Below are 144,179 nucleotides of genomic sequence, written 5' to 3' on the forward strand. Positions count from 1 at the left end.
TATGGTTACCAAGTGCTCAACCACTTAGAATGCTTTACATACACTTGCGAGTGTATTATTTTTATGATTATGAAATCTTGTGGTCTATTAACATATTGAAATGATTGTTATGATAAACCTATGAACTCACCAACCTTTTGGTTGACACTTTAAAGAATGTTTATTCTCAGGTACGAATTAAGTCTTCCGTTGTGCATTTGCTCAATATAAGGACATTACTTGGAGCCGATCATCGCAATGGGACCAAATGTTGATGACTTCGTCCAGGTGGATTAGGACGGGTCCTTTCAGTTGGTATCAGAGCGGTGGTCGTAGCGAACCAGGTCTTGCATTAGTGTGTCTAACTAGTAGTTGTTAGGATGCATTAATGAGTCTGGACTTCGACCGTGTCTACATGTCAAAAGTTTTGCTTATCATTTCTAGTCGGAAATCATCTGCTTATCATCCTTAGGAAATTACCTGCTTATCATTCATAAGTCTAGACACATTTTACTGCATTTACTGCATTGATAGTGTATAGACGAATTCTTATCTTAGCATATCTGTTATTGCAAACTTTGAATGATATCTTTTCAAAGATTCTCCGTAATTTACGGGATTTTGGTATTATATATACATATGTAAATTATGTATTGAAGAGTACCAAATCCAACTCCTATAATCTATTCCATACCAAAAATTCATTTTCCCCATTATACAAGATGGATTCCGCATCTAGTTCGAATTCTTCAGATTCCGACAGTTATGCCGATATGGATTTCCATTCGGGCTCCGAAAGCAGCGTCACCGGAATGGATCAACCAATTTCCCATCATCTATTCTGGATGAATTGGGGATGGGTTCATAATATACTAAATCACTGGAGACAAGAAGAAGGTGATCCATTCCATCCACCAAATTGCCCTCTTGGCGATGAACCTGAAGCACTTACCGGCGAACCTATTCGAAACACCATTTTCTCTCTCATTTCTAGAGTATCTCGTCACGATTATATACTATCCCATATTACAAATCTTGTTCATTCGCTCACTCCAACAGCCAATCATCCCGGTGTACTAGCAGAAGTTAACGAACTTCGCGCTCGCGTGACGGCTTTGGAGAATATGGTGCGAAGGTTGCAAACACCAGCAGCAGCACCAGCAGCATAATCAGCACCACCATCAATAACATCAACAATACCATCATCACCACTAACAAACAACATCCGCATCACACATCTCGACATCATAATCTGTCCCACAAACATCAACATCATACGCACCATAGATACCAAGGAGTACCAACAATAATGAACGATGAAGTATTGATCCATAACTTCATTGATATTCTGCGAAGAATATGTGGTTTCAAAAAGTTTTAGAGATTTCTTATTCTAGCTCAAACCGAAAAGCAAATGATATTAATATCATATTAACTTATTAAATTCATGATTTCATCTGAAGAAAATATATATGTATATATGTTTTCATAAAGATTGTAATTAAAAGTTCTTTTGTACAAAATATTAATGGTGAAATTTTTTTTTTAACGGGTAGGTAATACCCGAGGAATAATTAGATTTCATCTTAATAAGTTACATTGTACATTCGTCGAAGCTGATTCAACAGTCATTTACTATCCTACTTACAACCACCGATATACGTATCCGTTCACCGCAGAATAACCATTTTCATTCAATTTCATATTTGGATTTTGACTTCCCAGAATCCAACAAGTGGCATATGAAGAAAACATATGACAAAATAAAATCTGTTAGAAACAAACAAATTAACTATGAAAAATTTTGTTAAGAATCCACGCTAACTGTTCCAGCTAACTGTTCCTAGCTAACTGATTACATTTTATTTATCGCAATTTAATTATCGCACTTTTATTTATCGTCATTTAATTTCTGTAATTATTTTACGCACTTTAAATATCGGGACACGTATACAATGTTTTGACATATCATATCGACGCATCTATATATATTATTTGGAATCACCATAGACACTCTATATGCAGTAATGATCGAGTTCTCTATACAAGGTTGAGGTTGATTCTACAATAATATATATAGTTTGAGTTGTGATCGAGTCTGAGACGTATACGGGTCACGACACGTATTAATTAATTCGTATAGTATATATTAAACTATATATGAATTATTGGACTGTTACTGTGGACTATCGACTATGGACTAATGACATTGGACAATTAAAATGAATTAAAATATTGATCATAACATATGAAACTAAACATTTCTTCAAGATTGCCACTTGATTTCATCTTAAACCTCATTGTATCTCGACGATTACAATCAGCGTTCAAATCTATCATGATTCTTAAAAACACCTCAATCGAGAGGATAAACCAACCGCACTTCATCTACGGAAGAAAAGATTGATGCATATAGTTATGCACCTGAAAAACCCTCGGAAACTGAGTAAACGTTTGACACGTATCTGTTCTAGTTCCTTTGACATTGTTATTACCGAAGATCGTTTTGCAATCCCTTTCTAAAGTAGCTAATTTTGTCACAGCTCCAGCAAGTCAACTCCGACTTTTCATCCGAAACAACTTTATTATAATCGCGATATATATATGCGTACTCTTTATTGTTACTGGGGAACCTTTTATATTCCACAATATTACCATCAGCGATTAATCATTCTAAAAACACAATTCTCCTGAAACTACCTCGGTTTGATAATCGATGACCCAGATCAGTTAACTTTGAAAATGCTGACAAAGCAGCATATTGTAGATGATCTTAATGGCCAAAAGTTTGATGATAAAGAAAGGAGTGTTAGGAACGCTCGATAGAAAATTTAGTACCGAAAAGCGGATTATGCGAAACTATGAAGAAAGCTGTGGACAAATCACAAAGAATAAGTTTGTCTTCAAAGAATCCAAATGATTCTGTGCCTGCTGAAATCGTTAGCAAACATCTTATTTCTCATTCTAAACCTTCACAGACAAATCTTCTTCACCATCCATTGATATTAGAAATTCTAAGATATTCTCGTATGTTCTAATATAAATATCCTCCATAGTTTTGGCGATATTTTCACAACTATTCTTATCTGAGATCATTTATCTCTCCGTAATATCTGCAACATAAAAGAAACTATGTTAGTTTCTAAATTCTGAAACCTTCGATTTTAAAATATGAATGTTTTGAAGTAGTGTTGGGAACTGAAGCATGGATTAGTATAATATAATGACACTTGATCAACGTCATTATATTACAGTAAGTCATGATGAGTTTCTAATGAAGCATGATGATTCACAGTACCGTCATCATGTGCCATTTACACGACTCTTACATTCTATATAATCTCTAAACATATCAAGAGAATATTTTTCTGGATGACTCGGTCTTCTCCAGGGTATTCTGGTAATTTAACAAATCAAAATCGTTCTATTACCATTTTCTTCTTAGAGCATTAGCTATGTTCATTCTGAATTTCATATCTACGAATTCCGGACCATTACTCGCTTGACTCGAAGTTGGAAAGAGAAAACGAAAGCATGAAGCTCCGAAAATAATGAAGAATATAAACTCCGATAATAACCCCGAAATTACAAACCGTGTATATCGATGCAGATAGCAATATAGAGACACTGGAGAATTAGAAACACTATAAACACAAGAGTATAGTAGAAGTAAATAGATTCTTCTGGTGGTAGATGAAAAAGAAGAATGACAGATATAAAAGTTAGGAGTATATCAAGAATCAGGACTGGATGGAGCATATTGATGAATGCTTTAAAGTAAGAATCAAGGGAGAAAGAATAGAAGGTGTGAGTCGTGGAAAATAAGGAAACGAAGGGGTGAATTTATAGTGAAATATCCGATAGAGCAATCGGGAACAGATTATTGCATATAATCAAAGAAGATCCTGATTTCCTTAATCACCAAAGAACCAAATCTTATTACGTAAGATTCTCTTTAAATCCCTTAAATCCCGGAAATCAATCATAACTACGTCATCGGTTAAGACGAATATATTTTACTCATCTCACTCTTTTACGATAGTCTCATTTATATTCTTCGCATAATCGAATCGTTTTATCTACATTACTCAATGATGATAAAACTCCATTATCACCTTATATTTGTCATGAAAACCTTCTTATTGTTATCCATAACAACCTCTATCAAATTTCAGGGACGAAATTTCTTTAACGGGTAGGTACTGTAATGACCCGGAATTTTCTGACCAAATTATACTTATGAGATTAATATTTACATAAATTAAACCATACCAACATGATAAGCAATCCAAATTGTTGAGACTTGTGTTTTTGAAAAGAGTTTTACACAACGTTTGACCGTCCAATATGACCGATGATATCACGAACTATATAACATACGATAATTATATGTTTGTGTATATATATGTATTTATATATATTTAACATGATCTAAGGATGGTTTAACATCTCATTGTGTACTAATGACAATGAGTTATAAGTATATTTTGAAACTACTAACTTAAGTTTTCAAAACGATAACTATATGTAACATTCTTTGATATATATACTTATAATCTATAATGCTTATACATGTATCGTATATATAATGTATTTAATCACTTTTTAAGGAATTAAATACATAAAACAATATAAGTATATTCACAACAGATAGCTATATTTGAATTCTCGTTCCGTTTCCTCAAGATTTCTATACGTATATCTAGGGTATATGTACCCGTATCATACCCAGCTTCTATACGTATTTACTATTGGTATATACACATCAAATCAACATCCTAATCAACATTATTACTGCCCTAGATATGAGGTAACTAGGATTTGTCAAGTAGTATGAATTATTAGTAAGAAAACAAAATTAGGAATCCTTTTCTTTCTTTATAAACTAAAAACGTTTTTATAAATGAACACCATTTTTTCACTCCATTTTCTCATACCTACACCCTCATTTCTCTCTCAAAATACTCCTAACTTCATACTTGATCATCTCCAAGCATTTTCCCCATCATTTAGCTTCAATTACAAGCCTTAAACACCATAAGAAAACACTTTCAAGAACATATCAAAATAACCACCCATTTGAAGAAGTTTACTTCCAACCTTTTGATCTAACTCCACCACTCTTTGATTCCAAGATTATTTCTTATCTTTTGCAGTAACTTTTTCCAAGTAACTTGAGGTAGTAACCTTGTTCATAATCTTATTCAATTCATATTCATATAGCTATCTTATTTTGTGGTATAAAATTTTAACAACAAGAACATAGTTTGAATGATTTCAAACTTGTTCGCAAACTAAATAGATCCTTCTAACTTGACTTTTAAAACACTTCAAGACTTGTAATATATCATAATGATATGCTAACCTAACAAGATATAACTTGGTTTTACAAAGAACATCTTAAAAACTGAATCTACGTCGTCGGAGTGCAACCGGGGGCTGTTTTGGGTTGAATAATTAAAAACCATCTTGAAATTTGAATTGGAAGTTCATGTTCTGGAAAAATGATATTTCTTATGAATATGTTAACACATAAAAATTTCATGGTTTAACTCAAAGTGTAAGTATTTTTAGAAAAATGATCATTAAATGTTGTTTTTATGATGGAAAATGATCACTTTCATAAGTTTCACCAAAGTTTGACCTATAACCTATGATTTTGAATACAAACTAAGGTATTTTCAGTTCATATTCTTAAAATTTGACTCGATCCAAGGAAGTGGCAAGTTGAACCAACAAAAACGGAGTTGTAATGAAGAAACTACGACTAAAACAAGATTGGGTATCCGAAGCTAATTTAGCTACGAAAATATTTGGAGAAAAGGTAAATTAATCATATCTTTTCTAATTAATATGATATTTTATATATAATTACTTATGATTTGATTTTATATATTTCAGGACCACCCGTAAACAACACGAGAAGATTAATCATAAGACCTCATGATTGTACGCAACACGTCATTTGACAACACGGTACTTTATGTACGCAACACGTCATTTGACAACATGGTACCATGGGTCGAGATTAATTCTGATCAATATGAATACGATGGGGTCTTTATTTATTTTATTTAAGCAACTAATTGTGGACCACTAATATCGGACTGCTAACTACGGACTAAGAAAATATTAAAAGTATTAAAAGTATATATATATGTAACGATTACTTAAAAAGAAAATATGTTGATATATTATATATATGGTTAGGTTCGTGATATCTATCGGAGACCAAGTCGAATTAAATACCTTCAAGGCAAAAGTGAGTTTCATTTGCTCCCTTTTTAATTGCTTTTGCAATATATGTTTTTGGGCTGAGAATACATGCGCTGCTTTTATAAATGTTTACAAAATAGACACAAGTACTTAAAAATATATTCTACGTTGAGTTGTACCACTGGCATATTTCCCTGTAGCTTGGTAACTACTATTTACATGCGTATTGTAAACGCGAATCCTGTTGATAGATCTATCGGGCCTGACAACCCCAACCGGACTGGACGACCAGTATTCAACGGTTGCACAGTACTTCGTTTTGGTGACTACACTTGGTACAGTGTAGTGAGATTTCATAATAAAGGGAATATGCGACGTTGATTAAATGTTAAGTATGGTTACCAAGTGCTCAACCACTTAGAATGCTTTACATACACTTGCGAGTGTATTATTTTTATGATTATGAAATCTTGTGGTCTATTAACATATTGAAATGATTGTTATGATAAACCTATGAACTCACCAACCTTTTGGTTGACACTTTAAAGAATGTTTATTCTCAGGTACGAATTAAGTCTTCCGTTGTGCATTTGCTCAATATAAGGACATTACTTGGAGCCGATCATCGCAATGGGACCAAATGTTGATGACTTCGTCCAGGTGGATTAGGACGGGTCCTTTCAACATCTATCACATAATATCAAACGCGTTAAGAGATTAATATATCACATAATATTCACATGTTAAAAATATATAGTTTCCAACAAAATTTGTTAAGCAATCATTTTTCAAGTAAACACGGTCGAAGTCCAGACTCACTAATGCATCCTAACAAACTCGATAAGACACACTAATGCAAAATTCTGGTTCTCTAAGAGCAACGCTCTGATACCAACTGAAATGTCCCGTTCTTATTGATTATAAACGTTCCATATTAATTGATTTCATTGCGAGGTTTTGACCTCTATATGAGACGTTTTTCAAAGACTGCATTCATTTTTAAAACAAACCATAACCTTTATTTCATAAATAAAGGTTTAAAAAGCTTTACGTAGATTATCAAATAATGATAATCTAAAATATCCTGTTTACACACGACCATTACATAATGGTTTACAATACAAATATGTTACATCGAAATCAGTTTCTTGAATGCAGTTTTTACACAGTATCATACAAACATGGACTCCAAATCTTGTCCTTATTTTAGTATGCAACAGCGGAAGCTCTTAGTATTCACCTGAGAATAAACATGCTTTAAACGTCAACAAAAATGTTGGTGAGTTATAGGTTTAACCTATATATATCAAATCGTAACAATAGACCACAAGATTTCATATTTCAATACACATCCCATACATAGAGATAAAATAATTCATATGGTGAACACCTGGTAACCGACATTAACAAGATGCATATATAAGAATATCCCCATCATTCCGGGACACCCTTCGAATATGATATAGATTTCGAAGTACTAAAGCATCCGGTACTTTGGATGGGGTTTGTTAGGCCCAATAGATCTATCTTTAGGATTCGCGTCAATTAGGGTGTCTGTTCCCTAATTCTTAGATTACCAGACTTAATAAAAAGGGGCATATTTGATTTCGATAATTCAACCATAGAATGTAGTTTCACGTACTTGTGTCTATTTTGTAAATCATTTATAAAACCTGCATGTATTCTCATCCCAAAAATATTAGATTTTAAAAGTGGGACTATAACTCACTTTCACAGATTTTTACTTCGTCGGGAAGTAAGACTTGGCCACTGGTTGATTCACGAACCTATAACAATATATACATATATATCAAAGTATGTTCAAAATATATTTACAACACTTTTAATATATTTTGATGTTTTAAGTTTATTAAGTCAGCTGTCCTCGTTAGTAACCTACAACTAGTTGTCCACAGTTAGATGTACAGAAATAAATCGATAAATATTATCTTGAATCAATCCACGACCCAGTGTATACATATCTCAGTATTGATCACAACTCAAACTATATATATTTTGGAATCAACCTCAACCCTGTATAGCTAACTCCAACATTCATATATAGAGTGTCTATGGTTGTTCCGAAATATATATAGATGTGTCGACATGATAGGTCGAAACATTGTATACGTGTCTATGGTATCTCAAGATTACATAATATACAATACAAGTTGATTAAGTTATGGTTGGAATAGATTTGTTACCAATTTTCACGTAGCTAAAATGAGAAAAATTATCCAATCTTGTTTTACCCATAACTTCTTCATTTTAAATCCGTTTTGAGTGAATCAAATTGCTATGGTTTCATATTGAACTCTATTTTATGAATCTAAACAGAAAAAGTATAGGTTTATAGTCGGAAAAATAAGTTACAAGTCATTTTTGTAAAGGTAGTCATTTCAGTCGAAAGAACGACGTCTAGATGACCATTTTAGAAAACATACTTCCACTTTGAGTTTACCCATAATTTTTGGATATAGTTTCATGTTCATAATAAAAATCATTTTCGCAGAATAACAACTTTTAAATCAAAGTTTATCATAGTTTTTAATTAACTAACCCAAAACAGCCCGCGGTGTTACTACGACGGCGTAAATCCGGTGTTACGGTGTTTTTCGTGTTTCCAGGTTTTAAATCATTAAGTTAGCATATCATATAGATATAGAACATGTGTTTAGTTAATTTTAAAAGTCAAGTTAGAAGGATTAACTTTTGTTTGCGAACAAGTTTAGAATTAACTAAACTATGTTCTAGTGATTACGAGTTTAAACCTTCGAATAAGATAGTTTTATATATATGAATCGAATGATGTTATGAACATCATTACTACCTCAAGTTTAGTAGGTAAACCTACTGGAAGTGACAAGAAATGATCTAGCTTCAAAGGATCTTGGATGGCTTGAAAGTTCTTGAAGTAGGATCATGACACAAAAACAAGTTCAAGTAAGATTTTTACTCGAATTAAGATAGTTTATAGTTATAGAAATTGAATCAAAGTTTGAATATGAATATTACCTTGAATAAGAAAGATAACCTACTGTATATAACAAAGGTTTCTTGATCATAGATAATTACTTGGAATGGATTAGAAAGCTTGGAAGTAAATTAGTAAACTTGAAGGGATTTTTGAAGTGTTCTTGATGTGTTCTTCCTATGATGATTATAGCTTGATTCTTGAAGTGATTTTTGATGAAGATGATGATTAACTACTGGAAAAATACGTTCATAATAGTGTGTGTGTGTGTTGAGAGAGAATTAGAAAGAGAATTGGAAGTGAAATGGAGTGAATGATGAGTGGTAATTGGTGAGTGGTGAGTGGGGTTAAAAGGAGTTCTAGTTAGTTGACTAGCTCATGGTAGAAGTTAAAATTGATTAGTCATACATGACATAATCAAGAGTGAAATCCCATGCTAGTTCCTATTGGTATATACCCATAGTAAGTACGTTTTGAAGCTGTGTATAATACGGGTAAGAATACGACTAGAATTCTTGATGAAAGAAAAGAATGGGAAAGTAACTGTAACCATTTTCGTTAAGTATGAGTGTTTTGATATATGTCTTAAAGTCTTCCAAAAGTATTTTAATACATCTAAATACACTACATGTATATACATTTTAACTGAGTCGTTAAGTCATCGTTAGTCGTTACATGTAAGTGTTGTTTTGAAACCTTTAAGTTAACGATCTCAATTAATGTTGTTAACCCATTGTTTATTATATCTAATGAGATGTTAAATTATTATATTATCATGATATTATGATATATTAATATATCTTAATATGATATATATATATATACATTTAAATGTCGTTACAACGATAATCGTTACATATATGTCTCGTTTCGAAATCCTTAAGTTAGTAGTCTTGTTTATATGTATATAACTCATTTTTAATATACTTATGGAGATACTTACTTATCATAATCTCATGTTAACCATATGTATATCCATATATATATCGTCATGTCGTTTTTACAAGTTTTAACGTTCGTGAATCGCCGGTCAACTTGGGTGGTCAATTGTCTATATGAAACATATTTCAATTAATCAAGTCTTAACAAGTTTGATTGCTTAACATGTTGGAAACATTTAATCAAGTAAATATCAATCTCAATTAATATATATAAACATGGAAAAGTTCGGGTCACTACAATAATAATCATATAAACCTCGAAGTACTAAACACCACGCCCACTAGCTCTTCCGTCTAGTGAACATTCTGGGTGGGGGTGTCAAACCCGGTAGCTACCTTTAGGATTCGCGTGAATTAGGGTCATACCCGATTCTAATTCTTAGGTTACCAAGCAATAATAATCAGGGGAAATATTCACAACAATTAGTGGCAATTATAACGTCCAACTAATTCAATAATAATCCACAGAACTTCTATCTGCATAATAATTCATTCGAGGAATGGTTTGCTTGTGTCTATCTCGTCAAACATTTATAAAAGCATTTCATGTATTCGCAGTTCAAAATATATTTCAAAAGCATTTAAGAAAGCAGTTGTAAAAACAGTGCATGTATTCTCAGTCCCAAAAATGTAAAGAGTAAAAGGAAGCAAATGAAACTCACGATACGATATTTCGTAGTAAGAATATGCATACGACGACACTGAACAATGCAGGTTGGCCTCGGATTCACGAACTTATATCATTTATATATATATATTAACACATATAATTATAATCGAATAGATTCATATATTATATCTTAAATTATGTATTATATATATATATATTTAACTTGTGTATGTATTTATAATGATTAATATTTATATAGTTATGTCAATATATATATATATATATATATATATATATATATATATATATATATATATATGATTAGTGTTATATTAAAAATATCGAATTTGTTAGAAATGTTAATATGATTAATACATACTTATATGTAATATTACTATAAGTATATTTTTATATCAATAATAGTAACAAAGGTTGTATTTGATTGTAATGGTAATATTAATAATAATAATAATAATAATAATAATAATAATAATAATAATACTAATACTATTAATTATAGTATTAATAAAAAAATAATAATGTCTCTAATAATAATGATAATGATAATGATAATAATAATAATAATCCTAATATTAATAAAAATAATAATTTTACTAAAAATGTCATTCTTAATAATATTGATAATTTTAATAAAAATAATACTTTTACTAACATTTTCGTATATTTAACTTTTAGTCATTATTAATATCTTTTATTTTCATAAGCTTCTAATAATAATAATATTAGAAAAAATATTATTAATAGTAATAGTAATAGTAGTAGTAGTAGTAGTAATAATAATAATAATAATAATAATAATAATAATAATAATAATAATAATAATAATAAAGATAAGACTACCTTTAAAATAAGCTTCCTAAAAGAATCGCCACAGACCGGGCTCGAACTTGAGACCTCTCTCTCACAGAACCACTAACACCTCAAACCATCTAGGATATCCAGCTTTTCTGATTTAATCTCTAACTTAAATCTATATATAACCCGTTTTCTTTGTGTTTACCTTTTTCTTCTTCAACTTCATAAAACCCATTTAACTAGTCCCATAGTTTACGGTCCAAGAGGCATTCACCTGGCCCAATACTAAATGGAAGACTTCAACCCAATAGCAATTAAAACTCGGCCCAATACCTCACTTTTGCTAACAGCCCAACTTTCTTAAAAAAAAATATGCATAGTCGCCTAGGACGAGTTTCGAACCAGGGACATCTTGTATAACATAAATAATCCTCACCATTCAGCTGTTACTTAGTTTCTATTTTGATTTCCTAAACCAACTCCTTTATCTCTAATCTTATCATCATTATTAACTCCAATGGCTCGATGGTTGTTGGGAGAATCGACCCACATAAGAAAGTAATATGATTGCCCACAATCACGTATTTTCCTCAGAATATAATAGACAATAATACCGACACCTTTAATAAAGTTTGAGAATTTAGTAATCAAAAGGAATGGGTGGGGTATCGGTTTAACATATAAGTATTTACTAAATCATCATCTATCGTTTCATCACCAACTCCATCATCATTCATATCTCTATTTCAAAAACAGAAACAAAATTATAAAGCTAATATGGCAGCAATACAGCGACGGTGAGAAAGAAAAATAAATGTAGCGGTTGTGTTTCGAGGGTGATGTTTGGTGTTTAGGAAAAATAGAGACGATAGCAGCTCCAGTTGATGGGTCTTGTTGGGTTGAAAGTTCACGAAGGAAAAACAGAAGAAAAGAAGGAAAAAAAACATATCGAGCAGTGTATACGAGCTGAACCAGAAACAGAAATTATGATCGGTTGATTCGTTGATGGCGATATATTGGTGTTGGTTTTTGTTTAATCAGAAGAAAACGGAAGGATAACTTAGTAGTAGCATACTTGGTAGAGGAGAGAGAAAAGAGAGAGAGGGTGGTGGTGAAGGGAGGTGATGGAAGTCTCGGTGATGGAGAAGAGAAGGAATGAGGTGTAGTGACCCGAACTTTTCCATGTTTATATATATTAATTGAGATTGATGTTTACATGATTAAATGTTTCCAACATGTTAAGCAATCAAACTTGTTAAGACTTGATTAATTGAAATAGGTTTCATATAGACAATTGACCACCCAAGTTGACCGGTGATTCACGAACGTTAAAACTTGTAAAAAACTATATGATGACATATATATGGTTATATATATAGTTAACATGATATTATGATAAGTAAACATATCATTAATTATATTAACAATGAACTACATATGTAAAAACAAGACTACTAACTTAATGATTTTGAAACGAGACATATATGTAACGTTTATCGTTGTAACGACATTTAATGTATATATATCATATTAAGAGATATTTGTACATCATAATATCATGATAATATAATAATTTAAAATCTCTTTTGTTATTATAAACATTGGGTTAACAACATTTAACAAGATCGTTAACCTAAAGGTTTCAAAACAACACTTACATGTAACGACTAACGATGACTTAACGACTCAGTTAAAATGTATATACATGTAGTGTTTTAATATGTATTTATACACTTTTGAAAGACTTCAATACACTTATCAAAATACTTCTACTTAACAAAAATGCTTACAATTACATTCTCGTTCAGTTTCATCAACAATTCTACTAGTATGCACCCGTATTCGTACTCGTACAATACACAGCTTTTAGATGTATGTACTATTGGTATATACACTCCAATGATCAGCTCTTAGCAGCCCATGTGAGTCACCTAACACATGTGGGAACCATCATTTGGCAACTAGCATGAAATATCTCATAAGATTACAAAAATATGAGTAATCATTCATGACTTATTTACATGAAAACAAAATTACATATCCTTTATATCTAATCCATACACCAACGACCAAAAACACCTACAAACACTTTCATTCTTCAATTTTCTTCATCTAATTGAACTCTCTCAAGTTCTATCTTCAAGTTCTAAGTGTTCTTCATAAATTCCAAAAGTTCTAGTTTCATAAAATCAAGAATACTTTCAAGTTTGCTAGCTCACTTCCAATCTTGTAAGGTGATCATCCAACCTCAAGAAATCTTTGTTTCTTACAGTAGGTTATCATTCTAATACAAGGTAATAATCATATTCAAACTTTGGTTCAATTTCTATAACTATAACAATCTTATTTCAAGTGATGATCTTACTTGAACTTGTTTTCGTGTCATGATTTTGCTTCAAGAACTTTGAGCCATCCAAGGATCCATTGAAGCTAGATCCATTTTTCTCTTTTACAGTAGGTTCATCCAAGGAACTTAAGGTAGTAATGATGTTCATAACATCATTCGATTCATACATATAAAGCTATCTTTTTCGAAGGTTTAAACTTGTAATCACTAGAACATAGTTTAGTTAATTCTAAACTTGTTCGCAAACAAAAGTTAATCCTTCTAACTTGACTTTTAAAATCAACTAAACACATGTTCTATATCTATATGATATGCTAACTTAATGATTTAAAACCTGGAAACACGAAAAACACCGTAAAACCGGATTTACGCCGTCGTAGTAACACCGCGGGCTGTTTTGGGTTAGTTAATTAAAAACTATGATAAACTTTGATTTAAAAGTTGTTATTCTGAGAAAATGATTTTTATTATGAACATGAAACTATATCCAAAAATTATGGTTAAACTCAAAGTGGAAGTATGTTTTCTAAAATGGTCACCTAGACGTCGTTCTTTCGACTGAAATGACTACCTTTACAAAAACGACTTGTAACTTATTTTTCCGACTAGAAACCTATACTTTTTTTGTTTAGATTCATAAAATAGAGTTCAATATGAAACCATAGCAATTTGATTCACTCAAAACGGATTTAAAATGAAGAAGTTATGGGTAAAACAAGATTGGATAATTTTTCTCATTTTAGCTACGTGAAAATTGGTAACAAATCTATTCCAACCATAACTTAATCAACTTGTATTATATATTATGTAATCTTGAGATACCATAGACACGTATACAATGTTTCGACCTATCATGTCGACACATCTATATATATTTCGGAACAACCATAGACACTCTATATGTGAATGTTGGAGTTAGCTATACAGGGTTGAGGTTGATTCCAAAATATATATAGTTTGAGTTGTGATCAATACTGAGATACGTATACACTGGGTCGTGGATTGATTCAAGATAATATTTATCGATTTATTTCTGTACATCTAACTGTGGACAACTAGTTGTAGGTTACTAACGAGGACAGCTGACTTAATAAACTTAAAACATCAAAATATATTAAAAGTGTTGTAAATATATTTTGAACATACTTTGATATATATGTATATATTGTTATAGGTTCGTGAATCAACCAGTGGCCAAGTCTTACTTCCCGACGAAGTAAAAATCTGTGAAAGTGAGTTATAGTCCCACTTTTAAAATCTAATATTTTTGGGATGAGAATACATGCAGGTTTTATAAATGATTTACAAAATAGACACAAGTACGTGAAACTACATTCTATGGTTGAATTATCGAAATCGAATATGCCCCTTTTTATTAAGTCTGGTAATCTAAGAATTAGGGAACAGACACCCTAATTGACGCGAATCCTAAAGATAGATCTATTGGGCCTAACAAACCCCATCCAAAGTACCGGATGCTTTAGTACTTCGAAATTTATATCATATCCGAAGGGTGTCCCGGAATGATGGGGATATTCTTATATATGCATCTTGTTATTGTCGGTTACCAGGTGTTCACCATATGAATGATTTTTATCTCTATGTATGGGATGTGTATTGAAATATGAAATCTTGTGGTCTATTGTTACGATTTGATATATATAGGTTAAACCTATAACTCACCAACATTTTTGTTGACGTTTTAAGCATGTTTATTCTCAGGTGATTATTAAGAGCTTCCGCTGTAGCATACTTAAATAAGGACAAGATTTGGAGTCCATGCTTGTATGATATTGTGTAAAAACTACATTCAAGAAACTTATTTTGTTGTAACATATTTGTATTGTAAACCATTATGTAATGGTCGTGTGTAAACAGGATATTTTAGATTATCATTATTTGATAATCTACGTAAAGCTTTTTAAACCTTTATTGATGAAATAAAGGTTATGGTTTGTTTAAAAATGAATGCAGTCTTTGAAAAACGTCTCATATAGAGGTCAAAACCTCGCAACGAAATCAATTAATATGGAACGTTTTTAATCAATAAGAACGGGACATTTCAGTTGGTATCAGAGCGTTGGTCTTAGAGAACCAGAAAATTTGCATTAGTGTGTCTTATCGAGTTTGTTAGGATGCATTAGTGAGTCTGGACTTCGACCGTGTTTTCTTTAAAAATGATTGCTTAACATTTTTGTTGGAAACTATATATTTTTAACATATGAATATTATGTGATATATTAATCTCTTAACGTGTTTGATATTATGTGATAGATGTCTACCTCTAGAACAAGTCCCATTGACTCACCTAATAATAATGAAGAGTCAAATGTAAATTGGAATGATTTGTGGACTGATTCACAAGTTCCCGAAGAATCGGAACCGGAAGAAGAGTCGGAACCGGAAGAAGAATCGGAACCGGAAGAAGAATCGGAACCGGATGAAGAAATAGAACCGGTGGGGGAAATAATAAAACGGTTAAGTAAAAGAAAATCCTCAACCAACCGACCAAAGTTAATTATGGTCAATGGTGTTTCCGCCAAGGAAGCAAAATATTGGGAGGATTACCAATTCTCCGATGAATCGGATTCCGACGAGAATTCCGATGATGTTATAGAAATTACCCCAACTGAATTTAAAAAGGCAAAAGAAAATAATAAGGGAAAGGGCATAAAAATAGAGAAATCTAATTCCAACCCCGATGAACTTTATATGTATCGTCAACCCCCGAAGTCCTTAAGTTGTAACAATGACCCGGGAACCTCTAAACCACCAGGTTTTTCTAAACCAATGTGGACAACGACGGCTCGTATTAGGGGAACATCATATATCCCTAGAAACTTGGCAAAACGAACCAAAACCGAAGAAGAAGAAACGAGCGAGTCGGAATAAGATAGTTGTATTCGTGTGGTGTAATATATGGAATATAGTGTTCTTATGCTTTATGATATATGTAAAAATTGCTTGTATTAATAAGTATTTTTTTTATGAATCTAACTCTTGTCTATTTTACAGTTTAAAAACACAAAATGGATAGACAACCCAATATTTTAAGAGACCTACCCGGAGACATGATTGATGAAATCTTGTCTAGAATCGGCCAGAATTCTTCGGCACAACTATTTAAGGCGAGATCAGTTTGTAAGACATTCGAAGAACGTTCCAAGAATGTCTTGGTTTATAAGAGACTTTCGTTTGAAAGATGGGGGATATCACATTGGGAAACCCATAAGTTACGATGTGTTTACTTTGACGCATATATTGCGGGGAACCCAAATGCTATTTTACGCAACGGGTTAAGAAATTATTTTGACTCAATATATCCGAATATTGGACTTCGTGATTTAGAAAAAGCGGCTAACATGCAACATAAAGAAGCATGTTATGCTTACGGATTAGTAATGTTCGCTTCTCACCAAAGTGAGAACAAGAACATCGGGCTACAACTATTAAACAAAACGTTTCCACAAGTGACGGAGTCGGTAATTGGGGTAAGAAATGAGGTTTTTAGATTATTACGGGACTGTTGGACATTACGTAACCCTCGTCCCTTTGATGACGTTACAACACGCTGTCTTATCAACGGCCATAACGGTTATGTTGCACAAGACCAAGGATGGGAAGTAGTCCTAGTAAAACCAGAATGCATGACTTGTTTCTGGACGTATGAATTACGTGTCTTTATTGCCTTTGCTGAACGACTTGTGTACTAGCTAGAATTGTCTTCACAACTATCTTGTATCAAAGTTATTGTGTGCTATATTTCATGCTTTATGTAAAATAAGCGGTATTGTAAGTTTGTAAAATATTGTATAAAAGTTTGAACGCGAAATGTTATTATAATCAGTTTTTCATATAGAATTGTAGTAGTTGAATTGTATATTAGCTACTAAGTATGAACTTAACGGGTAGGTACTACCCGAATTTAAACTTATAAAACGCTAATATGAAGAAAAAGCTTTTATAAATGAGTTCATATTATGCTACGAAATACTATTAACTACTCTTAATATTCTGTATGATTAACTTGTTCCATTTAACTATTTTGAAGGAAATGGCACCGACTACTCGACAAACCGTGAATATGAATGAAGAGGAATTCCGTACTTTTCTAGCTTCAAACATAGCCGCAGTACAGGCTGCGCTACATACCAACAATAACCTTGGATCTAGCAGTACAGGAAATCGTGTAGGATGCACCTACAAAGAATTCACTGCCTGCAAACCTTTGGAATTTGATGGAACCGAAGGACCGATCGGATTGAAACGGTGGACCGAGAAGGTTGAATCGGTGTTTGCCATAAGTAAGTGTACTGAAGAGGACAAAGTGAAGTACGCTACGCATACCTTCACAGGTTCTGCGTTAACATGGTGGAATACCTATCTAGAGCAAGTGGGACAAGATGATGCGTACGCACTACCGTGGTCAGCATTCAAGCACTTGATGAACGAGAAGTACCGTCCCAGAACCGAGGTCAATAAGCTCAAGACAGAACTTAGAGGGTTACGAACCCAAGGATTTGATATTACCACGTACGAAAGACGATTCACAGAATTGTGCCTATTGTGTCCGGGAGCATTCGAAGATGAGGAAGAGAAGATCGACGCGTTTGTGAAAGGATTACCGGAAAGAATCCAAGAAGATATAAGTTCACACGAGCCCGCCTCCATACAACAGGCATGTAGAATGGCTCACAAACTAGTGAACCAGATTGAAGAAAGAATTAAAGAACAGACTGCTGAAGAGGCCAATGTGAAGCAAGTCAAAAGAAAGTGGGAGGAAAACGGTGATAAGAATCACCAATACAACAACAACAGCAATTACAACAATAATCGCAACAATTATCCCAACAATCGCAACATCAATCGCAACTACAACAAACGGCCCAACAACAACAACAACAACAACAACAGCAACTACAACAATCATCTCAACAACAATAATAACCGCAACAACAACAACAATCAGAAGCAACTATGCCAAAGGTGTGAAAAGAATCACTCGGGGTTCTGCACCAAATTTTGCAACAAGTGTAAAAGAAATGGTCATAGCGCGGCAAAGTGTGAGGTCTACGGACCAGGGGTTAATAGAACGAAAGGAACAAATGGTGTCGGAACGAGTAATGGCGGAGCAAGTAGTGTCGGAGCAAGTTATGCCAATGTAGTTTGTTATAAATGTGGAAAACCAGGCCACATTATTAGAAATTGCCCGAACCAGGAGAACACGAATGGACAAGGCCGTGGAAGAGTTTTCAATATTAATGCGGTAGAGGCACAGGAAGACCCGGAGCTTGTTACGGGTACGTTTCTTATTGACAATAAATCTGCTTACGTTTTATTTGATTCGGGTGCGGATAGAAGCTATATGAGTAGAGATTTTTGTGCTAAATTAAGTTGTCCATTGACGCCTTTGGATAGTAAATTTTTACTCGAATTAGCAAATGGTAAACTAATTTCAGCAGATAATATATGTCGGAATCGAGAAATTAAACTGGTTAGCGAAACATTTAAGATTGATTTGATACCAGTAGAGTTAGGGAGTTTTGATGTGATAATCGGTATGGACTGGTTGAAAGAAGTGAAAGCGGAGATCGTTTGTTACAAAAATGCAATTCGCATTATACGAGAAAAAGGAAAACCCTTAATGGTGTACGGAGAAAAGGGCAACACGAAGCTACATCTTATTAGTAATTTGAAGGCACAAAAACTAATAAGAAAAGGTTGCTATGCTGTTCTAGCACACGTCGAGAAAGTACAAACTGAAGAAAAGAGCATCAATGATGTTCCCATTGCAAAAGAATTTCCCGATGTATTTCCGAAAGAATTACCGGGATTACCCCCACATCGATCCGTTGAATTTCAAATAGATCTTGTACCAGGAGCTGCACCAATAGCTCGTGCTCCTTACAGACTCGCACCCAGCGAGATGAAAGAACTGCAAAGCCAATTACAAGAACTTTTAGAGCGTGGTTTCATTCGACCAAGCACATCACCGTGGGGAGCTCCTGTTTTGTTTGTCAAGAAGAAAGATGGTACATTCAGGTTGTGTATCGACTATCGAGAGTTGAACAAACTTACCATCAAGAACCGCTACCCACTACCGAGAATCGACGACTTATTTGATCAACTACAAGGCTCGTCTGTTTATTCAAAGATTGACTTACGTTCCGGGTATCATCAAATGCGGGTGAAAGAAGATGATATTCCAAAGACTGCTTTCAGAACACGTTACGGTCATTACGAGTTTATGGTCATGCCGTTTGGTTTAACTAATGCACCAGCTGTGTTCATGGACCTTATGAACCGAGTGTGTGGACCATACCTTGACAAGTTTGTCATTGTTTTCATTGATGACATACTTATTTACTCAAAGAATGACCAAGAACACGGTGAACATTTGAGAAAGGTGTTAGAAGTATTGAGGAAGGAAGAATTGTACGCTAAGTTTTCAAAGTGTGCATTTTGGTTGGAAGAAGTTCAATTCCTCGGTCACATAGTGAACAAAGAAGGTATTAAGGTGGATCCAGCAAAGATAGAAACTGTTGAAAAGTGGGAAACCCCGAAAACTCCGAAACACATACGCCAGTTTTTAGGACTAGCTGGTTACTACAGAAGGTTCATCCAAGACTTTTCCAGAATAGCAAAACCCTTGACTGCATTAACGCATAAAGGGAAGAAATTTGAATGGAATGATGAACAAGAGAAAGCGTTTCAGTTATTGAAGAAAAAGCTAACTACGGCACCTATATTGTCATTGCCTGAAGGGAATGATGATTTTGTGATTTATTGTGACGCATCAAAGCAAGGTCTCGGTTGTGTATTAATGCAACGAACGAAGGTGATTGCTTATGCGTCTAGACAATTGAAGATTCACGAACAAAATTATACGACGCATGATTTGGAATTAGGCGCGGTTGTTTTTGCATTAAAGACTTGGAGGCACTACTTATATGGGGTCAAAAGTATTATATATACCGACCACAAAAGTCTTCAACACATATTTAATCAGAAACAACTGAATATGAGGCAGCGTAGGTGGATTGAATTATTGAATGATTACGATTTTGAGATTCGTTACCACCCGGGGAAGGCAAATGTGGTAGCCGATGCCTTGAGCAGGAAGGATAGAGAACCCATTCGAGTAAAATCTATGAATATAATGATTCATAATAACATTACTACTCAAATAAAGGAAGCGCAACAAGGAGTTTTAAAAGAGGGAAATTTAAAGGATGAAATACCCAAAGGATCGGAGAAGCATCTTAATATTCGGGAAGACGGAACTCGGTATAGGGCTGAAAGGATTTGGGTACCAAAATTTGGAGATATGAGAGAAATGGTACTTAGAGAAGCTCATAAAACCAGATACTCAATACATCCTGGAACGGGGAAGATGTACAAGGATCTCAAGAAACATTTTTGGTGGCCGGGTATGAAAGCCGATGTTGCTAAATACGTAGGAGAATGTTTGACGTGTTCTAAGGTCAAAGCTGAGCATCAGAAACCATCAGGTCTACTTCAACAACCCGAAATCCCGGAATGGAAATGGGAAAACATTACCATGGATTTCATCACTAAATTGCCAAGGACTGCAAGTGGTTTTGATACTATTTGGGTAATAGTTGATCGTCTCACCAAATCAGCACACTTCCTACCAATAAGAGAAGATGACAAGATGGAGAAGTTAGCACGACTGTATTTGAAGGAAGTCGTCTCCAGACATGGAATACCAATCTCTATTATCTCTGATAGGGATGGCAGATTTATTTCAAGATTCTGGCAGACATTACAGCAAGCATTAGGAACTCGTCTAGACATGAGTACTGCCTATCATCCACAAACTGATGGGCAGAGCGAAAGGACGATACAAACGCTTGAAGACATGCTACGAGCATGTGTTATTGATTTCGGAAATAGTTGGGATCGACATCTACCGTTAGCAGAATTTTCCTACAACAACAGCTACCATTCAAGCATTGAGATGGCGCCGTTTGAAGCACTTTATGGTAGAAAGTGCAGGTCTCCGATTTGTTGGAGTGAGGTGGGGGATAGACAGATTACGGGTCCGGAGATTATACAAGAAACTACCGAGAAGATCATCCAAATTCAACAACGGTTGAAAACCGCCCAAAGTCGACAAAAGAGCTACGCTGACATTAAAAGAAAAGATATAGAATTTGAAATTGGAGAGATGGTCATGCTTAAAGTTTCACCTTGGAAAGGTGTTGTTCGATTTGGTAAACGAGGGAAATTAAATCCAAGGTATATTGGACCATTCAAGATTATTGATCGTGTCGGACCAGTAGCTTACCGACTTGAGTTACCTCAACAACTCGCGGCTGTACATAACACTTTCCACGTCTCGAATTTGAAGAAATGTTTTGCTAAAGAAGATCTCACTATTCCGTTAGATGAAATCCAAATCAACGAAAAACTCCAATTCATCGAAGAACCCGTCGAAATAATGGATCGTGAGGTTAAAAGACTTAAGCAAAACAAGATACCAATTGTTAAGGTTCGATGGAATGCTCGTAGAGGACCCGAGTTCACCTGGGAGCGTGAAGATCAGATGAAGAAGAAATACCCGCATCTATTTCCAGAAGATTCGTCAACACCTTCAACAGCTTAAAATTTCGGGACGAAATTTATTTAACGGGTAGGTACTGTAGTGACCCGAACTTTTCCATGTTTATATATATTAATTGAGATTGATGTTTACATGATTAAATGTTTCCAACATGTTAAGCAATCAAACTTGTTAAGACTTGATTAATTGAAATAGGTTTCATATAGACAATTGACCACCCAAGTTGACCGGTGATTCACGAACGTTAAAACTTGTAAAAAACTATATGATGACATATATATGGTTATATATATAGTTAACATGATATTATGATAAGTAAACATATCATTAATTATATTAACAATGAACTACATATGTAAAAACAAGACTACTAACTTAATGATTTTGAAACGAGACATATATGTAACGTTTATCGTTGTAACGACATTTAATGTATATATATCATATTAAGAGATATTTGTACATCATAATATCATGATAATATAATAATTTAAAATCTCTTTTGTTATTATAAACATTGGGTTAACAACATTTAACAAGATCGTTAACCTAAAGGTTTCAAAACAACACTTACATGTAACGACTAACGATGACTTAACGACTCAGTTAAAATGTATATACATGTAGTGTTTTAATATGTATTTATACACTTTTGAAAGACTTCAATACACTTATCAAAATACTTCTACTTAACAAAAATGCTTACAATTACATTCTCGTTCAGTTTCATCAACAATTCTACTAGTATGCACCCGTATTCGTACTCGTACAATACACAGCTTTTAGATGTATGTACTATTGGTATATACACTCCAATGATCAGCTCTTAGCAGCCCATGTGAGTCACCTAACACATGTGGGAACCATCATTTGGCAACTAGCATGAAATATCTCATAAGATTACAAAAATATGAGTAATCATTCATGACTTATTTACATGAAAACAAAATTACATATCCTTTATATCTAATCCATACACCAACGACCAAAAACACCTACAAACACTTTCATTCTTCAATTTTCTTCATCTAATTGAACTCTCTCAAGTTCTATCTTCAAGTTCTAAGTGTTCTTCATAAATTCCAAAAGTTCTAGTTTCATAAAATCAAGAATACTTTCAAGTTTGCTAGCTCACTTCCAATCTTGTAAGGTGATCATCCAACCTCAAGAAATCTTTGTTTCTTACAGTAGGTTATCATTCTAATACAAGGTAATAATCATATTCAAACTTTGGTTCAATTTCTATAACTATAACAATCTTATTTCAAGTGATGATCTTACTTGAACTTGTTTTCGTGTCATGATTTTGCTTCAAGAACTTTGAGCCATCCAAGGATCCATTGAAGCTAGATCCATTTTTCTCTTTTACAGTAGGTTCATCCAAGGAACTTAAGGTAGTAATGATGTTCATAACATCATTCGATTCATACATATAAAGCTATCTTTTTCGAAGGTTTAAACTTGTAATCACTAGAACATAGTTTAGTTAATTCTAAACTTGTTCGCAAACAAAAGTTAATCCTTCTAACTTGACTTTTAAAATCAACTAAACACATGTTCTATATCTATATGATATGCTAACTTAATGATTTAAAACCTGGAAACACGAAAAACACCGTAAAACCGGATTTACGCCGTCGTAGTAACACCGCGGGCTGTTTTGGGTTAGTTAATTAAAAACTATGATAAACTTTGATTTAAAAGTTGTTATTCTGAGAAAATGATTTTTATTATGAACATGAAACTATATCCAAAAATTATGGTTAAACTCAAAGTGGAAGTATGTTTTCTAAAATGGTCACCTAGACGTCGTTCTTTCGACTGAAATGACTACCTTTACAAAAACGACTTGTAACTTATTTTTCCGACTAGAAACCTATACTTTTTTTGTTTAGATTCATAAAATAGAGTTCAATATGAAACCATAGCAATTTGATTCACTCAAAACGGATTTAAAATGAAGAAGTTATGGGTAAAACAAGATTGGATAATTTTTCTCATTTTAGCTACGTGAAAATTGGTAACAAATCTATTCCAACCATAACTTAATCAACTTGTATTATATATTATGTAATCTTGAGATACCATAGACACGTATACAATGTTTCGACCTATCATGTCGACACATCTATATATATTTCGGAACAACCATAGACACTCTATATGTGAATGTTGGAGTTAGCTATACAGGGTTGAGGTTGATTCCAAAATATATATAGTTTGAGTTGTGATCAATACTGAGATACGTATACACTGGGTCGTGGATTGATTCAAGATAATATTTATCGATTTATTTCTGTACATCTAACTGTGGACAACTAGTTGTAGGTTACTAACGAGGACAGCTGACTTAATAAACTTAAAACATCAAAATATATTAAAAGTGTTGTAAATATATTTTGAACATACTTTGATATATATGTATATATTGTTATAGGTTCGTGAATCAACCAGTGGCCAAGTCTTACTTCCCGACGAAGTAAAAATCTGTGAAAGTGAGTTATAGTCCCACTTTTAAAATCTAATATTTTTGGGATGAGAATACATGCAGGTTTTATAAATGATTTACAAAATAGACACAAGTACGTGAAACTACATTCTATGGTTGAATTATCGAAATCGAATATGCCCCTTTTTATTAAGTCTGGTAATCTAAGAATTAGGGAACAGACACCCTAATTGACGCGAATCCTAAAGATAGATCTATTGGGCCTAACAAACCCCATCCAAAGTACCGGATGCTTTAGTACTTCGAAATTTATATCATATCCGAAGGGTGTCCCGGAATGATGGGGATATTCTTATATATGCATCTTGTTATTGTCGGTTACCAGGTGTTCACCATATGAATGATTTTTATCTCTATGTATGGGATGTGTATTGAAATATGAAATCTTGTGGTCTATTGTTACGATTTGATATATATAGGTTAAACCTATAACTCACCAACATTTTTGTTGACGTTTTAAGCATGTTTATTCTCAGGTGATTATTAAGAGCTTCCGCTGTAGCATACTTAAATAAGGACAAGATTTGGAGTCCATGCTTGTATGATATTGTGTAAAAACTACATTCAAGAAACTTATTTTGTTGTAACATATTTGTATTGTAAACCATTATGTAATGGTCGTGTGTAAACAGGATATTTTAGATTATCATTATTTGATAATCTACGTAAAGCTTTTTAAACCTTTATTGATGAAATAAAGGTTATGGTTTGTTTAAAAATGAATGCAGTCTTTGAAAAACGTCTCATATAGAGGTCAAAACCTCGCAACGAAATCAATTAATATGGAACGTTTTTAATCAATAAGAACGGGACATTTCATGAGGTGGTTCTCGGTGGAGGGTGGTGATATGGGTTGATCCTGGTTTTGTTCTTGGGCTGCAACAGAAACCAAGTGGACTGCAGTAATTTAACTCGATGGGTGTGGAGAGGTGATGTTTGGTTGTTGGGTTCAAAGAAATAGAAACGATTATCACAACATCAATAATCAAGAGTAGTAGTTTAATGGTATTTAAATTTGTTTTGCAGGTCGGCAGTAAAAATGGTTGTGATGGTTAAATGGTCGAGGTTTAAAGGTGATACTTGATGGTGGATCTCTGGGTTTGGCTGCATAGAAAATAGGAATACCGAAAACAAGATGAAGCTGTGACTGGTTACTCGGGGATGGTGATTCGGTTTAGAGAAGATACAAAGGTGGTGATCGATAACAGGAGAAGAAATAGCATAAACAAGTGACGAATTATAGTTGGTGTTATGGTGTTCGAAGTTTGATAATTGGTTTCGTTGATGGTGGTGATCATGTATTGTATTGCATGTGTATATATGATATGCTTATGATTGAGTGAAACATCAATATTAATTGATAAATTTTGTTTCATATCGTGATTGAAGTCGACAGGTATATGCTCGATTAGACAAAAACAAGAGAGAAAAATAAAAAGAATGATATAGACTTCTAACAGAATTTGGTTTGTATTGCAAATGGAATCAATGACTTTAAACAAATTGAAAAGATCAGATAGGGATATGTAACAAATTTTTGTAGTTACCTGAGTTTGATTTACATTTAATAATTATTAATAATAATAAATATATTAATATTAATAATAATACCATTAATAATAATTATAATAATAATAAATAATAATAATGATATTAATTATAAAATTGATACTAATAATAATATTATTATGGCTAATAATAATAATTTGTATTTATTTTTATGATAACTATAGAATTAATGATTTTTAATGATAACAGTAATAATAATAATAATGCTAATATTAATGGTAATACTGAAAGTAATAATAATATTATTACAACAACTATGTCTTAATTTGTAACTAAATTTAATATTTTAATATCACATATTTTTAATCATGTAATATGTAATAATTATATAATGTATATATATAATAATATATATTGAATATTTAATATAATACATTTCAATATATATATTACAATATACATATATTATAATAAATAAAAACATATATATTTATTCATAACAACTTTTATCTTATATATATATATATATATATATATATATATATATATATATATATATATATATATATATATATATATATATATATATATATATATATTTACATTTTTAACTCTGATGATTAAATGGTATTTTATTATCTCAATTTATTATATAAATTTATATTCATATATACATATACATATTTATTTACACACAATTGTTTGTGAATCATCGGTAATAGTCAAAGGTCAATTGTATACATGAATGCAGTTCAAAATTTTAAGACTCAACTTTACAGACTTTGCTTATCGTGTCGAAATCATATAAAGATTAAAGTTTAAATTTGGTCGGAAATTTCCGGGTCACTACACAAAGGTTCAAATGTAGGGGGTTTGATATCGCTCCATTTATATATACTTTATTTCACGATATGTACCTCACTTTGCTCGGTTTTTGACTATCTCGAAGCCTATTTAGTGTGTTATTGAGCTAATTGGTAAATTAAGGGCTAAAGAGTTGATTTGGTGTAAAATTGACCAAATCATGGGCAAAATTGGCTAAGAAAATGACCAGTACAGGAAACAGCTACAAAAGCGCCGCTCTTGTATAGGAGCGCCGCTCCTGAAGGCCCAAAAGCGCCGTTCCATAATGAAACAGCGCTATTATGCACGATTTGTCTCCATTTTTCTTCAGTGAGCAAAAGCGTCGTTCTAAATGTCAAAAGCGTCGCTCCTGATCAGCCAAAAACGTCACTCCTCAACAAAAGCGTCGCCCCTGTTCAGAGTCAAAAGCGGCGTTCCAAAGTCAAAAGCGCCGCTCCTCACCAAGCCAAAATCATCGCTCCTGAAGTAAAAGCGGCGCTCCTGACGCTGTTTCAGCCCAGATTTTCAGCACTATAAAAGGAACGAGATTAGGTCATTTTTCATATGCATCTTTAGGAGCAGCTGCTTAAGGTCCGAATTTCACACATTAAACCCTAATTTCATCATCCATTGGTGTTTAAGGGTGGATTCAAGGAAGCTAGCTCAAGATTCATCATTGTTTAGCTTAGATCTTCATCTTCTTTACATTTTGGGTTGTAATCTTCACTTTACTTTTCATATTTAGCATTGATTACTTGTAATAACTTGAAGATGATGATGATTTACATTTCTATGCTTATTATTAGTTTAATTTTAGCCATGATTGGCTAAATCTCTTGTGTTTGCTTATCTATGAATCTCTAATGATAGTGTTTGCCACAAATCAATTGATTATTGTTGTTTGAATGAATTACATGATCATGTGTGTGACGACCCAGAAAATTTCGACTAATTTTAATCCAAACTCTTGATACGATTTATTATTATTATTTTTTTTGACACGATAAGCAAAGTCTGTAATGTTGAGTCTCAAAATTTTTGAACTATGTTCATAATGCAGTTAACCATTGACTATGCCCGACGATTCACGAACAACTACTTGTAAAATAAATATGTATATATTTAAATAAATATTTAAGTAGTAATGGAAACATAAAATACGATGTAATGAATACTAGTATTTTATTATAAATATGCAGATATATATGTATGTGTGTGTGTGTGTGTATATATATATATATATATATATATATATATATATATATATATATATATATATATATGTGAAATTTGATACATGTAACTTGTTATATTTTATTATTACTAGTATTATTATTAGATATTATTATTATCATTATCATTAAAAATTATTATTATTATTAATATTATCATTATCATTATCATTTTCATAATAATCATTATTATTTATTATTATTAGCATTATTATTAATATATTTATTATTTATTAATATTAATTAATTATATGAAACAATGACAGATAACCAAATTGGTTTCATATAACTATCTGATTCCATTTTCTTTCTGTCTTCTTATACTACTCGTGAACCTTTGTCTACCCACTCATCACAACAAAACAACTCTCGATCTATTATTGTTTGCTGCACATTTCAATCATGCATTCAAATGAGATATAGAATATTATATATATTATTTTTATTAAACCACAATCTTTTCTTATATATAATATACATATACATACATGTAATGGAAAACAATCTTTTTTCTTGTTTCTCTGAAAACCGAAGCCTCCCATCATCACCCCAATTAATTCGTATTCTCTGCAACTTTTCAAGATCATCACCATCTTTAATCATGTGAACCACATAAACCACCATTCTTCAAAACCCATAAATCGGCAACCACCTCGCCACCACCACCACATTTTTATTTCTCGATCATCATCACAAACCCCACACATCTTTCTTATTTCTTTATGATAAGGAATCCTCTTTTCCTGTCTTTTTTTTTTTTTAACTCAACATCATTACAACCAACCATCACCAAACCTATTATATTGCTCGATTATTGCTGCTGCTATGTTTCATTTAAACTACAACAAAACCGAACCACTTTTTGTGGTGTACTGTTACTCGTTCAAACCCAACCCAAAACCACCGCTCCTTTATACTCACCAAGGTTAGTCACCATTGAAACCTTCTTAACCACCATCTAACCTACTTCTATTATCGTTACCATAACCTGCATCATTTCCTATCAATGTTTCGAATGAGTCTGTGTTATACAAAGATCAAGAACACCAAAGCATTATTTGTTGAACTTTAACTTCACTACCCAAAACCCTTCTTGTTTGTGAAGATACCAAACCCAAATAACACCTCTTGTCTTACTCTAGTTTAGGCCCAAATCATCATCAACCCAAACCCGTACCATCATCACCTTCTTGAACCACCTTCTCGCTACCGGTTTATGTTTCTGTCCTGTCCGAGAACCCCCTCCGATCACCATCACCATTACGTGCTTGATATAAACCCAATCATCACTATCACCTTCAATCACCCAAAAACCACCGACAACCACCACCTCTATCCAATACAACCATCACAAACTACTATACGGGTTATGCTACTGTTCGAACTTTGAATCCCATTTATTGATGTTGAACCGAGATCAAGAACCAAACATCTTTAACAACTTATCATCATCACTGCCTCCTAGCTTGCTATTGTTTCTACTCGTCGAACACCTCCATCAATCACTATCGAATCATTCTTGTTTTAGTTATAGCTAGATGAAGAAAACTGCAATCTTGTTCCTGTTTATTCGAATGAGCCAGAAACCACCTTGACTTCAAAACTGTGCTAGAACATCACTTTTATTCATAACATTCAGAAAGATATTCGAATCATTCAAGATTCACGACAATTTCATCATTTGGATATTGACAATGACAATCTGCATTTAAACCCTTCAAAATTCCTGAAGACACTTCAAATAATGAACCATCGGGAGGATGAACCAACTACGCGTTATCTATAAAAAGAAAGATTTAGGCAATAATCATGCACCTGGAGAACACTCGAAACCTAAGTAAAAGCTTAACATAGATTTGTGCTAGACCCTTTGACATTATTATTACCAAAAATAAATTTTTCAATCCTTTTTCAAAGTAGACAGTTTTGTCACAGCTCCAGCAAATCAACTTCAATTTTTTCATTCGAATAAGCCTTATTATAACGTCTACCCCTTCATCATCGTTACTGGGGAACCTTTTATATCCCACCACATTAGCAGTAAAACCAGCAACTTTATTGATCTTTGACTCTCCGAAAAATCATTATAGTTATCGAAACCCTATCATGTGCTCATCCGCATTTTGTAACAATAACTAGCCTTTAAGAGCCCGTGCATTGCACGGCGACTCTTAATCAAAGAAACCGTAAATGTAAAGATGTTATGGCACCAAAAAGTTAAACACAACTTATTTGTTTAAAATTGGACTACTGAAATTAGCATCTCATAATATCATCGCAATAATTTATTTTTTTGTAACCATTTTTTATACAATATCTACTTAGCTTTTCTTGTAAATTCTCAACAAAAGCTGTTATGAGTCAGCAGAACCAAAATTCAACAAACTTTACCAAAGCTGAACAGTGACTCAACCGAAACTGCCCACTTCACCACTCGAACATGAAACCAAAGACCATTAGGAATACAACCATAATTACCTTGTTTTGCTCTATCTCTATCAGGCGTTCCCCTGTAGCTCAAACAAAATTACACATGTAATATTGATGAGATAGATTGGTAGAGAAAATACAAAACTAATCATAATAAAGCATATTTGAAAAATAAAGTCATTTTCAAACATATCTAATGCCAATGAAATGAATGAGAAAAAGATCTAACCAAGAAACTAATTTTCATGGGTTGTTGAGATCATATGCAAGTATGATGTACTATCATGAAGTAAAATGAAACCTTTTACGGTTTGTCCATGACCCGTTTTCAGTAACGTACCTTTACCATTAAGTCAACAACATATAAAAGGGTATTGAACAAAGTGAGTAATGTAGGAGTTGTGACAATTTGCATTGTACCTACTGCCTTGGCAGCTACAGCTTCTTTTTTTCAGACATGTGTTAAAGTAGAATCTTTGAAGGCTTATCGACCCTAAGGGATTACGATATTCCTGTATAACATTTTGTTTCTCTTCTTCTAGCAGACTGTAGACGATAAAATGATGCTTCACAGTATAAATTTTGAATATCACTAAGTCATTAATCCTAAAAAAAACTAAAACTTACCCACTACAGAGTTAAAAAATCCACACATATCGTGTCCCCGTGATTTGTATATCCATACACTTGGTTTGACCATGTTTTTCACCTCTAGTCCACATGCTAGATAAAGTGAACATGTAACTACAATCGGCTGAAGTTCGCCCTTAAATATACATATAGTTCAAAAAGGCGATTTCATCATATCAAACCTTATAGAAAATTATACATACCGTGAAGTTTTGTGAAGTTTCTTTGACAGACATGTTCGATAGTTCGAACGTATCTTGAATTGGCTACAAAACAAAAAGCAGAAAAACAAACTTTTTTAAATCAATAAATAAAAAATTAGGGTTCATGGTTATCACAATGACTTTCAAAAGGACTTCAATTGCGGTTGTGATATGAAGACAACAACATCAATTGCAATATTATGAAAACGTCAACAACATCAATATCCATCTACTTTGATTCAAGGACAACCTTGAGGTATATTGACATTGTTGAAGATCATAGAAACAACTACAGAAAGTACAGCCGCACATTACTATAAAGTTTTTGACAGAATATGAATTAATAGCAAATTGGGCTTTAAATGCATAACTTGTTACCATACCAACACTTAATTGAGCGTGAATGTAACTCCTATTGTACATATATGAAAATATCTGCAAGAAATGACACCACTTTTTAACTATAGTTTCTGGTTAAACCCATTTGAAATAATAATAATCAAATTCATGTCATTTATAAGTAAATTCATCACAAGGTCAATTCTATTCTACTGTGGTTTATAACATTGACCAAAATTGAACTTAGATGGAACCTAATTAATACACATCCTAAACATATCTTTAAGAAAACTGAAGTTATGAAGTGAAAAATGATTTATACACAACCAACAAAAAATTAATCTCATTAATAATATAACATGTCTCGATGCATGATAATGTGGCCATCATATACTATAAAAAATCAACCATCTAAAAGTGTGAATCACAAACACTAAAGTTTCATTTGAAATTAACATATCAGTGACAAAAATTTCCTTCTAAAATGAAGCATAAAAAGCGACAAAACACGGCCAAAACAAAAAGAATATCAATTTTGACCCATAACCCATTTCTCATATTTCCTTCTTATTAGCTAAAAGAATATTATCACAAAGAGGCTGAATTTTCAAACAAAATGCTGTTTTCTTAAATTTAAAAACATTATTAACATCAATACAATTTAAAAAACACAACATTTCATCTTAATGGTAATCAATTAAGATAAAAAGTTACTGGTTATCATAGTAATATAAACAAATAGAAAAATCACTTAGCTTAAACATAAATTTTAAGGGTTAACTCAACCAAATATTTTTAAGTAAATGAATAAGGAGTTAATGAAAGCAACTTACATTTTTAAACATAATTGGATGCAGGTGTAAACTTGCAAATAAATTTGTGTAATCTTCATAAGCCTACAGTTAAAATGAAACTTGATATGATATTAGTAGTTCAAACATACAAGTAGATTTATATATTCAAACATTTAATTAAACACTTAAAGTGTAAAAAAACATAATCATATAACATGCTAATCCAGCAAGTGTTTTCTCTACATAAACCACAATCATATTAATAATTTGAATACCATTTAAAGTCAGGAATTAGAGTATGTACAAAAAACATAAAAATATAACACAAAACTAAACCACATGAAATCGTTTTCTGGTTTGAGTCTTTAAGAACTAATGAACAACTGTGTTATCAATTTAATTAACATCGAATGAAGACCATTGCGATATTTTTAATACTTGATTAGTAAATCATGAACGTACCTGACCTTGGGTGAACCCGAACATTTTTTTATTAAAACCAAGTTGAGAGCTGATCGATTAACGAATGTTGATGCGATGATATTTTGGGGCGATAACGGTTTTTTGATGAAACCCTAACAAAAATTAAACGCCTAATCGATTTTGGTTGAATTAAAATCAATATTCTTTTGCAATTCATTGTTTAGAAATCAGTATGATGAAGATGATGATGATGAATCTGACGGATGAAACCCTAATTTGATGGTTATGAGGGGTTACAATGATTACAAAATTTATACCATTATGTGCGTAAAATTGTAACGGATAAATTAGTGGTAATTGCGTGGTCGATTGCAGCAGTCTTCAGCCATCTTCTCCGGCGAAAAGGATGCGGTTTACAGATTTTAGAAGAGAGAAATGGGTGCGGTGGTGACGGTTTTAGAAGAGAGATGGTTTTTATTTGTGGGGGGTTTTTCATTTAGGCTAATAGCAATGCAACACTTATCATTTTATCATAATTTTAAAGATTAATTAACCTTTAATCTTGAGATTAACACGTGGATTAAAAGGCTGTGGGTGATTAACAGAGTGACACATTGGATGTATAAGTCACACTTTATGTGAGTTAGAGATTGCCACACCAACTACTGGGAATCATCAATCATTATTTCGAATCTCGCAGCAATTCTACATCAACAGTTATATGTATACATATAACATTTATCTCCTAAAATTATGATCTTTAATTCTGAAAAACACACAGTCTACGAATCAATACGCTGAATTTTGAAAAGCTGAATGAAGCAACAGAAACTGTAGACAACCATAACAGTCAAAAGTTTGATGATAAAGAATAGTGTGTTGGCAAAGCTCAGAAAAAGAGAAGGTTTGGAACTGGAAAACGAATTGAGTAAACCATGAAGGAGGCTGTGGATAAATCACAAAGACTAAATTTGCCTTCAAAGAATCCAAATGATTCAGTGTCTGCTGAAGTCTTTAGCGAATACCTTGCTCCTTACTCTAAACCCTTGCGGACAATATTCTTCATCATCCTCTGATCTTAGATATTCTAAGATATCATCATATCTTTCATTATAAATATCTTCGATGTTTCTGAAGATATCTTCATAACTATCATTATCCGAAATTATTTATCTCTTCGAGCTATCTGTAATACATCATAAAAGAAATTGTTTTAGTTTCTAAATTCTGAAAAATTCGAATCTAAAATATGAATGTTTTTGGAGAAGTGTGGAGAATTGAAGCATGAGTTAGTATAATATAATGACGTTTGGCCAACGTGATTATTGTGATGACCCGGAAATATCCGACCAAATTTAAACTTAATCTTCATATGATTTCGATACGATAAGCAAAGTCTGTAATGTTGAGTCTCAAAAATTTTGAAACTATGTTTATATATTCAATTGACCTTCGACTGTTCCCAACGATTCACGAACAACTATTTGTAAATAGATTCATATATATTTAAGTATGTATATATAAATGTACATTAATATTAATTGTAAATATATAAGATTAAATATTAAATTTATTTATTTGAAAACATATATTTAATGTATATAATAAAACCTGAATCTATATATATATATATATATATATATATATATATATATATATTTATATATATATAAGGTATATTAAAAATAAATATTAAATGATTGTAATACTCGTCTGATGTTCCGATTGATATTAAGCAAGTTAAATTCAAACACATGTAATTTTAAAATAAACAGTATTACGAAAATGAGTTATATAAGTTAGTGGCTTATTAAAAATATATTTAGGAGCTAAATGTTAAATTTGAACAATTTTTATATTTTACCCATAATTGGGAGGGACAATTGATGTAATTTTTATTTAACAAATTAAGGATCAAATTTTATACCATAATGACTGAAATAAATAAATATAATTAAATTTGAGATTTTTCTGATGACATTTTATCCGCCTCTAACAAACAATGGAGCACGAGATAACACCCGTATTTAAAAGGTGTCAGCATATAGTGACAATAGAGATTCACGGATTAATTTGCTTTATGTTATATTTTCAACTCACCACATGTTTAGTGATTAGTGTATTATATTATTATTATTATTATTATTATCATTAATATTAATAGTAATTACTAACATTTATATTTATATTGCATCTACACATACAAGTTATAGATATCCATCGATGATGATCTTCTTCCATTCTTAAAACAACCACAATCACAACATCTACCATCCATGCTACTGTTGCTAAACGTTTCCTTTATCAATCACCCGCCACCTTCATGAGCCTCCTTCCTCCACCATTAACACATGCAACTACTATATTTATTTTTCTGTTTATATTTTCAGTTATCAACACTCACCAACATTGTCACTAAATTACTATTTATATTTTCAGTTATCAACACTCACCAACGTTGTCACTAAATTACTACTCACGTGTTTTCCCTCTGTTAATCGCCATCCACCATACCACCATATTTACATGTATAAAGTATCTTTGAAGATCGATGATCCCTTATCGTTTGTATATTTATATTTTGGTGATGATCTTGAGTAGGTCTACGGCGAGGTAAGATACTAAGATCATAAGGTACCAGCGCTGATTATTGTCATCGAAAATTTGGAATCACATGTGTGTGTAACCAGACGAAAGATTACAAAAATTCATATTTCTTACAGTTTTGATAATTATGGCAGTTCTTTTATCACCATTTTGATCCTACTCTAAACCACCTTCAACTCCTAACTTGCTAAACTACGACTGTTATGAACCCATAACCAGCAACGTGCGTTTTTCTTTCTTTGTTGAAGTTGTTGTTCGAACAACTTCTGTAACAATAGTCGTTCCTGTTTTATGCTGTAAATTGAAGACTTTTAATGCAAAACAATTATCAATCTAACAACTACTTGTGAATTAAATAATACAAACAAGTGGATACTATTATATACTTTTGGTTGGCCAACAACCCCATTCCCCACATGATTGATTCCCCTAATTGCCGTTTCCTTTCAACAAACCAAGTAGTGGAGCAAATTAAACTAATCAAACCCTTCTTATCTTTTTTAAAATTCTCGATTTCTGTTTCATAAATATTCCTAGTTATCGAAATATTTTCACTTGCTGGGACATAAATAACTAGGTGGACTTGTGTTAAATTGGGCCGTATAAATCTTGTGTTGTTGAGCCGTAACACCACTGACTGCAACTGCAGTTCCTTTTCTTTTTCTTTACGAAATCAAGAACGAAGGGAGTGATGATGTATAACAAAAAAAATAATAATAATGATGGTGTATGTTTCTGATGATAAAAGATGATGTAGTGATACTAATGAAGTCGATAACGATTCGAATACGATGATGATCAATCACTGCTGCTACACCTTTGATTTTTCTGTTTCTTTTATTCGAAAACACCAAGCAGGAACCATAATTAAGGCTACTGTTATATTCTTCATGCTTAATATGTTACTCCTGTCGATTTATATAGAAGAAAAAGAAATTGTGGCGGCTGCAAATAAAAGATAACTTTCGTTTTTTTTTTCTTTTTGTTGTTCCAACCGACAAGGGAAACCAAGATATATTTTATATATGTCGATCAAAAGAACTGGATCATTCAATCTATTATTGATGTTGGGCCGATTACTTAGTGGGCTTGGGTAAATGTTTCCATTTCTGTTTGATATTGGACCGACTATTTAACCTACTGCTGCGTATCGTCTCCCTTTTCGATCACGAGCTTGATGATCATGGTGATATGATTATTGATAATGTTATACAGTTTTGATGATGGTGACTAGAAAAGAATAATGATAGATGATTATATATGATAAATGATTTGATGATGAGAGAAAAACTAGTATTGATATAGAGGAGGATTTGTGATGACGGGTGATGTTAGATGAGTTAATTAGATGAATAAGAATAAGTCACATCGATATATATAGGTTATATAATCTAATTCAGGAATATAAATCAGAAAAGCATAAGCAGCGTGGTGGTTTGTGGTGATACCGGGTTAGTGGGACGTCGCGGGTTCAAACCCGGACTTGGGCATTTTTTTAGGACTACTCCTTTGAGGTAGTTTACTTATTTATCATTATCATTATTATTATTACTATTATTAATATTATTATTATTATTATTATTATTATTATTATTATTATTATTATTATTATTATTATTATTATTGAAATGATTTTTATATAAAAACATTATTGTTTTTAATATTATTATTATTAATTTACATTATTATTAAAAACTATCATTATTATTATCATTACTATTTTAATTATCATTATTATTTCAATTATCATTTTTATTATTATTTTTATAACAAATAAATATTATACTTATATTACATATAAGTATATACTAAACATATTAACATTATTTTTATAAATATTACAAATAACAAATTATTGATAAAATACTAATATACATATTAAGATACCTACATGTATAAATATTAATCATTTTAAATATATACAAATTAAGTACATATAACATATAAACTAAGATATATTATATATAATTTTGTTCGATTACAAATATATGTGTTAATATACATTAATGATATAGGTTCGTGAATCCGAGGTTAACCCTACTCTTGTTAAATGACGTCATATGTATTTTTACTACAAAATACCGTATGGTGAGTTCATTTGCTCCCTTTTACTCTTTACATTTTTGGGACTGAGAATACATGCACTGTTCTTACAACTGCTTTATTAAATGCTTTTGAAATATGTTTTGAACTGCGAATACATGAAATGTTTTTATAAATGTTTAACGAGATAGACACAAGCAAAACATTCCTCGAATGAATTATTATGCAGACAGAAGTTCTGTGAATTATTATTGAATTATGTGGACATGATAATTGCCACCATTGAATTATGTGGACATGATAATTGCCACCGTTGAATTATGTGGACATGATAATTACCACCGTTGAATTATGTGGACATGATAATTGCCACCAGTTGATATGAATGTTATGTATCGAGAGAATGATTTTATACACAGGTTATGTGTATGTTATTTTTGTGCACACGATATGTGTACGGTTACTATGATTTATGTAAATGGTTTCGTACACGAGAAAGGTGTACTGTATTTAAAAGATATCGCATGTACATTACAGGTGGGTATAGGATTCGGGCCCATTTGTACCATGCAAGATTTAAATCTTGTGGTCTATCAAAATGATGAATTTTATTGTTTTATGATAAACCTATGAACTCACCAACCTTTTGGTTGACACTTTAAAGCATGTTTATTCTCAGGTATGAAAGAAATCTTCCGCTGTGCATTTGCTCATATTACATGGAGTCGTTCATGGCATATAGAGGTCAGAACCTTGCAATGGGACCAACTGTTGAAGACTTCGTCCAGATAGATTAGGACGGGTCACTACAATTATATTACAGTAAGTCATGCTAAATTTCTAATAGACGTGATGATGGTTCACAGAATCATACCCTCATCATGTGCCATGTTACATAACTCTTTCATTCTACTTAACCACTAATCATATCAAGAAAATATATTCTTGATAGTTCTATCCTCCGTGATTCTGGTAATTTAACAAGTCAAATCGTGCTATTACATTCCTTTCTGCTTAGAACATTATGATCATTCGAAACTTCGTACTTACGAATTCTGGACCATTACTTGCTTTACATAAAGTCGAGAAGAGTAAACAAAAGCATGAAGCTCCGAAATATAAGGGAAAATAGAATGAACAATAACAACACAGAAATTACAAACCGTGTATATCAATGCGTATAGCAATATAAAGACACGGGAGAATTAGGAATACTATAACCCCAAGAGCGTGGTAGAAGTGAAAATATTCTTCTAGTGGAAGATAGAAAAGAAGAATGATTGTATATATGGTCAATATAATAACAAGGATCAATACGGGATTGAGCATATTAACAGATCTGTTGAAAGTATGAATTGGGAAAGAAAATAAAGGAGGGGTGAAAATAATGGAACGGAAGAGACGAATTTATAGTAAAATATCAGGTAGAGCAATCGAGACATATGACCGCATTTAATTAAAGAGGATCCTAATTTCCTTATTCACCGAAGAACCGAATCTTATACAGATTTTGAAAGATTTCTTTAAATTCCTTGAATTCTGAAAATCTACCGCGATTACGTCAAAAGCTAAGGCGAATCTTTATTTCTTCATTTCACTCTTTTATGATAGCTTCACTCATACGCTTCGAGTAATCGAATTATTTTATCCATATTACTCAATGATGATAAAACTCTATTTATCAACTCATATTCGTCATGAAAACATTCTTATTGTTAGCCATGACGACCTCGATCAAATTTCGGGACGAAATTTCTTTAACGGGTAGGTACTGTGACGACCCGAAAATTTTTGACTAATTTTAAACCAAACTCTCGATACGATTTTTTTTTTTTTTTTTTTTTTTGACACGATAAGCAAAGTCTATAATGTTGAGTCTCAAAATTTTTGAACTGTGTTCATAAATGCAGTTAACCTTTGACTATGCCCAACGATTCACGAACAACTACTTGTAAATAAATATGTATATATTTAAATATATATTTAAGTAGTAATGGAAACATAAAATACGATGTAATGAATACTAGTATTTTATTATAAATATGCAGATATATATATATATATATATATATATATATATATATATATATATATATATATATATATATATATATATGAAATTTGATACATGTAACTTGTTATATTTTATTATTACTAGTATTATTATTAGATATTATTATTATCATTATCATTAAAAATTATTATTATTATTAATATTATCATTATCATTATCATTTTCATAATTATCATTATTATTTATTATTATTAGTATTATTATTAATACATTTATTATTTATTAATATTAATTAATTATATGAAACAATGACAGATAACCAAATTGGTTTCATATCACTATCTGATTCCATTTTCTTTCTGTCTTCCTCTACTACTCGTGAACCTTTGTCTACCCACTCATCACAACAAAACAACTCTCGATCTATTATTGTTTGCTGCACATTTCAATCATGCATTCAAATGAGATATAGAATATTATATATATTATTTTTATTAAATCACAATCTTTTCTTATATATAATATACATATACATACATGTAATGAAAAACATTCTTCTTTCTTGTTCTCTGAAAATCGAAGCCACCCATCACCACCCCAATTAATTCGTATTCTCTGCAACTTTTCAAGATCATCACCATCTTTAATCATGTGAACCACATAAACCACCATTCTTCAAAACCCATAAACCGGCAACCACCTCGCCACCACCACCACGTTTTTATTTCTCGATCATCATCACAAACCCCACACATCTTTCTCATTTCTTTATGATAAGGAATCCTCTTTTCCTGTTTTTTTTTTTTTTTTTTTTGAACTCAACATCATTACAACAAACCATCACCAAAACTATTATATTGCTCGATTATTGCTACTGCTATGTTTCGTTTAAACTACAACAAAATCGAACCACTTTTTGTGGTGTACTGCTACTCGTTCAAACCCAACCCAAAACCATCGTTCCTTCATACTCACCAAGGTTAGTCACCATTGAAACCTTCTTAACCACCATCTAACCTACTTCTATTATCGTTACCATAACCTGCATCATTTCATATCAATGTTTTGAATGAGTCTGTGTTATACAAAGATCAAGAACACCAAAGCATTATCTGTTGAACTTTAACTTCACTACCCAAAACCCTTCTTGTTTGTGAAGATACCAAACCCAAACAACACCTCTTGTCTTACTCTAGTTTCTGCCCAAATCATCATCAACCCAAACCCGTACCATCATCACCTTCTTGAACCACCTTCTCGCTACCGGTTTATGTTTCTGTCCTGTCCGAGAACCCCCTCCGATCACCATCACCATTACGTGCTTGATATAAACCCAATCATCACTATCACCTTCAATCACCCAAAAACCAACTACAACCACCACTTCTATCCAATACAACCATCACGAACTACTATACGGGTTATGCTACTGTTCGAACTTCGAATCCCATTTATTAATGTTGAACCGAGATCAAGAACCAAACATCTTTAACAACTTATCATCATCACTGCCTCCTAGCTTGCTATTGTTTCTACTCGTCGAACACCTCCATCAATCACTATCGAATCATTCTTGTTTTAGTTATTGCTAGATGAAGAAAACTGTAATCTTGTTCCTGTTTATTCAAACGAGCCAGAAACCACCATGAATACCTTAACAATCACCATAACCCTCTCCATTAAAACCATCGTCAAATAAACTCTGAGCTGTACTTCTATAGCATCTAATTGGAGATCTCGTGATAATGAAGGTGTACATAAGGTGAACTGATAGTGCGTATAACTTTTTCTTTTTGGCCGACAAACAAGAACATGGGGACCAGAACCGTTGTGATATTTGTTTTAGAAAACAGATTAAATAAAAAAAAAAGGGAAAGCAGCCGATTTATTTCATAAATTGCTTATTGGGCCACTAATCGATATTTGGGTTCTTATTTGGTATTGGACCGAGTGAGGCAACTTGGGCTGTGATGATTTTGTTTCATTGGTCCGTATAAATATTATTTGTGTTGGGCCGTATATGTGTGTTGGGTCGTGTATATGTGTTGGGCCACGATTCAATTCGATATTGGGCCAGAGATGTTGTAAGTGGGTTTTAAGAAAACAGAAAATACGTGTTGTATATAATTAAATGGTGAATGAACTCAGGAAACACGGAATGGAAGAATGGTTAGGTTTGTTGTTGGGTTAGCAGGAGGTCGCGAGTTCAAACCCGAGCTTGGGCATTTTTTTTAGGGGTACTTCTTTGAGGTAGTTATTTATTTATTATTATTATTATTATTATTTTTATTATTATTATTATTATTATTATTATTATTATTATTATTATTAATTTTTGTTATTATTGTTAAGTTAATTATTATTATTACTATCATTAATATCATTTATATTATTATTATTATTATTATTATTATTATTATTATTATTATTATTATTATTATTATTATTATTATTACTAAAAGTATCATTATTTTTAAATTTATCATTTTTATTAAAATTAGTATTATTATTGAAAATAACATTTTTATCAAAATTATCATTTTTATTATTAAAATTATCATTATTATTATTATTAGAATTATCATGATTTTTTTATCATAATTAGTATTATTTTTATCATTATTATTATTAGTATTGTTAATATATCAAATAAAGATTTTCTATATAAAATTATATTTATAACATAAAACATAACTATATTAATATTTTTGTAATAAATATTAAATATCTACTTAAAGTATATAAAAATAAATACATCTAATTAAGTTAGTAATGAAACATATAATTTATTAAAATAACAATTATATTACTAATAATATGTAAATTTGTTCGATTACAATTATATGTGTTAATATATATATATATATATATATATATATATATATATATATATATATATATATATATATATATATATATATATATATATATATATATAACTGATATAGGTTCGTGAATTCGAGGCCAACCCTGCATTGTTCAGTTCCGTCGTATGCATATTTTTACTACAAAATATCGTATCGTGAGTTTCATTTGCTCCCTTTTTAAATGCTTTTGCAATATATTTTTGGGACTGAGAATACATGCGCTGATTTTATAAATGTTTTACGAAATAGACAAAAGTAATCGAAACTACATTCTATGGTTGGATTATCGAATCGAATATGCCCCGTTTTAGTCTGGTAATCTAAGAATTAGGGAACAGACACCATAATTGACACGAATCCTAAAGATAGATCTATCGGGCCCAACAAGCCCCATCCAAAGTAACAGATGCTTTAGTACTTCGAATTTATCATGTCCGAAGGGAGTCCCGGAATGATGAGGATATTCTATATGCATCTTGTTAAGGTCGATTACCAGGTGTTCACCATATGAATGATTTTTATCTCTATGCAGTTTGCGAAATGCCTGATATGAGATGTATATTTATGAGAAATGGAAATGAAAATCTTGTGGTTTATTAAAAATTATGGAAATGAATGATTATGATAAACCTATGAACTCACCAACCTTTTGGTTGATACTTTTAAGCATGTTTATTCTTAGGTATGAAAGAAATCTTTCGCAGTGCATTTGCTCAATTTAAAGATATTACTTGGAGTCATTCATGGCATATAGAGGTCAGTGTGACAACCCGGAAATTTCCAACCAAATTTAAACTTTAATCTTTATATGTTTCCGACACGATAAGCAATATTTGTTAAGTTAAATTTCAAGAATTTTAAACTATGTTCATACATTCATTCAACCTCGACCAAGTTCCAACGATTCACGAACCATTAAACGAATATGATTATATATGTATATGTGTATATATATTATAACTTGAAACGTAAACAAAATATTAGATTAAATACTTTATATGATTGTATCTGTTTCAAAATGTTTATCAATGGAATTAGAAGATAAGATCAAATGATTGAATTATCAGATATATTGAATTATGATTACAAGTCTCTGTTGAAAGGCCCACGTTGATTTGAGAAATCTTTCCATTTTAACAATATTCGGAAAATGGTAAAGTGATTTATAAATAAGAACAAATTGTCAATCATTGAGAACTAGACAAAGGATAGTGGAAGATTGAATCTCATAAAGACTCGATTGATCTATTTAGTTTCAAACGTACAAAAATGTTTTCAGTTTAAAAAGAACTTTATTATTAAAACGTATATAACTTTTATAAATATCTAGAACCACTTTTGACAACTCATTACTTAACTAGTATGGTAAAGATAACGATATTTATATTTTATTTTATTAAATATATATAACGATTTAAATTAATATTATATATATTTATACGCGTATTATACGTACATAGTTTTATACTTTTACTATACTTAAACTTTACCTTTACTTTATTTTTACTTTACTTTAACTTTAATAATTCACTTTAATAATTCATACTTTAATAATTCACTTTAATAATTCACTTTAATAATTCACTTTAATAATTCATACTTTAATAATTCATACTTTAATAATTCACTTTAATAATTCATACTTTAATAATTCACTTTAATAATTCAAAAATCTATTATAAATAGAATTCAATACGTTTCATTATTTTATAGAAACTTGAAAATATTTTTCTCTAAACTCTCTCAATCGATTTACACATATATATTTACTCCGTATTATTTCAAGATATTATTAGTATACATAAAATAAAACGACGGAGTGCTGCCCGAGTGGTTTCGAAATTGTTTTTCGAATAGGATAGGATTAAGGAAATTATGGGTTATAGCTATGGAGGTGATTGAGTATGGTTCATGGGTATGCTCGTGAGGTCAATATAGTGTTTATCATTTTCGTTGCGTCTACGTACCTTTCCTGCAATATTGAATCTCAATATTGATACGTGAGTACTCATAATTTAACTTTTACATACTAATAGTGTATCCCTGACTAGTGCTCGAGTATTTAGGATTATGCATGCTTGTACTTTTGATATTGCCCTTAGACAGGTTAGGTTGAATCTTGAATTAGTTACACTTGCCATTGAGATAAGGTATAAGATATGCATGTCCTTGGAAAGCTAGCGAAAAATTAAGAACTTTTCCTTTAGATATCGAATGGTTTCGATGAACGGATTAAAAGTTATAATCAATTGAATTTTCGATATTTTTATTAAAAATGATTATTATTATCATCTTTTTTATCGTCGTTCTAGTTTTATCTTATTATTATGATTATTATTATCTTTATCAATAAAAGGGATTTATCATTAAAAATTGTTATTTTTTTTATTATTACTATCGTTATTATCGTTAAAGTTATAATTAGTATTATTATTATTATCCAATTATAATTATTTTTATTATTATTATTATTATTATTATTAGTAGTATTATTATTATTATCATTATTAATATATATGTCATTATTTAAAAATGGTTATCGTTATTGTTATTATTATTATTACACTATTATCATTAAGATAATTATTAGTATTATCGTTAATAATGTTATAGTAACTATCATTATTAATATTAGTGTAATTAAAACAAATATTTGTAACACCTAATTATTTTGATTACTATTATTATCATTATTATGAACACGATATAAAAGACGATTAAAAGCTATTAAATGAAACGATTAGGAAATAATGAGTAAGAGTATCATGATGAAATTAAAATATTATAAGATATTGATTTAGATAAAATTATCGTTCTTATTATTTTTATCATTACTATTATTATTAAAAGTATCGTTAGTATTAAAACTATCATTTTAACAAAAATTATCATTTTAATAGAAATGTCATTGTTACTATAAAATATCATTATTATTATTATTATTTTAAATAGAATTATTATTTTAAAGATAATATTAAAAATTATCGTAAATATTAAAGTTATCATAATTAGAATTATCGTTTTATCATAATGTCATCTTAGTAATTATAAATATTGATATTTTTATAATAATAATTATTATTACAAAATAATACAACTTTTACTTACTATCATTATAGATATTATTTTATCAAATAAATATGTGATACAAACATATTTTACTACGTGTAATAACTTACTTTAATAATACCTATCATATTATCTTTATGATATTAAATGAACCCTATAAATTTTATTACTTAATATATATAAAAGTATATTTTATTATATAAATTTAATATAAAATTTTATTTATTAATAAATAAATTATATTATTTACTCTAATAACTCTTTTAAAAATATTTAAAAATATAAAACGACGATATTTAAACTATATATTAATCATGTATAGCTTTTTGGAAATTATTTTGAGTCAAATTTACTTTTGTTGACTTTTGCATATTAGTCTCGAGCATTAGGATTGTGGTACACTATGACTTAACCTAATTTGTTAGACAAATATTGACCAACACATAAATATATATAATTAATTTAGGTTCGTGAATCCGAGGCCAACCTTGCACTTGTTCAATGACGCTATATGTATTTTTACTACGAAATACAGTATGGTGAGTTTCATTTGCCTTTTTACCCTTTATATTTTTGGGACTGAGAATACATGCGCTTTTATAAATGTTTGACGAAATAGACACAAGTAATTGAAACTACATTCTATGGTTGAATTATCGAAATCGAATATGCCCCTTTTTATTAAAGTCTGGTAATCTAAGAATTAGGGAACAGACACCCTAATTGACGCGAATCCTAAAGATAGATCTATTGGGCCTAACAAACCCCATCCAAAGTACCGGATGCTTTAGTACTTCGAAATTTATATCATGTCCGAAGGAGGATCCCAGAATGATAGGGGATATTCTTATATGTATCTAGTTAATGTCGGTTACCAGGTGTTCACCATATGAATGATTATTTTTGTCTCTATGCATGGGACGTATATTTATGAGAACTGGAAATGAAATTCTTGTGGTCTATTAAAATGATGAAAATAAATGATTATGATAAACTAATGAACTTACCAACCTTTTGGTTGACACTTTAAAGCATGTTTATTCTCAGGTGTTAAAGAAATCTTCCGCTGTGCATTTGCTCCTTTTAAAGATATTACTTGGAGTCTTTCATAGCATATTTTGAAGAACGTTGCATTCGAGTCATTGAGTTCATCAAAGATTATTATTAAATCAATTTATAGTTGGATAGTGGATATTATGAAATGGTATGCATGCCTGTCAATTTTCGATGTAAAGAAAGTTTGTCTTTTAAAAATGAATGCAATGTTTGTAAAATGTATCATATAGAGGTCAAATACCTCGCAATGTAATCAACTATTGTGAATCGTTTATAATGTATATGAACGGGTCCTTTCAGTTGGTATCAGAGCGGTGGTCTTAGCGAACCAGATCTGCATTAGTGTGTCTAACTGATAAGTCGATAGGATGCATTAGTGAGTCTGGACTTCGACCGTGTCTGCATGTCAAAAGTTTTGCTTATCATTTTGTGTCAAAAATTAACTACTTATCATCCTCAGGAAATTACTTGCTTATCATTTTTAGTCTAAGACACGTCTTGCTTCATTGATTGCATGAATAGTGTATAGACAAAAATTCATATCTTAGCATATCTGCTAAATCACATCTTATCGTATCTGTTACTTTAAACTTTGCCTGACATATCCTGCAAAGTCCTCCGTAATCTACGAAATCTTTTGATCTATATATATATATATATATATATATATATATATATATATATATATATATATATATATATATATATATATATATATATATATATATATATATATATATATATGTATATATATTCTATGTAATTAGAATACCATCCGTTAGCCAAAATCATTTGATATCGAAAAAAAAAATCCCTAATCCAATCGTACGAAATGGAATTCGTCATCAGTTCAAGTCACTCAGATTCCGAAATGGAATCCCATTCAAGCTGCGAAAGCAGTGTGACCGGAATAGATCAACCAATTAGTCATCACCTATTCTGGATGAATTGGGGATGGGTTCGTAGCCTCCTCAATCATTGGAGACAAGAAGAAGGTGATCCCTTCCATCCACCACATTGCCCTTTTGACGAAGAACCTGAAGCACTTACCGGCGAACCTGTCCGAAACACTATTTTCTCGCTCATTTCCAGAGTATCTCGTCACGATTATATATTACATCAAATTTTAGATTTTATTTATCCGCTCGTCCGAACCGACAATCACCCCGGTGTAATAGAAGAAGTCAACGAGCTTCGCGCTCGGGTAGTGGCTTTGGAGAATATGGTGCAGAGATTACAAACACCAGCAGCAGCATCAGCAGCATAACCAGTACCACCATCATCAACGCTAACAGTACCATTACCACCTCCAACCACAACCGCGTCGTAAACCTCAACTTCACAATCTGTCCCACGAGCATCAACGTCATACGCACCATAGATACCAAGGAGTACCAACAACAATAACTGATGAAGTATTAATTCATAACTTCATTGGAGAAACATTCAGCGGCGATTATGTAATCTCTAAAGTCTTAGAGATTATCTAATCTAGCCCTAACCATAAATCAGTTAAGCGAACCAAAATGATAGAAGGAAGAGTAGAAACCCTGACAAAAATGGTGTGTGATTAACAAGCTAAACTTGCTTTACCAACAGCATCAACAGTACCGTCAGCGTTACCAGCATCTTCAGTACAGTCAACATCCGAATCAATAACACAGATAACATCACAAACTCCGTCAGTTCAAGAATCACTGTGGACATCATTACGAATCAATAACGTGTATATTGTATCAACGAGTTATGAAGAATTAACTCATTTCCTCTGAAGAAATTATATGTATATTATATATATATATATATATATATATATATATATATATATATATATATATATATATATATATATATATATATATATATATATATATATATTGAAATAAATCTTTCCGTGCTAAGCTATTGTGTGTGAATTTTAACTACTCGGTTAATTCATATTACAAATATGCAATAATGTACGTCCTTCGGCCGCAACTTAACCAGCGTTAACTACAATCTCTGTCTCAATTCAACAAATTCCAATTCATAATAAATCAAGTATATATTTGATTTTACACTTTCATCATCGATGTACCCGAAACTTTTCAGATAACATCATTCGTACTTTGCGAAATTCACAAGAATTCCACGAACCGAACATCATACATCAACAAATAACGAAGTATTGATTCATAATTTCAATGTCATTAAAGAAATACAGCATAAAAGTTATGTACTTTTTAAAGCCTTTAGGGATTATTCAATTCTAGTTTCAACTGTAAATCAAATGAGTTTAATTTAACATTAACTCATTAAATCTATGTTACATCTGAAGAAAATATACATATATATATTTTCATAAAGACTGTAATAAAATTCTTTTGTACAAAATATTAATTGTGAAATTTTTTTAACGGGTAGGTAATACCCGAGAGATATATAAATTCACAATTAATATGTTACATTCTTCGAATCTGATTCAGCAAATCATCCATTATACTCCCTACTTTCACAACAATATACATTCTTTTATAGAAATCAAAACAACCATACTCATTCAAAATTTAATTACATATTCTGATTTTGAAATCTCAAAATTCAACTTGAGATATGACCAAAATCATCAATCTTAGATCCTTACATCTTTCACAAGCTATATTTTGACTTCAAAACTGTGTTAGAACATCAAATGTATGTTAACGATTACAATCTATGTTCAAACCCTTCGAAAATTTCTGAAGACACTTCGAATGATGAGCAATCGAGATGATGATCCAACCACATGTTACCCATAGTTATGTACCCGAAAAACTCTTGAAACCAAAGTAAAATTTTAAACAACGTATCCGCGTCAGATTCTTTGGCATTTATTAGCAAAAATAACTTTGCGACTCCTATTCAAAGTAGCCAGTTTTGTCACAGCTCCAGCAAGTCAACTTCGACTTTTCAGTCAGACTAACCTTATTATAACTTTGAGATATACACCATCGTTACCAGGGAACCTTTTACATTCCACCACATTATTAGCAGATGTACCAACAACTTCATTACCCTTTGACTTTAACCTCTCCAAAAAGTCATTATAATTATTCATTGAAACCCCATCATTTACTCATTCGCATCTTGTAATGAGAATTGCCATACGAATCATTGGGAATTAGCAATCAGTATTTTGAAATCTCGCAGCATGTCTACGCCAACAGTTATATGTGTATATATAACGTCTACCTTCTGGACTTAATTTGAATGTGAAGTTTCTGAAAAACACTCCGAACTACGAATTGGTTCTCTGGAAAAAAAAATGCTGATGAAGCAGCAAAAACTATAAACGACTTTAAACGGTAAAAACTGGATGATAATGATGAAGTGTGCTGGCAAAGCGCAGAAAAAGAGAAGTTTTGAAACTGAAAAACGGATTGAGCAAAGTAGGAAGGAGGCTGTGGACAAATTACAAAGACTGAACCTGACTTCAAAGGATCCAAATGATTCAGTACCTGCTGAAGTCATTAACGAATACCTTGCTCCTGACTCTAAACCCCTGCGGACAATATTCTTCATCATCCTCTGATATTAGAAATTCTAAAATATCATCATATCTTTCATTATAAATATTGTAACATCCCGCATTTTTTCGTTAAATTATTTTTTTAACGCCGTCTTTTTTTTTATTTTATTATTTAATATCCTCAGTATCTCGATTCGTATCCTCCATTAGCTACATTCTTAAAATATTTTCGTTATTGGATTATAACGTCTCCCGTACTCCCGTGTAATTCAAAATATTCGTTCGGTTAATTCCCGCACCCGACTACAAACTAGAGGGACTAGTTTTGCCAAAAAGACAAAGAGGTGACTAGCACTTTGACTAGTCAACCTCCTCCCCATCTTTCTTTTTCATTCTTTTCCAATTTTTTTTCATACTTCTCCATTTTCTCTCAATCCTTCAAAAAGGAAATCATCATCCATTTCAAATCGATCAAGCTTCAATCCAAACAAAATACATATTTGGAATCCTCTCTTCATCCTCTTCAATTTGATACCAACTTCATCTCATTTGGGTAACTTTCTAAAATCACTAATTTTATGTGTTCTTGAGATTTTTGAGTTATAAAGTTGTTAATTAGTGTCTATGGCTCATTGTGATGTCGTGTATGTAATTTGTATGCTCGATTCGTTGTTTTTGGTGTAACTAGTTCAATATGAAAATTACTTGCTAAATCCTTGATTTTGGATGATCAAATGTTGTTAGATTGTTAAAGTGCATGTTTTAAAAGTGTTACTAGTATCATTAGCTTCGTTTTGATGTATAGGTTGATTAAGGAAACTCCAAGAACATGATTAATGATTTTGTGAACTTGGATTAGGGTTTGATGAGCTTTACATGAACTTTTGATGCGTCAAATGCTATGAGATATTGTTGTTAAGTATTTTGTTGCAATGTGTGTTTGATTACCTTCAAAACGGCATAACATACATGTAAATTGGTTGCCCGAATCATAAAATGCGTTTTTGGAACTTGAACTTTGATTATGAATGTTTAATTGCGGTTTTTGGTTGTTGTAAGTGGAAGTTTGATTGATGAAATGCGTTTAGATGTTTTCCTTGTCAAAATACCTTTCCGATGGTATAAGATACATGTTCTAAGTGTTTTCGGTGCATGAGATGTGTTAAATTGTATATTGGTTCGTGACTTGGACCATTTTTCTGCAAACTGCATGTTTCCCAGGTATTGCGCGCCGCGCATATACCCGCGCGCCACGCAGAATTAGAAATCCCAGATGTTTGCCTTCGTGGTTAAGTTCTGACCAGGATTTACACTTGGGTGCGCGCCGCGCGACCCATAGCGCGCCGCGCATCTGCCCAGCTCATTTTGTCTTTGTTTTTCATGTCACAAAAATGTTTCCCGCTTTACTATAACCCCGTTTACCATGAAACTTGACTATTATGCTCGTATATGACTTCTCATCATGAGAAAATTGTCGGACACCCGACCCGACCCCGTTGACTTTGACTTTGACCAAGTTTGACTTTTAGTCAAACTTAACCAAACGATTATACAATCGTTCTAACATACTTAACTACTTGTATCGTGCATGAAACTTGACAAATTGATTCACATGCTATATTAATCGAGTCGTAACGAGCCATAGGACTAATTGAACATCTTTGACCGTTTGTGTTTACCGTTATTGATACAACCTATATGTTTAGGTCAAGACTAGCTTTGTCTTTGCACGCGTCTACTTGTTGAAGTACTTTATTAACTCTTGCACTCAAGGTGAGATCATAGTCCCACTTTCTACTCTTTTAAACTTACTTTTGGGATGAGAAAACATAAACGATTCTTTTGAACTAAGTGAACACAAGAACGGGAAAACAAACATTCTACATACGAGTTTAGAACGAAAATCCTCAATCCGATTATCATTAGTTACATCAGATGGTGTAAGCGAGAACTTATGTTATATGGCCATATGGGTTTGACAACCCTCATCTTTGACGGTTCGCTACCGTTTACGGATGAAATATATTTTCGAGAATCAGTGTTTGTTCTAGCACTATTGATGGGGTATTCAACGGACGGAATGTTAAGTTTTGATAATTGGGTGCTCGTGAATATTAACTTTTAGAATGGATTACTATTATTTCAACTTTGCAAACCTTGTGGTTCGACTTACTTTACTTTTACTCATAAACTTACTTAAACCTATGATTTCACCAACGTTTTCGTTGACAGATTTCTATGTTTTTCTCAAGTCTTACACGATATGTGAAACATGCTTCCGCTCATTATTTGATACTTGCATTGGATGTCGAGTATACATGCTTTTCATGGAGCGTCTTATGACTTTACTTTAAACCATGTCGCCTAGATTTCCTTTGTACTTATAACCTTGTAACTTAACTTTTGGTTGAACAATTCTTGTAAACTTTGGGAACAATCTTTATTTTGAAATGAAGGCGACATATTTTGGTCAAACTTTGTCTTAAAGACTTATGACCATGCAATGGGACCTACGTAGACGACGCCGTCACTTGACGATTTGTCGGGGTCGCTACAAGTGGTATCAGAGCTTTGGTTGTAGGGATTTAGAGTTCATTTGTGTCCACCCCGAGTCATAGGGTACATAGGTGAATCTAGACTACAACCGGCATATAGACTGAAGTAGGAATTATTTGACTAATTGTGCATTTATACTCGAACTCTTCTATCATATCTAACTCGTATTCGATCTTGATCTTACGTTGATAAATTTTGTTGATGCGCCACCTTGACTTTATGAAGTAATGTTAAATGCACATGAGAATCAGGGTAATATAATTTCCGGGATTATATTACGGTGATTCACATGGACGTTCCGACATTATGACATAGAGAATTTAAGGCGAGTCAAGGAAAATTTTCTCTCTATCCTTATTCCATGCCACGGTTAGTATTGTTGAAAATACTAACCAACGATATTCTTGTCTCATGAAGGAACAATGGCTCACCAAGGTCAACACAACACTCCTCTCGAAACTCTAGAACAAGCTCTTCAACGAATGATAACCACCGCCGTGGGTACGGCCGTGGCCAATCACTTTTCTAACAACAACAATCATGGGGCCGGAAATTCAATCGAAGGTTGCTCCTACAAGAACTTCATGAAGTACAATCCTCCCACTTTCGATGTAACCGGGGGACCGGTTACTCTCACCCGATGGTTTGAACAAACAGAATCCGTTTTTAGCATAAGCGGTTGTCAGGACCAAGATAAGGTCAAGTTTTCCACCCTCACTCTTACCGGTATCGCTCTCTCATGGTGGAACACGTATGTACAATCAGTGGGTATCGATGAAGCCCTTACACTCTCTTGGACCGAATTAAGAGAAAGAATGATCACCGAATACTTCCCGCGCGATGAGACTCGAAGGCTCGAGCAAGGGCTAAGGAATTTAAGAACGGTCGGGAATGACCTCGGAGCTTATAATCAACGGTTTACCGAACTAGCCTCAATGTGTCCAAATCTCATGACTCCCAAATCCCTAAGAGTCGAACTTTACATAGATGGCCTCCCTAAGAGCATTCAACACGGGGTAATGGCATCCCAACCCACTAACCTACAAGAGGCTTTAACAAAGGCCCACCGAACTTTAGAAACGGTGAATGAAATGGAAGCACTGGTACGAATGGTCGAGAACCACCCGGGTAACAACAAAAGAAAATGGGAAGCCTCGCAACCAAGCAACCACAACAATAACAACATCCCCAAGAAGCCTTTCACCCCCGGCGGCAAGAAGGGGTATGCCGGAACCCTACCTCACTGTAACAAGTGTCGCAAACATCATTTTGGTGAATGTGGCAAACCATTTTGCGTCAAGTGTCAAAGAAGTGGCCATGTGGCCCATGTCTGTAAGGGTACCGTTACCGTCGCTCGAAGGGTGCCCAACGCACACAGGACGGGTGCATGCTTTGAGTGTGGCCAACTGGGTCATTTTAGGAATGTGTGCCCAAAAAAGAAATCAACCCCAACGCACGCCATTGAACTTTCAACATCGACACCTAGGATGCCCGAGACGACGATGGACTAGTCACGGGTACGTTTCTTCACAACAAACCGTATACTTCATACTTGTTCGATTCGATTACCGCTAGACGTTTTACAACCAAGACTTTGACTTGTACTCATTACCTTCCATCTTTTCCCCTAGATACTATTTAGGCGATTTAAGCGACCAACGGAAAAATATTGTGTGCCTATAAATATTATCGGAGGATATACGTTAAGAAATTGAACTCGACACCAATAGAACTAAGGAACTCAAAACCTATTCATTAAGGAGAAATTGTTGCCCTACATTTATGTATAAATTATTGTGAACTAAGAAATTTTCGGTTGGAAACCGATACCCTCTCCCTCGCATCCATGACCTCATGATTATTTGCACGAATCTCGTATGTTCCAAATCGACCTCCGTTCCGGTTATCATCAATTGGGGGTTAAGTGAGACGATGTCTCCTAAGCCACTTTCCGAACTCGCAACGTTAGTTGTAAATCTCTCTTAGTACCGTTTGATTTATTTAGGGCTCGCCCGTATCCATAAACCTCTTGAACCGCGTATGCAAATTCATATAGACTAATCTGTTATCGTATTTATAGATGACATCTTAACTTATTCAAGTAAAGAAGGAAAACGAACAACATCACCATCTTAAGCTCGAACTTTTGAGAAAAGAGCAACTCTATACCAAAGTCTCTGAGTGAGAATTTCTGTTGAACGAAGTCCAATTTTCTAGACCATGATGTTTATGGTCAGGTCGTTACAATCAATCTCGAAATCAAGCCACATGTAATCAGGAAACTCTCCCAACTCAGACTTGTATTCGTAAAAATCTTAGATCTCACCGGTTGTTACCGAAGATTCATTTCTGACTTTTCTTGTGTTACACAACTTTAAACCTCTTTATGTCTGAGCCTTGAACGTGATTCTTCACACCAACCTTCCTAGCTAAATTCGTATAGCACTAGATGGAACTCAAACATGGAAATATTTCTACTTGAACGCCGAAAGGCATACTCTCTCGACTCAAAATCAACGTAACAAAAATTCGTTATTTTGCGCGAAGAATTCGAATACTAAATTGTGGATCCGATCAACTTTCTCGTCATCACGTACCACACTACGTACCTCTGTTATTCCACCGTTACCGTCTGATATTACTGGAACTTAAGATAACCCGCAATCCAAGGATACATCACTCTTATTTGACATAACGTCCTTGTGTTTCTGATAATCGGCCAACTACTATTCAACCCCGAACTATACAACTACGTGTACTATCTCGATTTTCTTTCAAACTTCAACTTTTGACAACTAGATGCACAATACGGCGACCTTGAGATGTAAACTCATCCTATTCTAAGACCTCATTTCACTCCTATCTTTATCGCTCGCACTTCCGTTTAAGGAAACTCCTTGTGACATTTCTCCATGGATAGAGAAACTCCTCATATTACCTTAACATTCGCCACGAGGGTGAATAGTCCTAACGAACATATTTCGAACCCTAACTGACTTGTTCAAACATATCTTAAGAGATTCTATTCCAGTACGGTGTATCTTCGTCATTTATCCTGTATCAAAATACTCGTTTCACTTCTAGTGTTACAAGAAACCTTGGGAACTCGCTTAGACACATGTACCGCGTATCTCCCACAACCGACGAACCGAGCAAACGTACGATTCAATCTTGGAAAGACATGTTACAGACTCGTATTGTCACCTTTAGTAGATCACTCTTACAACAGTAGTTACCACTCGTGTGTTCACGCGCACTTTCCGAAACCCTATATGACCGCTAATGTCATACCCCTGTTCATTTAACCAAAGCATCAACCACCGAAATCTGAACTCCATCAAGAAACAACAATTGAGATCGTTCAAGTCCGAGAAGGGCTCGAGACAACCCATTGTCGCCAAAAGAGTTATACCAAACTTAGATGAAAACCTCACAAATCCCAGTGTGTAACCACGTAATATTGAGAAACCGCACCTTGGAAAGGTGTAATCCATTTTGGGAAATCGAGAAAGGCTATAGCCGCAATATTGAACCTTTTGAAACCTTGGGGCGTATTGGAACCGCTTCCTACCGTTTAGAACTTCCGACTCAATTAAGTTTCCATTTACCTTACATTTCGTGTAACAAACATAGAAACGTGTCCTGCGGAACAGGAACGTGCAATTTCTTCTAAATGCACCAACTATTGAAGACAAACTTCTCTTCATAGGAAAACCAGTTGAAACCGGGGATCGTAAAAATCCAAATTCATGAGAACACTCAAGGACGTACCTTCACTTATTCATAGCATTGACATCTCCGGTCTCGAGTGAGAGGTATCGATTATTATTTCCAACTAAATTTCGGGACGAAATTTCTTTTTAGGTGTGGATAATGTAACATCCCGCATTTTTCCGTTAAATTATTTTTTTAACGCCGTCTTTTTTATTTTATTTTATTATTTAATATCCTCAGTATCTCGATTCGTATCCTCCATTAGCTACATTCTTAAAATATTTTCGTTATTGGATTATAACGTCTCCCGTACTCCCGTGTAATTCAAAATATTCGTTCGGTTAATTCCCGCACCCGACTACAAACTAGAGGGACTAGTTTTGCCAAAAAGACAAAGAGGTGACTAGCACTTTGACTAGTCAACCTCCTCCCCATCTTTCTTTTTCATTCTTTTCCAAATTTTTTTCATACTTCTCCATTTTCTCTCAATCCTTCAAAAAGGAAATCATCATCCATTTCAAATCGATCAAGCTTCAATCCAAACAAAATACATATTTGGAATCCTCTCTTCATCCTCTTCAATTTGATACCAACTTCATCTCATTTGGGTAACTTTCTAAAATCACTAATTTTATGTGTTCTTGAGATTTTTGAGTTATAAAGTTGTTAATTAGTGTCTATGGCTCATTGTGATGTCGTGTATGTAATTTGTATGCTCGATTCGTTGTTTTTGGTGTAACTAGTTCAATATGAAAATTACTTGCTAAATCCTTGATTTTGGATGATCAAATGTTGTTAGATTGTTAAAGTGCATGTTTTAAAAGTGTTACTAGTATCATTAGCTTCGTTTTGATGTATAGGTTGATTAAGGAAACTCCAAGAACATGATTAATGATTTTGTGAACTTGGATTAGGGTTTGATGAGCTTTACATGAACTTTTGATGCGTCAAATGCTATGAGATATTGTTGTTAAGTGTTTTGTTGCAATGTGTGTTTGATTACCTTCGAAACGGCATAACATACATGTAAATTGGTTGCCCGAATCATAAAATGCGTTTTTGGAACTTGAACTTTGATTATGAATGTTTAATTGCGGTTTTTGGTTGTTGTAAGTGGAAGTTTGATTGATGAAATGCGTTTAGATGTTTTCCTTGTCAAAATACCTTTCCGATGGTATAAGATACATGTTCTAAGTGTTTTCGGTGCATGAGATGTGTTAAATTGTATATTGGTTCGTGACTTGGACCATTTTTCTGCAAACTGCATGTTTCCCAGGTATTGCGCGCCGCGCATATACCCGCGCGCCGCGCAGAATTAGAAATCCCAGATGTTTGCCTTCGTGGTTAAGTTCTGACCAGGATTTACACTTGGGTGCGCGCCGCGCGACCCATAGCGCGCCGCGCATCTGCCCAGCTCATTTTGTCTTTGTTTTTCATGTCACAAAAATGTTTCCCGCTTTACTATAACCCCGTTTACCATGAAACTTGACTATTATGCTCGTATATGACTTCTCATCATGAGAAAATTGTCGGACACCCGACCCGACCCCGTTGACTTTGACTTTGACCAAGTTTGACTTTTAGTCAAACTTAACCAAACGATTATACAATCGTTCTAACATACTTAACTACTTGTATCGTGCATGAAACTTGACAAATTGATTCACATGCTATATTAATCGAGTCGTAACGAGCCATAGGACTAATTGAACATCTTTGACCGTTTGTGTTTACCGTTATTGATACAACCTATATGTTTAGGTCAAGACTAGCTTTGTCTTTGCACGCGTCTACTTGTTGAAGTACTTTATTAACTCTTGCACTCAAGGTGAGATCATAGTCCCACTTTCTACTCTTTTAAACTTACTTTTGGGATGAGAAAACATAAACGATTCTTTTGAACTAAGTGAACACAAGAACGGGAAAACAAACATTCTACATACGAGTTTAGAACGAAAATCCTCAATCCGATTATCATTAGTTACATCAGATGGTGTAAGCGAGAACTTATGTTATATGGCCATATGGGTTTGACAACCCTCATCTTTGACGGTTCGCTACTGTTTACGGATGAAATATATTTTCGAGAATCAGTGTTTGTTCTAGCACTATTGATGGGGTATTCAACGGACGGAATGTTAAGTTTTGATAATTGGGTGCTCGTGAATATTAACTTTTAGAATGGATTACTATTATTTCAACTTTGCAAACCTTGTGGTTCGACTTACTTTACTTTTACTCATAAACTTACTTAAACCTATGATTTCACCAACGTTTTCGTTGACAGATTTCTATGTTTTTCTCAAGTCTTACACGATATGTGAAACATGCTTCCGCTCATTATTTGATACTTGCATTGGATGTCGAGTATACATGCTTTTCATGGAGCGTCTTATGACTTTACTTTAAACCATGTCGCCTAGATTTCCTTTGTACTTATAACCTTGTAACTTAACTTTTGGTTGAACAATTCTTGTAAACTTTGGGAACAATCTTTATTTTGAAATGAAGGCGACATATTTTGGTCAAACTTTGTCTTAAAGACTTATGACCATGCAATGGGACCTACGTAGACGACGCCGTCACTTGACGATTTGTCGGGGTCGCTACAAATATCCTCCATATTTCTGAAGATATTTTCTTAATTTTTTTTATTTGAAATCATTTACCTCTTCGCGCTATCTGTATTACATCATAAAAGAAACTATTTTAGTTTCTAAATTCTGAAACATTCAAGTTTAAAATAGGAATATTTTGAAGTAGTGTTGGGAACTGAAGCATGAATTAGTATAATATAATGACACTTGATCAATGTGATTATATTACAGTAAGTCATGCTGAGTTTCTAAATGGAACGTGATGATTTACAGATCATAACATCATCATGTGCCATGTTATACGACTCTTGTATTCTATTTAACCTCTAAAATATCAAGAAAATATTTCTTGATGATTCGGCCTTTTCCAAGGTATTCTAGTAATTTGACAAGTCAAGATTGTGCCATCACAATTTCCTTCCTAGAACATTAACAATGTTCATTCCGAAATTAATATCTGTGAATTCTGGACCATTACAAGTGGTGCTTAATCGCAAGAAGAAGAAACAAAAGGACAAAACTCCGAAATAGAAATTGGGGTATAAATTGCAGCAAATAAAAGAGAGCATTAACTGTGAATGATAATGATTATAGAAGACAGAAGCAGAGACTTTGAAATATAAGGGAACATATAAAGCCCAACGACAAACCAGAAATTATAAACCATATATATCGATGCATATAGCAATATAAAGAAACGAGAGAACTAGAAACACTATAAACCCAAGAGTATAGTAGAAGTAAATAGATTCTTCCAGCGGTAGATGAAAAAGAAGAATGACCGATATGAAAGTTAGAAGTATATCGAGAATCAGAACTGGATGGAGCATATTGATGAATACTTTAAAATATGAGTTGAGGAGAAAAGAATAGAAGGTGATGAAATATGACTAGGAACTTAGAAATCAACAGATTTAACTCACACAATAGCAGAATAAGTGAATCAAACCCTCTAGTGAATAAGTTAAGTTTTTTTTTTTTTTTGATTAATTTAGTCAAACCACAACTAAATCAAGTGTGATTAGATCAACACCTAGAGCTATTATTCACCACCTGGGTAATTTGGACTGAGAGATAATCGGAAGAGCTCACTAGATCTGAGTGTGTGTAACAAATGAGAGGCTTAACCTAAAATGAAGAACATAAGACTTTATATACCCCTGCTATTGACTCACCCATACGATTCATTCATCACACGTACGAGTTGGCTTCATCAGCCGTACGGGTGATCACTCACCCGTGTCTTCTCATTTAGGTTGTAATTGTGACTTAGCTCAGCATCAACCGTACGTATGAGCCTGTCAGCCGTACTAGTGAGGCTTCACTCGTACGTCTGACTAAGTCTAACATAGTCAAACATCTAAATCTCGTTCCTGCAGTTCCTGTAACCACATACAAACACGGATAGGATAATAACGAGCAATCATGGTGTCATGTAAATTTTTGTACCTGCAATGGACATGGGTAGATATCTAGGGACTTGCATAAAATGCATCAACAGAAGGTGTGAGTTGTAAAGAAATGAAGGAGGTGAATTTATAAGAAAATCTCCGACAGAACAATTAAAATGGATGATCGCATTTAAAGCGGATCCTAATTCCCTTGATTACCGGAGAGTCAAATCTTATTAAGAAGATTTTCTTCAAATCCCTTGAAATCTGGGAATCAATCATATCTACGTCAAATGATAAGATGAATCTACACTTACTCATTTCACTCTTCTATGTTAGCTTCATTCGTACTCTTCATATAAATGGATTGTTTATCCAAATTATTCGCTGATGATAAAACTCTAATTTTCAGCCCGTATGCATCATGAAAACATACTTATTATCATTCACGACCTTTCCACTCAAATTTCGGGACGAAATTTATTTAACGGGTAGGTACTGTGACAACCCAGAAATTTCCAACCAAATTTAAACTTTAATCTTTATATGTTTCCGACACGATAAGCAATATTTGTTAAGTTAAATTTCAAGAATTTTAAACTATGTTCATACATTCATTCAACCTCGACCAAGTTCCAACGATTCACGAACCATTAAACGAATATGATTATATATGTATATGTGTATATATATTATAACTTGAAACGTAAACAAAATATTAGATTAAATACTTTATATGATTGTATCTGTTTCAAAATGTTTATCAATGGAATTAGAAGATAAGATCAAATGATTGAATTATCAGATATATTGAATTATGATTACAAGTCTCTGTTGAAAGGCCCACGTTGATTTGAGAAATCTTTCCATTTTAACAATATTCAGAAAATGGTAAAGTGATTTATAAATAAGAACAAATTGTCAATCATTGAGAACTAGACAAAGGATAGCGGAAGATTGAATCTCATAAAGACTCGATTGATCTATTTAGTTTCAAACGTACAAAAACGTTTTCAGTTTAAAAAGAACTTTATTATTAAAACGTATATAACTTTTATAAATATCTAGAACCACTTTTGACAACTCATTACTTAACTAGTATGATAAAGATAACGATATTTATATTTTATTTTATTAAATATATATAACGATTTAAATTAATATTGTATATATTTATACGCGTATTATACGTATATAGTTTTATACTTTTACTATACTTAAACTTTACCTTTACTTTATTTTTACTTTACTTTAACTTTAATAATTCACTTTAATAATTCATACTTTAATAATTCACTTTAATAATTCACTTTAATAATTCATACTTTAATAATTCACTTTAATAATTCATACTTTAATAATTCACTTTAATAATTCAAAAATCTATTATAAATAGAATTCAATACGTTTCATTATTTCATACAAACTTGAAAATATTTTTCTCTAAACTCTCTCAATCGATTTACATATATATATTTACTCCGTATTATTTCAAGATATTATTAGTATACATAAAATATTACGACGGAGTGATGTCCGAGTGGTTTCGAAATTGTTTTTCGAATAGGATAGGATTAAGGAAATTATGGGTTATAGCTATGGAGGTGATTGAGTATGGTTCATGGGTATGCTCGTGAGGTCAATATAGTGTTTATCATTTCCGTTGCGTCTACGTACCTTTCCTGCAATATTGAATCTCAATATTGATACGTGAGTACTCATAATTTAACTTTTACATACTAATAGTGTATCCCTGACTAGTGCTCGAGTATTTAGGATTATGCATGCTTGTACTTTTGATATTGCCCTTAGACAGGTTAGGTTGAATCTTGAATTACTTACACTTGCCATTGAGATAAGGTATAAGATATGCATGTCCTTGAAAAGCTAGCGAAAAATTAAGAACTTTTCCTTTAGATATCGAATGGTTTCGATGAACGGATTAAAAGTTATAATTAATTGAATTTTCGATATTTTTATTAAAAATGATTATTATTATCATCGTTTTTATCGTCGTTCTAGTTTTATCTTATTATTATGATTATTATTATCTTTATCAATAAAAGGGATTTATCATTAAAAATTGTTATTTTTTTTATTATTACTATCGTTATTATCGTTAAAGTTATAATTAGTATTATTATTATTATCCAATTATTATTATTTTTATTATTATTATTATTATTATTATTATTATTATTATTATTATTATTAGTATTATTATTATCATTATTAATATATATATCATTATTTAAAAATGGTTATCGTTATTGTTATTATTATTATTACACTATTATCATTAAGATAATTATTAGTATTATCGTTAATAATGTTATAGTAACTATCATTATTAATATTAGTGTAATTAAAACAAATATTTGTAACACCTAATTATTTTGATTACTATTATTATCATTATTATGAACACGATATAAAAGACGATTAAAAGCTATTAAACGAAACGATTAGGAAATAATAAGTAAGAGTATCATGATGAAATTAAAATATTATAAGATATTGATTTAGATAAAATTATCGTTCTTATTATTTTTAACATTACTATTATTATTAAAAGTATCGTTAGTATTAAAACTATCATTTTAACAAAAATTATCATTTTAATAGAAATGTCATTGTTACTATAAAATATCATTATTATTATTATTTTAAATAGAATTATTATTTTAAAGATAATATTAAAAATTATCGTAAATATTAAAGTTATCATAATTAGAATTATCGTTTTATCATAATGTCATCTTAGTAATTATAAATATTGATATTTTTATAATAATAATTATTATTACAAAATAATACAACTTTTACTTACTATCATTATAGATATTATTTTATCAAATAAATATGTGATACAACATATTTTACTACGTGTAATAACTTACTTTAATAATACCTATCATATTATCTTTATGATATTAAATGAACCCTATAAATTTTATTACTTAATATATATATAAGTATATTTTATTATATAAATTTAATATAAAATTTTATTTATTAATAAATAAATTATATTATTTACTCTAATAAATCTTTTAAAAATATAAAACGACGATATTTAAACTATATATTAATCATGTATAGATTTTTGGAAATTATTTTGAGTCAAATTTACTTTTGTTGACTTTTGCATATTAGTCTCGAGCATTAGGATTGTGGTACACTATGACTTAACCTAATTTGTTAGACAAATATTGACCAACACATAAATATATATAATTAATTTAGGTTCGTGAATCCGAGGCCAACCTTGCACTTGTTCAATGACGTTATATGTATTTTTACTACGAAATACAGTATGGTGAGTTTCATTTGCCTTTTTACCCTTTATATTTTTGGGACTGAGAATACATGCGCTTTTATAAATGTTTGACGAAATAGACACAAGTAATTGAAACTACATTCTATGGTTGAATTATCGAAATCGAATATGCCCCTTTTTATTAAAGTCTGGTAATCTAAGAATTAGGGAACAGACACCCTAATTGACGCGAATCCTAAAGATAGATCTATTGGGCCTAACAAACCCCATCCAAAGTACCGGATGCTTTAGTACTTCGAAATTTATATCATGTCCGAAGGAGGATCCCGGAATGATAGGGGATATTCTTATATGTATCTAGTTAATGTCGGTTACCAGGTGTTCACCATATGAATGATTATTTTTGTCTCTATGCATGGGACGTATATTTATGAGAACTGGAAATGAAATTCTTGTGGTCTATTAAAATGATGAAAATAAATGATTATGATAAACTAATGAACTCACCAACCTTTTGGTTGACACTTTAAAGCATGTTTATTCTCAGGTGTTAAAAAAATCTTCCGCTGTGCATTTGCTCATTTTAAAGATATGACTTGGAGTCTTTCATAGCATATTTCGAAGAACGTTGCATTCGAGTCATTGAGTTCATCAAAGATTATTATTAAATCAATTTATAGTTGGATAGTGGATATTATGAAATGGTATGCATGCCTGTCAATTTTCGATGTAAAGAAAGTTTGTCTTTTAAAAACGAATGCAATGTTTGTAAAATGTATCATATAGAGGTCAAATACCTCGCAATGTAATCAACTATTGTGAATCGTTTATAATGTATATGAACGGGTCCTTTCAGTCAGTACCTCGCAATGGGACCAAATGTTGGAGACTTCGTCCAGGTGGATTAGGACGGGTCTCTACAATGTGTTGCTGAGTTGGCTAAAGATCCATTACTACGAGTTTGTTTTAGGCTTCACTTTGATTACATATATTGTGTAGCTCTCGTAGTGATTTGAGAAGTGAATCAATATGTGCTTCAACACCTTAGGTGATCTAGACAACTAGTTTAGGAATTGCAAGTGATTGTGTTCTTGATCTAGGTTGGTTTTCAATTGGCCTCTAGTCAACATAGTAATGCCGATTATCTTAAGTGATTTTGATAGTTGGAGGTTTTAAGTGATTTTAACCTAAGCTCAATCTCGATGACCAAATCATGCTTAACTCGATCTTAAGATATAAAGCTTATGTGAATTTGTGGAGTATCATTTGATTTGAGGTTTAGTAGTGATGCTAAACATTTAATAGTTCAACAACTAATGAGATAGCAATATAGGCAAAACGGGGCAAACCAAGCATAGAGAGGATTAGATAACTGAACACGTCTTAGTTAATTTGTTTCAAGTCTTAATACTTCACTACTTGTTTCTTGTCACTAGTTTAATTGATAAATTTAGGTTTGTTTAATTATGCAAGTTTTAGTTGTTAGTTGATATCAATCGAAACCCCCAATCAAACAAACCCTAGGACGATTGATAGTTTCAAATATCCGACTTACACCATGTCTCTTGGGACGAACTTGATAAGAATACTTACATTAAAGTGCTACAATAATCGGGTTCTAAGTGCTCGTTAGTTGTACGTGCTTGATTGTAGTGTTTAAATCAAATATAAATTTAGAGGGTAAAAGATGTATATCGCACGAACGCATCAATCGGTATACCTTAATACGGAGTATTTGATTTTATATTTTATTTTTCGATTAAATATAAATAAATATATTTTGTACTACCTCCGTCTCATTTCAATAGTCCACAGACAAAAAACACGCAGTTTTAGGAAATCCCACTAACTTCATTTCTCCACCAATGAAATATCTTTTCTCTCCAAATCCACCAATGAAATATCATCTTTCCTTTCTATTTATGGAAGTTGACTATCAGAATGGGACAACCCAAAATGAAATACTAGCCTATTGGAATGAGACGGAGGTAGTAATAAGTACTCTAAATCAATAAATATATACTCGTTTTAAAAGGAAAAAAAGTAACGGGGGTCGCAGCGTGAAAGAAAGGAAGAATTTAGGTAAGCCGCCGTCAACATTCAGAAACCCTAATTCCAAAACCCTCTTCTCATCTCTACTATATAAATCACATCAAGTAAACCCTAATCATCAACATCAACACCAACATCAAACAAACCTCTGTCTTATTGCATCGTAAGATTATTATGTGTATTATGTATTTGATTTAATTAATTTTAAGTGAGTGATTTTAATTGGTTAAGAATCGATGATGATGAATCTAAGACTTGTTTCTCAGAGACATTCGCAGTGGTCGCCTAAGAACTTTCGCCTTCGCCAGGCTTGAGAGTTTATGCTGCTTTATCCTTCCTTGGATGTCTGAGATCACCAATTAATCACTCAGTTCTTTCTTTTTTAGTTAAATTTTTTAAATCAACGGGGTTTCAGTTCAATTTTTTGTTAATTTATTTTTTGAAAATCAAGCTCATTATTCATGTTTTATATTTTGATTTAATGTGATGATAAAAATCTACGGCTTGCTTCTTGAGACGTTTACAGCGACCTACTTAAATTTATATTAATTAATTTTGTTTTTAAAATTGATTATTATCAAAATCAAATTTTACAAAGTTAATTTGCGGGTTTATACAAAGTTTATCTGTGGGTTTTATTCTCGGTGATGATTTCAAATAGATGACGAGTCTGAGAAATCCATTCAATCAAATATGAGGACTATTCGAGGCATTTGTCTGAGAGAATTCACTCCTTACAATATTATTTTTCTAAATATATTTCACCAAATCTCTAATTATCTTTTAAGTTTTTTAATTCGAGTTTAATCTGTGTGTTAATGATCTGTATATACGGATTGTCTATTTACGTGAGAAAATAGAGACCATGTCAGATGGAATTTTCGTTTATAGATGTACGGTTTCCCGGTATTGGAAATTCATTAGCGGTTCCGGCGGTATACACTGATTGAACAATACGTGTAATCAACTATCACTGGTTCTACAATTCGCTACCCTATTGTTGGGCGAGATAAAGGTGTTTAGCGGTATCGTCGGATGCATATATTCGACCGGGGTACCGGCGGCAGGATTTTTAATTGTTGATTTTCGTGTTAGATTTGATTATCATTTTAGTAATTATAAACAAAGAGGGTAAATTAAAATTAGTACGAAAATCAAGAATCCAAAACTACTGCCTGCTGGTCCAATTTATGCATCTGGCCGTATCGCTGAACACCTTTATCCCGCCTAAAAAGTTCGGCTGTAGGGTTAGCGAATTGTGGGACCAGCGATAGTCGATTACGTGTTGTTCGATAAGTGTGAACTGCGGGAACCGTTGGATGAATTTTCAATACAGGCAGTCCGTACGTCTATAAACGAAAATCGGTCTCTGTCAGTAATTTCTCCTTGCTATTTAAGTTTGTTTCCTGTTCTTACGTCGAACAAATCATGAAGTATCAAGCAACTGATGTTTTGTTTTTAAATACTTTGTATTGTTTAGGACGTTGTAAATCAGTATCAGAATTTTACCGACTATGGAGTATTCTGCATATTTTATTTGTCCATTGCAATTACAATTACAATCTACTTCGTATTATTTTGGATATCAGTTTGGGATCATTCGGGGACAGAATTGAATAAAATAGTATTTTGTACTGACTTAAAAATATTTTTAAACCAAGTCAAATTCAACACATAAATCATACACTTAATTATATAATAAGTATATACACAAAACTGAATATATTCCTGAGTTTGGTATTATGAAAATGCATACGTACATATCTTGTAAAGCAAATAGTGACGATGTTACTGTTCTTCAAAGGCAATTATACGTGGCCTTAAAAGAATAACGTAGGTATAGTATAATATAATAGAACGTATTTTTCATGTTACGAAGTATTAGATATTTACATGTTGGAGCACTATGCTATAGGTTCTCATTTAAATTTCATAAAACGCCCACAAGATTAAACGTGTCACCAGTATTTAGAATTCTCATACAACTAGTAGCACATATTATTTCGACATAAATCTATAAGTAGTGAAAATGGTTGATACTTGGGTGTTCAGTGGTCTTCACTGACCTATCAAAAATATCTCATATTCAACTTTTTAATGAAAATAACAAAATACAAACTTGATACATAATCTATTTATTACTCCCTAAACTGGTGGATACATAAGCAACAAATATGGCCCAAAAAACTCCTACAATTTCGGTACCAGTAATAAACCTGGTAATACCGGTACCATACCGAAAGTACCGCATTTAAAAACTTTGAGTATTTAAGTACCGAAAACCGTACCGATTGTAATGGTACGGTACCGGTTCGGTACAGTACCGGTACGGTACGAATACGGTATCGGTAATTTGGGTACTAATGCTCACCCCAAGTTGCATAAACCGTCCCAACTACTACCATATCGTTATTAACCTGGTTATTTGAAGCTAGCCATGTATACAACAAGATGATCAGGTAACCGAGCTTCGAGCTTTGCGGCGATGATCATTTTTGAACAAAACAAATTATATTGATACAACATATATTTTAATGACAATAATAAAAAAAACAAAGATAGTTTAACACTTTTCTTTTTCTATCTTTAACATTTACTTAACTCAACGGCTAACATAGAATCTTTCAAAAAGTACCAGACGACTTTTAAAAAAAAAAATACTACGTAGTAAACAAAAAAGATTGTCTATAGATGAATAAAAAATTTGGTTTACAAAAAGGAAAAAAATGAGTTGAAACTTTGGGTTACACTATAATAATGGGTTGAAAACAATATGTAACTCAAAAAGTACCAAACGACTTTTAGGGAAACGGTAAACAAAAAAGATTGTTTAAGGAAGAATAATAAACTTAGTTTACACAAATGAAAAAAATGAGTTGAACGCTTGGATTACACTATAATAATGAGTTGAAACTAATATATAAGAAGTGGCTAACGTAAAAAAAAAAAAAAAAAACAAAAAAAAAAAAATCGTGAAAAGTAACCCGACGAATAGGGAAGCTCTAAATCCTTATATAGTAATAATAATAATAATGGTTTTTCGAAAGTAAAATATGCAGTATTCAATACCAATCTATGGGAGTAAACTATGTATATGAAAATGTAACCAATTTTTTAGTTTCTTGTTTCACAATTTGTTTTTTTAAGAAGCAATGAATTCTATAAAGCACTAGTAGATATCCAAACAAACAACTCAAGAAAACAAATACATAAAAAAAATCCATATCTCATAAGCAAATACGTAGTATTACGGAAATGTTATAAATGACACTTTTTTTTAAGTCTTTTTACGCATTTTGGTTTTGTTTTTCTAAGAGTTTTTCTATACATAACCCTAACTTAAGAATTAATTTGAAGCAAAATTTTATTGTACTTTTATTTTGAAGAGTTCGTAGTTAATAATTTGAAGCATAATAAATCCTTTTTTTAATCAAGGGGTGCTTGTCAACACGAGTAAACTAATCGAGTTAACAGTGATTTGTTGGATTTGTTGGCGACTTCAAGGTTTAAAATCGTCTACATCTTACTTCCCAATACTTCACTTTTGTGAAATTTGATTTTAATGTTGTAGTGGTGCTTGCTAACACGAGCATTAATACTCTGATTAATGCAATTGTTGTTTATACTACAATAATACAGTATACAATTTTGGATACTAATTATTAGAAAGTGTGGGTTCGTTTTACGCGTTCATTAAAACGACAAGTGTTAAGCACGTACACGACTTAGTTTTGGCCGACGTGGAGGACTCGGTTTGTTGTAGAAGTAAAGTTTGGGTCTCCGAAGTTTCTGACGCGTCTAATGTGAGTCGTTTTATTTTTAGCTCGTTCGATCATAATTTGTTGGTTTCTACCAATCGTTTTGTGGTTTCTAGTGGCCCATTGGTTGATGCTGGTTTTCATTGTGTTGAAGACACTTCGAAAAATAAGACACATGAGACGTTATATGATTCCCAATATGAGGACGTCCATATTGGTTTGAAGAAATCATCTTTATTTAAATTGGATGGTGCGCCCGCTGTTGATTACGAGCAAGCCGGAGATCCCACCTTCAGTCATTAAACTTGGCACTTTGGATGACGTTGTGGGTGATTCTGTTTCGATTTTTTCTTGTATCAACACGATTGAATCCCCTGGATGTGGTGAAGAGATTAATTTTAATGCTAAAAAGAAGAAAATGGGTCTAAGAGTTAATGTGGGTTCTAAACAGGTGGTTAATGAATGTGGCGATAACATAGATGACCCCATTGCCGTGTCTAAAGGTGTTTCCGTGCCAAATGATGATAACATTACATTAGCGGTTAGATTGGCCCAATTGAAGAAGGCGAAGGAGGATAAGAAAAAAGAATTGTTGGCTAAACGTAACTTAGAATCGAACGAAGAAAGCCCATTACTGATTTTAATTGGTCTTAGTGGAAGAAGTTATTGCGATTGCGAGGTCCCCTCGTGTGAAGGTTTTTGTAAATCGTGGTACGTCTTGAATAAAGACGTTTCAAGATGTTTACTTGGTGAAGCCATTCCGAGGTCAAGAAAGAAAGCGGACGAGGATTCCACTTCCGACACTTATAAGATTAAAGATCACATCAATGACTTGGATTAGGGGGCGCGATTCAAAACTTGTTTATGGGTTCTCATGATAGAAGAGACGGCGGTTCATCGGCAAATGGGATAGGAAATATGTCCGTGGAGGCTTTTGCGGCTTTTGATGACATGATGACACGTTTGGCCGGGGAGAGTGTACCGGGTGATGGATCCGCCAAAGTGTTATCTTACAAGATAGAGAATCGGTACGGGAAGAACACTTTGAAAGAGACGGTTAATGGTAAGTTACATAGGGCGGGACCTAGAGGTTGAGAACTTGTGTTTGTCTCGTGATCCTTCGTTTATTTTTTCTTTTTATTAATTTCTACTTAGATCACTTGGTTTGGCTCCTGGTACTATCATGTTGGATTGATATAGTATTGTTTAGTTTGTTTTAAGGTTTTTTCAGGTTGTTAGCGGAGACTCGTTTATAGATAGCTTTTGTCTTGAATGATTGCTTCTTGAGCGAGTTTCCGTTCCCGTGTTTCTTTTGTAATCTTTGTTGAGGGCGTTTTCCTTTAGAAAACGACTTTTAGTTTTTTCGCCCAAAAAAAATTATTAACAGTACGATGCAGTCATGCAAAAGTTGAAGGACAAAAACGTTAATCGTCATGTAATAACAAAGAAATGTAAACAAACAGCACAACACATCCTGAGAAAATTGACAAAGAAAAACAGCTACAAGTTCTGTTCCATGATCCATCACGCTTTAACACAGCAATTGAAGTAACTTAATAAGCTTCTCTTATTCTGCACCCAAATTCAAGAAAATCAACATATGAATTAATACAAGAATGATGGGAATCCAAATATATGTGTATAAGCACAGATGTATTACAATGTCAGTTTCACGAGTAACATTTATTATTCTGATTGCAAACCATTCATGAAGACAGGTAGAAGAAATAAATACTACAGGAGTGTTTGGTATTGTGTTTTAGAATAACAAGTTTGCATAAACTACTTCTCAACTGATTAACCATATATGATTATTTCGTATATAATTCAGATCCATTCTAACACTCAAAACAAATTATTCTATGACTTGAAAACGTAATAATCATATAATCAATTTAGTTCATAAGAAGTTTCTTACATTAGGGGACTCATGGTCCTGGCTGTAAGGTTGAAGCGGAACGCTTGGCTGTGCTTTATTGAGTTTGGCTTTGTTGGATGCAACAAGGTCTTCTTCATTACCAATGCTAGTTCTCGATAATTCTCTCTTGTTTTGTTTCCTCATCTCTCGGATCTTTGAGAAATCCATAGAGTAATCTGGCAATGGTCCCTTCTGGTCCCAGTCCCCAAATTGTGGCACCGATAACCACGGTGCATTTTTCTGCAGTCACACCATTCAAAATATAGAAAAATGAGAAAGATAAGTTCAAATATAAAAATTCCTAGTGATATTAAAATCTACTGACTAAACAAGTTGCTTATTTTTTTTTTAATGTCGTTTAGGAGTCATTGAAGGGGGCCGAACGCGATGTCGGAACCCACTCACCCGATCATTTTCTTGGTCGAACTATTACAGTTCTACCGCCCCTCGGGAGGAAGCCCCTAACGAAGGATTCATACAGGCATCACGTGTGGTAAAATCCTCTCGGGTAGGTTCGAACGCAAGACGTCCGCAACCTCCAAAGCCCATGGAATTGGCGGGTAACAACAAGGAAATTTTGCAGCAAGTGGGAGTCGAACCCCTGAAAGTCAGGACACCACCACTACGCCAACTCCTTGTTGTTAATTAAACAAACTAACTAAAGCAGATTGATAGTTGGACCAGGAAGGTATAGAGAAATTAGAAAGGTTCTCTTATAGTTTACTAAAGTAAAGGCGTTCTAATCTCAAAGAAATCATTAATAATGATGCCTTCACAAAATGATAATCCCTATGTATAAGAACTACACGTGTTTTATTAATCCTGGATGCGATTTTTTTGTCCACAGCTCGTGTTCTCCAAAAGAGGCTAATTCCATTTCCATTAAAATCGATCGAATAGTTGCCCATGTTTCACTGTAGCTAGTGATCATTAACTTTGTAAGGAATTGAGAAGGAAAATTTATCTGTTTTGAGTTTCTTATGTGGTCCAGTATTAATAACATGAAATTTGTTTAATGGATATAAGAGCCCATGGAATTATGAAGCCAAGTAATCAAAAACTATGGGAGCAATTAAATTTCTAGCAGCTGTAGGCATGATGCCATTTAAAAATGCTAAGCATATATATATATCAAGATATATGTATTATGTATCTATCTATCTTCTATCACCATATGATAGTATAATTAAAGTTAATCAAACATGTACAGCTGGGAAATTCAAACTTTGAAAAAGAAGCCATTAATCAAACACTAACAATAAATGTTAATTTGCATGGAAAAAGTCAAATTATAAACGCAAATCAAGCAATCATGACCACCACTAACTCCAGAAATCCCCTTTCTAAATGAGATAAATAAAATAAATAAAATAAAAAGGAAGAAGCTACAAACTGTGAACAATTCATTTATTTCGAACAAATCGCTAATAATTTAACTTCAAAATTTTAACTAGACTGTAAAAATTTCTTCCATGTATACTATTAGTGGTGGTTAACCTCAGCACGGTAAAACACAATTATGTCACCTAAATCATAACAGTTCTAATTCAAAATTCACATAAACATCAAGCAGAAACCCTAATTAACCTAACTCAATAGCATCATCCTCTCAAAAAAGTAAACTATATCATAACTAATCATCATTTTCAAAATCAAAATTACTCCAATCCGTAATCAATAAGTATAAAACAGCAGATAGACATTAAACAAATTCTGTACCTCGTCCTTAGCGTTTTCCATGCAATCGGATCTTCAATTACACTTCGATGTTCGTTTATACAGAGTTAAACTAAAATTACATATAATTAAAAACACTGAATTATGAATTATAGAGTTATAAATACAGAATTAAGAAATAAGATGTGCGTGTTTAGGTGCAAGTGTGTGAGAGAGAGTGAAGAGAAACGTACAGCGACAGGAGCACCGCAGTTGGAGAGATTTCGTGTGGTCTAGTGTGCTCCAAATTACAATCAACACGAATATATCTTCGCCATCATCTTCTTTTTGTGAATTTTATATTTAGTGATTATAAATAAATTTATATATTTATATATATTAGGTATTAGGTACTTTATTACACTCTTCAGTGAATTTACGATGTTGCCACTGAGTTAACGCGGTTAAGACACCGAGCCAATGTCACATTGGTGAATTTATATTAAAAAAGTAGGGAAGGTTGCTTTGCTACCAAAGGCAATAAAATACTTGTTTTTATTTATAGAAATATGTAAATTTCAATTAAAAATAACTATATTAGGAAATTGTATTAGACCTGTCATTTCGTACTAGTATATTTCTTTTTGAATTTATAAAAATCTTTATCTGGAAAACAAAGTATCTTCATAAACTTTTAAAGTTTGAGTTCATTTCTGTTTACTTTTTACTTAATTATCTGTTACTATACAACTCTTAATTCAATAAATAAAACTGTCACAAGGTATTTTTTCTCAATTAATTTTTTACTTAATTTGAAAAATAATTTGTTTGTGAAAGAAATAGAAGAGACCCCTTACCAAACAGAGGTATATGAAAATAACACAAAATACAAAATAAAAGTAAACAACCACTTGGTCATTAATGTCCTAATATACTCGTAATGATCTCAAGTTCAAACATCACTGCTGCTATATGAGACGACCGCTGAAAAAATTGTAAATAATTACGGAATATCCTTAATTAGACTACATATATTAGGGAAAAATGATTTTCCTCGGAGGATATCTATACGTAATTTATAATCTGTGTACTGCAATCACAAGTCATCGTATCCATCAACATTGGTCCCCTAAAATCGTCCTTGCCACTATGTTACTCTAGTGACCATCACTTTCTTGATCGGTGTAAATTCTGGCTTAGAACTACGGAAAAAAGTACAACATTATTAAGATTGTTGGTACATCTTTTTGAACACTTTGAACTTCAGCGTACTTGTATGGGTACTAACACATGTATTATCGTCATTTGTTAATAAGTTAAAATGTGCTATATATTATAATTCAGTAGGCTTATAACTACCTTTAGTGGTTTGATTCTTGATGTTATAATTCAGTAGGCTTATAACTACCTTTAGTGATTTGATTCTTGATTAAGAATACTAATAATGAAGTGTAAGAATAAAGATGATAATGGAGAGAAAGAAAGAAACACTTTGTAAGTGTGAGAAAATGGTGCAAGTTTAATGCTTGCATTCATGGCTATTTATAGCAAAAATATCACAAGTTTAGGTAATACAATAATATTACTTTTGTATATCAATAATTGACTATCCATTTATATATATATATTTATATATTATAACACTCCCCCTTGGATAGCAATTTTGTTTGTTGAAGATCAACTGTAAGTTACTGCCTCGTTAAAAACCTTGCTAAAGAAAACCCAGTGGGAAAAACTTTAGCTAAGGGAAAAAGAGTGCAGCATGGAGTTGACTCCCCCTCAAGTAGACATCGCTTCGGTTGTTACATCTTTTGAACATGTCTCATGCCAATGTTATGAACGTGTGTTCTGAAAATAGCAGTTGGAAGTGCTTTCGTGAAAAGATCAGCAGAGTTTTTGCTGGATTGAACATATCTCATTTCAATCTCGTTGTCCTTAATGAGATTTTGAGTGTATGAGAAGAATCTAGGAGGTATGTGTTTGGTTCGGTCACTTTTGATATACCCTTCTTTCATCTGTGCTATGCAAGCTGCATTATCTTCATAGATAATTGTTGGACTTTTATCGCGTTCTAGTCCACAAGAATCAGTAATGATTTGTGTCATTGATCTCAACCAAAAACATTCCCGAGTAGCTTCATGTAATGCAATCACTTCGGCATGATTTGATGATGTAGCAACAAGTGTTTGTTTTTGAGAACGCCATGATATTGCAGTACCTCCATTTAGGAATACATATCCAGTTTGAGATTTAGCTTTATGTGGATCGGATAAATAACCTGCATCAGCATAACCAACCAAATCTTGTTTTGATTCGTTAGAATAAAATAATCCTAAATCAGTAGTTCCTCGAAGGTATCGAAATATGTGTTTGATCCCATTCCAGTGTCTTTTGGTAGGAGCAGAGCTGAACCTTGCCAACAAATTAACTGCAAAAGAAATGTCAGGTCTTGTACAATTTGTAAGATACATAAGAGCTCCAATTGCACTAAGATATGGTACTTCTGGTCCAAGAATATCTTCATGATCTTCACATGGACGAAATGGATCAGTTTCAACATTGAGTGATCTAACAACCATAGGAGTACTAAATGGTTTTGCCTGGTCCATATTGAAACGTTTCAAAATCTTTTCAGTATATGTTGTTTGATGTACAAGTAAACCATTAGGCATATGCTCAATTTGTAAACCAAGGCAATACTTGGTTTTTCCGAGATCTTTCATTTCAAATTCTTTCTTTAGAAGTTGAATGGCTTCATAGATCTCTTTATTTGTACCTATGATGTTAAGATCATCAACATAAACAGCTATGATCACATATCCGGATGTTGTTTTCTTAATGAAAACACAAGGGCAAGTAAGGTTATTTGTATACCCTTTGCTTATCAAGTAATCACTTAATCGGTTATACCACATACGTCCCGATTGTTTTAACCCATATAAAGATCTTTGTAATTTAATCGAATACATTTCTTTGGGTTTTGCATTTGATGCTTCTGGTACCTTAAATCCTTCAGGTATCTTCATATATATATCACTATCAAGTGATCCATATAGGTAAGCAGTCACAACATCCATGAGATGCATTTCTAAATTTTTAGAAACTGCCAGGCTGATTAAGTACCTAAAAGTAATTGCATCCATAACAGGGGAATAAGTTTCTTCATAATCAATTTCCGGTCTTTGAGAAAAACCTTGAGCTACAAGTCTAGCTTTATACCTTGTAACTTCATTTTTCTCATTTCTTTTTCGGACAAAAATCCATCTGTATCCTACAGGTTTCACATCTTTAGGAGTGAGAATGATGGATCCGAAAACTTTTCTTTTATTGAGTGATTCTAATTCAGCTCGTATTGCTTCTTTCCATTGAGCCCAATCATGTCTATTTTGACATTCAACCATAGATGTTGGTTCTGGATCATCATCATTATTCATGATGTCATATGCAACATTAAATGAAAATTTCTCATCAAGATTTTTCATTTCATTTCGGTTCCATAATATTTTTGAATATGCATAATTGATTGCAATTTCTGTATTGACATCATCAATCTCCTCTGCAGTAGGAGTACTGATTTGTGGTTCTTCTTGAACACTTTCTTTTACTTCATTATCAGCTGATTTTCTTTTTCGAGGATTTTTATCCTTTGAACCAATTGGTCTTCCACGTTTCTGACGTGGCAAAGATTCATGAGTGACGTTATTGCCAGCTTTTGGAATTTCAATTCGAGCTGGAGTATTTACTGCTGGTATATATGATTTTGTCACCGTTTTTGTATCTGTAAATGCATCAGGCAATTGATTTGCAAGTTCTTGTATATGCATTATCTTTTGAACTTCTGTCTCGCATTCTTTTGTGCGAGGATCAAGATACTTTAATTGAGGTTCACACCATGAAACATCATTTTCTTTATTTTTCATTTCTCCCCCTAATCTAGGGAACAATGTTTCATTAAAATGACAATCAGCAAAACGTGCTGTAAAAACGTCACCTGTCATAGGTTCAATATAACTTAATATTGAAGATGTTTCATATCCAACATATATTCCCAACCTCCTTTGAGGACCCATTTTTGTACGTTGTGGTGTCGCAATTGGAACATACACTGCACAACCAAATGTTCTAAGATGGGAAATATTTGGCTCTTGACCAAAAGCAAGTTGTAGGGGGAATATTTATGACTTGCACTTGGTCTGATGCGAATCAATGCAGCAGCATGTAAAATTGCATGACCCCATATAGATACAGGGAGTTTTGTTCTCATTATCAATGGTCTAGCAATTAACTGTAAACGTTTAATCAATGACTCGGCTAAACCATTTTGTGTATGCACATGAGCAACAGAATGTTCAACAACAATTCCTATAGACATGCAATAGTCATTAAATGCTTGAGATGTAAATTCACCAGCATTATCAAGTCTCACCCTTTTAATGGTGTAATCAGGAAAATGAGCTCTCAATTTAATAATTTGGGCAAGAAATTTTGCAAATGCCACATTACGGCTTGATAACAGACAAACATGAGACCATCTGCTAGATGCGTCTATTAGAACCATGAAATATCTAAATGGTCCACATGGTGGATGAATTGGTCCACATATATCACCTTGAATTCTTTCAAGAAACATTGGTGATTCTTTCTCAACCTTAAGTGGTGAGGGTCTAGTTATCAATTTTCCAAGAGAGCAAGATGTACATGGAACCATTGTATCATGATGGATTTTTCTATCCTTTAGTGGATGTCCATGAGTACATTCAATAATCCTTTTCATCATTGTTGATCCTGGATGGCCTAATCTGTTATGCCATAAACTGAATACACCAGGATCAATATATTTTTCGTTAACTACCATATGTATTTCTGGTACATTTATATGTGTATAATGTAATCCAGAACTAAGTCTTGGCAGTTTTTCAACCACATGACTCTTGTCAGTGATACTTAAATATTTCTCATTTTTTGTTGTCACTGACTGATAATCATACCCGTTAAGGTATATGTCGGAGAAACTCAATAAATTTCTGCTTGACTTGGGAGAAAATAAGGCATCATTTATTAAAAATTTTGTACCATTTGGTAGTATGAAATTTGCCTTTCCTATCCCTTTTATCAAGTTAGCAGGTCCTGATATTGTATGTATAGTTCCTTTCGTTGGTTTTAGATCAATAAAATATTTCTCGGATTTAAGTATAGTATGTGTAGTTCCACTGTCTGCTATACAGAGATCTCCACCACTTGATTGATGTTGTATTCCAGCAAAATTCATATTGAACTTCATATATAAGAAATAAATAGTGAGTACATTAATATTACACAATATTTTACATGCAAATAGATAGTACTGAAACATTTAGCAAACATAATGACAAAGACAGACGATATTAAATCGTTTATTTTTCGAAAGACACACAACTTAAACATTCAAGAAATCTTCATATAAATCAGATGGTTTCTCAGTGACTGTTGGATCGACGTTATCCACAAAGTTTACTTCCTTTTCTTTATCTTTCAGCGAATCCTGATACATCTTAACAAGATGTTTAGATGTTCGGCAAGTATTAGCCCAGTGGCCCATTCTACCACATCTGTAGCAAGATTCTTCAGAATTTTTAGAAGAATTTTCTTCAACATCTTGTTTAGTGGGCTTGTTTTGTGGTTGATATTTATATTTTCGTGGATTATTATTTCTTTGACCACCACGGCCACGACCACGACCACGTCCTCGCCCATTACCATTACCATAAGGATGGTTTCTACCATAGTTATGGCTTTTGGCATGATGATGGTGATGGTTATTATAACCACGACCTTGCCCGCGTCCTTGTCCCTGTTTATAATTATTTGCAGTATTTGCTTCAGGGATTGCAAGTGTACCAGTAGGACGGGATTGCTGATTTTTCATTAATAGCTCATCATTTTGCTCTGCAACTAAGAGATATGAATTAAGTTCAGGATATGTTTTGAACTTTAGCATTCTCAAATTTCTTTGCACTGTGATGTTTGCAGCATTCATTGTGGAGAAAGTTTTCTCCATCATGTCCGCATCACTTATTTCATGTCCACAGAATTTAAGTTGTGAACATGTATTATACAGAGCTGAGCTATATTCATTTACTTTCTTAAAGTCTTGGAACCTTAATGTTCTCCATTGTTCCATAGCAGCTGGAAGTAAAATTTCTCTTTGATTATTGAATCTGCTTTTGAGACCTTCCCATAAAACATGGGGATCTTCTACAGTCACATAATTATTTTGTAAGCATTCATCAATATGTTGATGAATAAAGCAACATGCCGTTGCTTGTTCTTTTTCAGAACAATTGTTGTTTTCATTTATGGTTTCAAGAATGCCCATTGATTTAAGATGCATTTTTACTTTTATAACCCATGGCATGTAGTTGTTTCCAGTTGATTCTAAAGGAGTAAATTTAAGCTTTTCCAGATTCGACATTTTCTATTAAAACAAACAACATGATAAATTATAGTCACTTTATATTCATAAGTATATAAACATTAAACATAAATTTAATATAACATAAATGATAAGTAGGTGACAGTGTCGACCATATGTAAGTAATCATTAATAAATGTTATATAACATAAATATAAATATTAGTAAACATAAATGATAATTAGGCGACAGTGTCGGCCATATAAATGTTAGATAATAGAAATATAAATGTTAGTAACATAAATGATAATTAGGCGACAGTGTCGGCCATATAAATGTTAGATAATTGAAATATAAATGTTAGTAACATAAATGATAATTAGACGACAGTGTCGATCATATATTATTCAGGTGGTATAACCGACCATATATCATTTAGGTGGCAGAGCCAACCATAATTAGTATTAAGATTATCGTGCTGATAACGTGTTATAATTCAGTAGGCTTATAACTACCTTTAGTGGTTTGATTCTTGATGTTATAATTCAGTAGGCTTATAACTACCTTTAGTGATTTGATTCTTGATTAAGAATACTAATAATGAAGTGTAAGAATAAAGATGATAATGGAGAGAAAGAAAGAAACACTTTGTAAGTGTGAGAAAATGGTGCAAGTTTAATGCTTGCATTCATGGCTATTTATAGCAAAAATATCACAAGTTTAGGTAATACAATAATATTACTTTTGTGTATCAATAATTGACTATCCATTTATATATATATATTTATATATTATAACACTATACACAACACATAAAAGTATTCCAAAATATTGATTTTAACATAAGCCACAAAGCAGCACTACGAGCTTAGAGAACAATGAATTTTTGACCAAACCCTAGGGGTTAGGTAAAAAGTTAGCTAAGTAAGACTATCACAATCAAATAATGAACAAACTATATACTTTTATGACTTACGAAATGACATAATTTATTTATATATCCGGTAAATAACCAACTTTGAGATGACACGGACCAAAATATTCCCACATACATTTACAGTTACTGTCAATGTCACTAGTGGGAAAAGGTCACATTAGCAAGCAAATACTGCAAGCACATTAACCGGCCAAATCATAAAAAAATGGAACCAAAACCAACTGATGTGGCATGAAGTTATTAATGGTCTGGACCCAAACCAGAGTCCAAACCCTATACACGTTTCAATGTTTTCTGATTTGAAGTTTTCAGTTTTAAGATACGAACCAGTTCATTTCAGTTCCGTTAGCCCGAGAGACTATTTTTTACAAGCTTAAAGCTTCATGATAAAAAAGTAAATAACAAGAGACGGTCGCACAAAGTATAGGCATGTAGCCAGGTCCCAATTGATCAGCTTTGATCGCCCAGACGATCAAACTTTACACTGGGAGACCAAGTTGGTTATCGTACCAGTCCTGACTAGACCCGTTTTGAGCAGGCGGATACAAGGCAACTGTTCCATTTATTGCAGCAGATGTTTAAGTTCCAAAAATGAACCAAAATATACAGGAGATGTCATCTCAACACATCTCAAAACAGGCAATTCACAAAAAACAGCATCACATAACCAAGTTCAAGTTGTATATTCGTAACGACACCCCAAATATTACTTGAGAAAACAGGTTCACATAGTATAAAGAAGGAAAATAGAAGAGCCATAAACTGAAATATAAGAATGACCCCAAACATTATGTTTTGCTTAATTTGTCCTAATATTTTAAAAACACATCAGCATCCGTTACCACAACTAAGCTAAGGACACCACCCGAGGCATTGCACAAAGCCTAACATTCTACTTGCCCAACTCAAAGGGCGGTTTGATAGTACACTCACAAAAATGAAGCATGAGATTAGGCACTTTTAAGATTCATATCTTCTTAATAATCTGCACAACATCTTCATCTTCAAGTTCATGTTCCTGCCATTTGGAATAATTTTATAATATAAGAATTTGTAAATCATTACAAACATGTAAAATGACACATTCTTCAAAAAATTTACACACAAGCACGACTTACTTTGCCAACCCTTTGTGGCTTGTGTTTTGCACTTGAACCCCAGACCAGTGCACTGCATGAAAAATAAAATCAATGATATAACCTAAAGAAACGGATTAAATAGCAGAAGATAGCACCTATTGGGGTACTACTCCACCTGTCCCAATTAATATATAAAGAATTTGACATGACATATAATCAATGATATATAAAGAATTTGATCCTACCATTTTCATGGCGTCTCTTTTTATTTACTTAATTATTTATTTATTTTATTTTATTTTATTTTTTTGGCCGGAGGTCCTTTTGGAAGCAATCTCTCCATCCGTGGAATATAGAGAGGGATATAGAGAGGGAGGACTTTCTCTACTCTTGGAGTGTTTCACTCGGGGTCAGAAATGACCTCTTTAATCTAGGGTAGAGGAAGGATTGTCTACGTCTCACCTCCCCCATACCCCACACATGAGGGATTGGGCTCTGTTGGTGGTGGTGGTGTTGTTTTGCAATTTTTCTTGGGACAGTTTCAACTATTAACAAAACATGCAAACCAGAATTCAATCAATCGACATACGATCATTAATTTAGAATACACATTAATTTTACCTCAAATAAATATTGAATAAGATAGGGAAAAATTCTGAGCATTCTGAAAGTAAATGTATAACTAAGACTTCGTACTACTAACATGCATTAATATCTTGGATTATGAAAATTATTTCAAAATTTAAAAGCTTAAATCTCAGGACAAGTTAAGAAGAGGTCACTTACTACTTAAATTGCTTTAGCATGTCCTTGTGGATACGGAAGCAGAAATCCTCAACAGTTTTTCTTTTGGACGAAAGAATTACAGGGTCTTCATAGTCGGGATTCATCCCTTTGGGTTTTGTGTAAATGCGGGTCAAATTGAGATACTCCCATATCATCTCCAGCAGACCATCAAGGTTCCATTCCAAGTGAGCACTGTAACGATATATAGATATAGATATATTATGTAATAAAAATATCTACATATATCTACCATTAAGTAAAAACAACTACTTTTAATTTGTGTTTTGATGTGATTCACATATCATGAAATTCACAGTGTGATAACATGTATTATATATTTAAATACCTAACAGGACAGTAGTGAGGAAGCTTATCCAATATCTCCAATTCTTCGAGTGTAATCTGATCTATTTTGTTGACAACATAGATACAAGGTGTATATATCCTACTCCCTTCAATGACATCTATGAGATCATCAGCTGTCGCATCAAACCTAAGAGTGACATCAGCATTATGTATTTTATATTCGCTGCATATTGCCTTCACCGTATCAAGGTCAAGATGCGTATTAGCAACTGTTGACGTAAAATTAATCCCACCCTTCTCTTTTTTTCTGAATGTCAGATTTGGAGGCTCCTTATTTAACCTGTAATCATATGATAATCATATAAAAATGTATAACAAGCTTGATAGAGAATATGGTTATAGATGTATAATCATGTTAATATAGCACATACGTGATTTCTTAAATATTGAAGCAAGATAAATGCCAAAACATTTGTCACAAGTAGACTTTTTATCGATCTTATGAAGACATTAGGGGAGATATAATTATCCGAAGAAGACATTAGTACATTATAAACTTACCTAATGCCAAACCCTTCGAGCTCTTTTTCAATCAGACGTTTGTGGGTTATAGGCTTTATTGCATCCAACACAATCAAGATACAGTTGCATGTCCTAGCAGTACTGATAACCTAGATAGCAAGAACAATCCTTCTTAAATGAATAGACTGATAATAATGATTACAAATAGAAAATATCCGAACCCACCCTTGTGGTCCAGTGGTTCACTCCTTTGCACTTGTGCATTGAGATGAGGGTGGGGAGTTCTCAAGTTCGAGTCCCTCCCCTTAAAAATATTCGTAGGATTTATTTCCTGAAAGCCGAATTGCCCCGGGGAAGGTTTTACCGACCCGTATTCAGGACCCGCCTGCCCCTCGGGATGGTATAAGGTTCGGATCCCTGTAATGCGGTCAGGTTTCCTGCCCGAAAGCGCGTGCGTGCGTGGCAAATGAGAGTATTCGATGCCAACAACTTGCCTTTCAAAAAAAAAATATCTTAAAGATTACGGATTACCAACACTGTATGATGATAGTCCAAAACATGCAGAAAAAATATATAATCGTTCTAGCACGGCCACCAGGGTTCAAGGTTTATCATATAACAAAAATTAAAATAAAATATGTGTACAAGTGGCAAGAATTGATCATAAAGCACCATTCAAGAAAACAGATATGAGACACAATTCCACTTTAGTTAATAGATATGAGCTAGTTATGTAAAGCAATTTCATCACTAATTTCCCAAAAAGGGTGAAAGAATCTAAACATAAATTCAGCAAAAAAAATGCAATAGTGAAGAACACATATGTAAAGCTTACCTGTCTTCCTCTACCCTTTCCATCCTTAGCACCCTCAATAATACCAGGAAGATCCAACAGCTGCCAACAAAAGAGAGAAAAAAAATAAATACCTAAAACTATATAAGCCAAATGCACACCATATATATACCGGATTTAAAGATGATATGTCAATTAGGACAGTATTAGACAATGTATACTTTACAAAATCCCATTAACAAGAGCTTTCAGTATAAGACAAAGGCTAGTATAAAATACTTTATAAATACCCAAGGTCATCTAAGGTTAATGTTAGAACACATCATACCACCTTTTTGAAACAAACCAAAAATAAAGAAAAGTAAAGTAAAGGAGTAGTACCTGAATCTTAGCTCCTCGATATGTAATAACACCTGGAATGCATGTGAGAGTGGTAAACTCATATGACGCAACCTGGAAACAACATAAATTAAAAGGTCGTACGTTAAAAAATAACTAAGTTGCAAAAAATTGTTTGGGATAGCAACTTCCATTTTACTCTCAATGTAAAAGAATTTCCCTGTTCTAAGTGAAAGGCAATCATTTTACTACTATCATTGTGTCCCTGTTCAAGATTTTTGACCGTATATCCAGTTTTTAAAATTTAGCGTATACAACACACAACAATAAAGATATACTCCGTATAATAAATACAATTTACTTTGCTTTCACATAGGTGAGAAGTCAGCCAACAATAGATAAGATTATCTCGGATATTGAAGAATATTATAAAATATAAAATGGCTATAACGACACACCACACTAAACGAGATTATAGAAAAATAATATGTACCTCCGAAAAAGTGCCGGTTAACTTATTTAAAAGTGTCGATTTCCCAACAGATGGGAAACCAACAAGACCAACCCTTGCATCTCCACTTTTTGTAACATCAAAACCTTCTCCAGCACCACCACCTCCCTTTGTTGTAGGTGTGAGAAGTTCCCTTCGCAATTTCGCAAGCTTAGCCTGATTTTACAAAAAAATTTATAACTATTTTAGTTTTACTAAATTAAAACCAAATATTGTCCCAAAGCAGCCTACTTAACACAATGAACTTATATTACCTTCAGCAATCCCAAGTGATGCGCAGTTGCTTTATTCTTTTGGGTCTTTGCCATCTAAAAGGACAAAAGATAGAGAACAAATTCACATTAACAGTTTGAATATAACAAAAAACTTGCTTGAATTCATAATTGTACCATATAAATTCTAAAAAAAGCATATATAGACATTCTGCTTGCAGCCAACAGTTACATATCCGTAGCAGTTCTTTTTACATCTATAATAACTCTATAACAAGAGAACACATTCATGCTCATGAGGCATGAGAGCCTCATTTTTCACCAGTAATTATCCTTAACACCAACAGATGAATCAAATTATACCTGTTTGGTAAAGGAGCTTCATTTTCTACTAACCAATATGAATGATTACTCCAATAATCCATCAAATGTTTATTTAAATATAAACTCTTAAAAATGATCAAATTCATTTCAAGTTACAGCTGAATTCAGCTCAGGACACTGTAAAAATATACTCCATAACACTTTCTCAAATTTATAGAGATTAAGCCTTTTAGTACTTAATTACAAATTTGCGTACGTATTTTATATAATAATAAGTAACACAAAACCATCACCACAGAGAATTAATTATTTCAATTGAGCTTGCACTAGGGCAGATAACAAATTTGTGCTTAACAGCCAATTAGATCACACCGATTGACAGTTATAGAATCGATGAAACAAAAACTCGATTAGTAGAATTAGTTTTGAATTTTTCGAGGTGTAGTCATGATTCTAGGGTTCGAAAACTACTGCATATGTGGCCCATGAGGGTTACGCTTCTACGTATGTTAATAGATACAAAAAATATATATATAAGATAGATGATGATGGTACCTCATCTTCGATATCTTTGATTTTCTGCATAACGGTCGCCATGGTTAGAGCAAACAAAGTGCAGAGTAGCTGTTTTGCTTTGAAGTTGTTCTGTAATCGTACAGCTGAGCGTATATCAAAGAAGAGGGTTCTAGAGAAAAATTAGAGTCCAGGTCAGGTACCCTTAAAAACCCTATTTCTTACTCCGTAAAATTTATGTGATTAACATATGATAATACGAAATAATAACTTTGAACTATTAAATAAGTACTGTATTAACTTTAACTATTATTAACTATTAACTATTAACTATTAACTTTAACTATAGTTATAAAAATATATATACTAGTTGCAATGCCCGTGTGTTACATGAATATGTTTACGGTTTGTGTATGACACTTGAAAGTGAGATAGGTTGCTGCATGTTTTTTTAACTGATGTGATAGGGAAGGCTTTGACTGAAGTCAGTAAATTTCTTGTATGCAATTGCAACAAAAACTGTGTATTATGCATATAAAATACAAAATAAGAAATATATGAAACAAATATTTCTTTACATTAGGTGGATATAGTAATACTTGTTACACATGATTGTTGATGCAGTTTCATAGATCCATACAAAAATCATAAGAGATAAGTAACAACTTTCAGATACGCAAAAAGAACTCACTAAACTCCAACTTCGACCTATAAGGTTTTACCGGATTCGTTCACGGACCTCTACCCGGACCACTGCCCGAATGGATGTGTTCCCCGGGTACCGTCGATCGGGTTCGGGTTTTCCGCCCGAACGTTTGTGTTACGTGCAAATGATGAGGGTCGTTGAAATAAATGATCTACTGATGCCAAAAAATCGCCGTTAAAAAAAAACTCCAACTTCGACAAAAGGAGTCTTCTTTTTCTCGTCATGACTCTCACAAAAGTGAAGAAACATCGACTTCTCCTTCTGAAACTAAACAGAATGAGAATGTTGAGTGCATGAGGGAGTGTTTAAGAACGTTTATAGCTTTGATCTCCGGTCCGTTTTACCGTGAATAACCCTTATTGAGGTGATGATCTACGAAAGGGTGATCAAAGCTACGTCCACCATTGATGGCAGTTGCCGCAACAATGGCCACTAAAGGTGGTTACATAGGGTTTATGTTCATAGAACATACCTGTTACCGTAAGAATGTTTTCTGGATGCAATCGCAAGTTCCAGTAGTACAGAAAACGTTATATGTTTAATGAAGGAGGTTAGGGTCATATTTATAATAAAACCCTAACCCTAGATTGTTTCATAATTAGGTTCTAGATCCTTCCGAATAACTATAAATAACGGGTTTATAGTTGGAAAAGGATCATATTTGTGATGACCCAGAAAATTCTGGCCAAATTTAAACTGAATTTTGTATAATTAACGTTTCCAACACGATAAACAAAGTCTATGAAGTTAAATCTCAAAATTTTGAACTGTTCAATTAACCTTCGATTGTTCTCAACGAAACGCGAACAATTATATATAGATACATATACTATAACTTGAAAATATAACAAAGTGTTGAGGATATGATACTGTGCATTAAACTTATTGGTTTGATTATCTGATTGATATATTTAACTACAGAGTTAAAAGATTATGCCAAATGATTCTAGTAAAAGATATTTACTGAGTCTCTTAAGAATTATGATATTATTACGTGTCTCAGTTGAGAGGTCCACGTTGATTTGAGAAATCATTCATTTTTAACGGTATTCGGAATAAATGGTGAATTATTTGTTTAAATAACGTAATTTGGACACATACAATAATAAGGAATATTAACTGATAAGAATTAATTATATGAATAACTTGCGATACGTATTTTAAAACGTGTTTATAAATATTGAGAATAGATATTAACTTGGTTATGAAACTTTTGATAAATACTATTATATTAATAAATAACGAGACAATGATTTATAGAAGTAAATGACCAAAATACTCGAAAGTTTAAGATATACTTTGGGTGGTATAATTTAGGGATAATTTAAGGCTATATTTTGACAAAGGTACGTGTCCCAGAATGTAAATTACAAGTTTTCTCAGCGTACGAAGGGACACTCGAAAAACCGGAACCGGGACATAAGTCGCGTAACAACGTACGACTTATCGGAACAAAAATTACAAGTTAACTATGCATGTGAATTTAATATAATATATAATTAATTATATAAATTAAATATATTATATATATTATTAATAATTATGTCGACAAACAAAAATACAAAAAAATGTGAGCTGGATTTTGAGGCCATGCGATCGCATGGAAAATAGGCATAAAACCCATGCGATCGCATGGGGTCAGATTTCAGGAAAAGTTTATAAATTGAATTCGTTTTGCTTCGAGACACACACACACCAATCCATCTATCTCCCTCTGCAATATATATTTATATATTATTATTATTATTATTATTATTATTATTATTATTATTATTAATTAATTAATATTATAATTAATTTTAATACTATTAGTAGTATTATTATTAATTAATATTATACATAAAATACTACGACGAGGTCATGAGCGTGTCACTTCAAAACAAGTTTTTCGAGCGGGATAAAGCTAAGGAAACTATGGGTTATAGCTATGGAGGTTAGGGGTAATATTCGTGGGTAATATTCACAAGTCAAACCTAATGTTTATCATCTCCGTTACGTCTACGTACTTTTCTGAAATATTGAATCACAATAATAATACGTAAGCATTTATATTTTATATTTTATAAATTAATTGTGTATCCATGTCTAGTGCTCGAGTATATATATTTATACAGGCTTGTATGCTAAATTTCATCGTTAAACAGTTTATAATGAATCACGAATTAAATACATATATTATTGGTAAAAGGGTATATGATATACATGTTTTTGGAAAGCTGGCGAAAAATCAATAACTTTTCATTTAGAAATCGCGTAATTTCGATGAACGAAACAAAAGATATGGTCAACTGAATTATAATTGACGTTAATTAGAATTGCTTTTGAATCTGCAATTAATATTTAAACAACTTGTTGGTAAGATTGATAAATTGAATTTTTGAATATTACCAACCGAGTAAATAAATCCTTATATAAGGTACGTCTCGTTTTGTTGAACTATTGTCAAAATTGACCTTTCGAAACGACTTTGGATAACTTTTGTATGTCGATCTCGAGCATTAGGATTGTGATACACTATGACCATACCTAGCTTGTTAAACATTTATTGACCAACATATGTTCTCTAGGTTGAGATCTACGGTTATTTGGGTATTCCGAGTTTCGATCACATTTTGGTGAACAACTTTATGTGCTGCTAAGGTGAGTTTCATATGCTCTCTTTTTAATTGCTTTTGCAATCTATATTTTTGGGCTGAGAATACATGCACTTTATTTTAAATGCAATGGATACAAGTACATACTTAATTCTACACTGAGTTTGAACCGAAAATCCCTTAGCTTTGGTAACTAGTAACTGCCAGTTATAAGAACTGGTGGGCGCGAGTAGTTGTATATGGATCCATAGGGCTTGACATCCCCGTCTGTTCCAGGTATAGAAACCCTAGCCTGAACTATAAAACAGACGTATGCTATTTGAGTTTAGTACACGTTGGTTTGCGTGTATTGTACATGTTGGTTGCATGTATGTTAAAACATGGGTACTTATTATAGACGTTAAAGCTTAGTTTCCAGTGTGCTCAATCTTGTAGAATCTTTTGATAAACGTTTCAGGTGAAACAACTGAAATCTTGTGATCCACCTTTATATACAGATTATACGAAACATTAAAACTATGAACTCACCAACCTTTGTGTTGACACTTGTTAGCATATTTATTCTCAGGTTCCCTAGAAGTCTTCCGCTGTTTGCTTATATGTTAGACAAGCTATGTGCATGGAGTCTTACATGGCATATTTTTCAAGGAAACGTTGCATTCACCAAATCATCACCATGTATCTTATTTTAACTGCATTGTCAACAGAAGTACTGTTGTAAACTATTATTTATGGTGATTGTCTATATGTAGAAATCATCAGATATCGAAAACCTTTGATTTAAATATTCATTTATGGTGTGCCTTTTCAAAAGAATGCAATGTTTACAAAACGTATCATATAGAGGTCAAATACCTCGCAATGAAATCGATGAATGACGTGTTCGTCCATATGGATTTGGAGCGATCGTCACAGTTGGTATCAGAGTGTTGGTCCTAGTGAACCAGGTCTTGCATGAGTGTGTCTAACTGATAATTGTTAGGATACATTAGTAAGTCTGGACTTCGACTGTGTCTGCATGTCAAAAGTTTTGCTTATCATTTCTTATCGGAAATTACCTGTCTATCATCTTAAGTCTAAACGCGTCTTATTGCATTGATTGCATAGATAGTGTATAGACCAAATTTCATATCTTAGCATATCTGTTACTGTCAACTTTACCTGACAGCTTTCGAAAATTTCTCCGTAATTTGCGGGATCCCTTGTACTATATATTGGTATTCTATGTAATTAGAATATCATTCGATACCCAAAAATCATTTCATACCAAAAATCCTTTATCTAATCGTGTAAGATGAATCCCGTATCTAGTTCAAATTCCTTAAACTCCGACAGTTATTCAGATATGGATATTCACCTTAATTCCGAAGACAGTGTAACCGGAATGGATCAACCAATTAGCCATCATCTATTCTGGATGAATTGGGGATGGGTTCGTAGTCTACTTAATTATTGGAGACAAGAAGAAGGTGATCCATTCCATCCACCACATTGCCCTCTTGGCGAAGAACCTGAAGCACTTACCGGCGAACCTGTTCGTAATACCATTTTCTCTCTCATCTCCAGAATATCTCGTCATGATCATATACTCTCTCAAATTCTGGATCTTATTCATCCGCTCGTCCGAACCGCCAATGATCCCGGTGTAGTAGAAGAAGTCAACGAGCTTCGCGCTCGGGTAGTGGCTTTGGAGAATATGGTGCAAAGGTTACAAGCACCAGCAGAATCACCAGCATCAACAGTACCACCGACAACAACACCAACAGTACCATTACCACCACCAACAACATCCGCACCACAAGCCTCAACATCACAATATGTACCTTGAACATCAACGTCATACGCATCGTAGTTACCAAGAAATACCAGCAATAATAACCGATGAAGTATTAACTCATTTTCCCTGAAGAAATTTTATGTATATTTAATATATATGAAATTTGAAATCAAAATAAATCTTTTCGTACTAAGCTATTACGCGTGAATCTTAACTGGTAGGTACTACTCGGTTAGTTCATATTACTAATATGCAATGATGTACATCCTTCCTTAACAACTTAATCATTGTTAACTACAATCTCTGTTTCAACTTAATGAATTCCATTTCATAATAAACCAAGTGTATTATTCAATTACATAGTTAATTTTACATTTTCATTTCTGATGTACTCAAAACATTCCAGAAAACATCATCCGTGCCTTGTAAGGTTAAAAAAAAAATAAAAAATTCCACGAGCATCAACATCCTTCACCGAGGAATAAGAATAAATAATGAAGTATTGATTACATTAGCGAAATACTCCCAAAGATGATGTAATCTTTAATGTTTTAGAGATTAATCATTTCTAAGTCAAGCCGAAAATTAAATGAGCTTAATATGATATTAACTCATTAAATCTGTGTTACATCTGAAGAAAATATACATACATATATTTTCATAAAGACGGTAATAAAAATTCTTTTGTACAAAGTATTAATTGTGAAATCTTTAACGGGTAGGTAATACCCGGAAAATATATAAGTTCGCAATTAATATGTTACACTGTACATTCTTCAACTTTGATTCAAAAATTATTAACAATGCTCACAACGATATACAATCATTTTCATACAAATTCAATTACATATTCTGATATTGACAGATCAGAATCCAAGTCATAACTCTGAACCGGTGTCATCATTCTTAGATCTCTACATCTTTCAAAGCTATACTTTAACTTTAAATCTGTGCAAGATCCATTAGCATTGTTTTTACCGAAAATAACCTTGCAATTCCTTTTCAAAAGTATCCAGTATTATCAACCGTTCAACCAGTCAACGACGACCTTTTAGACTTGTAACTTTGGCATATACGTTTTTGTTACTGGGGAACATTTCATGTTCCACCACATTAACAGTAAATGTACCAGCAAATTCATTAATCTGTGACTTAAAGTCTCTCCGAAAAACCATTATAATTGTTCATTGAAACCCTATCATGTACTCATCCACATCTTGTAACGGTAATTGCCATACCAACTACCGGGAATTAGCAATCAGTATTTCGAATTTCGCAGCAATTCTACGCCAACAGTTATATATATACATATAATGTCTATCTCCTAGACTTATTTACTTCGAAGGTGAAGTTTCTGAAAAACACCCAAACTGCAAAACTAGTTCTCTGACTTTTGGAAAAATGCTGATGAAGCAGCAAAAACTGTAAACGACCTTAACAGTCAAAAGTTTGATGATAAAGAATAGTATGGTGGTAAAGCTGAGAAAAAGAGAAGGTTTGAAACTGAAAAATGTATTGAGCAAACCATGAAGGAGGCTGTGGACAAATCACAAGGACGAAATCTACCTTCAAAGGATCCAAATGATTCAGTGTCTGCTAAAATCGTTAGCAAACACCTTACTCCTCATTCTAAACCTTCACAGACAGATTTCCCGCATCATCCTCTGATATTAGAAATTCTAAGATATCATCGTATCTTTCATTATAAATATCCTCGATATTTCTGGAGATATCTTCATAACTATTCTTATCTGAAATCATTCATATCTTCGCGCTATCTGTATTACATCATAAAAGAAATTATTTTAGTTTCTAAATTCTGAAACCTTCGAGTTTAAAATATGAATGTTTTGAAGTAGTGTTGGGAACTGAAGCATGAATTAGTATAATATAATGACACTTGATCAACGTGATTATATTACAGTAAGTCATGCTGAGTTTCTAATGGAACGTGATAAAGGTTCACATATCACACCCTCATCATGAACCATGTTACATAACTCTTTCATTCTATATAATCTCTAAATATATCAAGAAAATATACTTCTTGATGATTCGGTCTTTTCCAGATATTCTGGTAATTTGACAAATCAAGATCGTGCCATTACAATTTATTTCTTAGAACATTAATTATGTTCATCCGAAATTGATACCTACAAATTCTGGACCATTATCCGTTTGACATAAGGTCGGGAAGAGAAATCGAAAGCATGGAGCTCTGAAATAAAAAGGAGAATATAAGCCCGATAACAACTCCGAAATTTACAAACCGTGTATATCAATGCGTATAGCAATATAAAGACACGGGAGAATGAAAAACACTATAACCCCAAGGTAATGGCAAAAGAAAGTAACTTCCTCTGGTGGTAGATGAAAAAGAAGAATGACAGATATAACAGTTATGAGTATATCAAGAATCAGAACTGGATGAAGCATTTCACAATCTTTTGGAAGTATGAAATGAGGAAGAAGATGTAGGAGTGGTGAAAATAATGAAACAGAAGAGGTCAATTTATAACAAAATAACAGATAGAGCAATCAAGACAGATGACCGCATATAATTAAAGAAGATCTTAATCTCCTTAATTCCCGAAAAATCAAATCTTATTTAGATTATGAAGACTTTCTATTCCTTAAATTCCGAAAATCAATCGTTACTACGTCAAGAGATAAGACGCATCTCTATTCTCTATTTCACTTTATTACGATAACTTCCCTCATACGCTTCAAGTAATTGGATTGTTTTATCCATATTATTCAACGGTGATAAAACTCTATTTATCGACTCATATTCGTCATAAAAACATTTTTATTGTTAGCCATGACAACCTCACTCAAATTTCGGGACGAAATTTCTTTAACGGGTAGTTACTGTGATGACCCGGAAAATTCTGGCCAAATTTAAACTTAATCTTGTATGATTAACGTTTCCGACACGATAAACAAAGTCTATGAAGTTAAATCTCAAAATTTTGAACTGTTCAATTAACCTTCGATTGTTCTCAACGAAACGCGAACAACTATATATAGATACATATACTATAACTTGAAATGTAACAAAGTGTTGAAGATATGATACTGTGCATTAAACTTATTGGTTTGATTATCTGATTGATATTTTTAACTACAGAGTTAAAAGATTATGCCAAATGATTCTAGTAAAAGATATTTACTGAGTCTCTTAAGAATTATGATATTATTACGTGTCTCTGTTGAGAGGTCCACGTTGATTTGAGAAATCATTCATTTTTAACGGTATTCGGAATAAATGGTGAATTATTTGTTTAAATAACGTAATTTGGACACATACAATAATAAGGAATATTAACTGATAAGAATTAATTATATGAATAACTTGCGATACGTATTTTAAAATGTGTTTATAAATATTGAGAATAGATATTAACTTGGTTATGAAACGTTTGATAAATACTATTATATTAATAAATAACGAGACAATGATTTATAGAAGTAAATGACCAAAATACTCGAAAGTTTAAGATATACTTTGGGTGGTATAATTTAGGGATAATTTAAGGCTATATTTTGACAAAGGTACATGTCCCAGAATGTAAATTACAAGTTTTCTCAGCGTACGAAGGGACACTCTAAAAACTGGAACCGGGACATAAGTCGCGTAACAACGTACGACTTATCGGAACAAAAATTACAAGTTAACTATGCATGTGAATTTAATATAATATATAATTAATTATATAAATTAAATATATTATATTTATTATTAATAATTATGTCGACAAACAAAAATACAAAAAAATGTGAGCTGGATTTTGGGGCCATGCGATCGCATGAAAAATAGGCATAAAACCCATGCGATCGCATGGGGTCAGATTCAGGAAAAGTTTATAAATTGAATTCGTTTTGCTTCGAGACACACACACACCAATCCATCTATCTCCCTCTGTAATATATATTTATATATTATTATTATTATTATTATTATTATTATTATTATTATTATTAATTAATTAATATTATAATTAATTTTAATACTATTAGTAGTATTATTATTAATTAATATTATACATAAAATACTACGACGAGGTCATGAGCGTGTCACTTCAAAACAAGTTTTTCGAGCGGGATAAAGCTAAGGAAACTATGAGTTATAGCTATGGAGGTTAGGGGTAATATTCGTGGGTAATATTCACAAGTCAAACCTAGTGTTTATCATCTCCGTTACGTCTACGTACTTTTCTGAAATATTGAATCACAATAATAATACGTAAGCATTTATATTTTATATTTTATAAATTAATTGTGTATCCATGTCTAGTGCTCGAGTATATATATTTATACAGGCTTGTATGCTAAATTTCGTCGTTAAACAGTTTATAATGAATCACGAATTAAATACATATATTATTGGTAAAAGGGTATATGATATACATGTTTTTGAAAAGCTGGCGAAAAATCAATAACTTTTCATTTAGAAATCGTGTAATTTCGATGAACGAAACAAAAGATATGGTCAACTGAATTATAATTGACGTTAATTGGAATTGCTTTTGAATCTGCAATTAATATTTAAACAACTTGTTGTTAAGATTGATAAATTAAATTTTTGAATATTACCAACCGAGTAAATGAATCCTTATATAAGGTACGTCTCGTTTTGTTGAACTATTGTCAAAATTGACCTTTCGAAACGACTTTGGATAACTTTTGTATGTCGATCTCGAGCATTAGGATTGTGATACACTATGACCATACCTAGCTTGTTAAACATTTATTGACCAACATATGTTCTCTAGGTTGAGATCTACGGTTATTTGGGTATTCCGAGTTTCGATCACATTTTGGTGAACAACTTTATGTGCTGCTAAGGTGAGTTTCATATGCTCCCTTTTTAATTGCTTTTGCAATCTATATTTTTGGGCTGAGAATATATGCATTTTATTTTAAATGCAATGGATACAAGTACATACTTAATTCTACACTGAGTTTGAACCGAAAATCCCTTAGCTTTGGTAACTAGTAACTGCCAGTTATAAGAACTGGTGGGCGCGAGTAGTTGTATATGGATCCATAGGGCTTGACATCCCCGTCTGTTCCAGGTATAGAAACCCTAGCCTGAACTATAAAACAGAAGTATGCTATTTGAGTTTAGTACACGTTGGTTTGCGTGTATTGTACATGTTGGTTGCATGTATGTTAAAACAGGGGTACTTATTATAGACGTTAAAGCTTAGTTTCCAGTGTGCTCAATCTTGTAGAATCTTTTGATAAACGTTTCAGGTGAAACAACTAAAATCTTGTGATCCACCTTTATATACAGATTATACGAAACATTAAAACTATGAACTCACCAACCTTTGTGTTGACACTTGTTAGCATGTTTATTCTCAGGTTCCCTAGAAGTCTTCCGCTGTTTGCTTATATGTTAGACAAGCTATGTGCATGGAGTCTTACATGACATATTTTTCAAAGAAACGTTGCATTCACCAAATCATCACCATGTATCTTATTTTGACTGCATTGTCAACGGAAGTACTGTTGTAAACTATTATTTATGGTGATTGTCTATATGTAGAAATCATCAGATGTCGAAAACCTTTGATTTAAATATTCATTTATGGTGTGCCTTTTCAAAAGAATGCAATGTTTACAAAACGTATCATATAGAGGTCAAATACCTCGCAATGAAATCGATGAATGACGTGTTCGTCCATATGAATTTGGAGCGATGATCACAATATTAATTATGGATAAGATTTAATCCGATTGCTTTCGTGTGAGCTAAGCAATACACGCGTGCGCACCTCCTAATCAGATGTTCTGACAATATTCAGGACGTGCGCGCCGCACGTGATACGCACGAGCGCCATGCGTGTAGGTACGCGTATCATTAACATACACCCAAGGACACATTTTTTCAAGGGCAGAGAGGGCCCTTAACCCTCGAAATAAAAATAAAACTTGTAGTCTTTTGAGAGTTTGAGTTATGAACATTTAGACTTTTGAATCAACTAAATCAGAGTTCCTATAAAAGATGTATGATCAAAATCGTGAAGACTCGCAAAACTTACGAGTTGACACCGTTTTGGTCCTATTTCATTCATACGAAGTAGGGTTTAGTTGATTGAAAATCTCAAGCATTCGTAACTCAAAGAGCTATAAAATTTTTATTTTATGGTTATCGACCCTCCCTTTCAGAGAAGACCTATCTTGTCTAAGATATAATCAACTTAATAAAAATTTGTATTATGCGCCAAAATTATTGTCTTTTTAATAAAACATGTTTATCAGGCTCCCTTGTAAAACTCTTCAAGCTTTGTCACTGCATACACCGTATGCGAGTACTAAGAAAATGTGAATAAACTATACGCTTACAAATTATGTAAAGAAAAGTTTAATACTCGTAATAAACTATTCGTCAAAGAGGGTACATTAATCTAATTTATGGATAAAAGGTGGTGATGCAAAACTACAGATTGGAGATGAAGTTGCAGCAAAATCTTAAACCATGGTTGATGATCACAAGGTTAAACCATGCAGATAGAATACCAAATCTCAACATTGCATGATAGGTTCAGCAAGTGGATAAAGCAAACAAGAGACCTAGAGGAATTAGCATTCATTAGACATTACACTACTAGAACTTTACATAATTTATAAGTCAAAATACATACGGCTCTAGTTTTTGAGTCGACAACAAGCGTCGATTTATTGGCGACTTGACTAACTCTTAGAGCCTAAATTAAATTTTAGGCAGGATTTAAAACCCATGGAAATTTGATTTTACCATTTTCATGGCGTCTCTATTTTATTTTATTTTTAAAAAAAAAAAATTCCTACTTATTGGCCGGAGGTGCACTCGGAAGCAATCTCTCTATCCGTCGAATAGAAAGAGGGATGACTTTCTCTACTTTTGAGAGTGTTTTCACTTTGAGTGGAGAAATGACTTGTCTTTATTCTCGGATAGGAGAAGGATTGTCTATATCTCACCTCCCCATACACCACTTATGTGTTATTGGGTTTTGTTGTTGTTGTTGTATAAGTCAAAATACAATACAAGAGCTTTTGAATCACACAAACAAAAAAACTTTTTATTTGTAGTCAATGATACATTATACATATGACACAGAACAACACAATTTTTACAAATAAATATGAATTCACCATAAATTTTTATTCTTGATGGAGATTTAGAGCATATGTATAATGTTCAATCTGCAAGGAGAACACTTCAAGGTCCTGCAAAAAAGAAGAGAGTTTTCAAATCCAGTAAGTCACCTTAAAAATTAAGATTGTCGATTTTAATGAAACATTATACGGAATATTGTGATCATTTTGTGGTTTTCATGTGGAACGTGATTCAAAAAACTAACTGCATTTGTCAGTCGTAAACAATAAGATCAATAATCCAACCTAATCTAGTGAGTGTCAACAACAATAAAAGAAGGCTTCCAGACGGACCTCAAGCCATCACGAATAAAAATAAAAAGAAAGAAAAGAAAGCAAGCAGAGGACGGTATAATGTAGTGAGTTTGTCATAAAATCGAAAACTTTAGATGTTACATGAATAATACATCAAACTATTTATCATAAAGTTGGTCAAACACTAGTATCTTAGATGTGAAACAACAAAGACAATAACAAATTCAATTCAAGACTAAACTAACTATGCTACTCATGCTGGTAAATGATTAAGTAGTCATTATAAATTGTTTGAATAGAACAGAGTTCATATGTTAATATGGTCGCATAAGGGAGCATTTTAACTTCTCTAAATACGTATTCTCAAGTATATAACATTAATATAGATAAAATCATAACATTTGAAAAGTTGATCGCTATTATGATCCGCAAACTTGTGTCACGAAGGTTCGGTTAACCTACTTTCGCCCCCATTATCATTACTTTCTATTAATGAACAACATTACAACAATTTTAACATGAATCTAATAGCGATCAACAATGACTCAAGTATACTACAACTATAATGAAAGAAAGCATACCCTGCAAACTTATTGTAAGTCACAAAGCAACAGCCATACAATGCAGAATCGACGAACCAACAGGAACCGAAAGAATAACATCAACCCACAAAATCAAACCACTTAATCCACCATCTTCATCCTTTCGAACCTCAATCTCCGCACACATAACATCCATCATTTTACCACCACCACTACCCTCCTTACATTCCCACACAACACATAACCGCCCATCCAAATCCACCATTGTTGCACCGCACAAAAACTTCGGCAACCCTTTTTCCACCCCTCTCAACTCCTTCCAAACATCCTTCTCCACATCATACCCTCTAATCTTTCCTAAATAATCATAACAATACAAAACACCATCAATCACCGCCGCACGTCCTCTCCACCCTAGATCCAACCGCTTCGGAACCTTCCCCCACTCGTTCCCACCGACATTATAAACCACCCCACCGCGATCCGCCATCGCATAAATCCTACCGTCAATAACAGCACTTGCGTGCATCCATTTATCCTTACCATCCACCTCACCGCTAGCTACCGAACCCCAAACACCAACCGCAGGATCAAAAACCTCCGCCCAGTTAACCGACCTAGTTCGATTATCAACCAAACACCCTCCCAACACATATATCTTCCCATTTACAGTTGCTGCAGCTGCAAACTCTCGTCCTACTCTCATTTTAGGTCCAATTTCCCATTTATTGATTCTACAATCAAGTATCCAGACCGAAGTTGAGGGGATATCGTTAATTGAACCGCCAATTAAGTAAATTTTGGGACCGAGTATGGAAACTGCGGGACCTACTGGTTGGATTGGGATTGGGGGGAGGGGGTGAACTAGGGTTTTGAGATTATGGTTATTATTAGGGTTAGGGTTTGGGAAATGGTACCAATTGAAAGACGAATTATGACGGATGTTGAGGTAAAGTGAGTGTTGAGTGAATTTGAGGAAGGATCTGGTGGAGAAGAGGTGTTGGGAGCGTATGGTGGACCGCCATGTATTGGAGACTAGTGAGAGGGAAGGGTGGTGGTGACGTGGAACTCTTGCGATGCATTGGATTGCAACGTCGTCTGGGAGCTGTGGGATTAGTAAGGGTGGTTGTGGTGGTGATGAGGTGGTAGTTGTTGTTGGTGGGAGGTCGTCGGAGGTCGACGTGGTGGTTTGGTCGGTCATTGGAGGTGGAAGCTGCTCAGTGTTTTGGAAGACAATAACATGCTAGTTGACAGTTGCGTCACGTGTTTAGGCACAAGTTAAAATACTAGAGTACTACGTATTTATACGTTAGTACTATTTTTTACTAATATTTATTATTTATGAATTATTATTTTTTTTAAGCAAGAAAATATTATTAATTGTTATAATTGAGTAGATAATAACTATCTGTAGTGGACTATATTCTAATTTAAACTTGTAATATTAGAAGAGAGGAAATGTAAACTTCAGTAGTTTATTGAAGTATTGGTATATCATATGCTTTCAACTGAATTCATATTTATACTAACAAGTCTACTGTACAAATTATGACCATATTCATTACTTAGTAGGTGAAATAGTAGTAGTAATAAAATTGTGCAGATAATTCCTTGACTTTGTGTATCATAACACTCCCCCTTGGATGACAATTTTATTTGATTAGAGATCAACTAGTACTGCCTCGTTAAAAACCTTGCTAAAGAAAACCCATTGGGATAAAACTTTAGCTAAGGAAAAAAGAGTGCAGCATAGAGTTGACTCCCCCTCAAGTAGGCAACGCCTGAGTTGTTACATCTTCTGAACATGCCTCATGCCAATATTATGAACGTGTGTTCTGAAAATAGCAATTGGAAGTGCTTTGGTGAAAAGGTCAGCAGAGTTTTCGCTGGACTGAACATATCTCATTTCAATCTGGTTGTCCTTAATGAGATTTTGAGTGTATGAGAAGAATCTAGGAGGTATGTGTTTTGTTCGGTCACTTTTGATATACCCTTCTTTCATCTGTGTTATGCAAGCTACATTATCTTCATAGATAGTTTTTGGACTTTTATCGCGTTCTAGTCCACAAGAATCAGTAATGAGTTGTGTCATTGATCTCAACCAAAAACATTCCCGAGTAGCTTCATGTAATGCAATCACTTCGGCATGATTTGATGATGTTGCAACATGTGTTTGTTTTTTAGAACGCCATGATATTGCGGTACCTCCATTTAGGAATACATATCCATTTTGAGATTTAGCTTTATGTGGATCAGATAAATAACCTGCATCTGCATAACCAACCTGTGAAGACCCGTCCTAATTCAATCCGGACGAAGTCCATATCGATTACAAACGATTCACAACAGTTGATTACATCGCGAGGTAATTGACCTCTATATGATAAATTTTACAAACATTGCATTCGTTTTTAAAAGACAAACTTTCGTTACATCGACAGTTGACAGACATGTAAAGCATTTCATAATATATCCAAATATAATTGACTTAATAATAATCTTGATGAACTCAACGACTCGAATGCAACATCTTTTGAAATATGTCATGAATGACTCCAAGTAATATCTCTAATATGAGCAAATACACAGCGGAAGATTTCTTTCATACCTGAGAATAAACATGCTTTAAAGTGTCAACCAAAAGGTTGGTGAGTTCATTAGTTTAACATAAATAATCATTTCATAATTTTAATAGACCACAAGATTTCATATTTCCATTTCTCGTAAACATACGTCCCATGCATAGAGACAAAAATATCATTCATATGGATTGAACACCTGGTAACCGACATTCACAATTTGTATATAAGAATATCCCCATCATTCCGGGATCCTCCTTCGGACATGATATAAATTTCGAAGTACTAAAGCATCCGGTACTTTGGATGGGGCTTGTTGGGCCCGATAGATCTATCTTTAGAGTTCGCGTCAATTAGGGTGTCTGTTCCCTAATTCTTAGATTACCAGACTTAATAAAAAGGGCATATTCGATTAGATAATTCAACCATAGAATGTAGTTTCGATCACTTGTGTCCATTTCGTAAAACATTTATAAAAGCAGTGCATGTATTCTCAGTCCCAAAAATATATATTGCAAAAGCACTTAAAAAGGGAATAATGAAACTCACGCATATAAATATTGTAAAACAATTAATAAAGCATTTGCATGTATTCTCAGCCCAAAAATGTAAAGAGTAAAAGGGAGCAAATGAAACTCACCATACGATATTTTGTAGTAAAAATATGCATACGACGATACTGAACAATGTAAGGTTGGCCTCGGATTCATGAACCTATATCAGTTATGTATATGTTAACACATAGTCACATAATTCCTTCCCTATAATATTTATATTTATATCAAGTGTTGTTGTTATATAAATATATGTACTTTTTATATAATTGATGTTAATATGTTTAATACAATTTTATGTACTATTAATATAAGTATATAATATTTATTTGTTATATAAAAATAATACTATTAATAATAATAATAATTATTCTAGTAATAATAAATTGATAATAATAATAATAATAATGTTAAAAAAAATGGTAATTTTAATGTTAAAAGTATTAATGATAATAATAATAATTATGATATTAATATTAGTAATAATAATAATAAGTAATCTAAATATAATAACAATAACAATAAGACTAACAATAATAATAATAATAACAATAATAATAATAATAATAATAATAATAATAATAATAATAATAATAATAATAATAATAATAATAATAATAATAATAAAATTTAGTAACTACCTCAAAGAATAAGTTCCAAAAATAAGGGCCCTTTCCCAGCTCGAACCTAAGACCTCTTGGTAACCCAACACTCACTCTAACCGTTCCTCTATCCTTACTATTCTATTTTATTTCATGATTTAACTTTATTAAACCCGTTTTTATTATGTTTCCCTTTTTCTTCTTCAACTTCATAACCCGTCTACTAGTAACATATCTCGGCCCACTACTTATACGGCCCAACAGAAATCTAGCTGGACCTTGGCTTAACAAGACTAATCATAACAGCCCAAATCAAGATCCGTTTGAAATAAAGAACCTTTGTGCGTGGTTTTAGAAGTTAAATAGCACGTCCTTTTCTTCTTTCCAGCTCATTGATTTATAGATTACATCAAACATCATTATCTAATATTATCATATCACTTATTATTTTAATCCTTGTTACGGTTTCAGGAGCAAAAGTAAGCATACTCAGTATAGTAGAAAGAATAAATCAAAGAAGGTGGTTTCGTGATTTTAAACAGAAAGGTAAAGAAGCACACGGCTGTGGCAGCAGTAACAACACAAGGCTTTTTTTTTTGTGTGTTGGAAATCGAATAGAAAAAGCAAAAAAAAATGGAGGTTGTTCATGGTTGTGGATGGCATCGTAAAGGTGGTTTTTGGCTGTTAAAACTCAACCATTCAGGATGACAGTCATCGTTTTTCTTTTATCATAATCATAATCATATATCAATAATTTTATGAATAATAATAATTATTATAATATACCTTTAAATATTAAAAGAAAAGCAAGTGGGTTATCTTGTTAGAATGTGTCGGCCATAAATAAAAGAAAGGAGTCCGCACTAGAAATTTTAAAACAATAACAATATGATGTGTGGTCTTTGATTTTATGGCTTATTCAAAAAAAAAAAAGAACTGGTGATCAAACACAAGTAATTGCAGGTTGATGGTGATAAACGTGGTGGTTCATACGATAGAAAGGAACCAAATAAAAGGGTGTTTAGTTTTGATGGGTTGGTAGTGTTCGTGGTGTAACAGGAATTAAACGGCAGAGAGAAATAAAATATATAGCAGTGGTTAGTGGCGATGGTTTGTGGTTAAAACAGAAAAAAATATTGAACAATGATTGATGTGGGTGTCGATGAAGAAGATTCAAGGTGTTGAGGTGAAGGTGATGATATTCCGGCTGTAACAACAACCAAGAGAAAGAAATACAGCCGCCATACCTGTGTTGGTCTACTGTCTTCGAACAAGAAACAGAAAAATGCATAATAGTAGCAAACGTGGTTTACTTGTTATGGTTATGATGGAAGTGGTGTGCATGTAGTGTTCAACAGAAAGAACGGTGGTCGTGAGGTGATTCGATGGATGTTGAAATAGAAACGTAAGTTGTGGTGATCGGTGTTCTTGAAGAAGAAGAAGGCACAAGTTTGAGTGGTGATCGAGCTTAATGAAGGTGGTGTTTCGAGTGAAGAAGAAGATGTGATTGAGGTGGTTCCCGTTGATTGTTGTGGTGTGGGTTCATGGTCATGGCGATTTGGTCTCGGCAACAGGAAGAAAGAATATAGAAATTAAAAGGAAGAAAGTTGGTGATATGGGTGTGAGACTAGAAGCATAATAGCATATATCTATTAATCTATCCATATATAAGTGATACAGCTGTTTGATTGAAACACAAATAATAATATAATATAATCTAAGAATAATAATAATATAATATATACTATTAAATCATGGAACTTAAAAACGTGCACAGAAACAGTGTATGAGCCTTTTCATTTAACTTATACTACCGACAGTTTTATCGAACAGTGTACCGTGCGAAATCAGTGGTGGATAAAAGTGTTCCGAAAAATCTCATATTTTTAAATTAACTATATTTATTTATTTTGTTCATTATGGTATAAAATTCGATCATTAACTATTAAATAAAAATTACATCAACCGTCCCTCTCATTTATGGGTGAAATATAAAAAGTGTTAAAACTTACAAATAGTTCCTAATTATATTTTTAATAAGCCTAAAATTTATAGAACACATTTTCGTATCACCGTTTATTTCAAAATTAAATAAGTTTGAATTTAACTTGATTAATATCAATCGGAACATCAAACAAGTATTACAATCATTTAATATTTATTTTTAATATATTGTTATGTATATATAGATATGTTTTAAATAATAATAATTATTATTATAATATCATATTTCATAACAACAATATTCAATATTTCCAATTATACTTTCAATTATTATTTATATATATACATACATATCTATTTACAATTAGTGGTTCGTGAATCGTCGGGAATGGTCGAAGGTCAATTGAATATATGAACATAGTTCCAAAAATTTCGAGACTCAACATTATAGACTCTGCTTATCGTGTCGAAATCATAATAAGATTAGGTTTAAATTTGGTCGAAAATTTCCGGGTCGTCACAGTACCTACCCGTTAAAGAAATTTCGTCCCGAAATTTGTGTGAGGTGGTCATGGCTAACAATAAAAATGCTTTCATGACGAATATGAGTTGATAAATAGAGTTTTATCCTCATTGATTAATATAGACAAAACAATTCGATTATGTGAAGCGTACAAGTGAAGCTGCCACAAAAGATCGAGATAGAGATTTATCTTTTGATGTAGTCACGGCGAATTTCCGAAATTTAAGGGATTTGAAGAAAATCTTCGAAATCTAAAAGATTTGATTCTTCGGCGGGTAGGGAAATTAAGATCTCTAAAATTAAATACGGTGATCTACCTTGATTACTCTGTCTGATATTTCCATATAAATCAAACTCTTCCGTTCCCTTATTCTCACCATTTCTATACAATCTCCAAATTCAAAAGATTTTGAAAATGCTTAATCCAATTTTAAACCCTGATATTTTCCTAATTATCATTTCTATCATCCTTCTTTTCAATCTTCCACCAGAAAATTTTGTTTACTTTAATATAACCTTAGGGTGATACTATTCTTAATTATACCATGTCTTTATGTTGTTATTCGTATTAATATCCACGGTTTGTAACCACCGGGTTGTGATTGAGCTTTATATCTTCTCTTATAATTTGGAGCTCTTTGCCTTTTTATTCTTCTCTCGACCTCTAAGTCAAGCGAATAATGGTCCAGAATTCGTAGGTATGAAGTTTCGAATGATTATAACGTTCGAAGCACGAAGGAACATGATAGCACGATTTCATTTTTTCAAATTTATCAACATCACGGAAGAATAGAACTATCAAGAATATAATTTCTTGTTACGTTCAGAGATTAAGCAGAATGAAAGAGTTATGTAACATGGCACATGATGACGGTAGGGTCTGTGAATCATCATGTTCCATTCGAAACTCAGCATGACTTACTGTAATATAATTACGTTGATCAAGTGTCACTATATTATGCTAACTCATGCATCAGTTCCCAACATTACTTCAATAACATTCATATTTTAAGCTCGAAAGTTTACATAATATAGAAACTAACAGTTTCTATATGATGTAACACTGATAGCACTAAGAGATAAATAATTTCGGACGAGAATATTTATAAAAATATCTTCAGAAATATCGAAGATATTCATGATGATATTTTGGAATTTCTAAGTTCGATGGTTAATGAAGAAAAATTTTCCGCAAGATTTTAACATGAGTACGGAGCAAGATATTCATTGAAGGTTTCATCGGATTCAGAATTATCTGGATTCTTTGATTATAGGGTTTGGTCCTTGTATTTCTCCTTGGTCTCCTTCATGGTTAGCTCAATCCGTTTTTCAGTACAAAATTTTCTATCGAGCGTTCCCAACGCTCCATTATTTTGTTATCAAACTCGTGGGCATTTAGGCCATCTACGATTTTACTGTTTCCTCTGCATTTAATGCTATCATATCTAAATCGTCGATTATCTATCTGAGGTGTTTTCAGAGAATTGTGTTTTTAGATGATTAAACGCTGATGGTAATATGGTGGAATATAAAAAGTTCTCCGGTAACGATGAAGAAAGACAACTTATATATCAAGGTTATAATAAGGCTTATTCGAATGAAAAATTGAAGTTGATTTGCTGGAGCTGTGACAAATTTGGCTAATTTGAAAAGGAATCGCAAAGTTATTTTTGCTAATAAATGCCAAAATATTTAACGCGGATACGTGTTAAACTATGACTCTGGTTTCGAGAGTTTTTCAGGTACATAACTATATGTATCAATCTTTTCTTCCGTAGATGAAGTTATGGTTGGTTCATCCTCCCGATTGAGGTGTTTTCAAGAATCATGAAAGGTTTGAACGCGGATTGTAATCGTCAAGATACAAATGAGGTTTAAGATAAAATCAAGTGGCAAACTTGAAGAATTGTTTAGTTTCATATGTTATAATCAATATTTTAATTCATTTTAATTGTCCAGTGTTGGTAGTCCACAGTTGATATTCCACAGTAACAGTCCAGTAATTCATATATAATTTAATATATAATATTCGAATTGATTAATAAATATCGTGACCCATGTACATGTCTCAGACTCGATCACAACTCAAAGTATATATATTATTTGAGAATCAACCTCAACCCTGTATAGAGAACTCGATCATTACTGCATATAGAGTGTCTATGGTGATTCCAAATAATATATATAGATGCGTCGATATGATATGTCAAAACCTTGTATACGTGTCCCGATATTTAAAGTGCGTAAAATAAATAACAGAATTTAAATAACGATAAATAAAGTGCGTAAAGTAAATAATAGAAATTAAATGACGATAAATAAAATTGCGAGAATGTAAATTACGATAAATAAACTGCGATAATTAAATGGTAATACGGAATTAACAGTTAGCTAGGAACAGTTAGCTAGGATTTTGTTAGCGTGGATTCTTAATAGAATTTCATATTGTTAATTAATCTGTTTCTAATCAATTTTTATTGTGTCCATTATTTCTTCGTTATGCCACTTGATGGATTCTGATTGATCAAAATCCAAATATGTAATTGGATGAATATGGTTATTCTGTGGTGAACGGATTTGTATATCAGTGGATGTAAGTAGGATAGTATATGACTTGTGGAAACAGATTCGAAGAACGTACAATGTAACTTATTAATGTGAAATTTAAATGGTCCTCGGGTATTACCTACCCGTTAAAATATTTTCATCATTAACAGTTTGTACAAGAGAATTTTTAATTACAATCTTTATGAAAACATATATATACATATATATTTTCTTCAGATGTATTCATGGATTTAATGAGTTAATATAATATTAAACTCATTTGCTTTTCGGTTGAAACTAGAATAAATAATCTTTAAAACTTTAGAGATTACATATTCGATATGTCGAACGAAGATCATACTCAAAGTACAGATGATGATATTGAAGCATGGATTGTTGATGGTACTGGTGTTGTTATTGATTGTACTATTGGTGCCGGTGATGTTGCTGAAGCTGGTACATTTTGCACCATATTCTCCGAATTGATTATTCGAGCGCGAAGTTTGTTGACTTATTACTCCAGGATGATTGTCGGTCAGAACGAGCGGATGAATAAGGTTCAGAATTGTGGATAGGATATAATCTTGTCAAATTACCCCGGAAATGAGACTGAAAATGGTGTCTCGAACAGGTTCGCGGGTAACGCTTCAGGTTTATTGTCAAGAGGTGAATTCGGTTGGGGGAAGGGATTGTCTTTTGCGCGTTTCCATTAATTAAGTCGATTACGAACCCATCAGATGAATTGATAATGGCTGATTGGTTGATTCATGCCGTTGACGCTGTTTTCGGAGCTTAGGTGAACATCTATGTCGGAATAGCTGTCGGAATAACTATCGGAATAGCTATCGGAATCTGAGGGACTCGAACTGGTTTAGGGATTCATCCCGTACGATCAGATGAAGGATTTTCGATAAGAAATAGATTATAGGATGTAGATTAGTACCCTGCAATACATAATTTACATATGCATATATATTACTAAAATCTCATAAGTTATAGAGGAATCTACGGAAGCTATCAGGCAAAGGTAACAATAACATATACGCTAAGATATGAATTGTCAGATACACTAAGATATGAATTTTGTCTATACACTATTCATGCAATCATTGCAGTAAGATGTGTCTAGACTAAGAATGATAAGCAGATGATTTTCGACTAGAAATGATAAGCAAAACTTTTGACAAGCAGACACGGTCGGAGTCCAGACTCACTAATGCATCCTAACGACTTATCAGTTAGACACACTAATGCAGACCTGGTTCGCTAAGACCACCGCTCTGATACCAACTGTGAAGACCCGTCCTAATTCAATCCGGACGAAGTCCATATCGATTACAAACGATTCACAACAGTTGATTACATCGCGAGGTAATTGACCTCTATATGATAAATTTTACAAACATTGCATTCGTTTTTAAAAGACAAACTTTCGTTACATCGACAGTTGACAGACATGTAAAGCATTTCATAATATATCCAAATATAATTGACTTAATAATAATCTTGATGAACTCAACGACTCGAATGCAACATCTTTTGAAATATGTCATGAATGACTCCAAGTAATATCTCTAATATGAGCAAATGCACAGCGGAAGATTTCTTTCATACCTGAGAATAAACATGCTTTAAAGTGTCAACCAAAAGGTTGGTGAGTTCATTAGTTTAACATAAATAATCATTTCATAATTTTAATAGACCACAAGATTTCATATTTCCATTTCTCGTAAACATACGTCCCATGCATAGAGACAAAAATATCATTCATATGGATTGAACACCTGGTAACCGACATTCACAATTTGTATATAAGCATATCCCCATCATTCCGGGATCCTCCTTCGGACATGATATAAATTTCGAAGTACTAAAGCATCCGGTACTTTGGATGGGGCTTGTTGGGCCCGATAGATCTATCTTTAGAGTTCGCGTCAATTAGGGTGTCTGTTCCCTAATTCTTAGATTACCAGACTTAATAAAAAGGGCATATTCGATTAGATAATTCAACCATAGAATGTAGTTTCGATCACTTGTGTCCATTTCGTAAAACATTTATAAAAGCAGTGCATGTATTCTCAGTCCCAAAAATATATATTGCAAAAGCACTTAAAAAGGGAATAATGAAACTCACGCATATAAATATTGTAAAACAATTAATAAAGCATTTGCATGTATTCTCAGCCCAAAAATGTAAAGAGTAAAAGGGAGCAAATGAAACTCACCATACGATATTTTGTAGTAAAAATATGCATACGACGATACTGAACAATGTAAGGTTGGCCTCGGATTCATGAACCTATATCAGTTATGTATATGTTAACACATAGTCACATAATTCCTTCCCTATAATATTTATATTTATATCAAGTGTTGTTGTTATATAAATATATGTACTTTTTATATAATTGATGTTAATATGTTTAATATAATTTTATGTACTATTAATATAAGTATATAATATTTATTTGTTATATAAAAATAATACTATTAATAATAATAATAATTATTCTAGTAATAATAAATTGATAATAATAATAATAATAATGTTAAAAAAAAATGGTAATTTTAATGTTAAAAGTATTAATGATAATAATAATAATTATGATATTAATATTAGTAATAATAATAATAAGTAATCTAAATATAATAACAATAACAATAAGACTAACAATAATAATAATAATAACAATAATAATAATAATAATAATAATAATAATAATAATAATAATAATAATAATAATAATAATAATAATAATAATAATAAAATTTAGTAACTACCTCAAAGAATAAGTTCCAAAAATAAGGGCCCTTTCCCAGCTCGAACCTAAGACCTCTTGGTAACCCAACACTCACTCTAACCGTTCCTCTATCCTTACTATTCTATTTTATTTCATGATTTAACTTTATTAAACCCGTTTTTATTATGTTTCCCTTTTTCTTCTTCAACTTCATAACCCGTCTACTAGTAACATATCTCGGCCCACTACTTATACGGCCCAACAGAAATCTAGCTGGACCTTGGCTTAACAAGACTAATCATAACAGCCCAAATCAAGATCCGTTTGAAATAAAGAACCTTTGTGCGTGGTTTTAGAAGTTAAATAGCACGTCCTTTTCTTCTTTCCAGCTCATTGATTTATAGATTACATCAAACATCATTATCTAATATTATCATATCACTTATTATTTTAATCCTTGTTACGGTTTCAGGAGCAAAAGTAAGCATACTCAGTATAGTAGAAAGAATAAATCAAAGAAGGTGGTTTCGTGATTTTAAACAGAAAGGTAAAGAAGCACACGGCTGTGGCAGCAGTAACAACACAAGGCTTTTTTTTTGTGTGTTGGAAATCGAATAGAAAAAGCAAAAAAAAATGGAGGTTGTTCATGGTTGTGGATGGCATCGTAAAGGTGGTTTTTGGCTGTTAAAACTCAACCATTCAGGATGACAGTCATCGTTTTTCTTTTATCATAATCATAATCATATATCAATAATTTTATGAATAATAATAATTATTATAATATACCTTTAAATATTAAAAGAAAAGCAAGTGGGTTATCTTGTTAGAATGTGTCGGCCATAAATAAAAGAAAGGAGTCCGCACTAGAAATTTTAAAACAATAACAATATGATGTGTGGTCTTTGATTTTATGGCTTATTCAAAAAAAAAAAAGAACTGGTGATCAAACACAAGTAATTGCAGGTTGATGGTGATAAACGTGGTGGTTCATACGATAGAAAGGAACCAAATAAAAGGGTGTTTAGTTTTGATGGGTTGGTAGTGTTCGTGGTGTAACAGGAATTAAACGGCAGAGAGAAATAAAATATATAGCAGTGGTTAGTGGCGATGGTTTGTGGTTAAAACAGAAAAAAATATTGAACAATGATTGATGTGGGTGTCGATGAAGAAGATTCAAGGTGTTGAGGTGAAGGTGATGATATTCCGGCTGTAACAACAACCAAGAGAAAGAAATACAGCCGCCATACCTGTGTTGGTCTACTGTCTTCGAACAAGAAACAGAAAAATGCATAATAGTAGCAAACGTGGTTTACTTGTTATGGTTATGATGGAAGTGGTGTGCATGTAGTGTTCAACAGAAAGAACGGTGGTCGTGAGGTGATTCGATGGATGTTGAAATAGAAACGTAAGTTGTGGTGATCGGTGTTCTTGAAGAAGAAGAAGGCACAAGTTTGAGTGGTGATCGAGCTTAATGAAGGTGGTGTTTCGAGTGAAGAAGAAGATGTGATTGAGGTGGTTCCCGTTGATTATTGTGGTGTGGGTTCATGGTCATGGCGATTTGGTCTCGGCAACAGGAAGAAAGAATATAGAAATTAAAAGGAAGAAAGTTGGTGATATGGGTGTGAGACTAGAAGCATAATAGCATATATCTATTAATCTATCCATATATAAGTGATACAGCTGTTTGATTGAAACACAAATAATAATATAATATAATCTAAGAATAATAATAATATAATATATACTATTAAATCATGGAACTTAAAAACGTGCACAGAAACAGTGTATGAGCCTTTTCATTTAACTTATACTACCGACAGTTTTATCGAACAGTGTACCGTGCGAAATCAGTGGTGGATAAAAGTGTTCCGAAAAATCTCATATTTTTAAATTAACTATATTTATTTATTTTGTTCATTATGGTATAAAATTCGATCATTAACTATTAAATAAAAATTACATCAACCGTCCCTCTCATTTATGGGTGAAATATAAAAAGTGTTAAAACTTACAAATAGTTCCTAATTATATTTTTAATAAGCCTAAAATTTATAGAACACATTTTCGTATCACCGTTTATTTCAAAATTAAATAAGTTTGAATTTAACTTGATTAATATCAATCGGAACATCAAACAAGTATTACAATCATTTAATATTTATTTTTAATATATTGTTATGTATATATAGATATGTTTTAAATAATAATAATTATTATTATAATATCATATTTCATAACAACAATATTCAATATTTCCAATTATACTTTCAATTATTATTTATATATATACATACATATCTATTTACAATTAGTGGTTCGTGAATCGTCGGGAATGGTCGAAGGTCAATTGAATATATGAACATAGTTCCAAAAATTTCGAGACTCAACATTATAGACTCTGCTTATCGTGTCGAAATCATAATAAGATTAGGTTTAAATTTGGTCGAAAATTTCCGGGTCGTCACACAACCAAATCTTGTTTCGATTCGTTAGAATAAAATAATCCTAAATCAGTAGTTCCTCGAAGGTATCGAAATATGTGTTTGATCCCATTCCAGTGACTTTTGGTAGGAGCTGAGCTGAACCTTGCCAACAAATTAACTGCAAAAGAAATGTCAGGTCTTGTACAATTTGTAAGATACATAAGAGCTCCAATTGCACTAAGATATGGTACTTCTGGTCCCAGGATATCTTCATGATCTTCATAGGGACGAAATGGATCAGTGTCAACATTAAGTGATCTAACAACCATAGGAGTACTTAATGGTTTTGTCTTGTCCATATTAAAACGTTTTAAAATCTTTTTAGTATATGTTGTTTGATGTACAAGTAAACCATTAGGCATATGTTCAATTTGTAAACCAAGGCAATACTTGGTTTTTCCGAGATCTTTCATTTCAAATTCTTTCTTTAGAAGTTGAATGGCTTCATGGATCTCTTTATTTGTACCTATAATATTAAGATCATCAACATAAACAGCTATGATCACATATTCGGATGTTGTTTTCTTAATGAAAACACATGGGCAAATAAGATTATTGGTATATCCTTTGCTTATCAAGTAATCACTTAATCGTTTATACCACATGCGACCTGATTGTTTCAACCCATATAAAGACCTTTGTAACTTGATTGAGTACATTTCTTTGAGTTTTGCATTGGTTACTTCTGATACCTTAAATCCTTCAGGTATCTTCATATATATATATCACTATCAAGTGATCCATAAAGATAAGCAGTCACAACATCCATGAGATGCATTTCTAAATTTTTAGAAACTGCCAGGCTGATTAAGTATCTAAAAGTAATTTTATCCATAACAGGACAATAAGTTTCCTCATAATCAATTCCTGGTCTTTGAGAAAAACCTTGAGCTACAAGTCTAGCTTTATACCTTGTAACTTCATTTTTCTCATTTCTTTTTCGCACAAAAACCCATCTATATCCCACAGGTTTCACATCTTTAGGTATGGGAATGATAGATCCGAAAACTTTTCTTTTATTGAGCGATTCAAATTCAGCTCGTATTGCTCCTTTCCAATGATCCCAATCATGTCTATTTTGACATTCCATGACAGATTTTGGTTCTGGATCATCATCATCATTCATGATGCCATATGCAACATTATATGAAAATATCTCATCAAGATTTTTCATTTCATTTCGGTTCCATAATATTTTTGAATGTGCATAATTGATTGAAAATTCCGTATTGACATCATCAATCTCTTCTGCAGAAGGAGTATTGATTTGTAGTTCTTCTTGAACACTTTCTTTTACCTCATTATTAGCTGATTTTCTTTTTCGAGGATTTTTATCTTTGGAACCAATTGGTCTCCCACATTTCTGGTGTGGCAAAGACTCAAGAATGACATTATTGCCAGTTTTTGGAATTTCAATCCGAGCTGGAGCATTTGCTGCTGGTATATATGATTTAGTCACTCTTTTTGTATCTGTAAATGCATCAGGCAATTTATTCGCAAGTTCTTGCATATGCATTATTTTTTGAACTTCGGTCTCGCATTCTTTTGTGCGAGGATCAAGATACATTAATTGAGGTTCACACCATGAAATATCATTTTCTTTATTTTTTATTTCTCCCCCTAATCTAGGGAATAATGTTTCATTAAAGTGACAATCAGCAAAACGTGTTGTAAAAACATCACCCGTCATGGGTTCAATATATCTTATTATTGAAGATGTTTCATATCCAACATATATTCCCATCCTTCTTTGAGGACCCATTTTAGTGTGTTGTGGTGGTGCGATAGGGACATAAACCGCACCACCAAATGTTCTAAGGTGGGAAATATTTGACTGATGGCCAAAAGCAAGTTGCAAGGGAGAATATGTATGACTTGCGCTTGGTCTAATGCGAATCAATGATGCAGCATGCAAAATTGCATGGCCCCATACAGATACTGGGAGTTTTGTTCGCATTATCAATGGTCTAGCTATTAGCTGCAATCGTTTAATTAATGATTCAGCTAAACCATTTTGTGTATGCACATGGGCAACGGGATGTTCAACAATAATCTCAATAGACATGCAAAAGTTATTAAATGCTTGAGACGTAAACTCACCGGCATTATCTAGTCTCACCCTTTTAATAGTATAATCAGGGAAATGTGCTCTCAATTTAATAATTTGAGCAAGAAATTTTGCAAATGCCATATTTTGACTTGATAATAGACAAACATGAGACCATCTACTAGATGCGTTTATTAGAACCATAAAATATCTAAATGGTCCACATGGTGGATGAATTGGTCCACATATATCACCTTGAATTCTTTCAAGAAACATTGGTGATTCTTTTTCAACCTTAAGAGGTGATGGTCTTATTATCAACTTTCCAAGTGAGCATGATGTACATGGGATAAGTGCATCATGAGGGATCCTTTGATCCGCCAATGGATGTCCATGTGTATTTTGTATTATTCTTTTCATCATTGTTGATCCTGGGTGGCCTAATCTCTCATGCCACAAACTGATCATTACAGGATCACATGACTTTTCTTTAAGTACCACATTTACTTCAGGTACATTTATATGTGTATAATGTAAACCAGAATGAAGTCTTGGTAGTTTTTCAATTACACGATTCTTATCAGTGATACTTAAATATTTTTCATTTTCTGTTGTCACTGACTGATAATCATATCCATTTTGGTATATGTCAGAGAAACTTAACAAATTTCTCTTTGACATGGGAGAAAATAAGGCATTATTTATCAGAAAATTCGTACCATTTGGTAACATGAATTTTGCCTTTCCCATTCCTTTTATTAAGTCCACAGGACCTGATATAGTATGTATAGTTCCTTCCGTTGCTTTCAAGTCTGTGAAATATTTTTTAGATTTGAGTATGGTGTGAGTGGCACCACTGTCTGCAATACAAATATCTCCACCATTTGATTGATTTTTTACTCTAGCAGTATACATCATGAACTTCAAAAAAATATGAGAAACAAATAATGAGTACATAATTCATCAATATATTACATTCAAAACATGTTACAAACGATAGCACATAATAAGGAAATATGTAGTAAACTAGATATGGTGTAGATTGAAAATCTACAACCATTTATTTAACGGGAACATATAATAGGATATCTATATATATAGATATTAAAAAATTTATTCATTAAAGTAGTCACAAGTTGGCTCAGTGATTTTTGTATCAAGGTCATCCACAAGATTTGCTTCTTTTCGTTTTCCCTTTAGGGATTCTTGATACCGATTAACAGAATGCTGATTTGTTCGGCAGTTTTTAGACCAGTGGCCAATTTTACCACATCAGTAACAAGAATCTTCAACATTCTTTGAAGAGCCTTCTTCAACATTGTGATTTGTGGGATTGTATCGTGTTTGGATTTTATAATTTTGTGGATTATTATTTCTTTGTCTACGACCACGACCACCACCACGACCATTACCATAAGGGTGATTTTGAACATAGTTATGATTTTTATTATTGTTATGGTAATTTCCATGATGACGGTTTTGGCCAAAATGGCCAAGACCTTGTCCACGCCCTCGTCCATGTGCATTTCTTCTTTTATTATTATTATTGTTAATAGCATTAGCTTTAGGAAATGCTAGCGCACCGGTAGGACTAGATTCTTGATTTTTCATCAGTAATTCTTTATTAACTTCTGCAACTAAGAGATAAGTTTGAAGTTTGGAAAAAGTTTTATAATTCTGCAATCTTAAATTTTCTTGCACAATTATGTTTGCAGAATGCATTGTAGAGAAAGTTTTCTCCATCATATCAGCATCACTTATTTCTTGACCACAGAATTGAAGCTTTGAACGGATCTTGAACATGGCCGAGTTGTATTCACTTACCTTTTTGAAATCTTGGAACCTTAGATTTCTCCATTCTTCCCTTGCCGCTGGGAGTAATATTTCCTTTTGATTATCGAATCTACTCTTGATACTTTCCCATAAAATATGTGGATCTTTGATAGTGAGAAACATATGTTTTAAGGTAGTATCAATATGTTTGCGAATAAAAGCAATTGATTTTAATTTATCTTGATCGGAACAAATATTGTTTTCTTTTAAAGTTTCTAGAATACCCAATGATCCAAGATTTATTTCTACGTCCATAACCCATGATGTGTAGTTTGTTCCCGATACGTCTAAGGCATCAAACTCAAGCTTTGATAAGTTTGACATTTTCTATTTTCAGAAAGATGAACAACATAAATCATAATCATAATCATAATAATAATCAATTTTTTTTTCATAGACAAATAACAACATGAAATTAGAATTAGTTTAGATTCATAAGTAGCAAACAAAAGAATAATGATATGATTACAAATAATAAAACCATAAGGGAAGGATAGAATATAGGTTCATCTAGTGGTGTACAAGCAGCAAGGATGATAGCTATTATGACCAATACAGTAGGAAAAATCATCCTTGAGTTAATCATCTTTTAATAAAAAAAATTTGGAGAGTAGTAATTTGAGAAAATGAAGATTGATTTGTGAAAATGTGAAAACGGAGATGTTTAATTTATATTTGAAAAATATAGTCGTTGTAACGTCGTCAATCGACGTTAACAACCATTATGTATATATGACCGTTGTAACGTCATTAATTAATGTTAACGATCGTTATGTTGCCGTTGTATTAAAATAATTTTAATAAAAGAATTTTATTAGTATAAATATGATTACTATAAAATACATTTAGTATAAATACGTTTAGTATAAATACAAAGATTAAGAGAATAAACATATTATGCATAAATAATAAATTTAAGAATAAACATTAGTATGCATGAAATAAATAATGATTAATTGCATAAGTAATCATAAATGTTATATAACATAAATATAAATGTTAGTGAAGTTAATAAGAGTTAGATTACAGAAAATATAATTCAGGCGGTATAACCGACCATATATAACTTAAATAACATAAATATAAATGTTAGTGAAGTTAATAAAAGTTAGATTACAGAAATATAATTCAGGTGGTATAATCGACCATATATAATTTAAATAACATAAATATAAATGTTAGTGAAGTTAATAAAAGTTAGATTACAGAAATATAATTCAGGCGGTATAACCGACCATATATAACTTAAATAACATAAATATAAATGTTAGTGAAGTTAATAAAAGTTAGATTACAGAAATATAATTCAGGCGGTATAACCGACCATATATAACTTAAATAACATAAATATAAATGTTAGTAAAGTTAATAAAAGTTAGATTACAGAAATATAATTCAGGCGGTATAACCGACCATATATAATTTAAATAACATAAATATAAATGTTAGTGAAGTTAATAAAAGTTAGATTACAGAAATATAATTCAGGCGGTATAACCGACAATATATAACTTAAATAACATAAATATAAATGTTAGTGAAGTTAATAAAAGTTAGATTACAGAAATATAATTCAGGCGGTATAACCGACCATATATAACTTAAATAACATAAATATAAATGTTAGTGAAGTTAATAAAAGTTAGATAATTTCTTACCTTGATTAGTGACGTGTGCTTACTTAGATAAAAATTGATTATACGGAGCACTTTGTGCTGATAACATGTTATAATTGAGTAGATAATAACTATCTTTAGTGGCCTATGCTCTAATTTAAACTTGTAATATTAGAAGAGAGGAAATGTAAACTTCAGTAGTTTATTGAAGTATTGGTACATCATATGCTTTCAACTGAATCCATATTTATACTAACAAGTCTACTGTACAAATTATGACCATATTCATTACTTAGTAGGTGAAATAGTAGTAGTAATAAAATTGTGCAGACAATTCCTTGACTTTGTGTATCATAACATTAATCAGTTATTGTACAACTTTCGCAAATTACATCACGAGAATTAGGTTGCGAAGTGAGCAACCAATAAGACTAAACTAACACGAAAGATATAAGTGCGGGATGCTCAACTAAGTAAGTCAATCAAACTTTTTTTCCTCTCGAAATCCACTCGAATGACTTGACTTAGATTTCATTAAGAGTAACCGGGGCACTCCACGAATTTCCGCAATACACTTGATTATTACGGTTCTTTCAAATATAGTTTACAATTATTCACTCGATAGCTTGCCAAATTTTCTTTCCGAAAGGAGACATAGAAACACCAGAGTTGCCTCTAAGAATCTCATTGAAGATTCGAGAAGGATCCCAACCCTCACCAACTATAGACTCGCATCCAAATATCTTGAGCAAACGAGCAAAATAACAAGGTATGATCCGTTGTTTTAATATCATCATCACAAAGAGGACATCGAACACTATGTAGATCAATACCCCTTTTTTATAACTCAATCCTTACCGGTAGTCTTTTCTTCATCAAACGCCACACAAAAACTTCAATTTTTTTTAGGTACTAAGTTGTTACGCGAAGTACTTAAGTAATTATTACCCAAAGATAAAAGCTTTTCATCGCACAAATCCGAAAATTTTTTGACGGTGAAGTGTTTGTCCCTATCCAAGTTCCATTGCCATGAATCCTCATTCTCGCTTAACATTACCTCCGAAACCATCTGCATCAGCAACTCGAGTTCTCCCAGGCCTCTGCCCGAAGGTTGATGAACCCAGGCCCATGTGAAGTTGCACGGTTGATTGGACGACACTATACGTGAATTAACAGAAGCCAGTTTGTTACATTCCAGTCGAAACAAACGCGGGAACAGCTCACTAAGCTTGCAATTTCTGATTCACACTTCATTCCAAATAGATGTATCCGACTCATTCCAAATTGTTTTAACGAACGAGCTTTTGAAGCTTATTCCAATATCTTCCAAAGTATTACTTGCAACAATGATATTATGCCAAGTACCTAAGGTTGGGTGATAACCTAAGTCACCACCCGACCCTAGGCCACCAATCGAACCATAAATGCTACGAATCACTCTAACCCAAAGTGAGTTGGTTTCGATTTTAAACATCCACCACCACTTTGCGAGTAGAGCTAAGTTTTTCCCATTTAGAGAACCAATATTTAACCCCCCCCCCCCCCTAAATTCCCAAAAGAAGCTAAGATATTATCATATTTAACCCATGAAATTTTTTAACCTGAATCCGACCCGCCCCAAAAAAATCTTCTAACACTCTCAAGTAATTTTGGTAAGTACTACACCTCTTATTTCTTGATAAAATGTTTCAAAGAGTTGTAACTAAATTCATATAACCGTCGTCACTAAATTAATAACTATCCGTTACGTTACAGATGTAACAACCCGCCTTTTTTCGTTAATTTATTTTAACGCCCGTCTTTTTTTATATATTATCTTTCGTCATCTATATTCATACCTCCCGTTAACTAACGTTCTTAATATTCCCGTTATTGGATTGTAACATCTTCCGTTTACTCTCGCGTATTTAAAAATAATTCGTTGGTTAATTTCCGCACCCGACTACAAACTTGAGAGACTAACCTTGTCACTTGGCCAAACTAGATCAACTAGTAGTTGACCAAGTCAACTAGGCATCACCACCTCCCACTTCCCCCACTCACTCCATTTCTTTTTCTTTTTCCTTTTCCTTTCAACTTCTACTTCCATTATTACATTCTTTTCAACTTCATCACAAAATCATCATCTAAATCATTTCAAGGAAGCTTACAACAGAACGATTTGTACTTTTGGAATCCTCTCTTCATCCTCTACGTTTTGATACTAATCTCATCTCTTTTGGGTCAAGGCTAAGCAACTTCCATTTGTACAACGTTTAATTTCGAGTACTTTGGCATGCAACCATGGTGAGATCATAGTCCCACCTTTTCAACAACTTTTACTCTTTAAACTATGGGATGAGAAACATATGTAGTGACCCGAACTTTTCCATGTTTATATATATTAATTGAGATTGATATTTACATGATTAAATGTTTCCAACATGTTAAGCAATCAAACTTGTTAAGACTTGATTAATTGAAATATGTTTCATATAGACAATTGACCACCCAAGTTGATCGGTGATTCACGAACGTTAAAACTTGTAAAAACTATATGATGACATATATATGGATATATATATAGTTAACATGATACTATGATAAGAAAACATATCATAAAGTATATTAACAATGAACTACATATGTAAAAACAAGACTACTAACTTAATGATTTTTAAACGAGACATATATGTAACGATTATCGTTGTAAAGACATTTAATGTATATATATATCATATTAAGAGATATTCATAAATGATAATATCATGATAATATAATAATTTAAAATCTCATTTGATATTATAAACATTGGGTTAACAACATTTAACAAGATCGTTAACCTAAAGGTTTCAAAACAACACTTACATGTAACGACTAACGATGACTTAACGACTCAGTTAAAATGTATATACATGTAGTGTTTTAATATGTATTTATACACTTTTGAAAGACTTCAATACACTTATCAAAATACTTCTACTTAACAAAAATGCTTACAATTACATCCTCGTTCAGTTTCATCAACAATTCTACTCGTATGCACCCGTATTCGTACTCGTACAATACACAGCTTTTAGATGTATGTACTATTGGTATATACACTCCAATGATCAGCTCTTAGAAGCCCATGTGAGTCACCTAACACATGTGGGAACCATCATTTGGCAACTAGCATGAAATATCTCATAAAATTACAAAAATATGAGTAATTATTCATGACTTATTTACATGAAAACAAAATTACATATCCTTTATATCTAATCCATACACCAACGACCAAAAACACCTACAAACACTTTCATTCTTCAATTTTCTTCATCTAATTGATCTCTCTCAAGTTCTATCTTCAAGTTCTAAGTGTTCTTCATATATTCTACAAGTTCTAGTTACATAAAATCAAGAATACTTTCAAGTTTGCTAGCACACTTCCAATCTTGTAAGGTGATCATCCAACCTCAAGAAATCTTTGTTTCTTACAGTAGGTTATCATTCTAATACAAGGTAATAATCATATTCAAACTTTGGTTCAATTTCTATAACTATAACAATCTTATTTCAAGTGATGATCTTACTTGAACTTGTTTTCGTGTCATGATTCTGCTTCAAGAACTTCGAGCCATCCAAGGATCCGTTGAAGCTAGATCCATTTTTCTCTTTTCCAGTAAGTTTATCCAAGGAAATTAAGGTAGTAATGATGTTCATAACATCATTCGATTCATACATATAAAGCTATCTTATTCGAAGGTTTAAACTTGTAATCACTAGAACATAGTTTAGTTAATTCTAAACTTGTTCGCAAACAAAAGTTAATCCTTCTAACTTGACTTTTAAAATCAACTAAACACATGTTCTATATCTATATGATATGCTAACTTAATGATTTAAAACCTGGAGACACGAAAAACACCGTAAAACCGGATTTACGCCGTCGTAGTAACACCGCGGGCTGTTTTGGGTTAGTTAATTAAAAACTATGATAAACTTTGATTTAAAAGTTGTTATTCTGAGAAAATTATTTTTATTATGAACATGAAACTATATCCAAAAATTATGGTTAAACTCAAAGTGGAAGTATGTTTTCTAAAATGGTCATCTAGACGTCGTTCTTTCGACTGAAATGACTACCTTTACAAAAATGACTTGTAACTTATTTTTCCGACTATAAACCTATACTTTTTCTGTTTAGATTCATAAAATAGAGTTCAATATGAAACCATAGCAATTTGATTCACTCAAAACGGATTTAAAATGAAGAAGTTATGGGTAAAACAAGATTGGATAATTTTTCTCATTTTAGCTACGTGAAAATTGGTAACAAATCTATTCCAACCATAACTTAATCAACTTGTATTGTATATTATGTAATCTTGAGATACCATAGACACGTATACAATGTTTCGACCTATCATGTCGACACATCTATATATATTTCGGAACAACCATAGACACTCTATATGTGAATGTTGGAGTTAGCTATACAGGGTTGAGGTTGATTACAAAATATATATAGTTTGAGTTGTGATCAATACTGAGATACGTATACACTGGGTCGTGGATTGATTCAAGATAATATTTATAGATTTATTTCTGTACATCTAACTGTGGACAACTAGTTGTAGGTTACTAACGAGGACAGCTGACTTAATAAACTTAAAACATCAAAATATATTAAAAGTGTTGTAAATATATTTTGAACATACTTTGATATATATGTATATATTGTTATAGGTTCGTGAATCAACCAGTGGCCAAGTCTTACTTCCCGACGAAGTAAAAATCTGTGAAAGTGAGTTATAGTCCCACTTTTAAAATCTAATATTTTTGGGATGAGAATACATGCAGGTTTTATAAATGATTTACAAAATAGACACAAGTACGTGAAACTACATTCTATGGTTGAATTATCGAAATCGAATATGCCCCTTTTTATTAAGTCTGGTAATCTAAGAATTAGGGAACAGACACCCTAATTGACGCGAATCCTAAAGATAGATCTATTGGGCCTAACAAACCCCATCCAAAGTACCGGATGCTTTAGTACTTCGAAATTTATATCATATCCGAAGGGTGCCCCTGAATGATGGGGATATTCTTATATATGCATCTTGTTAATGTCGGTTACCAGGTGTTCACCATATGAATGAATTTTTATCTCTATGTATGGGATGTATATTGAAATATGAAATCTTGTGGTCTATTGTTACAATTTGATATATATAGGTTAAACCTATAACTCACCAACATTTTTGTTGACGTTTAAAGCATGTTTATTCTCAGGTGAATACTAAGAGCTTCCGCTGTTGCATACTAAAATAAGGACAAGATTTGGAGTCCATGTTTGTATGATACTGTGTAAAAACTGCATTCAAGAAACTGATTTCGATGTAACATATTTGTATTGTAAACCATTATGTAATGGTCGTGTGTAAACAGGATATTTTAGATTATCATTATTTGATAATCTACGTAAAGTTTTTTAAACCTTTATTTATGAAATAAAGGTTATGGTTTGTTTTAAAAATGAATGCAGTCTTTGAAAAACATCTCATATAGAGGTCAAAACCTCGCAACGAAATCAATTAATATGGAACGTTTTTATTCAATAAGAACGGGACATTTCAGTTGGTATCAGAGTGTTGGTCTTAGAGAACCAGAATTTTGCATTAGTGTGTCTTATCGAGTTTGTTAGGATGCATTAGTGAGTCTGGACTTCGACCGTGTTTACTTGAAAAATGATTGCTTAACAAATTTTGTTGGAAACTATATATTTTTAACATGTGAATATTATGTGATATATTAATCTCTTAACGCGTTTGATATTATGTGATAGATGTCTACCTCTAGAACAAGTCCCATTGACTCACCTAATAATAATGAAGAGTCAAATGTAAATTGGAATGATTCGTGGACTGATTCACAAGTTCCCGAAGAGGAACCGGAAGAAGAGTCGGAACCGGAAGAAGAATCGGAACCGGAAGAAGAATCGGAACCAGATGAAGAAATAGAACCGGTGGGGGAAATAATAAAATGGTTAAGTAAAAGAAAATCCTCAACCAACCGACCAAGGTTAATTATGGTCAATGGTGTTTCCGCCAAGGAAGCAAAATATTGGGAGGATTACCAATTCTCCGATGAATCGGATTCCGACGAGAATTCCGATGATGTTATAGAAATTACCCCAACTGAATTTAAAAAGGCAAAAGAAAATAATAAGGGAAAAGGCATAAAAATTGAGAAATCTAATTCCAACCCCGATGAACTTTATATGTATCGTCAACCCCCGAAGTCCTTAAGTTGTAACAATGACCCGGGAACCTCTAAACCACCAGGTTTTTCTAAACCAATGTGGAAAATTACGACTCGTATTAGGGGAACATCATATATCCCTAGAAACTTGGCAAAACGAACCAAAACCGAAGAAGAAGAAACAAGCGAGTCGGAATAAGATAGTTGTATTCGTGTGGTGTAATATATGTAATATAGTGTGCTTATACTTTATGATATATGTAAAAATTGCTTGTATTAATAAGTATTTTTTTTATGAATCTAACTCTTGTCTATTTTACAGTATAAAAACACAAAATGGATAGACAACCCAATATTTTAAGAGACCTACCCGGAGACATGATTGATGAAATCTTGTCTAGAGTCGGTCAGAATTCTTCGGCACAACTATTTAAGGCGAGATCAGTTTGTAAGACAATCGAAGAACGTTCCAAGAATGCCTTGGTTTATAAAAGGCTTTCGTTCGAAAGATGGGGGATATCACATTGGGAAATCCATAAGTTACGATGTGTTTACTTTGACGCATATATTGCGGGGAACCCAAATGCTATTTTACGCAATGGGTTAAGAAATTATTTTGACTCAATATATCCGAATATTGGACTTCGTGATTTAGAAAAAGCGGCTAACATGCAACATAAAGAAGCATGTTATGCTTACGGATTAGTAATGTTCGCTTCTCACCAAAGTGAGAACAAGAACATCGGGCTACAACTATTAAACAAAACGTTCCCACAAGTGATGGAGTCGGTAATTGGGGTAAGAAATGAGGTTTTTAGATTGTTACGGGACTGTTGGACATTACGTAACCCTCGTCCCTTTGACGTCGTTACAACACGCTGTCTTATCAACGGCCATAACGGTTATGTTCCACAAGACCAAGGATGGGAAGTAATCCTAGTAAAACCAGAATGCATGACTTGTTTCTGGACGTATGAATTACGTGTCTTTATTGCCTTTGCTGAACGACTTGTGTACTAGCTAGAATTATCTTCACAACCATCTTGTATCAAATTTATTGTGTGCTATATTTCATGCTATATGTAAAATAAGCGGTATTGTAAGTTTGTAAAATATTGTGTAAAAGTTTGAACGCGAAATATTATTATAATCAGTTTTTCATATAGAATTGTAGTAGTTGAATTGTATATTAGCTACTAAGTATGAACTTAACGGGTAGGTACTACCCGAATTTAAACTTATAAAACGCTAATATGAAGAAAAAGCTTTTATAAATGAGTTCATATTATGCTACGAAATACTATTAACTACTCTTAATATTCTGTATGATTAACTTGTTCCATTTGACTATTTTGAAGGAAATGGCACCGACTACTCGACACACCGTGAATATGAATGAAGAGGAATTCCGTACTTTTCTAGCTTCAAACATAGCCACAGTATAGGCTGCGCTACATACCAACAATAACCTTGGATCTAGCAGTACAGGAAATCGTGTAGGATGCACCTACAAAGAATTCACTGCCTGCAAACCTTTGGAATTTGATGGAGCCGAAGGACCGATCGGATTGAAACGGTGGACCGAGAAGGTCGAATCGGTGTTTGCCATAAGTAAGTGTACTGAAGAGGACAAAGTGAAGTACGCTACGCATACCTTCACAGGTTCTGCGTTAACATGGTGGAATACCTATCTAGAGCAAGTGGGACAAGACGATGCGTACGCACTACCGTGGTCAGCATTCAAGCACTTGATGAACGAGAAATACCGTCCCAGAACCGAGGTCAATAAGCTCAAGACAGAACTTAGAGGGTTACGAACCCAAGGATTTGATATTACCACGTACGAAAGACGATTCACAGAATTGTGCCTATTGTGTCCGGGAGCGTTCGAAGATGAGGAAGAGAAGATCGACGCATTTGTGAAAGGATTACCGGAAAGAATCCAAGAAGATATAAGTTTACACGAGCCTGCCTCCATACAACAGGCATGTAGAATGGCTCACAAACTAGTGAACCAGATTGAAGAAAGAATTAAAGAACAGACTGCTGAAGAGACCAATGTGAAGCAAGTTAAAAGAAAGTGGGAGGAAAACGGTGATAAGAATCACCAATACAACAACAACAGCAATTACAACAATAATCGCAACAATTATCCCAGCAATCGCAACATCAATCGCAACTACAACAAACGGCCCAACAACAACAACAACAACAACAACAACAACAACAACAACAACAACAACAACAACAACAACAGCAGTAACTACAACAATCATCCCAACAACAATAATAACCGCAACAACAACAACAATCAGAAGCAGCTATGCCAAAGGTGTGAAAAGTATCACTCGGGGTTCTGCACCAAATTTTGCAACAAGTGTAAAAGAAATGGTCATAGCGAAGCGAAGTGTGAGGTCTACGGACCAGGGATTAATAGAACGAAAGGAACAAATGGTGTCGGAACGAGTAATGGCGGAGCAAGTAGTGTCGGAGCAAGTTATGCCAATGTAGTTTGTTATAAATGTGGAAAACCGGGCCACATCATTAGAAATTGCCCGAACCAGTAGAACACGAATGGACAAGGCCGCGGAAGTGTTTTCAATATTAATGCGGCAGAGGCACAGGAAGACCCGGAGCTTGTTACGGGTACGTTTCTTATTGACAATAAATCTGCTTACGTTTTATTTGATTCGGGTGCGGATAGAAGCTATATGAGTAGAGATTTTTGTGCTAAATTAAGTTGTCCATTGACGCCTTTGGATAGTAAATTTTTACTCGAATTAGCAAATGGTAAATTAATTTCAGCAGATAATGTATGTCGGAATCGAGAAATTAAACTGGTTAGCGAAACATTTAAGATTGATTTGATACCAGTAGAGTTAGGGAGTTTTGATGTGATAATCGGTATGGACTGGTTAAAAGAAGTGAAAGCAGAGATCGTTTGTTACAAAAATGCAATTCGCATTATACGAGAAAAAGGAAAACCCTTAATGGTGTACTGAGAAAAGGGCAACACGAAGCTACATCTTATTAGTAATTTGAAGGCACAAAAACTAATAAGAAAAAGTTGCTATGCTGTTCTAGCACACGTCGAGAAAGTACAAACTGAAGAAAAGAGCATCAATGATGTTCCCATTGCAAAAGAATTTCCCGATGTATTTCCGAAAGAATTACCGGGATTACCCCCACATCGATCCGTTGAATTTCAAATAGATCTTGTACCAGGAGCTGCACCAATAGCTCGTGCTCCTTACAGACTCGCACCCAGCGAGATGAAAGAACTGCAAAGCCAATTACAAGAACTTTTAGAGCGTGGTTTCATTCGACCAAGCACATCACCGTGGGGAGCTCCTGTTTTGTTTGTCAAGAAGAAAGATGGTACATTCAGGTTGTGTATCGACTACCGAGAGTTGAACAAACTTACCATCAAGAACCGCTACCCACTACCGAGAATCGATGACTTATTTGATCAACTACAAGGCTCGTCTGTTTATTCAAAGATTGACTTACGTTCCGGGTATCATCAAATGCGGGTGAAAGAAGATGATATTCCAAAGACTGCTTTCAGAACACGTTACGGTCATTATGAGTTTATGGTCATGCCGTTTGGTTTAACTAATGCACCAGCTGTGTTCATGGACCTTATGAACCGAGTGTGTGGACCATACCTTGACAAGTTTGTCATTGTTTTCATTGATGACATACTTATTTACTCAAAGAATGACCAAGAACACGGTGAACATTTGAGAAAGGTGTTAGAAGTATTGAGGAAGGAAGAATTGTATGCTAAGTTTTCAAAGTGTTCATTTTGGTTGGAAGAAGTTCAATTCCTCGGTCACATAGTGAACAAAGAAGGTATTAAGGTGGATCCGGTAAAGATAGAAACTGTTAAAAATTGGGAAACCCCGAAAACTCCGAAACACATACGCCAGTTTTTAGGACTAGCTGGTTACTACAGAAGGTTCATCCAAGACTTTTCCAGAATAGCAAAACCCTTGACTGCATTAACGCATAAAGGGAAGAAATTTGAATGGAATGATGAACAAGAGAAAGCATTTCAGTTATTGAAGAAAAAGCTAACTACGGCACCTCTATTGTCATTGCCTGAAGGGAATGATGATTTTGTGATTTATTGTGACGCATCAAAGCAAGGTCTCGGTTGTGTATTAATGCAACGAACGAAGGTGATTGCTTATGCGTCTAGACAATTGAAGATTCACGAACAAAATTATACGACGCATGATTTGGAATTAGGCGCGGTTGTTTTTGCATTAAAGACTTGGAGACACTACTTATATGGGGTCAAAAGTATTATATATACCGACCACAAAAGTCTTCAACACATATTTAATCAGAAACAACTAAATATGAGGCAGCGTAGGTGGATTGAATTATTGAATGATTACGACTTTGAGATTCGTTACCACCCGGGGAAGGCAAATGTGGTAGCCAATGCCTTGAGCAGGAAGGACAGAGAACCCATTCGAGTAAAATCTATGAATATAATGATTCATAATAACCTTACTCCTCAAATAAAGGAGGTGCAACAAGGAGTTTTAAAAGAGGGAAATTTAAAGGATGAAATACCCAAAGGATCGGAGAAGCATCTTAATATTCGGGAAGACGGAACCTGGTATAGGGCTGAAAGGATTTGGGTACCAAAATTTGGAGATATGAGAGAAATGGTACTTAGAGAAGCTCATAAAACCAGATACTCAATACATCCTGGAACGGGGAAGATGTACAAGGATCTCAAGAAACATTTTTGGTGGCCGGGTATGAAAGCCGATGTTGCTAAATACGTAGGAGAATGTTTGACGTGTTCTAAGGTCAAAGCTGAGCATCAGAAACCATCAGGTCTACTTCAACAACCCGAAATCCCAGAATGGAAATGGGAAAACATTACCATGGATTTCATCACTAAATTGCCAAGGACTGCAAGTGGTTTTGATACTATTTGGGTAATAGTTGATCGTCTCACCAAATCAGCACACTTCCTGCCAATAAGAGAAGATGACAAGATGGAGAAGTTAGCACGACTGTATTTGAAGGAAGTCGTCTCCAGACATGGAATACCAATCTCTATTATCTCTGATAGGGATGGCAGATTTATTTCAAGATTCTGGCAGACATTACAGCAAGCATTAGGAACTCGTCTAGACATGAGTACTGCCTATCATCCACAAACTGATGGGCAGAGCGAAAGGACGATACAAACGCTTAAAGACATGCTACGAGCATGTGTTATTGATTTCGGAAACAGTTGGGATCGACATCTACCGTTAGCAGAATTTTCCTACAACAGCAGCTACCATTCAAGCATTGAGATGGCGCCGTTTGAAGCACTTTATGGTAGAAAGTGCAGGTCTCCGATTTGTTGGAGTGAAGTGGGGGATAGACAGATTACGGGTCTGGAGATTATACAAGAAACTACCGAGAAGATCAACCAAATTCAACAACGATTGAAAATCGCCCAAAGTCGACAAAAGAGCTACGCTGACATTAAAAGAAAAGATATAGAATTTGAAATTGGAGAGATGGTCATGCTTAAAGTTGCACCTTGGAAAGGCGTTGTTCGATTTGGTAAACGAGGGAAATTAAATCCAAGGTATATTGGACCATTCAAGATTATTGATCGTGTCGGACCAGTAGCTTACCGACTTGAGTTACCTCAACAACTCGCGGCTGTACATAACACTTTCCACGTCTCGAATTTGAAGAAATGTTTTGCTAAAGAAGATCTCACTATTCCGTTAGATGAAATCCAAATCAACGAAAAACTCCAATTCATCGAAGAACCCGTCGAAATAATGGATCGTGAGGTTAAAAGACTTAAGCAAAACAAGATACCAATTGTTAAGGTTCGATGGAATGCTCGTAGAGGACCCGAGTTCACCTAGGAGCGTGAAGATCAGATGAAGAAGAAATACCCGCATCTATTTCCAAAAGATTCGTCAACACCTTCAACAGCTTAAAATTTCGGGACGAAATTTATTTAATGGGTAGGTACTGTAGTGACCCGAACTTTTCCATGTTTATATATATTAATTGAGATTGATATTTACATGATTAAATGTTTCCAATATGTTAAGCAATCAAACTTGTTAAGACTTGATTAATTGAAATATGTTTCATATAGACAATTGACCACCCAAGTTGATCGGTGATTCACGAACGTTAAAACTTGTAAAAACTATATGATGACATATATATGGATATATATATAGTTAACATGATACTATGATAAGAAAACATATCATAAAGTATATTAACAATGAACTACATATGTAAAAACAAGACTACTAACTTAATGATTTTTAAACGAGACATATATGTAACGATTATCGTTGTAAAGACATTTAATGTATATATATCATATTAAGAGATATTCATACATGATAATATCATGATAATATAATAATTTAAAATCTCATTTGATATTATAAACATTGGGTTAACAACATTTAACAAGATCGTTAACCTAAAGGTTTCAAAACAACACTTACATGTAACGACTAACGATGACTTAACGACTCAGTTAAAATATATATACATGTAGTGTTTTAATATGTATTTATACACTTTTGAAAGACTTCAATACACTTATCAAAATACTTCTACTTAACAAAAATGCTTACAATTACATCCTCGTTCAGTTTCATCAACAATTCTACTCGTATGCACCCGTATTCGTACTCGTACAATACACAGCTTTTAGATGTATGTACTATTGGTATATACACTCCAATGATCAGCTCTTAGCAGCCCATGTGAGTCACCTAACACATGTGGGAACCATCATTTGGCAACTAGCATGAAATATCTCATAAAATTACAAAAATATGAGTAATCATTCATGACTTATTTACATGAAAACAAAATTACATATCCTTTATATCTAATCCATACACCAATGACCAAAAACACCTACAAATACTTTCATTCTTCAATTTTCTTCATCTAATTGATCTCTCTCAAGTTCTGTCTTCAAGTTCTAAGTGTTCTTCATATATTCTACAAGTTCTAGTTACATAAAATCAAGAATACTTTCAAGTTTGCTAGCTCACTTCCAATCTTGTAAGGTGATCATCCAACCTCAAGAAATCTTTGTTTCTTACAGTAGGTTATCATTCTAATACAAGGTAATAATCATATTCAAACTTTGGTTCAATTTCTATAACTATAACAATCTTATTTCAAGTGATGATCTTACTTGAACTTGTTTTCGTGTCATGATTCTGCTTCAAGAACTTCGAGCCATCCAAGGATCCGTTGAAGCTAGATCCATTTTTCTCTTTTTCAGTAGGTTTATCCAAGGAAATTAAGGTAGTAATGATGTTCATAACATCATTCGATTCATACATATAAAGCTATCTTATTCGAAGGTTTAAACTTGTAATCACTAGAACATAGTTTAGTTAATTCTAAACTTGTTCGCAAACAAAAGTTAATCCTTCTAACTTGACTTTTAAAATCAACTAAACACATGTTCTATATCTATATGATATGCTAACTTAATGATTTAAAACCTGGAGACACGAAAAACACCGTAAAACCGGATTTACGCCGTCGTAGTAACACCGCGGGCTGTTTTGGGTTAGTTAAATAAAAACTGTGATAAACTTTGATTTAAAAGTTGTTATTCTGAGAAAATGATTTTTATTATGAACATGAAACTATATCCAAAAATTATGGTTAAACTCAAAGTGGAAGTATGTTTTCTAAAATGGTCATCTAGACGTCGTTCTTTCGACTGAAATGACTACCTTTACAAAAACGACTTGTAACTTATTTTTCCGACTATAAACCTATACTTTTTCTGTTTAGATTCATAAAATATAGTTCAATATGAAACCATAGCAATTTGATTCACTCAAAACGGATTTAAAATGAAGAAGTTATGGGTAAAACAAGATTGGATAATTTTTCTCATTTTAGCTACGTGAAAATTGGTAACAAATCTATTCCAACCATAACTTAATCAACTTGTATTGTATATTATGTAATCTTGAGATACCATAGACACGTATACAATGTTTCGACCTATCATGTTGACACATCTATATATATTTCGGAACAACCATAGACACTCTATATGTGAATGTTGGAGTTAGCTATACAGGGTTGAGGTTGATTCCAAAATATATATAGTTTGAGTTGTGATCAATACTGAGATACGTATACACTGGGTTGTGGATTGATTCAAGATAATATTTATAGATTTATTTCTGTACATCTAACTGTGGACAACTAGTTGTAGGTTACTAACGAGGACAGCTGACTTAATAAACTTAAAACATCAAAATATATTAAAAGTGTTGTAAATATATTTTGAACATACTTTGATATATATGTATATATTGTTATAGGTTCGTGAATCAACCAGTGGCCAAGTCTTACTTCCCGACGAAGTAAAAATCTGTGAAAGTGAGTTATAGTCCCACTTTTAAAATCTAATATTTTTGGGATGAGAATACATGCAGGTTTTATAAATGATTTACAAAATAGACACAAGTACGTGAAACTACATTCTATGGTTGAATTATCGAAATCGAATATGCCCCTTTTTATTAAGTCTGGTAATCTAAGAATTAGGGAACAGACACCCTAATTGACGCGAATTCTAAAGATAGATCTATTGGGCCTAACAAACCCCATCCAAAGTACCGGATGCTTTAGTACTTCGAAATTTATATCATATCCGAAGGGTGTCCCGGAATGATGGGGATATTCTTATATATGCATCTTGTTAATGTCAGTTACCAGGTGTTCACCATATGAATGAATTTTTATCTCTATGTATGGGATGTATATTGAAATATGAAATCTTGTGGTCTATTGTTACAATTTGATATATATAGGTTAAACCTATAACTCACCAACATTTTTGTTGACGTTTAAAGCATGTTTATTCTCAGGTGAATACTAAGAGCTTCTGCTGTTGCATACTAAAATAAGGACAAGATTTGGAGTCCATGTTTGTATGATACTGTGTAAAAACTGCATTCAAGAAACTGATTTCGATGTAACATATTTGTATTGTAAACCATTATGTAATGGTCGTGTGTAAACAGGATATTTTAGATTATCATTATTTGATAATCTACGTAAAGTTTTTTAAACCTTTATTTATGAAATAAAGGTTATGGTTTGTTTTAAAAATGAATGCAGTCTTTGAAAAACGTCTCATATAGAGGTCAAAACCTCGCAACGAAATCAATTAATATGGAACGTTTTTATTCAATAAGAACGGGACATTTCAACATATACGTATCATACTTTTATGCTTTGAACACAAGTACGAAAACAAACATTCCACGTGCGAGTTAGAACAAAAAGGCCTCAATTCAATTATCATTAGTTACACTTGCAGGGTGTAAACGTGAACTTATGTTGTATGGATCCATACGGGCTTGACAAGCCCTCATTCGGATGGTTCGCTACCGTTAGCGGATGAAATATATTTTCGAGTATATAGTGTAGGTTCTAACACTATGATAACGGAGTACGTGAACAGTTAAGTCTTGATAATTGGGTGCTCCACAAATGAATAACAACTTTGGAATGTAAACGATTTAGATAATCAACGTTATGGAAATACAAAATCTTGTGGTTCAAAAACATACGTTTATAAATACACCTATGATTTCATAAACGTTTTTCGTTGACAGTTTTCTATTTGTTTCTCAGGTTCATACTTGGCTATTCAATACATGCTTCCGCATACTTTGATTACTTGCTTGGGGTCAAGCATACATGCATACGCTAGTGATAGCATCCTTGGATTCAAACTTAAAGCATACATACATACGCTATTGATAGCATTCGTGATTTTCAACTTATATTATGTCGCAAGTTATTTTATTTATACTTTACAACTTTTGCAAACTCAAACTTGTTGTCGAACCGTTTGGTAAACTTTGCAAGTCTTACACGTTTCTAATGAATGCGACATAATTTTGGTCAAACGTGTCTCATTTAGGGACTATAACCACGTAATAGGACCTAAGTTGATGGCGCCGTCAATAGCGATTTTGGCGGGTCGTTACAATTGGTATCAGAGCATTGGTTGTAGGGATCTAGGATATGCATTAGTGTGTCTGACATGATCGTTAGGACGCATTAGTGAGTCTAGACTACAACCCGATAGTTAGCCATTGCATTCTGACATACATTTGCTATAAATAGCACTTACTTGACTACCTGTTCATTAATACTTGAAACTTTCTACGGTGAACTTCTTAATTTTACCTAAGTCTCATGCGAATCCGTATTCTGCCATTTTCTGGTAACCCACGTAAACTTAAAATTCATACGCGTAAGGATGACGCGACTTCATTCGCTACCCCAGTATGGAAATTCTGCCTTCCCATGTTATTCGTCGCCGTCCCGGCTTACTACCTACCAGTGTGGTAAAACTTTCACAACTATTGCGGTCACTACTCACTACTCACTACTGATATTACAATAATGCTTCTCACTATATATCACCATTCGTTACTACTACCACTGCTCTTGATGAGTATCCTCATCACTACCTATCACTACTGTTGTGTACTACTCGTTACCATGATTCATTACTCTCTTTATACCTAAGGATACCACTAATCGACTTTGAACATTTGACGCGAACAATCAGTTATACATTTCCCCGCGGGAAACACATTTTCAGAGATTGCACAAACTCTTTCGATTAAATACGAGTCTTGTTAAAGATGTCGTTGCACCTTGTTCATTCGCAAAATTCACGATTACACAAACTTAACCATATGGAGAGGTGTTGGAATGGAGGTATGAACTAATGAAATATAACGACACTTGATCAACGTAGTTATATTACGATAAGTCATACCAAAGTCCCAATGGCTCAAAATGATGGTGAGTAAAGAGTTCAAAATCTATATAATACCTCTAGACCTAGAAAACTTAATTGGTATGGATTGGTTAGCCAAGACAAAATCCAACATTTCCTGTGATCTCAAAAAAAAAAAAAAAAAAAAAAAAAAACCGTTCGTATTTCTATCGAGAACGGTGAACCCTTGATCGTTGTAACAAGAAGGGTTGCACTGGGCTCAACCTCATTTCGTGCCTCAACGTTGAAAAATACCTTCGTATAGGTTGTTTTACAATTCTAGCTAACGTTAAGAAAGTCGAGACCGATGAAAAGCGTATCGAAGACATACCGATTGTCAGTGACTTTTCCGATGTTTCTCTCCGAGGGACTACCGAAACTTCCACCTCATAGGAAGTTGAATTCCAAATCGATCTTATACCAGAAGCCGCACATGTAGCACGTGCACCTTATAGACTCACTCAATTCGAAATGCAAGAATTACAAAGTCAACTCCAAGAACTACTTGACCGTGGTTTTATCCGACCTAGCCATCCACCATAGGGAGCTCCAATCCTATTCGTTAAGAAGAAAAATGGCTCCTTAAGAATGTGTATCGATTATCGTGAACTAAATAAATTACCGGTTGAGAACCGATATCCTCTTCCCCGTACCGACAACCTCTTGATCAATTACAAGGATATCGTGAGTGTTCCAAAATGGACCTTCATTCCGTTTATCACCAATTGAGGGTTAAGGGAGAAGATGTCTCCAAAACCGTTTTTCGAACTCGCTATAGTAGTTATAAATTTCTGGTAGTGCCGTTCAGTTTAACTAATGCCCCGACCGTATTCATTGATCTCGTGAATCGCGTATGCAGGTCTTATCTAGACAAATTCGTCATCATATTCGTCGACGATATCTTAATCTACTCTAAAAGTGAAGAAGGACACGAACAACATCTCCGTCTTACGCTCGAACTCTTGAGAAAAGAACAACTCTATGCCAAATTATCCAAGTGTGAATCTTGGTTAAACGAAGTCCACTTTCTAGACCATGTTGTTAGTGGTCAAGGTATTAAAGTCGATCCCGCGAAAATCGAAGCCATAAGTAATTGGGAAACCCCCACTACTCCTATTCATATTCGTCAATTTTTAGGACTCGCCGGTTATTATCGTAGATTCGTCAAAGATTTCTCTTGGTTGCACGTCCTTAAACCTCGTTAACTCACAATGAAAGAAATTCGTTTGGTTCGCCGAACAAGAGTCGTCATTTCAAATCTTAAAGAGGAAGTTGACCACCGTTCTTATCTCATCTCTTCCCAAAGGCAATGATGATTTTATCGTATATTTTGTGACGCCCCCAAACAAGGTTTTGGGTGTGTGTTCATACAACGAAAGAAAGTTATCGCTTACGTTTCCCGACAATTGGAAATTTACGACCAAAGCTACACGACACACGATCTCGAACTTGGAGCCGTTGTCTTTGCGCCTAAACTATGGAGACACTATCCTTATGGGACCAAAAGTACCGCTTTCAACGACCACAAAAGCCTCCAACACATTTTCGATCAAAAACGAATCAACGCGAGACAACGACGGTGGACTGAAACGTTGAATGATTATGATTGTGAACTTCGTTACCATCCAGGCAAGGCAAATGTTGTAGCCGATGCTTTGAGCCAAAAGGAAGAAATTAAACCTCTCCGTGTCTGAACTTTAGACGTGATTATCCACACCAACCTTACTAGTTAAATTCGTGCAGCGCAAAATGGAACTCAAATATGAAAATATTTCTTAGTGAACACCTGAAAGGCCTCCTCTCTCGACTCGAAATCAAAGAGACTGAAATTCGTTATTTTGCCTGAAGAAATTCGGATACCTAATTATGGGTCCGATCAACCTTCTCATCACCACGTACCACGTTACATAACTCTGTTATTTCACTATTTCCGTCTGATAATTTCCGGAACCCAAGATAACTCACAATCCAAGGATACCTCTTCCTTCATTGACTTATCACCCTTATGCTTCCGATAAATGGCCAGCTACTGCTCAACTCCGAAATGTATAACTGCGTGTACTATCTCGGTTCCACCAAGTCTCAACATTTGACCACAAGATGCGCGATGTGACTATATCAAAAATGAAAACTCCTCCTATCATTACGCTCATACTTCCGTATAAGAAAACCGTATCATCCAAATATCTCATTGGAGAGAGACTCTACACACTATACTAGTATCCGCCACGAGGGTGAATAGTCCTAACAAACGTTATCAGAAACCGATAAGAAACTGTCTCAATAAACGTATTCAGATACCGACGAGATGGGAACACTTGCACAACCATACATTGAAAGAATTCTACCCCAACACGGTGTACCCTTATCGATTATTTCGACAGAGATACTCGTTTCACTTCTAAATTTTGGGGTGCCTTACAAGAAACCTTGGGAACACGTTTAAATATGAGCACCGCGTATTATCCACAAACCGAAAGATCAAGCAAACGTACGATTCAAATCTTGGAAAAAAAAACATATTACCAACTTGTATTGTTACCATTAGCCGATTCCTCTTACAATGATAGTTATCATTCGAGTATTAACGCCGCACCTTCGAAGCCTTATATGATCGCAAATGTCATTCCCCTGATTGTTGGGCCGAGGTAGGCGACCAGCAAATCACTGGACCCGCACTCATTCATGAAATAACCGTTAAGACCGTTCAGATCCGAGAAAGGCTCAAAACGACCCGTAGTCGTCGAATGAACTATGCCGATGTTAGACGTAAACCCCTTAAATTCCAAGTGGGTGACCAAGTAATTTAAAAGTTGCACCTTGGAAAGGTGTAATCCATTTTGGGAAAACTTAGAAAGCTAAATCCACGATATGTTGGTCCTTTTGAAATCTTGGAACGTATTAGACCCGTCGTATACCATTCAGATCTTCCGACTCGATTAAGTTTCCATTCGTCCTACATTCCATGTATTGAACCTGAAGAAGTGTCTCCCGAACAAGAACTTGTTATTCCTTTCGATGAGTCTATTATCGATGACAAACTCCAATTCATAGGAGAATCTGTTGAAATTATGGATCGTGAAACCAACCCTTAAAATAAAGAAAAATTCCCGTTGTCAAGGTTCGTTGAGATGTCAAAGACCCGAGTTTACGTGGGATAGACAAGATCAAATGAAAAGAAAGTACCCTCCCTTATTCGTAGAATCGGCAACGCAAAGTTGCGAGGAAGAAACCACGACTACTACTTCCAACCAAATTTCGGGACAAAATTTCTTTTAAGGTGTAGGTAATGTAACAACCCGCCTTTTTCCGTTAATTTATTTTAACGCCCTTCTTTTTTTTATATATATATTATCTTTCGTCATCTATATTCGTACCTCCCGTTAACTAACATTCTTAATATTCCCGTTATTGGATTGTAACATCTTCCATTTACTCTCACGTATTTAAAAATAATTTGTTGGTTAATTCCGCACTCGACTACAAACTTGAGGGACTAATGTGACGCCCCGTACAAAACCATCGTGTACGAATCATCAACAATAGGATCATTACAAGGTCAAACACTATATGCGTTTTCAAAACAAGTTGCATTCATGATAAAAGGTGACGTCATAAATAACGTCAAATGTTTTACATCCAAAAGTATGCTTCTATGACTAGAAGCAAAGTTAAAAATACGTGACCCTTAGGTCGTTACAAATCATAGTTCCAAAAGTAAATAAGTTTATGAATGCAAGATAAACGTTCATGCGGTGACATCTCTAAAGCAGCGGGTGTCTACAGCAAGATTAGTACAACAGCGGAAGCGGCTAACCTTAAGCAACTGAGAAAAACATGCTTAAAAACGTCAACACAAAGGTTGGTGAGCTATAGTTTAAGTATAATAGTAATGTAAGGTAGGCCACGAGATTTCAGTGCTACAAAGAGCGTTTCAAAACAGTATGATAAAGTATATGTTTAACTGTAGGCACTTGGTAACTAACTTAACGTTTATAACCCCCTGAAAGTACACTTGGCAAGTGCGTATGTTTATGAAGTATTAAACATCCGTTAAATGCTAGCACTACTAGCCCGAGTGGGGATGTCAAACCCTATGGATCCATATCTAAGATTCGCGTTCACCGGTTCAAAAACCAATGACTAAACGTTACCGAGCTAAAGGGAATGTTTATGCCGTTGTATAACCCACACATATATAAGTTTAAGTACTCGTGCCTAGTATGTAAAACGTAAAATGCGCATGTATTCTCAGTTCCCAAAATAGTTAAAGTAAAAAGGGATGCTATAACTCACAGTGGTAAAGTAGTGGTAAAGTCGAGTCGGGAAGTAAGCAAGTACGTAGGTCCAGAAAGTCCTCAACCTAAGTCAAATAGTACTAAGTCAGTAAATTGTCTCAATAGGTTTAAGTGTATGTAAATTAGGTCTTAAGGGTCATCATCATTCATCATCAAACAAAAGGTGTAAAGTAAGTTTTGTTCATGAAAAGAGTTTAAAACAAAGGCTGATTTCGATCAGTCACCACGGACTCTATACCTACTGAAATAAGGTGAGACCAGTGGCCATGGCTCCGTATATGAGTCCTTTAGTTGTGGTAAAAATTCCAGAAGCAAACTCGTCTTCATTTGACCGTGGCGACGGTCTAAGTGCGAGTAGGTCAGAATTTTCAGCACAACGTTAAAGGACATAGTGACACTTAGAGGGCCATAGATCCTAAACCGTAACTCGGATTAAGACGAGTCTTAAACGAAAAATTATCTACTCGAACAGAGATAACTGAAAATCAAATTTACAGTAGCCCAGGTATTCGGGTCTGTTCCAGAAAACAGTAAACAGTAGGTTCCGGTGGGTTCTTGGTGCTCGATGCTTATCACGGTTCTCATCCTTGATGCATATAGCTTCAAGTGTACAACTCGTTGATGTGTTTGCATCATATTAACCAAGGTTTAACCATCATAACACTTGTGTAAGTCTAAGACATGTAGCACAACTCATTTAAGTGTTGCAAGTAGCTTGATGAACCAAAGTTACATCAAAGTCTTAGATTTAACACATACATGAAATATAAAAGTAATATTGAACTACAAACTTGAAAGTAAACTAACTAATCAAGATCTTAAGATGTAGAACACAGTTCTTAGTTAGATCTTGAAGATCCAAGACTCAAAAGTCTAGATCTAAAGTTATTAAGTTAAATCCTAAGTAATAACACTTGAATCTTTACTTTAATGAAACCATAAGCTACAAAACTTAGATTCTCATATAGTAAAGTGTATGTAAGCTTTCAAGCTTTTGTTTATGACAAAATAAGTAGACCATAAGCTATAGAACCTAGATCTTTCATAAATATGTGAAGTTATAACTAGAGAGTTACACTTCCATGTTCTTGAACTTTCAAGTTAACTTTTGTTCAAGAAAAATGAGATCAAAGTTAACTAGTAACACTTGACCAACAACAACCATAATCACGAATTCAAGGATGCATATTATGAAGAAATAAACTAAATAATTAAGTAACTAGTTCATGATTGTTCATACTTTAAAGATTCAAGCCAAAGTCTTGATCTTTAAGGAAGTAAACTTTAAGTTTACTAACATGAATTCAAGTAATGATTTTTACAACACATGAACTTTAATCTTTTAACAAGTATTATGGAAGAATCAAAACATAAACTTGATTCTCCTTAGTTCTTGTATGTTCTTGAATAACAAGATGGTATGAAGAATAAACTAACAAGTTTGATTCTTAACAACAATGAACAACTACAAGTAAATAAACAACAACAAAGAACAAATGATGATGATGATTATGTATGTATATGTTTACGGTTTTGAGACAAGAAAAAGGAAGAAAAAGACTTGAAAGAAACTCACACTTTGAGAGCAAAAGATGAGAGAAATGTTTGAGAGAAAAATGCAAGTAAGAGTGTGTGTGAGAATGAGAGAATACAAGTGAATGAAGTAATATAAAAATGAAACCAAAAACTCCCTCCACACCACATAGGCCGACGGTTTGGGGAATCAAAAAGGGGGAGAGATTTGTCCACTAGATCATGCATGTAATTGTCTTTAAAAGGTGGTTATAAGGTGTGTTTGCATGGGAAAGGTGTAAGTAACTAGATTCCATACCAAGTTAATTCATCTAGTTTAGTTCTAAAGTAATACTTACATGTGTAATGGGCTAATAAGTCCATTAAGGTGAGTAGAGTGGGCTTCTTAAGTCCATTAACACAAGTCCATGTCCAAATAAATAATAATCCAAGTAAAAGTGCATTAACACTAATAAAGGCCCAAGTAATTAACTAGTATCCTTAGTTAATTAAAATAATTAATAAAACTTAATCATGAATGTAAATAATACTCGAAGATATTATTCGTGTAATGTACGGGTGTCACAAAGACGTTTCGGGCATTTAAAGTCAAGTATGGTAACAAGTAAATGTATATAAACAATACATTCATTGAATCACAAGTATTAATAATAATTATTAATAAATAAACGTTGGAAAATCCAGGGTCGTTACATTACCCACCTGTTAAAGAAAATTTCGTCCCCAAAATTTTAAGCTGAGGTAGATGGAGGAGTCGGGAAAAGGTGAGGATACTTTTGCATCATTTGATCCTCTCGCTCCCAAGTAAACTCAGGTCCTCATTTGACATTCCATCGTACTCGGACGATCAGAATCTTGTTGCGTTTCAAAGTTTTGACCTCACGGTCCATGATTTCAACAGGCTCTTCCACAAAGTGGAGTTTGTCATCAATTGTAAGTTCCTCCAATGGTATGATAAGTTCCGGTGGAGCAAGACACTTCTTCAAATTTGATACATGGAAGGTAGGATGAACTGAGCTCAATTGTGTTGGAAGATCCAAACGGTATGCAACGGGTCCAACACGTTCCAAGATTTCAAAAGGACCAATATATCGCGGGTTCAACTTTTCGCGCTTTCTAAAATGAATTACGCCTTTCCAAGGTGCAACCTTCAACATAACACGGTCACCAACATTGAATTCAAAGTCCTTACATTTACGGTCTGCATAACTCTTCTGACGACCACGGTCCGTCTTAAGTCTAGCTTGAATCTGAGCAATCTTCTCCGTTGTTTCATGGACTACCTCGGGTCCGGTGATTTGCTTTTCACCTACTTCGGCCCAACAAATAGGAGATCGGCACTTACGGCCATACAATGCTTCAAAAGGTGCGGCATTAATACTCAAGTGATAACTGTTGTTGTAAGAAAATTCAGCTAGCGGCAAATGCCTTTCCCAAGCCTTTCCGAAATCAATGACAAAAGTACGCAACATGTTCTCCAAAGTCTGAATAGTGCGCTCGCTTTGCCCGTCGGTCTGTGGGTGATATGCAGTACTCATGTCGAGACGAGTTCCCATGGCTTCTTGCAATGAACGCAAAAATCTAGAAGCAAAACGGGGATTGCGATCTGAGATGATCGATAAAGGTACACCATGACGAGATACAGCCTCTTTGATGTATAATTAAGCAAGTCTCTCCATCGTATCCATTTCCTTCATAGCTAGGAAGTGTGCAGATTTGGTAAGACGGTCAACGATAGCCCAGATAGTATCGTATCCGCCCACCGTCTTTGGTAGCTTGGTAATGAAATTCATTGTGATCCTTTCCCACTTCCATTATGGGATTTCCGGTTGTTAAAGCAATCCAGAGGGTCTCTGATGCTCGGCCTTAACTTTTGAGCAAGTCAAACACTTACCAACATAAGTTGCAACGTCCTTCTTAAGATTCGGCCACCAATACTGTTCTTTAAGGTCGTGGTACATTTTGCCCGCTCTGGGATGAATCGAATATCTCAACTTGTGGTCTTCATCTAAATAAGGTTTCGTAGATCTCCATAACAAGGTACCCAAATTCTTCCGGCATAACATCGGAGTCCAGTTTCCCTAACCTCGAATCGAGAGACAAGAATGTTCAAATGTTCGTGAGATATATTCTTCTCTTTGAGAACCTCATCTTGGGCTACTCTGATCTGGCTGTTGAGATTTGAATGGATGGTGATGTTCAGAGCCCTAACACGAAGAGGTGCCATCCTCTCCTTTCGGCTTAAAGCGTCAGCTACAACATTGGCCTTGCCAGGGTGATAACGGAGTTCACAATCGTAGTCGTTCAACGTCTCGATCCATCGACGCTGTCTCATGTTCTTCTTCACTCTTGGAGTAGATGAGGATATCATCTATGAAGACGATAACGAACTTATCCAGGTATGGTTTGCAGACACAATTCATGAGGTCCATGAACACGATAGGTGCGTTGGTTAAACCGAATGGCATCACGAGGAACTCATAATGACCATAACTGGTTCTGAATGCAGTCTTCATCATGTCATTTTCCTTCACCCTAAACTGGTGATAACCGGATCGCAAGTCGATCTTTGAGTACACGCTCGATCCTTGTAGTTGATCAAAAAGATCGTCAATTCGG

The 144,179-nt window shown here is 33.2% G+C and overlaps 3 protein-coding genes and 2 non-coding genes across 5 annotated transcripts; 2 read left to right on the forward strand and 3 right to left on the reverse strand.

The window, feature by feature from the left end:
* Positions 1-66,346: 66,346 nt before the first annotated feature.
* On the forward strand, positions 66,347-66,469 carry LOC139903708 (small nucleolar RNA SNORD14). Its single transcript, XR_011778508.1, has one exon. It is a non-coding gene; the product is annotated as a small nucleolar RNA SNORD14 (small nucleolar RNA).
* A 285-nt stretch (positions 66,470-66,754) lies between these two features.
* On the forward strand, positions 66,755-66,841 carry LOC139903677 (small nucleolar RNA SNOR75). The gene has a single exon (XR_011778483.1). It is a non-coding gene; the product is annotated as a small nucleolar RNA SNOR75 (small nucleolar RNA).
* A 4,409-nt stretch (positions 66,842-71,250) lies between these two features.
* On the reverse strand, positions 71,251-73,810 carry LOC139896709 (uncharacterized). The gene is made up of 4 exons (XM_071879349.1): positions 73,702-73,810; positions 73,511-73,580; positions 71,792-72,031; positions 71,251-71,445 (listed from the first exon to the last, which is right to left on the reverse strand). Exons 2-4 carry the CDS (start codon positions 73,529-73,531, stop codon positions 71,398-71,400), a joined length of 309 nt encoding a protein of 102 aa, XP_071735450.1. The 5' UTR covers positions 73,532-73,580; positions 73,702-73,810; the 3' UTR covers positions 71,251-71,397.
* A 7,932-nt stretch (positions 73,811-81,742) lies between these two features.
* Positions 81,743-86,301, reverse strand: LOC139900321 (developmentally-regulated G-protein 3). The gene is made up of 10 exons (XM_071883105.1): positions 86,203-86,301; positions 85,366-85,419; positions 85,094-85,267; positions 84,643-84,714; positions 84,304-84,363; positions 83,508-83,617; positions 82,987-83,286; positions 82,641-82,832; positions 81,894-81,945; positions 81,743-81,793 (listed from the first exon to the last, which is right to left on the reverse strand). Exons 1-10 carry the CDS (start codon positions 86,242-86,244, stop codon positions 81,743-81,745), a joined length of 1,107 nt encoding a protein of 368 aa, XP_071739206.1. The 5' UTR covers positions 86,245-86,301.
* An 11,958-nt stretch (positions 86,302-98,259) lies between these two features.
* LOC139896710 (F-box/kelch-repeat protein SKIP6-like) lies at positions 98,260-100,410 on the reverse strand. Its single transcript, XM_071879350.1, has 2 exons — positions 99,220-100,410; positions 98,260-98,455 (listed from the first exon to the last, which is right to left on the reverse strand). Exon 1 carries the CDS (start codon positions 100,379-100,381, stop codon positions 99,239-99,241), a length of 1,143 nt encoding a protein of 380 aa, XP_071735451.1. The 5' UTR covers positions 100,382-100,410; the 3' UTR covers positions 98,260-98,455; positions 99,220-99,238.
* Between the last annotated feature and the right edge of the window lie 43,769 nt (positions 100,411-144,179).

Source organism: Rutidosis leptorrhynchoides, chromosome 3, assembly GCF_046630445.1.
Source record: "Rutidosis leptorrhynchoides isolate AG116_Rl617_1_P2 chromosome 3, CSIRO_AGI_Rlap_v1, whole genome shotgun sequence".
Classification (NCBI taxonomy): Eukaryota; Viridiplantae; Streptophyta; class Magnoliopsida; order Asterales; family Asteraceae; genus Rutidosis; species Rutidosis leptorrhynchoides.

Excerpts from the sequence above, each read along its gene's own strand:
- LOC139896709 (XM_071879349.1), bottom strand. The coding sequence starts at position 73,531 with ATGGAAAACGCTAAGGACGAG. Across the intron at positions 72,032-73,510 it reads TGGAAAACGCTAAGGACGAG|AAAAATGCACCGTGGTTATC; the intron begins GTACAGAATTTG and ends GTGTGACTGCAG. Across the intron at positions 71,446-71,791 it reads AGGACCATGAGTCCCCTAAT|AATAAGAGAAGCTTATTAAG; the intron begins GTAAGAAACTTC and ends ATTTGGGTGCAG.
- LOC139900321 (XM_071883105.1), bottom strand. The coding sequence starts at position 86,244 with ATGGCGACCGTTATGCAGAAAATCAAAGATATCGAAGATGAG. Across the intron at positions 85,268-85,365 it reads ATCACTTGGGATTGCTGAAG|GCTAAGCTTGCGAAATTGCG; the intron begins GTAATATAAGTT and ends TTGTAAAATCAG. Across the intron at positions 84,715-85,093 it reads TAACCGGCACTTTTTCGGAG|GTTGCGTCATATGAGTTTAC; the intron begins GTACATATTATT and ends TGTTGTTTCCAG.
- LOC139896710 (XM_071879350.1), bottom strand. The coding sequence starts at position 100,381 with ATGACCGACCAAACCACCACGTCGACCTCCGACGACCTCCCACCAACA.